The 144179-nt window shown below is 41.3% G+C and overlaps 1 pseudogene; it reads left to right on the forward strand.

Moving 5' to 3' along the window:
- Positions 1–29866: 29866 nt before the first annotated feature.
- Positions 29867–114269, forward strand: LOC147792658 ((R)-mandelonitrile lyase-like; annotated as a pseudogene).
- The last annotated feature ends 29910 nt before the right edge of the window (positions 114270–144179 follow it).

Below are 144179 nucleotides of genomic sequence, written 5' to 3' on the forward strand. Positions count from 1 at the left end.
GAACGAACTGGATCGGAGAAAGTCGAAATTGTCAAATTATGCACTAATTACATGGAATGTATATATGAGGAACCATGAGATTTTTGGATTGTCACGGAAAACTCGAATTAGCAAGGAATTCTATCCCATTGTCTTTGAGGAGGGAGGACTAGTAGATTGGAAGTGCACCAGGGAAAGGGCCAAGCTATACAAGAATACCCCCAAACAAATACTAAACAAAGGGTTCCACAAGCTATTATTCTGGGTATCCCCATTGAGGAGCATCAAAGCCTAATGAAAGATCTCTCCCCATTAGCAAGAGGTCATCATTTTCCAGCCACAAACAATCAGGGATCTCCTACTGAACGATAGGAAAGTGAGTTCTTCCAGTTGGCATTCATTAGTCCGCTTGGGTAGGAGCACCTGGTTGATCGCCCAACAAAATAGTAGTTTAGCGAATGACTCAACCTATGCATCCGGTATTTACACACTCTACTTCTCGGTGTAAATCACTAAAACTCTTTACCCTACCCCCCTGTATTAATGAAAGAATCTCATTTTGGACTTTGACCTTGCGAGCACCCACTCAAACATAGGGAGGGCGCACTACCGCGAGAGAAAGAGCTCCTAACTACCGTATCTCGTTACCCCCAGCATACAATAGCTACGAGCTACCGTAAGCGCTGTTGCACGAGTACACTGACAAGAGAGGAACTACGAGTAGTCACTCTGCCTTCTACTTGAAGATATTGCGTACGTATACATATCAAGAGAGAGATAGCCTGGTTCCTATAGGCTCTTGACTCTTGAGCGGCTGAGAATCTTATGTCAAAAGGACCCATGACGATGAAGGAGAAGAAGGGAATGGAATTGTGAGACCCGGAGGGCGAAGGGAATGGAATTGTGAGACTGATAGGTGTAGGAGCGAGAACTTCTCATTTCTTCTTCGAGAAAGCTTGCTTCTTGAGAGTCAAAGAAGAATCATCTTCAAGATGGAGGAGCTTTCTCCAGGTAGGGGCTGGCTATTGGACGGGGCCCGGGTTATCAAGGCTCAAAATGGAAAGGACTTCTCATTGAGCAGACTCAATGCTATCTTTCACAGTCAAGAGAACAACGAGGGCCGCGCTCCTACTTTCACTTTAACTCTCTTCTTTCTAAAGAAGCCCGCTCTTGTCTTGATCTAGGCGGGATCTATCAGCAGCGACATTCTCCCTTGAGTCGAGACCATTTTAGAATCATGAAATTCTCTCCCAGAGCTGCGGAACTAACGACTTTATTAGAAATTAGAATTACGAACTTTTACACTCATTTTAAAGTGGATGAGATCGGTCGAGTGGTCTCAGTTGGAGATGGTATTGCACGTGTTTATGGATTGAAGGAGATTCAAGCTGGGGAAATGGTGGAATTTTCCAGCGGTGTCAAAGGAATAGCCTTAAATCTTGAGAATGAGAATGTAGGGATTGTTGTCTTTGGTAGTGATACCGCTATTAAAGAAGGAGATCTTGTCAAGCGCACTGGATCGATTGTGGATGTTCCTGCGGGAAAGGCTATGCTCGGGCGTGTGGTGGACGCTTTGGGAGTACCTATTGATGGAAGAGGGGCTCTAAGCGATCACGAGCAAAGACGTGTTGAAGTGAAAGCCCCTGGGATTATTTCCCGTAAATCTGTGCACGAACCTATGCAAACTGGGTTAAAAGCGGTAGATAGCCTGGTTCCTATAGGTCGTGGCCAACGAGAACTTATAATCGGGGACCGACAAACTGGAAAACTGCTATAGCTATCGATACCATATTAAACCAAAAGCAAATGAACTCAAGGGCCACCTCTGAGAGTGAGACATTGTATTGTGTCTATGTAGCGATTGGACAGAAACGCTCAACTGTGGCACAATTAGTTCAAATTCTTTCTTAAGGGAATGCTTTGGAATATTCCATTCTTGTAGCAGCCACCGCTTCTGATCCTGCTCCTCTTCAATTTCTGGCCCCATATTCTGGGTGTGCCATGGGGGAATATTTTCGGGATAATGGAATGCACGCATTAATAATCTATGATGATCTTAGTAAACAGGCGATGGCATATCAAAAAATGTCATTATTGTTACGCCGACCACCAGGCCGTGAGGCTTTCCCAGGCGATGTTTTCTATTTACATTCCTGTCTCTTAGAAAGAGCCGCTAAACGATCGAACCAGACAGGTGCAGGTAGCTTGACAGCCTTACCCGTCATTGAAACACAAGCTGGAGACGTATCGGCCTATATTCCCACCAATATGATCCCTATTACTGATGGACAAATCTGTTTGGAAACAGAGCTCCTTTATCACAGAATTAGACCCGCTATTAACGTTGGTTTATTCGTCAGTCGCGTCGGGTCTGCCGCTCAGTTGAAAGCTATGAAACAAGTCTGCGGTAGTTCAAAACTGGAATTGGCACAATATCGCGAAGTGGGCGCCTTTGCTCAATTTGGGTAAGACCTTGATGCAGCGACTCAGGCATTACTCAATAGAGGTGTAAGGCTTACAGAAGTACCGAAACAACCACAATATGCACCACTTCCAATTGAAAAACAAATTCTAGTCATTTATGCTGCTGTCAATAGATTTTGTGATCGAATGCCACTAGACAGAATTTCTCAATATGAGAGAGCCATTCCAAGTCATATAAAACCAGAATATCTACAATCCCTTTTCTCAAAAGGTGGGTTAACTAACGAAAGAAAGATGGAACCAGATGCATTCTTAAAAGAAAGCGCTTTGCCTTACCTATGATGCAAAATCAAACTGGATGATGCAAGCAGCTGGAGGGGGTCCCCAGTTCATGTGAAATGTAGGTTTCAGAAAAAGGAACCAAGGTTATGAGAGTAAGTGGAGTTGGGCGGGCTACTCTCCAGGGCCTCATTCATATCTCGAGGAGTGTGTTAGTCTTTCGGCTGAGGGACAAGTCAGTGTACTTTAGGAAGCTGGTGAGTACCCGATCAGATAGAATTTAAATGTCTACATTCCAGAATACACGACTAAATAGACACATTTAATAAACCTGAAGCATTGGAGGGTGTCGAAAGACTTGTAATGGAACGAACGCAATAGCACAATTAGCATTTTTAAGAAAAGCACTTGAACAGTCTTTTTCTTGCTAGGTTGGGGGGACAGCTAGTTTGGGAACAGTGAGATTAGCTATGAGGGTAGGGGAATTAGTCACGATAGAGGGAATTTCTCTCTCATTGATGCGGCAAAGACTTTTTGTCAAGACGATAATAGAAAGAAAGGGAGAATTCAACCAAAATGCATCTTTAATAGCTTTTTCTCTTTCTTGTTTCTGGTTTCATAGACCGCGTAGTTCCTTGTATTATCGGATTTGATACTAGGGTTGAGGTTTAAACACCAATTCCACAGGGAAAGAAAGGGTTTGGTATTTAAGTCAAAAGGCCTGATTTTCCTAGAATCCTACCAAGAGTCAGTTTATAATAAACCAAGGGAAGTTCCTTATATATATAGGAAGAAAAGATTGATTCAAACAAAAGAGACCCGGATCCATTACTTGAAATTACGACGGAAATGGTGACTCCAATAACGACCGGTTTGCGGTGTCCGTCCTTTCTAGTTTGACTATTAAAGATTCATTCACCATTTAGCCAAAAAAGCAAATCCTTAAGAGTAATTAATTGCTCAGAGCCTTCCAAACTCGATTATCCCACTATAGAGCAGAGTAGGAGGTTGTCACCGCCTTTTGCCTAATAAATAGCGGTTCAATTACACCACAACTAAAAGAGAAGGACTCACCCAATAGTACATTCCGTACAGAAGTTTCAGCTAGATTAGGCACAAAATCGGCTATGTGGACCACCAGGCCTTGCAAAAGCGGGGGTACTCTACTGGCCGAGCATGCAAGACGACGTTGCTGAGTATGTGAAAACGTGCCTGTCAACAGAACAAGTTCGAGCGGGACAGACTCCTGAGTTGGAGTCGTAGCCTGTACCACAAAGACCATGGGAAAGTGTCTCCATAGATTTTCTCGCCGCTCTGCCAAACAAAGGGAGTATGGGTCTTGATCGTGGTGGACTCACAAACAAAAAGAAAGATGCAAATCTCTTGCAACAAGACCATCTATATTCCTTATAAATAGACAAGACTCGCTCAGATCTTTTTCGATAATATCCTCATTGCATGGAATGCCACACTCAATTCTCAGCGACAGGGGACCCGGTCTTCATTTGCTATTTCTGGCAGGAGCTCTTTCGTTTACACAAGGGACAGAATAGAAGATGAGTATAGCTTTCCTCGAGGTGGTTCACCGGTGCTTAGAGAAAGAACTACTACCTGGGATGCTTTACAAGCGATAGACCAAGGGAAGGGAATGGGTACGTTGGTTACTATGGGCAGAATAGTGGTACAATACCACTCTTATCATTCGGCAACCAAAGAAAGACCGAGTAGTATATGGGCACCCATGACCTCACATTACGTCTTCGTCCTATACTCATGAGTCCAACAAATTCAAGTCCATCAAGTTGATTGCGAGCTAGGGATTGTGTTTTGCTACTTTGAAAGGATAATTAGCATGGAGCTCAGGCCCAGACAAGAAGCAGATAAATATCGATCGAAACGAGAATTTTCTGTGGGACATGGAAGAGTGAAAGGTTGTCCGTGCCCTGAAAGAGAAAAAGTTCACCATCACCAGCATATATATATCTTACCGGTGATGCGAAGGAGAAAGAACGAATTGGTGGGACGACCGTCAATCAAAAGCTCAAACAAGGAAGTGAAGGTTCCTCCCATGCAATGGGGCATGGCTCGCTCCTGACTCATTGAAGAAGGGGCACGGTCAGAGATTCTGTGAAGGACCCTAAAGCAAGTGAATTTGTCCTAACCAAAGAAAGTAGATCTATCGATTACGTTCATCTCATAAAGATGTTACTTTTCACTCCTAAATTCAAGCACAAAACTAAACGACAATAACATCACTCCTAGCGCAAAAGAGTAGCCGCTGGCCTATGCTGCTATTTTCTTTCCTATAGAGCTTGGACCCACGTACAAACTCCTATCGAAAAGCTAGTAAGTAGCCTTTTTCTTTCTATAGCTTCAAAGCCAAAGAAAATAGGAAGTTTCTTCTGATTGGAAGGTTTCCGCTGTAGCATTAAAGAAGAAGAAGAAGAAGAAGAAGGAAATTTCTGCTGCTAAAGAGTTGTTTCAATACCAAAGGAGTGAACTATCAAGGTTATAGAAAGAAGTGCATCACAAGTTTCTAGAAAATGAAAGAAATGCTAAAGGGTTTAAATAGTATATGGAACGCCTGCTTACTCGCATCTCCTCTTATGTCCAAGAAAATAATGATCTCATCTCGAGAAATTTTGCATTGATCAGGGCTTCGAATCTCCACTTTCTTCAACCACCCCTGTTCCACTAGTAGAGATAATCAAAGTTTAGGTTCTTCCTCTTCCCCTCAGCCAATTCGCGACCGCTTTCCCACCTTAATATCAAGGAAGCCCAACCCAGTATCATGAACGCAGAGCGCCGACTGTAACAACCGTGATGCTGACACGGAACAGAAAGACAGAAAGAAATGAAGTTCAATATCTTTTTCTCAAAGGTGAGGTTTGGAACCCAGTCACTTTACACCTAGTGGGAGTCATTGAATAGCATAGCTCTGATCCATTGAAGAAAAAAGAAATGAATCGAATAGGAACTCTCATTGACCTACTTAACTCATTGGTTAGAGTCTGATATACGGCATCGGTTCACGATCCAATAGATAGTAGGGAGAGGTTCTTGCTATAAGACCAAGACTTGGAAGAACAGGCAGGCATTTCCATCCATTTCTATAGAGCAAAGGAAAGGGGAAGCTGTTAGGATTGATACCAGTTGTTAGGATCGCACAACAACACACACAGCAGATCTAGATGAACACAAAGAAAAAAGGATAGAGAAAAGTTGCAAGGAGAACTCTGGCTAAAAGGATTTTGTATTGATGACTTCAGGTATGTACAACAAGAGAGAGTACAGAGAATAGAAAAGTACATTTTCAAAGCTCTACCGGACCAGATATATATATGGTATAGTTTACTATATATAGCTTTACCAGATTTAGCCATCTACTATATATAGCTATTTACCATATATAGCTTTACCGAATATAGCTTTACCATATATAGCTTTACTATATATAACTTTACTAAATATAGCTTTACTGGATATAACCGTTGACCAAGCTATAAATAAGTATCAGGCTCCATAAGCCTAACAATTCTCCCACTTGGAGACTGATCTAGTCAACCAAGAATTTCACTCTCAAACGACCATGAGCATCTTCACTGCACCATACCAATTGAGGTTTTGCACAACCTCAATATTCCAACATCAACACATTTTGTCAACATGTTTGCTGGATTCTTTGCACCCTCTATCTTCTCAAAACACATCACCATCTTCAACTAACCTCCGAGTGAAATGGTATCGCCTTCTGTGTTTTGAATGATAGACCGAGTTCCTCTCCAACAGCATGAGTCTCAGGAGTTTCTTGAGTATCTGCTACAACATCACTATGTGAATCTTTGAGCAACTCAACATCAACTCCCACTTGCTTCACCTCTGGTTTCTCAGCAAGAGTCTCAGGAGTTTCTTGAGTATCCGCTACAACATCACTCTGTGAATCTTTGAGCAACTCAACATCTACTCCCACTTGCTTCACCTCTGGTTTCTAAGCAAGAGTCTCAGGAGTTTCTTGAGTATCCGCTACAACATCACTCTGTGAATCTTTGAGCAACTCAACATCAACTCCCACTTGCTTCACCTCTGGTTTCTCAGCAAGAGTCTCAGAAGTTTCATGAGTATCCGCTACAACATCACTCTGTGAATCTTTGAGCAACTCAACCTCAACTCCCACTAGCTTCACCTCTGGTTTCTCAGCAAGAGTCTCAGGAATTTCATGAGTATCCGCTACAACATCACTCTGTGAATCTTTGAGCAACTCAACCTCAACTCCCACTTGCTTCACCGCTAGTTTCTCAGCAAGAGTCTTCCGGCCCATGCAACCTCCTCTGGAGTATCAGCGACGCTTCCAGCCGACGCAACCTCCTCTGGAGTTTCAGCGACGCTTCCAGCCGACGCAACCTCCTCTGGAGCTTCAGCGACGCTTCCGAACGACGCAACCCCCTCTGGAGCTTCAGCGACGTTCCGGCTGACGCAACCTCCTCTGGAGTTTCAGCGACGCTTCCGAATGACGCAACCCCCTCTAGAGCTTCAGCGACGCTTTCGGCCGACGCAACCCCCTCTAGAGCTTCAGCGACGCTTCCGGCCGACGTAACCCCCTCTAGAGCTTCAGCGACGCTTCCGGCCGACGCAACCCCCTCTAGAGTTTCAGCGACGCTTCCGGCCGACGCAACCCCCTCTGGAGCTTTCAGCGACGCTTCCGGCTGACGCAACCTCCTCTGTAGTTTCAGCGACGCTTTCGGGCGACGCAACCCCCTTTGGAGCTTCAGCGACGCTTCCGGACGACGCAACCCCCTCTGGAGCTTCATCGACGCTTCCGGACGACGCAAGCCCCTCTAGAGCTTCAGCGACGCAACCCCCTCTGGAGTTTCAGCGACGCTTCCGGACGACTCAACCCCCTCTGGAGCTTTAGCGACGCTTCTGGGCGATGCAACCCCCTCTGGAGCTTCAGCGATGCTTTCGGACGACGCAACCCCCTCTGGAGCTTCAGCGACGCTTCCGAGTGACGCAACCTCCTCTGGAGCTTCAGCGACGCTTCCGGGTGACGCAACCCCCTTTGGAGCTTCAGCGACGCTTCCGGACGACGCAACCCCCTCTGGAGCTTCAGCGACGCTTCCGGACAACGCAAGCCCCTCTGGAGCTTCAGCGACGCTTCTGGGCGACGGAACCCCCTCTGGAGCTTCAGCAATGCTTCCGGATGATGCAACCTCCGGTACTTTTCTTCAATTCTCTAACAGTCTTTGTGAAGCTAACTCGTTTATGTTTGCTCATAACGAAGTTCTCACAAGGACTCATAACAATCTCCGCATCAAATACACCTTGTTCATAGCCGACGGTTTTTCGTACATATTCGACAGCGTCTTCAACAAACCTGACGTTGTCTTCTCCTTCATAATGTTGAACGCCACGTTTCTGGATAGCGTCAACTGGATCAGCCCCAAGGCTTATCGATCCTTGAGCTTCCACTGTTTCGTGGTCATGGTATCCGGCTTCACCCCCAACAGAGGTTCGTGAAGATCTTTCTGGTACAGATAATCTTCAATCTGCATCTTCCAGAAACCGAAATTGGATCCATCGAACTTCTCAATTCCAATCTTTGAACTTTCCATCTTCACAGATCATGGTAAATTTCGCCTGGCTCTGACTTCCGCCTGGCTCTGATACCAGTTGTTAGGATCGCACAACAACGCACACAGCAGATCTAGATGAACACAAAGAAAAAAGGATAGAGAAAAGTTGCAAGGAGAACTCTGGCTAAAAGGATTTTGTATTGATGACTTCAGGTATGTACAACAAGAGAGAGTACAGAGAATAGAAAAGTACATTTTCAAAGCTCTACCGGACCAGATATATATATGGTATAGTTTACTATATATAGCTTTACCAGATTTAGCCATCTACTATATATAGCTATTTACCATATATAGCTTTACCGGATATAGCTTTACCATATATAGCTTTACTATATATAGCTTTACTAAATATAGCTTTACCGTATATAACCGTTGACCAAGCTATAAATAAGTATCAGGCTCCATAAGCCTAACAGAAGCTCGCGGGGCTTTCTCGACGTTTTAGAAGGGAGACGGGGCTGCTATCCCAAACCCTTATGCACACACAAACAAAAAACAGATAGGTTGATAGGGAAAACTAAGGCCTTACCTTTATAAAGGGCGCTCCAGGGCTTGACTAAGAGTTGAGAAAGGAGAGGGGAGAAGCTGTGAGACAGAGTTTACTGTGATAGAATAACAAACTCGAATTAAGGAGAAAGATCAGAGACCGTAAAGAAAGGGGAGAAGCTGCGAGAATGTAAAGGAGAGAAAAATAGCTTTGAATTTGAAGAACTTGTAAATAAAGGAGAGGGGAGAGTGAGACCAATAGGTTCAGGAGTAGGAGACACACCGTATGAGTTTTTGTAGGAGCAAACAGACCTACAGAAAGAAAAGAAGGGAATGAGATCAGATCAGTCGAGTGAAAGAATCAGAATACAGTTTATAGAGTTCAAGAATAAAGAGGAGAAAAAACATAAAAGAGACCGAAGGAGAGAAGCAGAGGTGACGGTTTGAGGTTGAATCTTGAGTTGAGGATTGACTGATAGTGAACGATCATTGATTCTTCTTTCGTCTTTACTTCTAGTTCACGATCATGAATGAATAAGTCGTGTTTACAGTTTCATTCATCTTTCGGATTGACTTATTAATTACCTTTACTAGATTTGATCCCTAAAAATAAGGGAAGGGTAGACTTTGATCCCTAAAAATAGACAGAGGATATGAGAATTCTAGTTTTTTAGTGTTTACAGGAGAGTGAAAAAGTGAAATCAAGGAAAATAGCCCCAAAAATAGGGTAAAGCATCCATTTGATCCCTAAAAATAGGGGGGAGGATAGGATGTTTCTTGTTTTCTGAGTCTTTACAGGAGAGTTCCCGAGGGAAATCAGGAAATATGGACTCTTTTATCCCTCAAAATATGGGGGGGGGGGGGGGATAGAATTTCTTTTCTTTCAGCTCCAGCTATTAGGGGAAAACCGCTTTTAATGTTTTACCCCTATGCTGGATACAAAATCTTTTCTTTCAGCTCCCGCTATTAGTGAAAAAGCTCTGACGAACTTTGACAATTATATGGGGATAGAATTTCTTAGCTTTCCTATGCTGCTGTTAGGGAAAAACCGATTACGAGGTCTTACAGTTATATGGGGATAGAATTGATTTGATTTTGGAAACAAACCCATCTCTTCTTTTCGTTCCTATAAAAATGAGAAATGCCCTACCTTTCTTTGAGTGCGGTTTGAACTATTGATTTACGTAATTGGAAGTAACCCATTAGGTTTACGACGAAACCTAGAAGTCGATCACTGATCCAATTTGAGTACCTCCATAGGATAGACCTCAACAGAAAACAGAAGAGTAACGGCAGCAAGTGATTGAGTTCAGTAGTTCCTCATATCAAATGACTCTAGAGATATAGTAATATGGAGGAGAAGACTAAATTATTTCAAGCACCGACAGAACCAGAAGGGTCCCTTGTTTCAAAGAGAGGAGGATGACGGGTTATTCACATTTCATTTGATGGTCAAAGGCGAAAGCTAAGCAGTGGTAATTCTATCTAAGGATTCCCGAGGGGCAAAATAGAGATGTCTCCTACGTTACCCGTAATATGTGGCAGTATCGACGTAATTTCATAGAGTCATTCGGTCTTCATGCTAGATGAAGAACATAAGCCAGATGAAGGAACGGGAAGACCTAGGATGTAGAAGATCATAACATCAGAGATTCGGCGGATTTCGATTCCTTCCTTCCTATATATATCCACTCATGTGGTACTTCATTGGACGATATATATAAGATCCATATGTATAGATATCAATCATCATTTACATCCAGAAAGTCGTATGCTTTGGAAGAAGCTTGTACAGTTTGTTTGGGAAGGGGTTTTGATTGATAAGAAGAATCTACTTCAACCGATATGCCCTGAGGTGAGGCACGACCATACATAACGAAGAAGTCACACACACTTGGGAAGGGGGGACAATTAGCGTCAGCAGCAGGTGCTGTAGGGAAACTGATTGCAAAAGAGGGGAAATCGGCCACATTCTAATTACCTTCTCTTCTGGGTAGTTCTGTTTGATATCCCAAAATAGCTGAGTAACAGTCGGACAAGTGGGGAATGCTGGTGTAAACCAGAAAAGTGTGGGTGGAGCCAGATCTAAATGCTGGCTAGGTAAGTTGTAGTAAGAAGAGTAGTTATGAACCCTGTAGACCAGCCCCATGGCGGTGGTGAAGGGAGGGCCCCAATTGGTAGAAAAAAACCCGCAACCCCTTGGGCCCGCACTTGGAAGAAGAAGTAGAAAAAGAGGAATAGTGAGAATTTTCTTCTTCGTCGCCTAAATAAGAGAGAAAATAGAATTAGATTCTTTGTCTTGACTTTACAAACAAAAACAAATAGGAGGGAAATTCAGCCCGCTCATTAAAAAAAAGAAATAAGCTTATATATAACCCGGAGAAAAAGTAAGAATAGTAACTTGGTCCAGAGCATCTACCTAGCATTATACACACAATGATTGGGCATACTCTTTCTATTCATAATGGAAGGGACCATTTGCGTATTTATATAACGGATCACATTGTAGGTCATAAATTGGGATAATTTGCACCCACTCGACATTTTCGGGGGCATGTGCAAAATGATAATAGATCTCCTCGTTCATAATTCATATTATTATTATTAAGTGAATATAGATACCTTTCATTACTAAGAGGTAAACCCCTATGATAAAGAAGATCAAAAAGCATCCATCTACAGAAGTATATGCTTTAGGTCAACATATATGTATGTCCCCTCACAAAGCACAAAGAGTAATTTATCTGAATCGTGGTCGTTCCTACTAGGAAAGATTGGTAATACTCAAACTCATGCCTTATCGAGCATGTTATCTTCCTATTTTGGATTTGGTTTATTCGGCAGCAGCAGTAAAGCGTAAGTCAACACTACCGTGACAAAATGAAAATCTCGAGCTAGAGGGTGAAGTTATCCCACGACCCACTTGTTCTATAACTATTGTATTGAAAGATAGACTTTTGTCTTTTCTTCAGACAAGTTGAAAAGATACCAATACAACACATATTAGACTGAAACAAACCTGATAGATGGATAACGAAAGAAAAGTACCCAACCAGATATGACGTCTTATGACATGTATAAGAATGGGTGGGGGATTATGGGACAAAAAGGAAATCCACTCAGTTTTAGACTTGGTGTAACCCAAGGGCATCATTCTCTTTGGTTTGCGCACCTTAAGATTCCGAAGGTTTACAAGAAGATCAAAAAATACGAGATTGTATCCCGAATTGAGTACAAAAAAACATGACAAGAGTCTCGAGAATTGCCACGTATCGAAATGCAAAAAAGAATTGATCTTATATTCAAGTGATAATCTTTATGGGATTCCCAAAGTTATTAATTGAAGGTGTGTCTCGAAAAAGAAATAGAAGAATTACAGATGGATGAATGTACAAAAAGAATGAAATTCTGTGAACCGAGAAAACTCAACATTGCTTTTACAAGAATAGCAAACCCTTATGGACACCCTAATATTCTCGCAGAATTGATAGCTGGATACAGAATACAGTTTCATTTCGCAAAGCAATGAAAAAAGCTATTGAATGAATTAACTGAACAGGCGGAAAGGGAATTCAAGTACAAATTGTCAGACGTATAGACAGAAAAGAAATTCCACGGGTCGAATGGATCAGAGAGAGAAGGAAGGGTTACTCTACAAAACATTCGAGCTCAAATTGATATATTATTGTTGCTATCCAGTTCGAACTATCTATGGGGTATTAGGCATCAAAATTAGGATATTTGTAGACGAGCAGAAGCCCTTACTCAACTTGTGTTTACCTTTTAGCCAATGATCGATCAAGAAATGATAAAGACGAAAATTTCTATGCTTAGTGTGAGACTCGTGGGGGTTTTTAAGGTTAGGATTCAAACAAAAAATCAGGATCAGCCCATATAGAATCTAAACGATTAATTAGACTAATAACCAACTCATCGCTTCACATTATCTGGATCTAACCAACCAGTCAAGATATGTTATATTGGTCATATCATTCTAGCAACTTCAATCCTTTTTGCATCAAAATCAATCCGGAGTTGTAAAGCAATAAAAGTATGCCGCTAAATAGAAGGGTGAAAGAAAGAGAGAAAAAGAATATGAATGATATATGATTCCAATATGTAAGGTCGATGGGTCATCTCATAAAAAGTAGTGAAATAAAGCATTAAGACTGATGGATTCATAATTAGAGAAATCCGTAAAGACTGAGAAGATTGATTGAAGAAGAAATTAACATTTGATTAAGGACTCCATTATAGAATAAAGACCTAACCATTAATCCAGAGGCAATGGGAACGAGGGAACCTGCGAATACATAATATTCTATTGAAAACAAATCCTAATAATGAATTGGGTAGGATGGCGTAAGGAACCCAAGACAGACCAATCCATTTATTATGAGAAGTCGGGTCATGGGCTGGGCTAACTAACCCGAGCGAGAACCGAAACATATATAAAAAGAGGAAATATTCATTCCTCTGCACTCAAAGAATCCCATGATTCAATCTATTATTCAGAGTAAATACATGGACATTGTTGTGAATCGTTTCATTCGCCAGGAGCTGGATGAGAAGAAACTCTCATGTCCGGTTCCAGAGTAGAGAGAGAATTGAGAAATATAATAACCATACATAAACGAGAACTAGAAAAGAACTAGAGTAAACACCATAGAGGAAGAATGAAAGGAGTATCTTAGCCAATTGTATTAGCTTCGGTAGATACGCTATTCAAGCACTTGAACGAACGAACCCCCTTCCCCTTGGATCACATCTAGACAAATCGAAGCGGGACGAAGGGCAATGACACGAAATGCAGCGGAAAACTATAGGGACGGGACGTATATTTCCAGACAAACCCGTTACACTAAGACCCACAGAAAGACGTATGGGTTCAGGGAAAGGATGGATACCCCGAATATTGGGTAGCTGTTGTGAAACCAGGTAGAATGCTTTATGAAATGAGTGGAGTAGCTGTATAGCCAGAAAAGCTATTGAAATAGCGGACGACATCAAGCCTGTACGAACCCAATGCATTACTTCGGGATAGAAATGTAGAATCAAAGGAAAGCGGTCTTTGTTTGAGATGAAAACAGAAACAATGGAGGATTTCTTTTCTTCGCCCTTTGCATTAGAAGAAAAGATTCCAAAATCAGATGATTCAACCTCAAACCCTTTTTAATGTAGCAGATAACAGACAGACAGCGGAGCCCGAGAATTGATGTGTATTCGAATCATAGGGGCTAGTAATCCACGATATGCTCATATTGGGGTGACGTTATTGTTGCTGTAATCAAGAAAGCCGGCCCAGCCCAAACCTAACGAAAGAGGAAGAAGTGATCAGAGCTGTAATTGTACGTACTGAACTCAAATGAGAAACAGTATGATAATACGATATGATGACAATGCTGCAAATGTTATTGATCAAGAAGGAAATGCAAAAGGAACTCGAATTTGTGGTGCGATTGCCCGAGAATGGAGACAGTGAAATTTCACTAAAAGAATTTCATTAGCACCTTCAGTCTTATAAGATGAGACCGTGAGATAGTTAGAGAATTTGAATGAAATGAATTAGTGTGTATAACGTATATACCTTTTCAAATGAATAACTATTTATGAATCAAGTCAAGCCAAGCAGGTTGATTAGATCACAATGAAAAGTAACCAAGAATTAGCCTTTCTCATGGGTAAGGACACTATTGCTAACAGAATAACCCCTCTCCCTCCCGGTCGAGCTCTTTCACCCCTCTCCCTCCCGGTCTCGGTCTCGGTCTAGGTCTCGCTCTTTCACCCCTCTCCCTCTGCAATGCTGATATGAATAGAAAAGAAATAGTTCGAATACCATCTACTCGCCGAAAACACTGTGAAAAGACTTTTACGAGAAGGTTTTATTGAAAACATAAGGAAACATAGGGAAAGCAACAAGGATTTTGGGGTTTGAACCGTACGACATAGAAGAGAAGGACCATAGAAAACAATTAGAAATTGAAAACGGATCAGTAGACCTGGTCTCCGAATCTATTCTAACTATCAACAAATTCCTAGACTTTTAGGCGGAATGGGCATTGTAATTCTTTCCCCTTCTCGGGGTATAATGACAGACAGACCGAGAAGCTCGACTATAGGGAATCGGCGGAGACATTTTGTGTTCCATTATATTATAATTAACTAACAAAAAGAGGTGTATTTGTAATAGCACTCCCCTTATCATTAATTGAGACTTTGAATCGGGTTTCATCTGGAATGAAAGAACAAAAAAGGATTTATGCGGATTTCATTACTGAATAACTTACCAATGGTATCTTTGGGGTTTGTTTAGATAATGAGTGAGGAACCCATTCTAGGTTACGTTTCAGGAAGGATTCGACATAGTTTGATACATATACAAGGTCATATAGAGTCAAAGTTGGAGTAAGTAAGTAAGGTGTTATTCGACATAGTTTGATACATATACAAGGTCATATAGAGTCAAAGTTGGAGTAAGTAAGTAAGGTGTTAGGATTCAACCAGAACCAGAGGGCGTATAATTTATAGACTACGAAACAAAGATTCAAATGATTAGGTGAAGTAAGTATTTGACTAGCAATATTCTTTTTTGCGGGGATACTCAAGCAAGTATTTTCTTAAGGGGATTCGGAATAAGGAATGACAAATATATAAGGGCCTCCATTCGGCTAATTTGTTCCAATCCGAGACATAAACAAAGACAAGGAGAATCTTGATAAAAAAAGGACCCCTAAAGTAAAGCCCACCCACGATATACACATAAAAAGAAATGAAAGGATCCGGTTTTACATGAAATGGGTATATCCATATATCTCTCACTTCAATCAATTTATGAGATGAGAAAGGCAAAATCCATAGCAAGAATCGGTTCACGGAGAAATGAACGTATTAGCTCACGGACAAAGTACGCGTAACAAAGGGAAAGGGCCTTATTCATATGAAAGCAAGTTTAAACAATACAATTGTGACTGTTACAGATGTACGGGGGCGGGGAATTCCTTGGTCCTACGCTGGTACTTGTGGATTCAAAGGGCCAAGACAAGAAGAGGGACACCATTTGCTGCTCAAACCATAGCTCAAAATGCTAGTCGGGCAGGAGCAGATCAAGGTATGCAACAAGCAGAAGTCATGATAAAAGGCCCTGGTCTCGAAAGAGATGCAGCATTAAGAGCTATTCATAGAAAAACGGTATACTCTTTAGCTTCATACGGGATGTAACGTAACCCCTCCCTCATTGAAGAGAAGTTGAAAGAAAAAGAAATAATTCAATGATTTGATTAAAAAGGATTACTATGGTTCGAGAGAAAATCAGAGGAGTATCGACTCGGACACTAAAGTGGAAGTGTGTTGAATCAAGAGCAGACAGTAAGTGTCTTGATTATGGAGGCTTTATTCTGTCTCCACTTATTAAGGAAGGGGCAAGCGGATACTATGGGCATTGCCATGCGAAAAGCTTTGCTTGGAGAAATAGAGGGTAGGGTATCCAAATCAGAAAAAATCCCACATTTAGACTTTACCATAGTTGGTATTCAAGAATCCGAACATGAAATTAGAATGAATTTACAAGAAATTGTATTGATTAAGAAGTAATCTATCCGTATGGAATTCGTGATGCGGCTATTTGTGTCAAGGGTCCTGGCTCTGGCTGGATAGATGCGTAACTGCTCCAGACATCATCTTACCACCTTCTGTGGAAATCGGTTGATAATACATACACAGCATATAGCTAACCTAATGTAGCCAATTCATTTGTGTATTGAATTAAAGATCGAGAGGAATCGCGCGTATACAAACGCCAAAGAATTTGCAAGACGCAAGTTATCCTATAGACGCTATAGACGCTATATTCATGCCTGTTCGAAATGCGAATCATAGTATGAATTCTTAATGTAAATGGGAATGAACAAGAAGAGAGACTTTTGATCGAAGGAGCCCTAAGAAGAAAAATAGCTAGGACAGTTCGGGAAGGACCAAGGGGACAACCATTCCCTTGTCAAAAACTCAGTCATTTGAAAAGTCATTTTTCATTATTTGGCGAAATAGAAGCCGGTTCGACGAGATCCTTAGTCTTGGATGAATCCTCTTGAAAGGAAAGGGGTCGATCAAGCAAGAGAGATTTGGCAATTCCGGATGTTCCACTTTCACGGGGGAATCGACTCTACGCCCCCATTTCGGTGCCCCGCTTGGCCTCTTTACGAAAAAAGGATTTCATATGCTTTACCGACGAGAAGAGGAGAGGGGAGAAGAAGCTCCACCAGAAGAGGCGCGAAGCGGTGAGACCCAATGGGCGAACGCGTAAAGCGGCGAAGACTGGAAAGGAGAGGAGAGGGGCTCATAAACCGACTTCTCTTGACCCTTGCTTCCTCTCCTTCTGTATACTTCAGTGTATACAAAAATGTATGAGGCAAAGACTATTTGTTTGAACACTAGACTACTACTAGAAAGACGAGACTACGACTACAATATCAAACTAGAGACTACTCGGATACTGAATCTATTTTATAGAAAGAGGCTAACGACTAGTAGTCAGATCTAGACAATAGACTACTGTGGCTTAGTAGTGATATCGAGATAAAGGTAAGGTCAGATTGTCCACCTATCGCCTTAGTCAGGTAGTACTTGACTCTTGTCTTTCTTGAGCCTGAGGCTGGAGAACGAGTCAGGTGAAGCCCTTTCCTTCCCTTTACTTACTAACGGGCTTCCTTCCCTTTAGGTAAGGGAATAGTCCAACTTTCGACCCTATATTGGCTTCCAGTACTTTCTATTCCCGGTAACAAGGTAATAGCTCTTCTTTTCCTAAAGCGCTTGTTCCACTAGGGTCCTCTTATGTTCCTGTATAAGTAAGAGGATAGCAGTCCGTTATTCTATGGCTTCGGGAGGCTCCTTTAAAAAGAGTTGACCCGTGATCTACGCAAAGGCTGCTTAAAGTACGTACACACAGGCAAGAGAGAGAACGCACAAGCGGTACGTAAGAGCAAACTTTCTTATTGCCTATTACCGAATCGAAAGTGCTTAAACCTCTCCTCTTTTTGTCAGTCGTCTACTTTACTGACTGAAAAACGGGAAGTCACTCATTCAAACCTCCCGCCCTCTCCAGTCAGGCGGGCGAAGCGCATTAATAGGAGCGAAGCGTATCTTTCTCTTAATAATTCTATAGCGAAGTCATTATACAGACTGAAATGGTTGAGACGCGACTCGAAGGTCTCATCCACTCGCCCCCTTCCCAATCCATATTCCAATGTCGGGAGGAAAGCTCAATATGGTATAGTCGAGGTAGACGTCTCTCTATGTGTGGAAAAGAGGAGGAGCTTTGATTTGCACGCCTTTGAGTAGGTAGGGTTATACTCGTCAGCTTAAGATCATCTCTCCAACCAATAGCCTCAGACTGAATCTACCGATAGCATCTGCCTTTACTATCTAAACTGTCACGACCCGATTTTTTAGGCTTCGAAGAATCGAAATCGTGACTAAAAGGACGAAATCGAAAACAAACAAAAAGAAAATAAAAGAAAAGAAAAGCAAAGTAAAAGGATAAAAATACCATTCAATTAAAACAAAAGAGAAAGAAGATTTGTTTCGAAAATATTACAAAGGAAATTGCAAATGTAAAAATGAAATACAAAATTAAAATCAAATAATTCAAATGGAAAATACAATTATGAAGAAAAATACAAAAGACTCTAAATATGAAAACGGACAAAGGACTCTAAAAGACCGACCAGGGACTGACGCTCCGGAACGACAGCCCTCTGTGACCGCACAGCTCTCGAACACCTCCCCGTATGGACTGGTACCTGAAAAAAAAAAAGGGGAGAAAGGGGTGAGTATAAAAATATACTAAGTAAGCAGCCTACTTGTAGGCTCTTTTCGCATCCTTATCTTGGTAGGTAACCACGGTCTTTCTCCGGTTTCTAAGGAGAGTGATCTAAGCTGCAACTCTCTTTTCTGTATCATAAAAGGCTTGCCCATCTTATGCAATGAAATGATCAGTGTCCTGAGGTGAGGCGCGACCTCATAAGCAAATCTGAGGGGATCGTATGGCTGGATCTGAATACGTGACTCTCTCTCTGAACATCATCCGTGGAGGTTAACTGACGACCCTCACACTGGACCATACATCCACAAAACGGGGTGCGACCCCCTATGTGCCGGTCAGCTACTGAGTCATCCTTAGTGACTCCACGTCCCCCGCTCAGGGACGGGTTTCTACGGCCCAGGAGTCCTGTTCAGAAGACCCCTTAGCTATCACCACTAGGTCTGGGCACCTGTCACACTTCCCTATCCGGATCTGCAAAGCTCAACGATCACCGTACCGGAGCTCTGTCTTGACGGTATGGTATCGGAGGAGAGAGGGAAGTGGAGGTTCTGATGACACTATCTTCACTGCTCAACTCTAGCGGGCTACCTACAGTTACCGTGGTGACCTATTATTCTTTCTAGGGTGGAACTTGGTGCCTTAGACTTAGATTCGTGTTTCTCTAGGATTCTCGTGCCTGGTGTCACAAACCTATCGGGTTTGGAATTCTGGGTTCTGGTTCCGCCGATAATCATTTCATGGGTCTAATTGCACGGTATTCTAGAGGTCCCCCAATCTAGGGTCTCGTCTAGCTTATTTAGCCATAAGCATTCTAATCTAAGCTCATAATTTCTTCCTATTCATCAAGAAAGATAATACAAGCAATCATCATACAATAGAGTTTACACGCAGCAGTTCATGCAAAATTATCAAACATGCTCAACAGGAAGATAACGTCCATCTTTACCCGGAGCGCAGATTTCACAAGTTTCCCAACCTCCTCATGCATACATACATTATCAGAGTCTCAACCAAAACAGATTTAATACACATTTTGTATCTAGCTTTCCATAATCATCTTATATTCGCAGTTTCTATAATAGCACGCTAAGTCGGGCTAGCTAATTTCATAGGTGGTAGCATGCATGCTTGTTCCTAGCGGTTCCTACAAGTACTGCTCGTGGAAATCCAAATGGCTACTTACTTGGTTGGCGCGTGCCTTCCCAAGCTCGAATTATTTGCCGGAAAAGGTTCCAAAAATTTCTGTAATTTCCTTGATAGGTCCTAATTCACATAAAAATAGGATCAGAGTTGAAATCGGGGCGAAAAACAAGCAAACGGAGGTCGAACGGAGGGAAAAAGATCACCAACGCGCCTACACGCACCTGCACGCGCTCTGGAGGGTGTTCTACGCGCGCGTACCCATGCGCTTCTTTCTGTGCAGTCGCGGGTCAAGACGGGTCGGTTCAGACAGGTCGGAGCGGTCTCGGGTGGTTCGGTTCGCGTGCGAAGCGTTGGTTCGGACTCGGGCCGACCCGGTTGCGCACGCCTGATGCGTTTCTCCAGCCCGCGGTCGCCACGTGTCGGTCGTCGATCCTATCGCGCTCCTCCATACGGTGGCCGAGCATGGCGGCGATGCCTTCTCTCTCCTGCATTTTTTCCAAATTTTCCAGAAACCGTGAGTTTTGCGTTTTCAATCCATTTTCTTCCGATTTTCTTATCTTTCAATCCGTAATCCATATCAACAAAGTTTCTTAACGAAAGTTGTAGATCTCATATTCTACTTCTACAATATATTTTTCCTTTATTTTTTTTCCTTGAACACAGGACGAGTTAAGGCCGTCCAAAGATACGGAACAACTCACATTTTCCGTTTTCGATCGGTTTACCCAAGTCCGACTAAACTCCAATTTTCGTCCGATTCTCGTCCAGGAACTTCAGGAAACCTGTGTGAATCTTAATTTAGTCACATACCTCAAAAACTCCATATCTAACACTCAAGAAACTCCTCAGATCTAGATAAAATCGAAACAAGAAGTTCGGAACCTTACTTTGTCCGTTCTCGGATTTTCTTGCCGGAATGAGTGGATTCCACCACCCGAACTCCTTTTCCAGCACTGAGAGAAGTATTGCTTCGAAGTTTCTTGCCTTGGATTCAATCTCCAATGGCGATTTGTCATCTCTGTTCTTCCTCTCTCCCAAACCCTAACTTCTTCTCCTTTCTCCATCCTCTCTCTCTTTTTCTTTTCTTTTCTCTTTCTCTTTCTTCTTGGAGCCCAAACAACTAGACCCCTTGGGTAAGACCATTTTGCCCCTATGTTGTTATTTTTATTTTATTCATTTATTCATCTAAAAATTCGGGTATTACAATTCTCCCCACCTTAGGAACTTTCGTCCTCGAAAGTTTGTCTTCCCCGAAAGGGTTCGGGGTAAGACCTCCTCGTGTCATCCTCATAATCCTAGGTGGCTTCATTGTCTTGATGGTTTTCCCATAAGACCTTGGCTAATGGAATCTTCCTTTACGTGGTTTCCTTACATCACGTGTCATTATCCCTATGGATTTTTAATCATACGTTAGATTCTCCTGAAGAGAAAGTGTCTCGTGATCAATTATGTGAGTGGGATTCGGAGTGTACTTTCTCATCAATGATACATGGAGTACGTTGTGCACTGCGACGAGCGTGGGTGGTAATGCTAGTCTGTATGCCACGGGCCCTACCATTTCTAGGATTTCGAAGGGTCCCACGAACCTCGGGCTCAACATGCCCTTCTTCCCAAACCTTAGCACTCCTCTCATTGGACTACTTTCGGGAAGACGTGATCACCCACCGCAAACTCGAGGTCTTTCCTACGAGAGTCTGCATAACTATTTTGCCGACTTTGTGCAGAGAGTATCTGTAACGACCCAGATCCACCGCTAGCAGATATTGTCCTCTTTGGGCTTTCCCTTTCGGGCTTCCCCTCAAGGCTTTAAAACGCGTCTGCAAAGGGAAGGTTTCCACACCCTTTGTTCTCCTCTCCAACCAATGTGGTGATGGTGTCAATATAACACATGCGGAAGCAATTTGGATATTAGGCACTTTTAGAACATCAATTATTGTAAATAACTAGCATGTTCATAAGTATTAAAACTTAATGAGTTGAAATACTAACCTTTTGTAGTTCAAACTCCTTTTGCCTCACGAACCGGTTTCGAACCACCACTAGTGTCTTCTTCACTATCCTCCGGCCTTAGAACGGGATTGTGGAATCCGGTGAGTGACTAAACTTGGGAGGGATTTTGTATATGTGAAAGAGAGTGTTTGTGAGAGGTTTTTCTCAAGGTTTTTCATCAAGATGAAGAAGAATCCCTTCCAAGTATCATGATCACTCTATTTAAAGAGTCAAGTTTGCATGTTCATGCAAACTTGAGATCACCAATTTTGACACTTAAAATTCCACTCAAATGTTTGGGATTATGTGGCAAGCATGCATGTTTGAGTTAACAAAATTTTGACACTCAAAATTCCACTCAAACTTGTGGGGTTTATTTGGCAAACATGCAAGTTTGGTTTAACCAAATTTTGACACCTCAAAATTCCACTAACATGGATTTTTCCATTAGATGAAAGTCAACATTTTGACTTTCTTCATTTTAATTCAAACAATTAATTTGAATAATGAATTTTAAATTAAAGTAACATTAAATGATTAATTAAACTATTTAATTAATATTTAATATTAATTCAAATGTCAATCCCAATCAATTCCGACACATAATTGATTAAGATATTTAAATCTTATTTAAATATCTCAGATTCTCTCTTTTCGTTTAATTTGTAAATAAAACAAAATTGCGGTTAAATATATCGTATATATGTAACGCATATTCCCTAATTTGAATTCGAACACTTCGAACTCACTCGTCACACTGTTCTATGGTTTAGTCCGATATGAGCTAGCAGAGGAACCTAATGGACCTATAGATCATGGGCTCCAACGATCCAAGATTAACCGATTAAACTCATTAACCTTGTTAACCAACATTCGTTAACTACTACGACACTCCACTATAGCCTAGTAGTTGCACTCCCCTCACTATAGATATATTTCTGTCCATCTGATATAACCATGATTAGTAAGTCGATCCTTCACAGGTTGTTCGTAACTAGAGCTGGGTCAATTTACCGTTTTACCCCTGAAGTTACTTCTTGTTCCTTATGTCTCACTGATCCTCTAATGAACAATTGGTTTTTGGTCCAACCAGTAAACCGAATCCCTCTCAGGCCAATGAGAGGGTGGGGCCCCTTGTTCAAGACCTGGAGTCAGTGCTTAAGGGAACTACCTTTCTTCTATCCCTAAAAGTGGGTAGGAGTGAATTTCGTCTTGCACCCCACGTCCCCAGCCATTCACCCAGTCTTACCCCTGAAATGGGAGGCCTGTTGAGTCGGCGAACTAGAGCCACTCTCACCCATGCAAATCTAAGGATAATTCCGAATAAACAGGAGTTCATGGTTAGCTCAGGATTAAAACTGAGTTACCTAGGTTATCGAATGAAAAGAAAATCAGTCTCAACAGTAAACGACTTTATAAAGTGAGAGTGGTTTTCTTCATGGTCCGATCTTATGCAATACTCATTGCATAGGACGCCCCCACTCACATGTCTCCACATGCACAATTTAGTGATCACATTGTTTATATCATATACAAAAGTGGGCTGCATCCATAGTGTCCCCAGAATAAGGTCCTCAACCTTATCCTTATACTATAGATCATTTTGACTATATACTTAAACTTGATCCACTCTTATGTCTCTACATATAGTTCAAGTAATCATACTATAGCCAGAGTGTTCTTAGTTTATTGGATTTAGATTAATGATCGTAAAGTTCACTTTATTCAATAACAATTTTTACTGAATAAACATCAATAATAACTTTATTGAAAATAGAATATATCTTTGTTTACAAACAATGAGTTTTAGGACATAAAACCCAACATGTGGGACATCACAAAATCCTCTGTCTGATTTTCTGTACTGCTGCGTTAGTAGTCTGTACCAACTCTGGCCCCAACAACTGTTTCTTGCCTACCTCCTCCTAGAATATAGGAGTTCTACACCTCCGCCCATATAGAGCTTCAAATGGTGTCATCTGAACAGTTGCCTGATAACTATTGTAGTTGGCAAATTCCACAATGGCCAGGTGCTCATTCCAGCAACCTGCGAAGTCTATAACACACGCCCTCAACATATCTTTTAGGGTTTGATTAAGTCTTTCGGTTTGTTTATCTGTCTAAGGATGGAATGCACTACTGAACTTGAGTTGTGTTCCCAACGCCTTCTATAACCCTTTCCATTAGTCAGAAGTAAACTTAGCATCCCTATCAGACACAATGGACACTTGTACGCCGTGCAAACGGACTACTTCCTTGACGTGCAACTGGGCCCATGGTCCACTCAATAAGTGGCTTATCTGGAATAGAGTGGGCTGCTCTGGTCAATTGTCTTCAATTGCCCAGATGACGTTGAAGTCTCGTCGAGCCTTCGGTAGGTCCGAGATGAAATCCATACCTTTTCCTCTCATTTCCACGCTGGAATATTCAGCGATTGCAACAACCCTGTTGGTTATTGTCTCGAGACCTTTACATGCTGTCAGGTCAAACACCGACTCACATACTCAACTACGTCCTTCTTCTTTCCTAGTCACCAATACCTACACTTTAAATCCTGTCACGTTTAGTACTACCAGGGTGAAATGTGTATGACGTGTTGTGTGCCTCAGTCATCATTTCTTGTAGAATCTTCTCATCTCGAGGTACGCATAATCGGTCCTGCCACATCATACCCCCCTTCAGAAGAAAATGAATATCCCTCTGGTCTCTCAGTTTCTTGCTGACCCCAGATCCTACTGAGATGCGTATCAACTCTCTGAGCTTCAATGATACATCTCTTGAGGGTGGGTTGGATTGAAAGTTGCGCTAATTGGGCGGTGACGCCTCTAACCAAGACCTCTATTCCAGCCCTTTATATCTCATCCTGTAGATACCTCAGTCTCGTGCTCAGGGCGGATGTGCGGCCTGTCTTCCTACTCAAGGCATCTACACTCCATTGGCTTTTCTTAGGTGGTAAAGTATTTCAATATCATAGTCCTTAACTAGTCCTAACCACCTCCGTTATCTGATGTTCAGCCTTTTTTGTGTAAACATATGCTAAGGCTCTTGTGGTCAGCATACACCTGAACTCTCTTGCCATACAGGTGGTGACGCTAGGTTCTCAATGCATACACCACAGTTGCTATCTCTAAACCGTGGGTGGGGTAGTTGCGCTCATACTCTTTCATTTGTCTAGAGGTGTAGGCTATCACTTTGCCCTTTTTGCATGAGTACACACCCTACCCCTATTCCTGAGGCGTCACTATAAACCACAAGTCCACCTGACCCATCAAGCACTGAAAGTACAGGTGCAGTGGCCAACCTCGTTCTCAGTTTCAGAAAAATCTGTTCACACTCTAGTGTCCAAACATAGAGTTCCCTTCTTGGTCAACTGTGTCACGCTGCTGAGGTCTTAGGAAATCTTGTACAAACCTTTTATAAAAGCCTACTAGACCTAGAGCACTCCTTACTTTAGTGACAGTGGTTGGTCTAGACCATTTCAAAATTACTTCAATCTTAGCGGGATCCACCGTTATTCCCTGCTTTGATACTATGTGATCAAGAAAGGTCACCTCCTACAGCCAGGATTCGCACTTCGTGAATTTAGCATACAACTGGTGGGCTCTCAATAGAGTTAAAACATTCCTCAAGTGTTCCTCATACTCTACCTCAGACTTAACACACACCAGAATGTCATCAACGAACAAATCACGAAGATGTCTAGGAATTCCTTAAATGCTCTGTTCGTCAGTTCCATAAAACTGCAGAAACGTTAAATTAAACCAAAAGACATGACTATGAACTCATAATGTCCATAGCGGCTTCTAAAGGCTGTTTTAAGTATGTCTTCCCCTTTGGTTCTCATCTAGCGATATCCCGACCTTGTCGAGGCGGTCTTTACTACTTCTCCAAAATGGCCTAGTAATTTCATCTCATTTAGCCAACTTTTTGCTCAGCGAGACGCCCTGTAACGTGACTCGTTTAAGTACTAATACCCATCTGGGCTAAGTACGGGTTCTTTTGGAAGTAAAGATCCTTACATAAGTTCTTTACGTTCACCTAGGTTAACCCCTGTCGTATCTTTTATGACTGAGCTAGACACATTTTCTCATAGTGATATCTCATCACTGGTTCTTTTTCGAGCACGTGAACCTTTCAAGTTCTTGTACAAGATCCTAGGGAACTCTCTGAAAACTTTGGTTTGGTAGCTAGCCTCTCTCGAACTTTGAGGGTGCTACATCTAGTGTCTTCTCTAATACATATCATGTCTCTGCTAGCCTTACCTGTTTACAAGTCACCATCTCACTATCCTTCAGGTAATTTCCAAAATCACGTTATTTGGAAGTTCTACCTCTACCTGAGAATGCTTCACAAGTTTGGCATTACACTCGTGTATGAAACTGGAGTTCTACTCTTTGTAGTCCGGATCACCTACACAAGGGTTGGTTCTTATTAAAGCCCATCTGGACTTTCTTCCTTCAGACGGCAAAGGCATGACCATAGCTTGACCTCTTTTCTTTCTGTTCTCAACCCTGAGGTTCGTTGGACTACCTTGACAGTTCCACGTCCTTCACCTTGTGAGTATACATGCCCTGACAAAAGGATAGGTTAGAATACAATGTTATAGTTCTGATAACCACGTGCTGCCTTTGAACTTGGTTCTCTCCACCAAGGTCCAAAGCGACATGTCATCCATTGGGTGATCCTTTAGTAGGAATATCCTACACCCCATGACTCATTAGTGGCATAAAAGCGCACATCTCACTTATGGAAGTCCATAAACCTGAAATTATATCACGAAGACTCCAACCAACCTTGAATCCATGGCCCCCATAGTTTCGCTCTCTCTGTTGGTGAATCTTATCTCTCGACTTCCAACTTAACCAAACTCACTGTGAAAATGGTTTGCTTGAGGGGTGCTTAATTCCTACAGTGGCTGCCCTTACTTGTAAGAACGATGTTGTCTGGGTCTACTATGTGGTTAAGACAACTCTATGTTGTCTAGGCCTACTACGTGATCTCCATGGAGGCATGCTTGACATGTAGAATTATGGTCATGGGAGGCTGGGTCATAGGTATATCATCTCGTACTGGGCCTTAAAAAGAAAATCTCATGTACATTTCTAAGGGTTGGACGTCACGCGTTCTGCGGAGTCACCTTTTTGCCTTCCTAAGGCCAATAAACTAAAACATGACCCCTCTCGGCCTCCTCACAATAACTCGAATCTAGCATCAACATACAAAGGGAATGTTCACTTTTAACACCCTAAAGCGTTAACCCAAAACATACATCAAGTTCTTACTGGCATTACATCATATCATAACCTACTAAACAAGGTTAGACAGCGTACCTGGTCGCGGCGAGGTATGTCATCAAGCTGAGTTACAGAGGTGTACGACTCTCTATCCTAGAAAAAAGTCTACAAAATCAAAACCCGACTGCTCTGATACCAATCTGTCAAGACCCGATTTTTGATTCTTCAGAATCAAAACCCGACTGCTCTGATACCAATCTGTCACGACCCGATTTTCGAGGCTTCGAAGAATCGAAATCGTGACTAAAAGAACGAAATCGAAAACAAACAAAAAGAAAAGAAAAGAAAAGAAAAGCAAAGTAAAAGGATAAAAATACCATTCAATTAAAACAAAAGAGAAAGAAGATTTGTTTCGAAAATATTACAAAGGAAATTGCAAATGTAAAAATGAAATACAAAATTAAAATCAAATATGTCAAATGGAAAATATAATTATGAAGAAAAATACAAAAGACTCTAAATATGAAAACGGACAAAGGACTCTAAAAGACCGACCAGGGACTGACGCTCCGGAACGACACCCCTCTGTGACCGCACAGCTCTCGAACACCTCCCCGTATCGACAGGTACCTGAAAAACAAGGGGAGAAAGGGGTGAGTATAAAAATAAACTCAGTAAGCAGCCTACTTGTAGCCCAAACAACTAGACCCCTTGGGTAAGAGTAGGGGAAAAATGACCATTTTGCCCCTATGTTGTTATTTTTATTTTATTTATTTTTTCATCTAAAAATTCGGGTATTACATAAACTATCAGTCAAGCGGCTTCTCTCCTACAGCAGATCTCGGATTTCTTGAGTAGGCGGGTGGACCTGAAGGCCGTTTAGGGCTTGAAACCCTTTCCATAGGGGGCCTTGCCGCAAGATAGGCCATAGGAGCAAATGAGCTACCCATTTTTGAGTTAAGCCAGGAGTGTCTTTCTCGAATGAAAACATCAATCATCTTTGGGGCAGAAGGTTTCTTTCTCGTGGTGGCTTCCCGTGTAAGGAGAAAAGCTGTCCATATTAATCGTGTATATTCTTGCTATCTCGAGTTTACCTAATCCTAATAAACGCTATCTAATGTACTCGCATCTTTCATCGGTTTTTTTCTGAGACTCATCAAAACTGGAGACGTGGTTAGGCTAGCAAGTTGAACCTGATCATCCATCGGATGCACACCCGTACTTCGTTTGCCTCGTCAAGGGACCCCGGACACTTCCCTTGCACAGTTTCCGGTGGAGACGGGGAAATTAGAGTGGGGGCAAAAGTCTCGTAATCTTTTGAGTATCGAGATGGCCGGTAACCTGGCTAGAGAAGCTCCCATGTGGTTTAGAATGAGTATCCACCAGGACTACGGGGAATTCCTAAGGGAATAGTCCGAGAACAAAGTGCGGGAGGAATTTCCTTGTCTTGTCATGAGCAACAATCAACTGACCTTGCTATCTACGAGACAACATAGCTGGGTTGGGTAGGATGTGAAGAAATGGAAATAGCATGCATTCCCCTTGCCCCGTACTAAGAGGTTCCCCGTATCGCCTAGCCCTGAGATATTGATATTAGGAGTTGGGTGCTTGAGAAGGACCAATCAGAGGCAGAAAATGCATCCATTCCATCCATGTACGTATAAAAAACAGATGGAGGTCATCAGGCAGCCTATCTGACCCGGACAAGGAGTTTAGTTGGCTGCCGGCAAGTCTGTCCCCTTCGGATACAGATGAAAGACTGGGCTTTCGCTCTCGCCCTAAACGAATGAATTGACGGAGAGGAACGAAGCAGCGAGAGGAAGTAACTCCACGAGAAGAGGAGAGGGAGTAAGTAGCTCGAGATCAATCTGAGGGGACCGGCTAGATCAAGACTAGGAGAGATGATCCCCAGGACGAGAAGAATCCATACACTCAATCCATTGCTTCTACCCCTCCCCAATGCAGCCGGGACCCGTACTCAGACTTCAGCCACTATAGTTCAAATGCAGCCTGACGACTGAGTGAAGGTTGGGAGTGGGCTGCTCGAGTACGATCTAAAACGATCTCACATTCCAGAAAGAACCGGACAATGGGAAGCCTTCGTTGAGTAATGGGAAGCGGGCTAGTCCCCGAAAAAGCCTTGCCAACTATAAGAAAGAGTTGTGGCTCAAAATCAATCAGCAGTTCCTAGGTTCTCAGTAACGTGGCCAGTTAGCGGGCAGGAGGGAGGGAAGCTTACCTTGACTTGTTGTCCGGGCAGATAACACAGCCACTCGCTATTTCCAAACACAAAATCAGTTGTATCACCCAGCCCCAATTTAGAGTTGGATTTATGGCAAACAAGGAATTTCCGGCAATAAGGATATCATAAACATAGTTTGACAATATTCTAATCTCACCATCCATTATTGGAGTTTCAATACAATGATCGTCGAACGAAATCTCATATCGCTAATAGCTTGATGAAACTTAAGGTACCATACCACTGTTTCAAGTCATATAAAGAAAGACTTTCTTAGCTTGCAAACCTGATCTTCATGCCCAAGAACCTAAAAACCTGGCCTGGAGGTTGTACCATTACCATATATATAAATCCTCGAGTTCACATTTCAAAATACTGTTTGTTTTGACATCCCCATCTGATCTCATTCAAAATCCAAATGAGCGACCATAGCAGCGACAATTCTAATAGATGTCAACTTCTCCACAGGAGCAAATCTTTCTTCATAATCAATCCCACCCCATCCATTGTGAGATGTGAGAAGCCCCGAGCAACCAATCGCGCCAACGAGATAAAAATAGAGCCGTCACTCTTGCGCTTCACCTGTCATACCTTGACTACACGGAACGAGAAAATTCGATTGGCTTCACTCCTTCTGGTAATGAGACAAGTTCCCATGTCTCATTCTGATTTAAGGTGTTCAGGCAGAAATCTCCTCTTTCATCGCCCCACTCTTTCAGGCCAGCCGCTTCTTCAAATGAGCTTGGCTCTTCTTTTTTCTGGAGAGGCACAAGACTGTTCAAGTGTCAGAATGTCTGCATAGCTGGCTTCTGTATACTTGGGATTGATTGGGCTTCCTGATCCTTGTCGATCTTCTAATTCGGCTATCAAACACAGTGCCTTCAGTAGGGATCCTCTTGAATATCTTGTTGCTCTCTTCTAGACATGCATCACTCTTTGTTAACGGGTCACGGGCCTTGGGCTTTTTTTTCTCTGACAGGAGGGCTTCGTGTAGCTTTTTGACTCAGGTCCAGAGTGACTCACAATATCAGGCTCTTGTTGCTCAGGTGCTTGTGCCTGCATACGGAAGTCTAGCATCCCGGAATATGGCAGTACTACATTTTTGGAGGACCACCATGATGATGCCTCATCGAAAACGAGATGTGGAGAAATAGATTTTGTAGTCGGATCAATGCACCTCAACCTACGCGGATCATAGCCGACAAAGATGCACCAACTAGCCCGCCTTCTTTTCTAGCTTCGTCCGTAACTGCTCAGAACACATAGCAGACGCAACCAAAAACTTTTCAATGTTGGTAAGGAAAAGCTAATTTTGCTTGGGGTTTCCTTTTTCAAAACAGCGGTTGTACGTTCTTCGCATGCGCATCATGCTTCGACAAGTTTCACCCTTCTTTCTGCAACTCTATTTTGCTGTGGAGTGTGTTGTCTGAGCAGCTAAACGAATGACGTACCTGAATCATCAAACTCTTGCAACGTGTATTCTCCACCATTGTTAGTTCTCAGGCATCTTTTTCTTTGATTGAGTTCATTTTCTACCCCTCTCTTTAGGATCTTCACTCTCATTTCCTTGGCCAGAGAACAGTCTCAACAAAGTAATCATTCTTTCACCCTCTGATTCTTTCTCTTCTTCTTTAATGTCTTTTTTCTTTCAATCCTTTAACTGAACTAGTTTTGATCAATCTTTCTTCTGTTTATAGGTCCGAGTTATTTGGGTTTTGTCTTCAACGCCACGGATTGATTGATTTCCCATCAGAGGACTAGAGGAGGCCGCCGGCTGCCGACAGCAACGCCATCTGAGTATGAGCGGGTTCTGGTGCTTGAAAGGGGCGAAGAAGCGAGACGAGAAAAGAAAAGGGAGGAGAGGGTCAAAGACATGAAACCGAGTTGTAGAGGTGAAGGGGCGAAGAAGCGAGACTAGAAAGGAAAGGAGAGGGGCGGTGTTCCGTACGTAAAGCCTAATCTGATGACCCAATCAGTCTTCCTCACCACTCTCATGGAGGTGCTTTCGACTCCCCGGTGCAAGCCTGAACCTCCGAAGACGGCGTCCCCAATGCCCGAGGCCGGGTTCTTGACGGCGTGCTATCAATGCCGGGTTCTATAGTCGAGCCGATCAATAATTCTATGGAAGGTCAGGTCAGGGGTGAATTGGGACCTCCGAGTGGTGAGCCAGTCCTATGAGTGGGTTGAGAGGGCTATCTTAGGTTAGGCCGGAGCTCAAGAATTGGCAATCGGCAGTCAGAGATGGGCTATTGGAAGCCGGTGTTGATCCCTATAATTGTTTGACTTTGGATCATTCAATGGGTACCAAGATTGGTGGTTCGACATTCGACAGTTCTGGTCGTAGACACAGTGTTGCTGATCTCCTCAGCTATGCGAAAGCTTTGAATATGAGAGTGCAGTCTATGCAAGCTATGCAAGTGTTGAAAGAATTCTTTTAGCCTCTTCTTCGTGGATCAAAGAAATCGGCAATTGGGGTTGTTTTTCGCGACCAAAGAAAGAGGGCCATGCAATGCAAAGGGAGAGGATCACCTCTGTGTTGGGGCTCTTGGAAGCCAATAGCTTCCGCTTCTGAGTGGCATTGGACCGAGGCCATCCCTCTCATCGTGGTGAATTCCTCTGTCTCATCACTTCCCTTATGTCGGACAGTTCCTCTATGAGAACCCCCGAAATGGCATCTCAATTGTGCCCCCAATCCCATTGGAGCACTCTCTGATACAAGTCCTGGGCATAACCAATTCAGGGACAGGGGCTTACCTTGAAGCAACTTCCAATCTCATACCTTTTGTCTCCCCGGCTCGCTCTCTTTTCATTTGGAACCCAGCTTCACCACTCTATCTCACTGTGGCTACCCTGATGGAGAAGATTACTGGGCCACTCTCTGTTCACTCCGGTTGCCATCTACAGATGTCAAGGTTAACCCAATTGTACGGTTCAACTACTTTAGTAATCCGGGTGATGTATGTGGAGCGGCGTGTGAATGCCACCTGCAAGATCGGTGATGTACTGAGGAGCCGCTCCATGGAGGATTTCCAATTCAGGGAATGGTTTGTTTAGGGGCCGAGATTGAAGATACGTGGGGCCTGCATTGCCCATTGATCAATCAAATGATCGGCTGATGGGAGAGTTTTGCCCGCAGTGAGTACTATATGGCACTACCATGGTGGATGCCTTGTGGGCAAGGTAGTTGATCGCAATTTCAGGGTTATTGGGATTGATGCTTTCCGAGTTGTTGATGGTTCGATATTCACTGTATCACCAGGGACCAATGCCCAGTCCCCTCTTTTGATGCTTGGACGGTCAGTGTCTTTCTTGTTATCTGAATGCTTCAGTCTTTTTGTTGGTTTGTTAGAGTTGACTACTTACCCTGTTGTGCCAAAAGTAACTATAAGCGGACTTTGCTGCGAATCTGCTAGCCATTTACCAGTATTTCCTCTTCTGCTTCTATTTTTGGGTTTCTTCTTCTCCTTTCCCCTTGTGAACACAATCAAATCCGAACAAATAAGAAATTGGTTATTCTCTCCAACCGATTAAGAAAAAAGATTGAAAATACCCTCTCGGGTTTCTCTTTCATTTGCCAGTTCCAAATCCGCATTGTCAGTCAACTGCTGCACCATTTTTCTTACAGGATGTCAAGTTAAAGAAGATAAGGCGAGTCAAAGGTCCGAAACCCAATAAAACATTTATACTCGTAGCCAGACCGAAAAAAGATGTGGGAGCAATGGCACTCGATCACAAACCCTCTCTTTCCCTTTCTGTAAATTACTTGGTATTTTTGTCTTCTTCGCCCTTCCCTGTCCAGCTCAAGCTGATTAAAAAAATGGTTCTGTTTCGGAAAGCGTTCCGCCCCTCAGTCTTGGACATTTTGGCGGGACTTTCCCTGCCCTACATTCCAGTCACGAATCCAAAACTTCTCGCTCCCATCGGCCGGCTCTTCCCTTTGGCTACTCTAAAAAAGGTACTGATGCTTCACACCCCATCTCGACGAAAATCAGGAAACTTATTGCAACTACATAAAAAACCGAGAAAAAAAGACGTGAACGGCCCCTTTCTTGGAACTAATTCATAGGGATAGGGGGCAACGTGTGATATATCAAAATATAGAAGAAGAAAAGATATGCAGCATCCACTTGGTGCTCATAATATCTTTCTCCATGTTTTTTGTATAAGGGATTCTTTCTCGGAAGGGAGCTAGGGAGATTTAGATCGATCGAATCTACTGACTAATTGGTTTAGCTTATCGATGTCCTTGAGTCCAATGAGGATAAAAGGGATGGATGGCCCAACTTCTTTAGCATTTTATAGGAGTGGATAACAGCGGGAAAAAGGATGAAGTATTAGCATTAGCGTGAGAGAGCAGAAAATTACACTAAACAAAACAGAAAGAGAAAGGCATAGTGTAGTTCAGGGGGACTCATCATGAGTATTTATTATTATACTCAACGCAAGCATCACTAAGGTCATAATATCTTTCTCCGACAAAAGTCGAATAACAGAAGTATGAAAAAGAAAGGGGGACCCATGTGAAGCAAACCAGCAACCAGATATTACCAAAGGCAAGAACGGTCCGCACCAGTATGGGGGCAGGGTATTTAGGCTCCTCCCTCTCGTACGCCACCGGTTAGGTAAGAAACAAACTCAGGGATGGGGGATAGTGGAAAGAATCAGGTCAGATTTAGCCGGGACGTGCTAGCCGCCCTCGGGGCACGAGATTCCATTCCAGTTTTCGAGGCCCAAAAGCTCGAAGCATCCCAGCTATGAAGATGAAGAGACACTCCTAGTTACCAAGTGGCCCGTTTGGTTGATGATTCATTCACCCGCTTGCTCGCTTCCAACACAAGCACGCTATCCTTTGTTCGCCCTCTACCACACGGAACGGCTCCCCTAAAAAAAAGGGGCACTTAGACGCCCTAGGTCCATTAAAACCTTTTCTCCCTTATTATCAATCAAAGAGAAGGCAGCCGATGCGGCTTGATGTCTCAGACCATTACATTAAGCATACAAAAAGGCAATGTAACAAGGGGCCAAGCGTACCTACCGTGAAGGAACAGGATGAGGCAGAAGTACTTCCCGCGCATACTAGTATTAGATAAAATGGTTCCAACTCCGTGTATGCCTTCGGTTAAAAAGGTAGACAGAGTCAACCTCCATACACCTCTGGTCATTCCCAGCCTTTCTATTAGAGTGAGAATGAGGGGGATACTGAAGATGTACAGTCAACCAACCAGGGGAGGATGGGCCTCAGGGGGGATAAAACCATTCAACACTGACTCTTTTACAGGGAATGTAAACAAAGTTCCACTCCCAAACCTACCATCTCAAGTTCAGAGTAAACCATCTCCACAGCAAGACACCTTCCACTCCAATTAGGCCAAAAAAAATAGATAGATGATAGAATAGAATTTGATAAGAAAAGGTCCTTACAGGAGAAGGAATAAGGAGTTTCGTCTTGACTGACTGTTCTGTCGAATGAATCGATAGTCTTTACAGGAGAGTAAGTAAATGAACTCAAACTGAATGAAGGGAATATCGGTGAAGGAGCGAAAGCTGTGAGACCGAGTTGTAGAGGCGAACGAGCTCTGGCAGTGAGACCAAGAGGGAGAGGAGCGAAGCTGCTTTACCTTAAGGGGAGGGGAAGGAGCTTGAGCTGATCTTTCTTCTTCTTTTCTTGTTGTTCAATCTTGTTCAGGAAATGGAATTGTGAAACTGTCAGGTGAAGAAAATCCTTCTTCTTCTCATCCTTCTTAATTACCTCTAGCCTTAAATAGCCCTAAAAATAGACAGAGGCATCAACTCAAATTAATTTCAGCTGCTTTCGTTAGTGAAAAAGAGAAATGGCCCCCAAAAATAGGGAGAGGCATCAACTCTAATTAATTTCCTATGCTTCATTAGTGAAAAAGCTAAATAGCCAAAAATCTCGGGAAAACGTAAAAAGAATTTATTGAAGCTGCAGCTGTGAGTTCAAAAGTTCAATGGCCCATAAAATAGGGAGAGGATAGAATTAGATAAGAATTGGTCCTTAAAGGATCAGGAGAATGAATCGGGAGTCTTTCTCTTTGTCATGTCTCCCTTCTTTCTTTGATTTACTCGATAGTAAAGGTTCTTCAATCAATTCATTCTTGAACTGTAAAGGAGAAGGAATGTTTCATCTTGAGTTTCGTCTTTCCTTGAAACACTTGAAGGGGAAGAGAAAGAGAAAGAAGGAATCTTTCGGATACTTACAGTTAAGTCGAATTGATTCTTCGATAGTCTTGACTTATTAATTACCTTTACTCTCTTTTATCCCCAAAAATACGGGGGATGATTGAATTTCTTTGATTTCAGCTCCAGCTATTAGGGGAAAACCTCTTTTAATGTTTTACCCCTATGTTGGATACAAAATATTTGATTGAAGCTCCAGCTATTAGGTAAAAGGGTCTTTTAAGGTTTTACAGTTATATGGGGATATAATTTCTTTTCTTGAAACTGCTTTACCGAGGGAAAAAGCTCTTTTAATGTTTTACCCCTATGTTGGATAGAAAAGAATTTATTGACGCTGCTGCTAAGGTGAAGGAGAAAGATCAGTTAAAGAAGGAAGAAAGAGTCTTTCTTCCAGTTCACTCGAATGAATCTTGAGTCTTTTGTCTTGACTGACTGTTTCGTCTTTCCTTCCAGTTCACTCTCATTCATAAGTCGTCTCCCTTCTTTCAAAGACTGTAAAGGTTCAGGTTCAGGTGATTACCATACATCCAGCCGCTTTACTTACCTTGTTCAATCAGGGACAGGAGAAAGAATCTTGTCTTGCTTCAGTCTTTCAATTGGGATTTCATTCATTTACTCGGTGATTGAGCTTCTCTTTCTTTTCCTATTTATTCACTGTAAACTCTGTCTGAGTCTTCTGACTTCTTTCTTTGATTTACTCACTCTCCCGACTGTAAAGGTGAAGGAGCTGATCAGCCAGCCTATTTACCTAAAGAATAGTGGAAACCTGAGTTTACGAGGGGCGAAGCCACGAGACCGATAGGGAGAGGGGAAGGGGCGAAGAAGCTCGACTGGAAAGGAGAGGGGCGGGAGCCCGAGCAAGCAAGAAAGTCAGTTCCTTCCAACCCAGCCAGCCAGCAAGAAAGAGGAGCCCGAGGTTCAGTCAGGGGCAGGTTCATAAGTAATAGGCCAGCCAGGAGAGGAGGTTACAGTTAAAGAAGGATTGAGTTCAGGGGAAGGATCAAAGAAAAGAAAGAATGAATAGTGAAACAAACCCTCGTTCAAGTTCAATCAGGGAAGAGGGAAGTAGTGATTGATTGAGTTTACCTTGTCTTTGAGTTAACAAGAAGGGAAGAGGGAAGTAGCTAATGAGTTTACCTTGTCTTTTAATATAGAAAGAGGGAAGTAGTTATTTCATTTACAGACAGAGTGTTCAAGAATAAAGAGGAGCGCAGCAGACTGATAGTTTACGTCAGGAGTAAAGGAGAAAGACTACTAGCTATATTACCGAGTGACAAGAAGGGAATAGCGGGGCAGGCAATGGAATTGTTCAACCGATAGGTTAAAGAGTTTACCTTGGTTACAGTCTTTGAATGAGGAGCCCGAGGTTCAGTAGCTCAGGTCATATCGGGCAAGGAGAAAGAATACATCAATAGGTGAGAAGGGGAAGGTTTTCTCTTTCGTCTTTCGTTTCGTCTTTCCTTGAGTCTTTGTTTACAGTTAAATATAAATAGGAATAGGTTCACGAGTTCACTCTCATTCATCTTTAGTTTCGTCTTTCAAAGAAGCTGCTAATTCATTTCTTCTTCTGCTTTCTTGAACTGTAAACTCTCTTTCTTTTTTTCTTTCATTCTCCGTAAAAAAGGGAAAGCATATTCAATTCATTCGTTCTCTTTTCTTTACCTTCTTCTCACTTCTCATCCAGCGGCTTACCCAGTTTACCTTACCCTGTGAAACAGTGAAATCAGTCTCATTAATCGATAGTCTTTCTCTTTGGCTTTTACCGAGAACAAAGAATAATAGTGAAAGAAGCAAACTCACTAACAGAGCTTTACCTTCCTTGTTCAAGAATAAAGAAAGAGGAGCCCGAGGGGAAGGAGCGCGAGGTTCGTTCAGGGAATATCGTCAAAGAGAAGAGAATGAATCTTTCTTCTTCAATCAATCCATTCTGTAAAGGGAGAGGATTTCATTCATTTACTCGACAAAGGTTCAGGAGTATATAAAGTAAATCAGTTGTAAAGCTCAGGGAAGGTCATATCGTAGAGTATAAGGGTTTGGTTTCGTCTTCTTTTCTTACTTACTGTTCAGTCGCTTTACCCTCATTTTCTTCGTTTACTTGAATAAATGGGTTCAGCCCCAATGGAATTGTTCAACCCATAAGGAAAGATCAGAGACCAATAAAAGGAAGAAGACGACGGACGCTTTACCTTGTTTAGAGTGAAAGAAGAATAGCCCTACCTAGTTCAGTTCAAGAAGAATCGTCCAGGCCGGAAGATGCATCCAATAAATAGCCTGATTCTTTTTTTCTTACTATTTCCTGTAACAGCTATATAAAGTGCGGAGTTGATTGTGTTTGAAGGTTCAGGATCAAGAACCAATGAGACGAGAACGAAGAGAAGAGGATTTCATTCATTTACTTGACTGGAAAGCAGCTAATTCATTGATTCTTTCACAGTAAAGTCTCATTCAATCAAATAGTAGCTTTACCTCGTTCAATCAGGAAAAGGGTCGAAGACGTGAGACGAGAAAAGGGAGGAGAGGGTGTCGGTTGAGTCTTGACTGACTTCCCGCCCGCTCAGTCAATCTCATTAATGGTGACGAGGTTCAGTTAGGAGCTTCTCTTTCTTTCAAACTCTCATTAATCTTTATTATGATTTGATTGAAGATTCTTCTTCTTCTTCTTCTAGAATTGACTCTCTACCAGTTCAGTCTCATTCTCTGTCTTGCTTTTGACTTTCTCTTTGACTCCTCTCCTTGTAAAATCAGGTTCAGGTTTCGGCTTAGTTTACTGTGCAAAGAAGAAGATAGGTGAAAGAAGGGAATGAGAGAATCTCAACTGCTTTGCCTTGGCTTTGAAGAAAAGAGAAATGCAAGAAGATGGATGAGAAGGAAGCGAACAATTCTGTGGTAGTTCATTCATAGGGGTTTAGTTACTCAAATCTGATTAATTTCTTTGCCTTTAGTTAGGGGAGCCCGAGTTTCAGGAGAGAAACGCATTAATAGTAAGAAGGAGCCAAGCCGAGTTAGTTGGGAGAGAAGCGCTCACATTTAGTTTTACGCGCTGGAATAGAAGGAGTGAGACCGATAGCTGCTTTTAGCTCTTTCATATGCTCCATTGTAAAGGAGAAAGAAAATGTATCTTTACCTGGCTCAATCAGAAATAGGTCAATGAGCATAAGGAATAGGATCATGAATCTCAGCTGCTTTACCTCGTGAAAGAAAAGGGGCTTCGCCTTGAGACCCTACGGGCGAAGAGGCGAAGACGCGAGACAAAGGAGAGGGTCGAAGACATGAAACCGAGTTTACGAGGTGAGAGGTCTCAGACGTGAGACGAGAAAAGGGAGGAGAGGGGAGAGGTTTCATCTTGACTTTCAAGACTTTCTTTTTCAGGAGCAGTTAAGTTTTCTTCTGTAAAAAGGATAGGTAGAGGAATAAGACTATAGGCAGATAGAGATAGAGTGTACGTTTTGATTGATACTTCACTGCTTGCCCTACCACAGAACGGAGACTAGCTCATCGGAGGAAGGATTAATGCATCGAAGCCTGATTGGATGGGGAATCCTCACAATTCTCTACCCGATAGATATCCCTATGAGAGCTTTGAAGTGAGTCGGGGAGCTATCATACATAACATATGCTTTTGATACTCTGGCAAGAGGGGTTGAACTAGCATTTCCAGTTCCAGGGGTCTCGTTCTCATTTAGGATGCCCCTTTACTCCAGCTATCCCGTAATGTACTTATACTCATCCTCTATCTATCCAGTATAATGTACTTAGAGAAGCGTTAGGTTGCTTCTACTAGATGCTTTCTAAGTCAGTCACACTTGGTTGGTTACATCGACCTAAATCTTGTAACTATCTTTATTGTTGGTTGAACTCATTGCATATCATATGTCCTCCCAAGTTTTCTTTCACTTCTCATCTAGGGAGAAGAGCCAAGCAAGCAATGAGCTTAGACAAGGAACCGGGAACATGAGAGTCAATTTAATCCTCAGCCTACCTAGTAGTTACCGAGTCTTTGATAAGAGAGGGCTTTACCTCCTTCAATCAGTCCAATAGAAGAGCAGAAAGAAAGATGCTTTAACCTATTTACTTACCTCCTCGTGAAAGAGAAGAAAAATCAAGTGATTGAGCAAATCTTGATTGAATTTGTTGAGTCTGAAGAATCAAAGGCAAAGGAAAGCAAAGAAAGAGAACATACACTAAAATAGAAATAGTGAAACCAACCAACCCCAGTAAATAAAAGAAGAAGGATTTCATACGCTTTACCGAGGGAAATCAGTCAAAGGTTCATAAGTAGGGAGAAGAGGTGAATGAGTTTACTGTTCATGGAAAGAACAAGAGCAGGTTCAGGAGCAGAGCAATGAAACCGATAGGTGAATGAGCTTCTCTTTCATTTTCTTTTCTTACTGTTACATCTAAAGAGTCTTGACTTGTTGGAGGGAGAGGGAGAGGTCAAGGTGCTGCAGGGTTTCGGTTGAGTCTTTCTTTACTGGATGAATTAGCTATGAACCTATTTCCCTTGTTTACTCTTCCAGAAGGATTCAAGGAGAGAAAGAAGCTAAGCAGCTTTCCCTAGTCTTTGAATAAATAGTGAAACCCGAGTAAAAAAGTGAAATCTTGTTCAGTCTCATTCTGTTTACTCACTTGAGAGTATCCGTTTACCTCCTTCATTCAAACAAAGAGAAAGAGCTACAGAATATGCTTTACCTCCTTCAAGAATTAATAGGAAAAGGGGAAGGTTGTCTCTTACAGGGAATATCGTATAAGGGGAATTAATCTTATTGAGTCTTTACACAGTTCAAGAAGAGAAATAGGTTAGGTTCAATCAGGCGAAGGGAAGAACAGAGAAGAGACCGAGGAGTTTCATGTTCAAGAAGAAATAGGTGAAAGAAAGAATCTTTCTATTCTATCTTACCGAGTAAAAGAGCGAAATCTGGTTACGGAGCTTGACTTGACCTTCTCCTCATCATCCAGCCTATTCACCTTACCTTGTTACCTTACCTTATGATTGAGTTCTGTAGAATGAATAAGGAGGTTCGTCTTGACTTCCTAATTCATAAGTTTACACAGTTCAAGAAGGATTGATTGATTGAATATGCTCTAATTCATCTTGAGTAGGGTCTTTCCTTTCTCTTTTTGGTTTGTTTACTTCCTCTCTCCCCCCTTCTTTCTTTGTTCCGCTTCAGTAGCTTAGAGAATAGGGGTTTCGATCATCAGGTAATATCAGTTCATTTCGGAGAAAGAATGCTGCTTTAGAGTGAAAGAATGTAATATCGGTCCAGGAGAATGAATCGGAAAGGTGCGAAGCCACAAGACCTAGTTTACCTCCTTCCGGGAAGGGATGGTCATAGAGGAAAAGAAGAATAGTCCTGTTTACCCTCCTTGTTCAATCAGGTTCGTTCAGTAGTTCAGGATCATTCTCGTTTCATTAGATTCTTCCTTTAGTCTTTCACTGTAAAAAAGGATACGAGTTCCTTCTTTCTTTCTAGAATTGACTCTCCTGCCGGTGATTTGATTGAGCTTAATCTCATTTGACTCCCCCTGTCTGTAAAGTCTCATTCATTTGATTCCCCCTTCATTGATTTAAACAACACTAGACAAGGAATATCCATCTGATTCTGATTCTTGCATTCTGTAAAGGTCAAGCATTTCATTCATATAGCTCTTTACCGAGTCTTTGTTTGAGTTCAATCATTCGAATTAATCTTCTTTCCTTCCTGCCAGATTAGTCTTTTCTGTAGTCTCCCAAATTTCATTCTCGTCAAGTTCAGGCAATGAAATTGTTCAACCGAGTTGTAGAGGTGAAGGGGAAGGTTCCGTCTAGAATTGACTCTCCGGTTCCAGATCATACATAATAGCTTTAGAGTGAAAGGTTCACAATCACTTCTCTCAGAGTCATTCTTCTTGAGTCGTGACTTTCGGTGAAGCATTGAAGGTTCTGGTTCCGGTTTCACTATCTCTTTTCTTTCTTTTCTTTCCTACTCTCCTATAAAGTGAAGGAAAATAGCTTGACCGAGTTCTCCAAGGCAAGGGAATATCGTCAAAGGTGATCCTCTCTTTCTCTTAGTTTACAGTTCATAAATAGGTAATGGAATCTTTCTTCTTTCTTTACTATTTAAGAATCACTTCCATCTGGGACAGGCAATGGGTGAACCCTACAGGTGAATGAGTTTACAGTCGAGTAAATGAATTAGCGGCTTGCTTTACCTAGTCTTTGAATAAAGAGGAACGGAATAGAGGTGAGGGATCATAATAGCTTTAGAGTGAAATCTGGTCAGGGAATGCATAAAGGAAAGGCTGAATGAGTAAGTACAGTAGTGAGGGGAGAAGCAGATAGGTTCAAGAATAAATGGGTTGACGAAGACTGAGTTCAATCTGTCTGGGTCCTGAAGTAGTGAAGGAAAGAACAGAGAAAGACAAGTAGTTCAACCCTTGAGGAGAGTAGTAAATTCATATGCTCTCATTCATCTTTCGTGGTTACAGTTCCGGAAAGAAGGATTGATTGATTGAATATGCGAGTTCAGTCTCATTCTCTCTGGTTCGGGTTACAAGCAGTCAAGTAAATAAGAAAAGAAAAAGAAAAGGAGTTAAGTCAATGAATCTTACTGTCGAGTAAGTGAAAGAAGGGACAGGAGAGAAGCCAGCTGCTTTACCTCCTTCAATCTATCTATCTGGTTCAGGATCAAGAGCAGTTAAAGAAGGTCAGTCAGTGAATAGAGGTTCAGGAGAGAGGCCTATGTTACCGAGTTAAAGAATAGAATAGTCTTTGAATAATAACTCACAATAACTGCACCACAAGTAGTGAAGGATCATGAAAATAGCTTTCTTTACCGAGTCTTTAAGGAATGGTCCTGGTTTTCGCTTCATTCTTTCAATTCTCTTGATTTACTCTCTCTCCCGTAAAGAAGGTTAGCTTTACCTCCTGTCCTAAAAAAGGTCATATCGGAAAAGGTTACGCTGGTTGAACTATCTCTTTGCTTTTCTTTACTCGACTGTAAATATCTGATTCTTTCTCCTCAGGTGATTGAGAATGAATCTTATTGAGTTGAGTCTTGAGTTGAAACACTTCCCCCCTGAAAACACTGTCAATGATTGAATGAAAGAAGAAATAGGAAAAAGATAAATCATCGAGAGTCTTTCCTTCCGAAAATTAATAGGTTCAAGAATCAATAGGTGAAGGATTTCATGACTCTCCTCTCCTGTATAAAGTTCAGGGAATATCAGTTCCGGTTCAGTAGCTCTTTTGGGTTGGTTGAGTCTCATTCATCTTCAGTCTTTCCTTCCTGTTCCGGAGAATGTAATCTTTCTTCTTCTTTGACAGTGAATGAAGAGAGAATAAATTCATGAATTAGCGGCTTTACCTCATTAAAAAAAAGAGCTACTTCACCTATTTCCCTTGGGTTTGAAAGAAAAGGTGACGGAGTGAAATCAGGAAAAGGTTTTGGTTCTTCAAATAGCGCTTTACCTAATCAGGGACAGGCAATGGAATTGGTTCAGTTCAATCGACAGGTGAAGGAGCGAAGCGACCCTGTTTACTGTTCTTCAAGTGATTGAGTGAAGGAGCTTGACTAGAGAGTATAAGAGTGTTTGAATAGTGAAACCCTTTCTTGTTTACAGTCGAGTAAAGTCAATTCATTAGCGGCTTAACCTTGTGTTTGAAGGAATAAATAGGGAGAGGTCAATGAGTTTACTGTGTTTGAATAAATAGGTATAGGATCAGAGATAGTTCAACCCTCCTTCAATCAGTCCAATGCAGGGTTACGAGAAGAGGGAGGGAGTAAGTAGCTAGCTCGACGAGACGACTATAAAAGGTGATTGAGTGAAGCAGCTTTACCCTAAAAGAAGGGAATAGATAAAAGAAAGAAAAGGTTAAGGGGAAGGATCCTGAATCAATAGGCTTTATTTACCAGAGAGTAAAAGAGTGAAAGGTGAACAATCACTTCCTGTTCAATCTCATTCTTGTTTCGGATTGAATGAATTGACTGACTCTCATGTAAAAGGGAATACAGGGGCAGGGGAAGGAGTGAGACCTTGTTTACTGTTCGTTCAGTAGCTCAGGGAAGTAGAATGAGTTCAATCAGCTCAGGGGATAGAGCTTTACCTGATTCTCATACAGCCGCTTTACTGAGTTCAACCACTCGACCGATAGGTTCATGGTCAGGTGTTTACTGTTCTTCAAGTGATTGAGTTCCGGGTCATGGGAAAGAGCTTCTCTTCCTGTTACAGTTCCGGAGAAAGACTAACTACTATGTTACCTCCTGAAATAAGGGAAAATGGGCAAAAGCATCCCTTTTTACCGTGGTGGATGGAATTAATCAGAATTGAAGCAGCTTTCGTGAGTGACAAAGTGAAATAGCCCAAAATCCCGGGAAAGTAGATACTCTCATTCATTGAAGCAGCTTTTGTTAGTTCAAAAGTGAAACATCCCTTTTTCACGGGAAAGTATCGAGGAACTAAATCTGAAATGGTCTTTACAGGCAAAAGAGTGAACGAAGGTTTTGGGGAACGGGCGAAGGGTTTCAGTTTCCTCTCCCTTCTTTCTTTGTTCCTGTTTCGGGAAGGGTTTCATGAAGTAGCGAAGGGCATAGTAGAGGGGCAGCGAAAGGAATAGAGTATAAGGTTACGGAGTTCAATTAGGAGGAGAAGGAGTCTTTGTCTTGTCTCCTGTCTTTCCTTGAAACACTTTCTTGAACTGTAAAGGAATAGAGGATTCGTCTTCTTTCAAACACGTACAACTCGTTCAATCTGGTCCGGGTTCAATAGCTAATTAATTCATTTACTCACTCTCCTGTAAACGAGAATGATTCGTTTCGTCTTTCCTCTCGTTCCGGTTCCGGTTCATGAGTAAGTAGCTAGTTGGCAGTTCAAGAGTGAAATCCGTCCCATTCTCTGATTATTCTTCAAATAGCTTTACCTCAATAAATAAGGGAAGGTCATATCGATTCATAAGTCGCTCTCCTGTCAAGCAGTCTCATGAATAAATAGGAGCTTTCTTTCGGTCAGGGAATACGAGGGAAGGTTCTATCTCTTATCTTTGATTTACTCTACCTTCCTTTCATTCATTGAAAGAATAAATAGGGACAGGTTCAGTATCTGTAGGATCAGGATAATGAGTCTGACAGTTCACTCTCATTCATGTTCCATTTCATTCAATAGTAGTTCAATCAGGTTTATGAGCGAAGAGGGAAAGAAAGAAGGAATTATCATCATTTAGTTAGGTAGCTGAAGAAGAAGAAAAAGGTATTGAAGATAGAAGTTTAATCATCAATCAAATACGAACAACCAACCACGTAACAAAGGAGAGGAGCGAAGCGAACATCCATCCAGCCTATTTACTGAGTGAAAGAATAAATAAATGGGTTACGGCTGGAGTTAAGGAGCGAAGGGAGAGGTTGAGCTTCTCATCCAGCTTACCTAGTTCAACCCGAGTGAAAGAAGAATCGGAGTAGAGTCTTTCCTTGAAACACTTTCTTTTGAAGGGAGAGTCCGTCGAATGAGTGAAAGAAGGGCCGGACTGAGGTAGTTTCGTCTCATAAGTAGTTCAGTCTAATAAATAGTCTTTACTTACAGTCGAATGAATAAGGAGAGCTACTTACTTCCGGTTCAGTCAAGCTCTACTGTCAAATGTTTACTGTTCCTGTTCCAGAGTAAGTAGCTCTACTGTCAAGCTGCTAATGAATAGCCGGACTCTACCTTCTTTCTTTGCTCCGGGTCTGGTTCCGGAGGAAGTAGCTCTCCTGTCAGCTAATTCATTGATTCTTGAACAGTAAAGGAATATCTTCTTCTAGCATTCTATTCAGGGTCAGGAGTAAACAGATCCACAGAAAGAGTGAAATCAACCATCTATGCTATTTACCGAGGGAAAGAAGGGAATGGAATATAGGGCCAGGTTCCATCATTCATTTACTCGACTGTAAAACAGCTAAGGAGTGAAACCGCTCGACCTATAGGGAGAGGAGTTCAATCTGGTTCGTTCCGGTCAGGGTTGAAGGAAGTAGCTCAAGTCATATAGGAAAAGGTTACGGTTCCGGAGTGCAAGGATATTTCATTAATGTTTCGGCTTTCCTTCCTATACATCCTAATTACGGAGTTCAATCTGGTTCCGGGGACAAAAGAGTCCATTCAGTCCTCCAGTTTACCTCCTTCTGGTCAGAGAGGGTAAGGAGAAGAGAATGAATAAGGAGTCTCGTCTTTGGTTACTGTTCAATCAGCTCAGGGAATATTGGTTCGTTCAGTCTCATCTTGTCTTATTCTTTGATAAAGGTAAAGTCGAATTCATCTTTTCCTGCTTTCATCTTTCCTTTCTTTTTCAATACATTCATTCATTTCCTCTCTCTTCATATGCTCCCCTATAAAAAAGATAGGTTCAATTAGGTTCCTTCACTTCTCTTTTATTCTCGTCAGGTTGTTCCGGCGGGATCCTTCATCTTGTTGAGTTTTGAGTCTTGAGTTCGTCTTTCAAAGCAGCTAAGGAAATGGAATTGTGAGACCATAAAGAAAGAATCGGCGAAGGAGGATCAGGAGTTTCCCTTATAGTTTGTTTCGGCTTTCCTGTCCCTGAATTGATTCTTTCACAGTAAAGGGTGGATAGGTGTGATTGAGCCGCAAGGAATTTACTCTCTAATCACTGTAAAGGTTCCGGGATCAAGAGTAGTGAAAGCAAGAAGGTAAAGGTGAAGTAGCGAAGGGAATATCGGAAAAGGTTACTACGGAGTTCAGGATCAAGAATCGATAGTCTTTCCTTTCGTCTGACAGTTCACTCTCAGGAATCCCTTTACCGTAAATGAATAGGAAAAGGAGATCAGCCAGCTTACTTCCTTCAAGAAAAGAAGGATTGATTTCATATGCTCGGACAGGGGAAGGTTCCTTCCTTCTTTCATGAATTCACTCTCCTGTAAAGGTCAGAGAGTATAAGGTTCAGGATCATTCTTTCCTCTTTCGGGGGAGTAAAAGAGTTAAAGAAGGAAAAGGATGTCGAGTCCCATTCTTCCTTCTTACAGGCAGGAGAGGAAAAGAATGAAATCTGTCGAATGAATCTTGCTTGAGTTTCGTGTTTACCATTCCAAAAGAAATAGGGACAATCAGGGAGAATGCATCGATAGTCTTGACTTCCTGTTCTTGATCATTAATAAGTAGGTGAAGTAGCTCTCGGTGCGGGTTCCGTCTCATTCATCGATAGTCTTTCCTTCCTCATTACCGAGTAAAAGAGTGAAATCAGTAGTAGAAGGAGGTTGAGTCTGAACTCTCTTTCCTCTTTCCTTGAGTCTGGCTGCTAAGGAGTGAAGCCTAGTTCAATCAGTCCAATGCAGGTAAAGTAAGGAGCGAAGAAAGACAGAGTGAGACTGACAGGCGAAGGCAATGGAATTGTGAGACCAATAGTTGTAGAGGGAGTAGGAAGTGAAAGTAGGGAGTTGGAGTTTACAGTTCCTGAATAAATAGGGACAAGAACGGAACAAGGAGCGCAGCAACGAGACTCGGAGAGGCGCGAAGCGAACATCCTTGAATTTGTTTACAGCTCAATCAGGTAAGGGAATAGAAAGAAGCAAAGGGGAAGGTTTTCTCTCTTTCCTTATTACTTCATAACTCGACTGTAACTAACTCCTGAATTTCTTCTGGTTATGGACCATTTTACCGGGAAAGTAGACAACACTAAATAAGAAATGGTCTTTAAAGGATCAGTCTAATGAATCAGGAGGAGAACGAGGATCAGGATCTTTAATCTCCCTTCTAGTTGGTTGAGTCTTTCAAAGCAGCTAATTCATGAATTTACTTGACTGTAACTAACTCCTGAATTGATTCTGGTTTCGGCCTGTCCCTGAATTTCTTCCTTCCGTTCCGTCGCTTCTCTTTCCTTCCTTAATTCAATAACAGATAGTAATATTTGTTCAGGATAATTCATAGGAGTAAGTCGCTCTCCTCTCAAGCTGCTAATTCATTGATTCTAGAACAGTACAGTAAAGTAAAGGAGTTAAGGAGACTGAGTTGTTCAAGAGGGTTCTGGGGACAAGATAGTCAATTCAATCCTCTACTCCAGTTTACAGAGTGAGATCAGGTTCGGGTTCAATAGCTAACTCCTAAATTTCTTCTGTCTCATTCATCTTTCGTCTTTGTTACAGGTCGGGTCATATCGGTTCCGGAGCGAGCTCTCGTGTCAACCACTTCCATTCATTTACTCGACTGTAAAGGTTCTATCTCTTTGATTTCCTCTACTGCTGGTTGAGTCTAATTTTCTTATTGTTCCTGGTTCAGTCTTACAAGGAATGGAGGTGAGAAGGGGCAGACAGGAGAAAGAAGAAATAGGGACAATCTGGTTCAGTAGTTCAGTCAGGAGTTTACTGAGTTGGAGAGGAAAAGGGGTTCAGCTGTGAAACCGAGTTTACGAGGTGATGGATTTCATAGGAAGAGAATAAGGATCTTGAGAATAAATAGGGTCAGGTTCCTTCGCTTCTCTTTCTTTCTCTTCGTTTACAGTTAAATAATAAATAGGATCAATCAGGTCAGGTAATATTGGTTCAGGATTTCATTGACTCTCTTTTGTTCAGGTTTAGGATAAAGGAATATCTGATTCTTCTTCTTGAATAAAGGTTCCGTCCGGTTCAGGTTCAGGTTCAGGTTCTTCAAATAGCTTTACCTCTATAAAGAAGCGAGAGTAAAGAAAAGAGCTACAGAGTCCATGAATTAGCGGCTTTACCTAAAGAAGAAAAGAGAAATGAAAGCGAAAACTCACTCTTCTTCAGTCAGCTACCTAACAAAATAGAATTCCTCTCCTGGAAGGATTTCATTCATTTACTAGATGACTGGAAAGTTCAGGGACGGGCGGCAGGGCAGGCAGGTTCATGAGCAAATCATCTTTTTCTTTCTTTCTCATTTTCAGAGTCTTGCAGAATCAAAGGAAAGCAAAGAGCTACTTCTTACCGAGTTCTCAAGAAGCGAGAGGATTTCTTCCTTCCTTCTTCTTATTCACCGAGCTCAAGCTATTAATTCATTTCTTTACTCTCCTCTCCTGTAAAGGTTCATTCAGGATTGAATTCAGTCATTGACTCTACATCAGCTAATTCATTTCTTCTTTCATTCTCTAAAGTTCAGGTAATATTGGTTCGGGTTCCTGAGCTTGACCTTGTTCTCATCCAGCATGCCTATTTACCTCGTGACAAAATTGTCTTCTTCTTCTTGAATAAAGGTTCCGTCCGGAGCAGTTACGTTTGATTTTCCCTATCTATTCTTTCTCACTGTAAAGTCTCATTCATCGATAGTCTTTACTTCCTCCTGATTACCTCGGTCAATCAAAGAGTTACTGAACGAGCAAGTCGGCCTAAGACAAGAGCAGATAGGTGACAGAGGTAAGAGAATCAGAGTTGGAGAGGTTCCAGAGCTTCTCTTTCTTTCATTCTCTTTTCTTTGATTTACTGGTCAGTCTCATTAATTAAAGGGTCAGGGTCAAAGACAAAGACTGAGTTGGAGAGGTAAAGGGGCGAAGGCCTGAGATCGACAGGCGAAGAGGCAAAGCTACTCAAATTAATCTTGAGTTGAGTCTTGACAAACTATTCCGTCTCATTAAAGGTTCAGGCTAATTAATTAGTGTTTACAGTTCGTTCAATCAAAGAGCTACTTCATATGCTTTACCTTGTGTTAAATAGGGGAAGGCTAGGTAATATCTATCATATAAGGTGTAGGAGATTGATAAAGGTTCCGGTTTCGGACAGACCTACAGAAGAGAATGCAGTAATCCCATCCCCCTTTACCCAGATGGAAAAAAGCGGATTCAACACGTCCGGTCAAAGTCTATTATCTTGTTGTCTTTACCACGCCTTGGCTAACAATGAATTAAAGTTTTTGTCATAGGGTTCTTTCTTCAAATAGCTTTCTCCCTCATAGAGGAAAGCAGTCAGGTGGTATACTCTATTTATCCGCTTATTGTAACTCCTTCTAACTACTGACCCATGCATTTTATTCTGTTATCATTTTTCCAGTTAGTTGGACGAGATTAATCCCATTTGAGGAAGTAAAGGAACTCTTTCCATTTTGTTTTAGGGTTCAAATTCAGCCTTCCTTCTTTCTTCTCGGTCCGCTGTAGCAGAGTAAGCTTCAAAAGCCCTTTCGAGATTCTTAGTCAAGCCAGCCTCACCACCGCCCTGCACAATCTTTCTAAAGCGCTAACGCCTTTCTTGACTTGAGATTGGGAAATGAAAATGAAAGAGAAATCTCCTCTCCCTACTCACTCCGGAACTGGAATTGATATTACCGGATTGAACGTGAACGAGGTTATAGTGAGAATGACAGAAGAAGAATCAAATATTCCTTTACAAGAGGGACTAAAGAAAGATTAACGAGAGTGAACAGGAAGTCAAGACGAAAGAAGCATTATTTATCCTTAACAGTGATAGGGAGAAGAAAATGAAACATTCATGATCCTGAATAGTAAGGAAAGAATAGAAATGAAACTTTACAGTCGTAAATTCATTCAACAAGAATTAATCATCAAGAACAGGAAGGAAAAACTCAACTCCAGATTCGTCAGCCAGAACCAAAATGAAAGAAAGAAAGATCAGCTCTTTCCCCTACCCCTCTCCCTTCGGTCTCGCCCTTTGGTCGAGTGGTTTCACCCCTCTCGCTATCGGTCGAGCTCTTTCACCCCTCTCCAACTCTGTAAAGCTACTTCAATTCCATTGCCTGAACCTGATGATGTCCCTTCTCCCTATTTATTCCTTCTTGAATGAACTCGGAGGTAAAGAAGTTGCTCTTTTCTTGAACTCGGTAATGAGGAAGGAAAGAGAGAGAAGCTCATGAACCTGAACCTTCTTGAACTAATGAATCTATTCTATTGGTCTCACTACTGAGCCATTACTTATTTATCCACTGCTTCACTCCTAGACTATTTATTCTATTACTTCTTCCCCGACCGGATTTCCCTCCTTAGCCTGGAACCTCTATTCTTATACGTAGTAACCGAAGAAAGACTGAACCTCAAACCGTAACCTCGGCTTCTTGATTTGATCTTGATCTTCTCACTACTTACTCCTATTAATGATGCTTCAGCTTTTCCTCTAATCTATGACCTTGCCTTATTTCATCAGGAGGTAAAGCTATTACCTTCCCAGCTCCTATTGATTTTGTCTCCTTATTCATCAAGTCTCAACTCCTTATTCATGAGACTTTACAGTGAAAGAATAGGGAGAAGAAATAGAAAGCAAAAGAGAAAGAATAGAAAAGAGACCTACAAGGATAGTCAGTCAAAGGTTAAGGACGAGAAAGAAAGGATATAACGAACGAACGGTGCATTGAACGATCCAACTGTCAAAAGAAAGGGAAACAGAAGGCAGGTTCGAAAAAGCAAGAATCGAATCAGATTGCAGTATTGAAATCATAGTCTAATTGATTGAAATAATCTATTCATCCATTTGACATTCATTATCATTCTATACATAACTTGGAATTTCCTCTCCTTTACAGTCTCGCAGCTTCGCTCCTCTCCTTCACCTTTACAGTTGAGCATGTTCGTTCTCTTCTTTTTCTCCTTCTTTCTTCTCAATTCCTCTTCTTGAGATATTTTTTCTTGAGATTTGGAAATGAGAATGAAAGAAAAACTCACACGTAACAAAGCGGCGGCTTCGCTACTCTCGCTATCGGTCTCGAATCACGGATTTCCAAGAAGAGAAGATTAGTTAGATCATTAAAAAAAGGAAGACAAAAAGGAAAGATTGAGTAAGATGGATGCGCAGAAGAAGAAAATGAAGAAAGAGAGAGAAGCTCATGAACCGATATTACCTGACCTGAACCTATTTACCTTGTTCAAGAATAAATAGTCCCTAGTGAAAGAAGAATCCATGAATTAGCAGCTTGAGAGGAGAGTCAATTCAGTCAATCCTGAACCTTTGTCTCGGCTGGCTGGGTTGGAAGGAAAGACGAAACTAAAGAAGAATTAGACTTTACAGTGAAAGGAGAAGAAAATGAAAGATGAATGAGACTGTAAACACTCCTTATTCATTCGACAGAACTCAATCACTTGTCCCTCCTATTTATTCTTGCTTTATGACTCTCTCGAAACAGTCAAAGATAAAGACTCCTTTCCTTATTCATGAGAGTTGACTCCGTAACCAGATTTCCCAAAGTCAAAGGCAAAGAGAACCAACCTCTGCCCCGGAACCACTAGAAGTGAGTGTTTTCGCGCATTCACCTATCTATCGGTCTCATAATGGAATTGTCAGCCGCCCTTCTCCTCGTCACTCTTCTTCTCCGCTCTCTCGTAAACAAACTCTGTCTGTTTCATGTCTTCTTCCCTCTCCCAACCAGTTGCCCCTCTCCCTTTAGTCTCGCGGTTTCACCCCTCTCCCTTCGGTCTCGCGGTTTCACCTCTTCGCCCTACGGGTCTCAGGGTTTCACCCCTCTCTCTGATCTTCTTGCCTGGCTGCTTCGCCCCTTGTATCCACCAACTATTACTTTGTGTCTCCTTATATATAACCTTTACTGTCGGTAAGATATTGATTTATAGATTCTCCTTGCCCTATGCTCTTCTTTCTTTACTTTACCTTTCCAGTGTTTGTGAAAGTCAAGCCTAAAGATTCATTCTCGTTCACTAAATCACTATACTTCTTTGATTTCCCTTAGCAAGTCTTTCATCAAGTCAAGACTCAGCAAATAAAAGAGCAAGATCAATTCAAGACTAAAGTAGGCTAGTAGTCTTACCGCTTCTCTCCGTAACCTGTCCAACTTTTCTTTCACAGAAGGAAAGACTGAACCTCACTCAAGCTAGCTAGCTATACTGAACCAGAACCTAAAAGCATTCCCTACTCTAGACTTACCCCAGAACCTGAAAGCATTCCCTACTCTATACTTACCCCCGAACCTGAAACCAGTCCCTACTCTATACTGACACCTCCAACTCCCTCTCTACTTGAACTTAGAACTCTATACTTATTACACACACTTCCTCCTCCCTACTCTTTACCTGAACGTAGAACTCGATACTCGCTATCTACTTTGACCTACTCTCTACTTGAACTTAGAACTTTGTACTTACTCATTAAGCGATCCTACTCATTAAGCTCTACAACCTACAAGCGATATTCCTTGACGAGGCGAACCTAGGTTACCTAAAATCCTCTAACTAAGGAGAGAAGAAGATTGATTACGGGAAGGTCATGCTACTATAACCTTAATAAGCTCTTAACCTTAATAACCTCTACAGAAAGCAAGAGCGGAAGATCCCCATTACTACAATAATGTCAATCAAGCTCACTCATTAACTTGCCGAGAAAGCTGCAAGAGAAGAAGATTTATTACATCTGGGAAGGTCATGCTACTAACTTGACGAGACAACAGGAACAACAAACAAGATAATTATATATATTACAGGAAGGAGGGTCAGGTCAAGCTAACCTCTCTTTGGTCTAGAACAAAAGAGTATGAGAAGGAAGCTCAAGTAAGACCTGACGAAGAGAAGAACTGAATTTACATTACAGAAGGGGAAGGGGAATTCTTGTTTCGGCTTTCCTGACTGTGATTGATCGTTAATCTTTCTTCTTCAATCAATTTATTCTCTGATTCTGATGAACCTATACATACTCGAAAGTCTCATTCAAATAGCTTTACCGAGTGAAAGAGTGAAAGAAGGGACAGGAGAAAGAGCAGTTAAAGAATCCATAGGAAAAGGAAGAAGACGACGAAAACGAAGGAATAGGGTTTCATTCAAGAATAAATGGGTTCAGGGTCAGGTCTCATCCAGCTGCCTTACCGAGGTCAAGAATAAAGAGGAAGGAAATAGAGTGGAAGGGTCAAGCTAACCTGACGAGACAAGAAGAACTACATACAATATATTATTACATTACAGGAAGGAAGCTCAAGTCCTCTCTTATAAGTCACCTCTAGAGCAAGCAACAAGCCAACAACATTCATTCCATACAGAGGAGGTCAAGCTAATAACCTAACGTCTCGAGAAAGCAGCAGGCAAGCAAGCAACAACAACATATTTAATTCATTACAGGCGCGAGAAGGGGTCGTCGTCGTCAATCAAGTTAACCTAACGTGACAATCAAGACAACTACATTTACATTAAAAGGTCAAGCTCTAGCTAGTCTAGAACAAGAACTGAATTGACATTACATACAGGAAGCTCAAGCTAACGTGACGAACACAAGAACTACAATATTATTACAGAAGGGTAAAGCTTACCTACCCCTACCAACGTGATGAGAAAGCGAAACAACAAGAGAAGATATTCATTACATACAGAAAGAGAAGCTGCTCACTCACTCACCTATAGCTATAGAGCAAGCAACCAAGCAAGATAGACAAGAAGATGAATTACATCCGGCGGAAAGGTAAAGCTAATCTGACGTCAAGAAGAACAACATTTACATTACAAAAGCAAGAAGGTCAAGCTCAAGCTACTAACCTGACAAGAACAAGATTTACATTACGAAAGGTTCTCAAGTTCTAGCTAGTCATGAGCAAGACAAAGAAGACAACTTAATTTACATTACGGAAGGCTCTCATTCTCAAGCTCTAGCAGCTAGTCATAAGCAAGCCAAACAACAACATTTTACATTACATAAGGTTCTCAAGCTCTAGCTATTCATGAAGAACAACATTTTACATTACGGAAGGGTCAAGTTACTAACTTCTAGAAGACAACCAACAAGAAGAACTACATTTACAAGCAAGAAGCTCAAGCTAACCTAACGTGACGAACAACAACATTCAATCCATTACATACTCCTGAAAGGGGAAGCTAAACTCTAATCTATAGAAATAAAGAGAAAGAACAAGACCAAGAAAACTAACACTAACATGAATTACAAGCAAACTAGGTAAAGCTCAACCTTATTACAAATATAAATTGAATAAAGAATATTGATATCTCTCCCCCCTTGACCATTTACTCTATTTCTCGATATTTCTGTTTGATTGAAATAAGACTAAATGGATGAATTAGAGTTTTCACTGTCAGACTAAAGCCAAAGAGTTTACGGTGTTTGAATAACTAGTCAAAGTAACTGCCTAAGAGTAACGAACCTATAGTGTTGAAAGACTCAAGAGAAAGGCTTAAGCCAAGATGCGTTCACTCTTCTTTCTTTCTTTCCCCTGTCCCGTAACCTAATTGACTTTGTATTCTTTGCTTTAACTGTTCAAAGTATTCATTCCTTAAAGCTTGGGCTTGGTATTTTTTATTCTTTCTTCTCTGTCTAGTTGCTTGCACCTTAGCTTTGGTTTTGTTGTTACTTCCTTCACCGTCCTCTCTGTAACCTATTGATTCATAGATATAAGACTTAACTAACTACTCTGCTTATGGGTCTCTTTTCAATCACTTGTATGGGTAAAAGGCAAAGAAAAGGATTTCTGCTTTCAAGACTGAAGAGTACGTAAACTAAGACTGAATGATTAGACTGAAGAACTCTTTCCTTTGTCCCTTCTTGAACTGTAAGAGAAGAAGAGGGTCAAGCTACTACTCTCTATTAGTGGAACCCCTCTACACCAAGGCTTTCGCTATTCGAGAACAAGAGAAAGATGTCTTCTGGTTGGTTGGTTGGTTTGTTTCTGTATTTCTGTTCTTCTTCAATTCGGAGGCTCTACAGTGAGCTCTCATTGGTTCTTTCAACTGACACTGAAGAGAGGAAGTGAAGCTAAGCTAATTTGATTCATTCTGCTATCCTTGAACAAGTAAAGACTCTCTACTCCTTGATTGATTCATTCTCCTTAACTATTTTACTGACCTGGAACCACTAGAAGAAGTGTATTCGTTCCGAGTCGTTCACTCCTACACCTATCTTTTGCTTATTCTTTTTCCTAGTAGAGACTAAAAGGTAAAGGTAAAGATTAATCAGACTTGACAGGAAAGCTACTTACTCTCTCTCCTGATTGAGAAGAAGGTAAAGAAAGACTACTTGATCTGCTGCTCCTCCTGACCCTCTCCTTTGTAGCTCTTCTTCTCCCCTCTCTAATTACAACAAGGGTAACTACAACAAACAGGGATTGAACTAACTCCCTCACGCACGGACGGGTATTACCCTCGCTACTTCACCTCATGAAATCCGAAAGTTCTATCTATTCCATTGCTGGAAGCTTAATAAGACTCTGTCTATGATATTACCCGAGAGTATATTGTTACCTCCTTTCTATTAACCTGAGTGAGAGTATATTGTTGCCACCTTTCTAGTACCTGCTGAGAGTATATTGTTGTTACCCTTCTATCTAGTATATTGAACAACAAAGGAAAGACTGACTAAAGCTTTACCTTAAACCTAAAGAACAAGTAAAGACTAAAGCAAGAGAAGAAGATTTATTACGGGAAGGGTCAAGCTACTAACTTGATGAGACAACTGGAACAACAAGATAATTATATTACAGGAAGGAGGTTCAAGCAAATCTCTGGTCTAGAACAAGAGTATGAATTACGGGAAGGGTTGGTCAAGCTAATCTGACGTCTCGAGCAACAACAAGATATTTACATTACGGAAGGGTAAAGTCCTCTGACGTCTCGAAACAGGATATTTACATTACGGAAGGGTAAAGCTCTAGCTGGTCATGAGGAACAGCATTTCCATTACGGAAAGAAGGGTACACGTACCTGACGTCTCAAGAAGAACAACATTTCCATTACAGGCAAGAAGGTAAAGTAATCTGACGTCATGAGGAACAAGATTTACATTATGGCAGGGTAAAGCTCTAGCTAGTCATGAACAACAACAAGATTGACATTACAGGAAAGGAAGGTCAAGTTACTAACTTCTAGAAGCCAACAACAATAACAACATTTACAGGAAAGAAGGTCAAGCTAACCTCAGGTCTAGAACAACTACATGAATTACATACTACGGAAAGGTTAAGTTAAACTAACATCATGAGCAAGCAAGAGAAACAACAAGAACAAGAAAACAAACAACAACATTCATTCCAAGCAAGCCAGGTAAAGCTAATCTCTATTACAGATAGAAATACAATAGAATAAGGAATAAATATTGATATATATCTTGACCACTTACTCTATTTCTCGATATTTCTTTTTATTGAAAGAAAGACTAAATGTTGCTGAATTCGAGTTTACTGTCAGACTAAAGCCAAAGAGTTTACAGTGTTTGAATCAATAGTCAAAGTAACTCCATCATAAGAGGAACTTGTTTCAAGACGAAAGAGAAAAGAGGCTTAAACAAGACAAGATGCGTTCACTCTTTCTTTCTTCTCTGTCTGTAACCTTGGTTGGCTACTTAGCTTTGGTTTTGTCTCCTTCACTACTTCCTGAACCGTCTTTCCTCTCTGGCCGGCCGTACGTAACCTATTTCTTCATAGCTGTAGGACTTAACTAACTACTCTCTACGCTTATTGGTCTCTTTTCAATCACTTGTTGGGGTAAAGGGCAAGGAAAGGGATTGATAGAGAATGTGGCTTCTTTACTTCATCATGCTTGAAAGACTGAAGAGTAAGCGTAAACTAACTCTGACTGAATGATTAGACTCAACAAACAACTCTTTCCTTTGTCCGGAATTGTTGTAAGAGGGTCAAGCTCATGAACTACTCTCTATTAGTGTCACCTCGTAAACAAGGGTTTAGCTATTCGAAAACAAGAGAAAGCCGTCTGCAGGTCTCAATACACCCCTGTATTTCTGTTCTTCGCCAATCCTTAGGGTCCACAGCAAGCTCTCCTGGTTTCTTTCAACTTACACTGAGTAGGAAGTGAAGCTAAGCTCATTCATGATCCTATCCTTGAACAAGTCAAGACTCTCTACTCCTTGATTGATTCTGTCTCCTTAACTCTTTCACCTGACCTGGAACCACTAGAAGTGTCTTCGCTCCGATCGATTCCTAGTGAGTTCGTTCATCACTCCTATACCTATCTTTTGTTTCTTCTTTTCCAGTGGAGACTCTAAAAGGAAAGGGAAAGATTAATCAGACTTGTGCTTGCCAGGAAAGCTAGCTAGTTAGTTGTTATTACTCTCGAACCTGATTGAAGAAGGTAAAGAAAGACTACTGGATCCGCTGCTCCTCTTGCCCTCCCCTCTCCTTTACAGTCGAGCAGTTTCTCCCCTCTCCTCCAACTCCAACAAGGGTAACTACAACAAGGGTTTCACTCCCTCACTGGTATGGGTATTCCCCTCGCTACTGCACTCATTCAATCCTCAAGAAAGCTCTTACCTAACCTACTTCACTCATTCAATCCAAGAAAGCTCTATTCCATTGCTCGAACCTTAATACTCTGTCTGTCTATTCTACTATATACCTGAGTGAGAGTAGATTGTTACCTTTCTAGTATATTGAACAACAAAGCAAAGACTGACTAAAGATGAATTATCTTAACCTTATTAAACCTAAAGAACAAGTAAAGACTAAAGCCATCCTGAGAGTTTCTAGTCTTTGAATAAACGGAAAGAGGGTTAGAACCTTTTTTCTTTCTCTTCATCATTCTCCTTAATGAACTCGGATATTCAATACTTGCCCTATGCTTTCTTTACGGTGGACACTAAAAGGAAAGAGGGTCGACTCAAGCTGAATGAGACTGATTGAGCTCTGTAAATGGAATAGGTGTTTGTTTACTTACCTCCTTCACGAACAAGTACCTCAAGCAAGCCAAGATTCAATCACCTGTACGTTCTTTCCAGTTAAAGAATTGTTTTAGGGAGAGGAAAGACTGGGGAACCAACAAACCAACTATACTTATTAATTCAATCCGTAAAGCAAGACAAGAAGTAAAGACACAAACAAGATTAATTCCATTCCCTTTTCTTTTGCTCGCTAGGTAATAAGGAATAGAACCCCTTTGCTCGCTAGGTAATTTCTATAGAAAGAATAGGTTACGTCGGGAAGTAGGTAAACTGCAGATTAGGTTAGGGCGGGAAGTAAGTAGGTAGGTAGGTAAACTACTGATACTGAAAGTCAAGACTAAAGAGAGTTGTAAGTGTGTTTGAAAGAAGAAAGCTAACCCCTCCCCTCTCCCTCCCGGTCGAGCTCTTTCACCCCTCTCCCTCTCCAACTTGGTAAAGTGTCTTGCTCAGCCCCTTCGCTACTGAGCCCTCTATTACTTGTTGATGTAACTCGGTAAGTAAATGAACTCATGAACCTGACCCTAACCTTTACTGTCTTTGTTTGATTTCAGGTAGAGGAAAGACTAAGGATTCCTTCTACTATTCCTATTCTTTAAAGTTGCTTGTTTGGCCGGCCCCTTCGCTACTGAGTCTGAACCAATATTATTACTTGATTGAAAGAAAGACTAACTAAGGATTAAAGAATGATCTTTACCTCCTTCCCCTTCTTAAAGAGTCAACTCCCTAACTACTACTTCCTTTTCTTCTCTTTACTGCTTGCTTATTAATCAAGTTCAGAGACTGTGCGTGCTTGCTCAAGATTAATTAGTTGCTTTCTTTCCAGTGGAGTAAGTAAGTAAATGAACTCTGTAACGGTAACCGAACCTATACTGTCTTTGTTTGTTTGATTGAAGGTATAGTCAAGATTCCTTCCTTCCTTCTTTCACCTTGTTCCTATTCTTTAATTAAAGTCAAGTGTCTGAGCTTGGTAACTCTGATATTACCTTACCTTCCCCTTATCTTTCTTGAACAGCTCTTTCTCTTTTCTTGCTTGTCCCTATTTATTATTCTAACACTGGTAAACTAATGAACTACTGAAGAACTGAACTCTGGCCTGACTGTCTCCTTCATTCCCCTTCCCCGTTGATTGACTATATTTCGCCTTCTGTTACAGTTGGTTATTCAAAGTCAATAAGGTCAGTCACAAGGATATTCAATTAATTTGCTCTGATCTCTCTGATTGATTGAACTTTAGTAAACGAGGCTGGCTGGCCAGCTTCTCTCCTTGTTCTTTCTTTCCCTCTTTTGGTAATATGTAGAATTAGTAGTTAGGTGTTTAAACTCGGCTTTTTGTGCACTACTCTTTCATTAAGGAAGGAAAGACTCAACGAAACATTCTTGATCTTCTCCTTCACAGCCAGGAAAGAGGTAAACTTAATCACTACTGAACCTGAAAGTGTTTCAAGGAAAGACCCAACCTCAACCCTTTTCCTTCTTGAACGAGGTAAAGCCGCAGCAGCTAATCTAATTCATTTACTTATACTTACTCTCCTGTAACCAAGGGTTGGTTGAACTATTGATCTTTCTCTGTTCTTTCTTTCCTTTGATTCTGCTTGAAAGACTCAACATTCATTATTTATCCTTCACTCCTCTCCCGTAAGGTCGAGCGGTTTCACTCCTTAGCAGCCAGACTCAACTCAAGAGGAAAGAGAGTTCAGACTCAGCCTCCTTCTCCTACTGATTGAACAAGGAAGGTAAACTGTAGAGAGGGTCAAGCGACTGAACCGATATGACCTTCGCAGCTACTTCACCGGAACCTTATTCATCAAGTGTTTCAAGGAAAGACTCAAGCAAGACAAGAGGTAAGTAAAGCTAACCTTTCTTTACAGTTAAAGAAGAAATTCAGGAGTTAGCTGACAGGAGAGTGAAGACGAAAGAAAGAGAAGCAAGCGACTGAACCCATATGACCTTCGCAGCTACTGAACCTGAACTGGAACAGTCAATCTCGACTCTCGCAATCAAGATGAATGAAATATCCTTGACTGTTCTAGAATCAATGAAGGAGTTAGCTGCTTTGAAAGACTCCTTATTCATTCTCGTTTACAGTCAGGGCTGAAGAAGAAGAAGAACCCTCAACACTCTCCCTTCGGTCTCGCCCTTTTCTATTCTCGTCGAGTGTCTGAACCTCTTCGCCCTATGGGTCTCAGGTCTTCACCACTCTGATGGTGTTAATATAATACATGCGGAAGCAATTTGGATCTTAGGCACTTTTAGAACATCATTTATTGTAAATAACTAGCATGTTCACAAGTATTAAAACTTAATGAGTTTAAATACTAACCTTTTGTAGTTCAAACTCCTTTTGCCTCACGAACCGGTTTCGAACCACCACTAGTGTCTTCTCCACTATCCTCCGGCCTTAGAACGGGATTGTGGAATCCGGTGAGTGACTAAACTTGGAAGGGATTTTGTATATGTAAAAGAGAGTGTTTGTGAGAGGTTTTTCTCAAGGTTTTTCATCAAGATGAAGAATCCCTTCCAAGTATCATGATCACTCTATTTAAAGAGTCAAGTTTGCATGTTCATGAAAACTTGAGATCACCAAATTTTGACACTTCAAATTCCACTCAAATGTTTGGGATTATGTGGCAAGCATGCATGTTTGAGTTAACCAAATTTTGACACTCAAAATTCCACTCAAACTTGTGGGGTTTATTTGGCAAACATGCAAGTTTGGTTAAACCAAATTTTGACACCTCAAAATTCCACTAACATGGATTTTTCCATTAGATGAAAGTCAACATTTTGACTTTCTTCATTTTAATTCAACAATTAATTTGAATAATGAATTTCAAATTAAAGTAACATTAAATGATTAATTAAACTATTTAATTAATATTTAATATTAATTCAAATGCCAATCCCAATCAATTCCGACACATAATTGATTAAGATTTTTAAATCTTATTTAAATATCTCAGATTCTCTCTTTTCGTTTAATTCGTAAATAAAACAAAATTGCGGTTAAATATATCGTATATATGTAACGCATATTCCCTAATTTGAATTCGAACACTTTGAACTCACTCGTCACACTGTTCTATGGTTTAGTTCGATATGAGATAGCAGAGGGACCTAATGGACCTATAGATCATGGGCTCCAACGATCCAAGATTAACCGATTAAACCCATTAACCTGTTTAACCAACATTCGTTAACTACTAGGACACTCCACTATAGCCTAGTAGTTGCACTCCCCTCACTATAGATATATTTCTGTCCATCTGATATAACCATGATTAGTAAGTCGATCCTTCACAGGTTGTTCGTAACTAGAGCTGGGTCAATTTACCGTTTTACCCCTAAAGTTACTTCTTGTTCCTTATGTCTCACTGATCCTCTAATGAACAATTGGTTTGTGGTCCAACCAGTAAACCGAATCCCTCTCAGGCCAATGAGAGGGTGGGCCCTTGTTCAAGACCTGGAGTCAGTGCTTAAGGGAACTACCTTTCTTCTATCCCTAAAAGTGGGTAGGAGTGAATTCCGTCTTGCACCCCACGTCCCCAGCCATTCACCCAGTCTTACCACTGAAATGGGAGGCCTATTGAGTCGGCGAACTAGAGCCACTCTCACCCATGCAAATCTAAGGATAATTCCGAATAAACAGGAGTTCATGGTTAGCTCAAGATTAAAACCGAGTTACCTAGGTTATCGAATGAAAAGAAAATCAGTCTCAACAGTAAACGACTTTATAAAGTGAGAGTGGTTTTCTTCATGGTCCGATCTGATGCAATACTCATTGCATAGGCGCCCCCACTCACATGTCTCCACATGCACAATTTAGTGATCACATTGTTTATATCATATACAAAAGTGGGCCGCATCCATAGTGTCCCCAGAATAAGGTACTCAGCCTTATCCTTATACTATAGATCATTTTGACTATATATTTGAACTTGATCTACTCTTATGTCTCTACATATAGTTCAAGTAATCATACTATAGCCAGAGTGTTCTTAGTTTATTGGATTTAGATTAATAATCGTAAAGTTCACTTTATTCAATAACAATTTTTACTGAATAAACATCAATAATAACTTTATTGAAAATAGAATATATCTTTGTTTACAAACTATGAGTTTTAGGACATAAAACCCAACAAACTCCCACTTGGACTAAAACTCTAGTGGGGTTTTATAACGTTGAGTAGAGAGAAATACAATAAACTAGGGCATCACATACTCATGCCTTTTCTCCCACTTGCCCTAGATTACATAACTCGTAGTCCTAGACTCACTAGGTACCCTTCAAACACTTTAGCCGTGAGGGGCTTTGTAAATTGATCAGCAATGTTGTGTTCTGAAGCTATCTGTGTGACGATCACATCTCCTCGTTGCACAATCTCCCTTATGAGATGATATTTGCGCTCAATATGTTTTCCTCGCTTATGGCTTCTTGGTTCTTTTGAATTTGCAACTGCTCCACTGTTATCACAATAAAGAGTGACGGGAAGATGCATATTTGGAACGACTTCCCAATGAGTTAAGAACTTCCTAAGCCATACAGATTCTTTCGCTGCTTCACAAGCAGCAACATACTCAGCCTCCATGGTGGAATCAGCAATGCAACCTTGCTTTATGCTTCTCCATATTATTGCTCCTCCGTTCAGAGTGAAGACAGATCCTGATGTCGATTTCCTCGAATCTACATCGGTCTGAAAATCTGAGTCAGTGTACCCTGTAAGGATCAGATCCTTAGCACCGTACATTAGCATATAGTCCCTCGTTCTCCTAAGATACTTGAGGATATTCTTAACGGCAGTCCGATGAGCACGTCCTGGATTGGACTGATATCTGCTGACAATTCCTACAGCATAGCATATGTCGGGTCGGGTACATAGCATGGCATACATCAGACTACCGACCGCTGATGCATAGGGAATGTGTTTCATGTCCTCAACTTCTTGAGGTGTCTTAGGACTTTGTTCCTTCGACAAATGAACTTCATGCCTGAATGGTAATAATCCTTTGTTGGAGTCCTGCATCTTATATCGAATCAATATTTTGTCGATGTACGATGCTTGAGACAATGCTAGTGTTTTGTTCTTGCGATTCCGAACAATTTGGATTCCAAGAACAAACTGAGCCTCTCCCAAATCTTTCATTTGGAATTGTGTCGCCAGCCAATGCTTAATGTCAGTCAGAATTCCCACATCATTTCCAATGAGTAGGATATCGTCAACGTACAACACCAGGAAAGCTACTGTAGAGTTGACTATCCTTTTATAAACACAAGGTTCGTCAACATTCTGTTTAAAGCCATAAGATTTGATCGCAGTATCAAACTTTATGTTCCAGGATCGAGATGCTTGCTTCAACCCATAAATGGATCTTTTAAGCTTGCAAACCCTTTGCTCGTGATCCTGTTCAATGAACCCCTCTGGTTGAGCCATATAGATACTCTCTTCAAGATCGCCGTTTAGAAAAGCTGTCTTAACATCCATTTGCCAAATTTCATAATCATAAAATGTGGCAATAGACAAGAGTATTCTAATTGATTTAAGCATAGCAACAGGTGAGAAGGTTTCTTCATAGTCCACCCCCTCTCTTTGGGTATAACCCTTTGCTACTAGTCGTGCTTTAAAGGTCTGTACCTTACCGGTTTGGTCTCGTTTCCTCTTATAGATCCATTTGTAACCAATAGGTTTTACCCCATCTGGTTGATCTACAAGTTCCCAGACTGAATTGAAGTACATTGACTCCATTTCAAGATTCATGGCTTTAATCCACTGATCTCTATCTACATCATTCATTGCTTGTTTATAGGACAATGGATCCTCAACGCCATCATCAGGTATGATGACTTGAGTTTCTATCAAACCCAAGTAACGATCGGGTTGAGTTATAACCCTCCCACTACGTCGAGGCATTCTCAACTTTTGAGAAGGATGTGATTGACCAGAAGTGTCAGCTCTGTTAGGATCGCACAACAACGCACACGCTCGATCTAGATGATCACAAAGAGAAGGATAGAGAGAATTGCAAGGAGAACTCTGGCTAAAAGGATTTTTTATTGATGACTTCAGGCATGTACAACAAGAGAGTACAGAGAATAGAAAAGTACATTTCAAAGCTTTACTAGACGGGATATATATATGGTTCAGTCTACTAAATATAGCTTTACCAGATTTAACCATCTACTATATATAGCTATGTACCATATATAGCTTTACCGGATATAGCTTCACCATATATGGCTTTACCAAATATAGCTTTACCGGATATAGCCATTGACCAAGCTATAAATACAGGGAGCAGACTCCATAACTCAACAATTCTCCCACTTGGAGACTGATCCTACACCATACCAATTAGGGCTTTGCATAGCTTTAATTTTCCAACATCAACACATTTTGTCAACATGTCTGCTGGATTCTTTGCACCCTCTATCTTCTCCAAACACATATCGCCTTCTTCCACTAACCTGCGAGTGAAATGGTACCGTCTTCTAATGTGTTTTGTCCTTGAATGATAGACTGGGTTTTTCACCAACTGTATGGCACTCTGACTATCTGTATAAAGGATCTTCTTGCACTGCTTCCGGCCTAATTCTTCTAGATAGTCTGTCATCCATATCATCTCCTTTCCAGCTTCAGCTATGGCCACGTACTCAGCTTCAGTAGATGAAAGAGCAACGCATTTCTGAAGCTTGGACATCCAACTCACTGCTGTTCCATCTATAGTGTAGATATACCCAGATGTGCTCTTGCTGGAGTCTACATCTCCACTCAGATCAGCATCCACAAAACCTTGCAGAACTACTTTGCCATTGCCATAACAAAGTGTAGTATTGGATGTACCTCTCAGATATCTCAGAAGCCACTTCACAGCTTCTGAATGTTCCTTCCCTGGATTTGCCATGTACTTGCTAACAACTCCCACTGCATGTGTTATGTCAGGTCTAGTGCAGACCATAGCATATATCAAACTCCCAACTGCAGAAGCGTACGGAACTGATGCCATGTGCTCACGTTCCTCAACTGTCTTGGGAGATTGCCCCTTTGACAATTTAATATGATTTGCCAAGGGGGTAGTCCTTGGTTTAGCGTTATTCATCTTGAATTTGGACAACACCTTCTCAATGTACTGCTCTTGGGATAGATTTAATGTGCCAGCAGATCTATCTCGAGAAATCCTCATCCCAAGGATCTGCTTCGCTGCACCTAAATCTTTCATCTCAAATACTGAAGACAAGCTTGCCTTCAGGTGGTTTATCTCCCTCATACTTGATCCAGCAATTAGTATATCATCCACATACAGGAGTAGAAACACATAAGAATCAATATATTTCTTGAGGTAGCAACACTGATCCTTTTCACTTCTGTGGAAATCACTCTTGCTCATGAAGGAGTCAAACTTCTTGTACCATTGTCTCGGTGCTTGTTTTAGTCCATACAAGCTCTTATTGAGCTTACACACCATGTGCTCCTTGCTTGGAGCTGCAAATCCTTCAGGTTGTTGCATATAGATCTCCTCATCTAGATCTCCATGTAAAAATGCCGTTTTTACATCCATTTGCTCAATGTGCAAATTCTCCGATGCAACAATACTCAGTAGAATTCGGATAGTAGTTAATTTCACAACTGGAGAAAAGATCTCAGCATAATCAATGCCTTTTCTTTGTGAATATCCTTTAACTACTAACCGAGCCTTAAACCTCCTTCTGCCATTTGGTTCAACCTTGATTTTGAACACCCATTTGTTCAACAGAGCTCTCTTTCCTGTAGGCAACTCAGTCAGCACCCACGTATTATTCCTTTCAAGTGAGCTCATCTCATCATCCATGGCTTGCTCTCACTTAGTTGAATCTTCCACTTGTAGGGCCTCATCAAAGGACTCTGGTTCTCCTTCGTCAGTCAGCAACAGATAGTGTAATGAGGTTGAATATCTGTCTGGTGCTCTGGTAGTTCTGGATGATCTTCTCAACACCTGTTCAGGTGCAACTTGCTCCACGTCTGGTTCTTCAGCAATAGGATCAGCCACGTCTGGTTCTTCAGCAATAGGATCAGGAGTTTCTTGAGCTTCTGTTGTACCATCACTGTGTGAATTTTCTTGCCACTCAAATTCAACTCCCACTTGCTTCGTAGTCTCAGAGTTTATCTTCTCTCTGTCCTTGTACATGACATTTTCATCAAAGGTCACATCACAGTGTCTTAGGATCTTCATATTTTTCTCATCCCAAAACCTATACCCGAACATGTCAGAGCCATAGCCTATGAAGTAGCATTTCACAGCCTTAGCATCAAGCTTATCTCTCTTCTCTGGATCAACATGAACATACGCAGTACAGCCAAAGGTTCTCAAGTGAGAGTACTTGAGTTCTTTTCCTGTCCATACTTCTTCGGGCAATTTGAACTTCAAGGGTACTGACGGCCCTCTATTAATCAAATATGCTGCTGTGTTCACAGCATCAGCCCAGAATGTCTTTGGCAATCCAGAATGAATCCTCATGCTTCTTGCTCGCTCATTCAAGGTTCTGTTCATCCTTTCTGCAATACCATTTTGTCTTGCCTTACCGGGAATTGTTCTTATTAATCTAATTCCCTCAGCTGCACAAAATGTTGTAAACTCTGATTTGTTGTACTCGCCTCCATTGTCAGACCTCAGGCATTTGATCTTCAAGCCGGTCTGATTTTCAACTTCAGCTTTCCACTTCTTGAAGGTGGTAAACACATCTGACTTGTGTTTCAGAAAGTAAACCCATACCTTCCTGCTGAAGTCATCGATGAAGGTGACGTAGTACCTTGATCCACCAAGTGATGAAACTGGAGATGGTCCCCAGACGTCTGTATGGACCATTTCCAACCGCACTTTCTTCGGTTCTCTAGCAGCCTTTGTGAAACTAACTCATTTCTGTTTGCCCATAACGCAGCTCTCACAAAGACCCATATCAACAGATTTTAAGCCTTCTAAAGCTCCTTTCGCAGTCAGCATCTTCATTCCTTTAACGCTCATATGTCCAAGTCTATTGTGCCATAGACTTGAATTGGAAGCACTCTCAGCAGCAGTAGTCATGTTTATACACTCTGCAGTAGTGTATAAGGTTCCGGATTTTGTGCCACGCGCAACAACCATGGCGCCCTTCACAATCTTCCTGGAACTCTTTCCAAACTCTGCTGCATAGCCTGTGCTATCCAACTGACCAATAGAGATCAGGTTCTTCTTGAGACTAGGAATGTATCTGACATCTTTTAATGTCCATTGATTTCCTGCTGGAGTTTGTATGGAGACATCTCCCTTTCCTTCAATCTCCAAGGTTTTATTGTCGGCAAGATACACCTTTCCGAAATTTCCTGATTTGAAATTTCGAAACAATTCCTTACTTGGAGACGAATGGAACGATGCACCTGAATCCAAAATCCAGGATTCAGCTGGGCTATCCACACTAAGGATTAAAACGTCCTCAGCATCTTCTGTTGTGTATATAGAATCATCATCATCTTCAGATTTATGATTCTGCTTCTTCTTTAGCTTTGTACAATCTGTCCGAAAGTGTCCTTTTCCCCCACAGCTCCAACACGTTACGTTGGGTTTGTTTGGAGATTTTCCCCGGTTCTTTGATTTTGAACGCCCATGTTTGTTTGAGCTCTTTGATTTGCTTCTTCCCCTTCGATCAACACTGAGAGCATTGCCTGATGAATCTCCAGTTTCCCGTTTGCGAATACTTTCGCTGAGAACTACATCTCGAATTTCATCAAACTTCAGTTTATTAGATCCTCGGGAACTGCTGATTGCGGCAACAACAGTATCCCATGACTCGGGTAAGGATGACATCAAAATCAACGCTTTAATTTCATCTTCGAAATTAATTTCCACCGAACCCAGTTGACTTATGATCATATTGAATTCATTTATATGATCCGCAACACGTCCACCTTCAGACATCTGTAGATTGAACAATCTACGCATCAAATACACCTTGTTCATAGCCGACGGTTTTTCATACATATTTGACAGCGCCTTCATCAGATCTGACGTTGTCTTCTCCTTGATGATGTTAAACGCCACGTTTCTGGATAGCGTCAACCGGATCATCCCTAAGGCTTGTTGATCCTTGAGCTTCCACTATTCCGTGGTCATGGTATCCGGCTTCAACCCCAACAGAGGTTCGTGAAGATCTTTCTGGTACAGATAATCTTCAATCTGCATCTTCCAGAAACCGAAATCGAATCCATCGAACTTCTCAATTCCAATCTTTGAACTTTCCATCTTCACAGATCGTGGTGAATTTTGCCTTGGTCTGATACCAGTTGTTAGGATCGCACAACAACGCACACGCTCGATCTAGATGATCACAAAGAGAAGGATAGAGAGAATTGCAAGGAGAACTCTGGCTAAAAGGATTTTTTATTGATGACTTCAGGCATGTACAACAAGAGAGTACAGAGAATAGAAAAGTACATTTCAAAGCTTTACTAGACGGGATATATATATGGTTCAGTCTACTAAATATAGCTTTACCAGATTTAACCATCTACTATATATAGCTATGTACCATATATAGCTTTACCGGATATAGCTTCACCATATATGGCTTTACCCAATATAGCTTTACCAGATATAGCCATTGACCAAGCTATAAATACAGGGAGCAGACTCCATAACTCAACAAGCTCCATCAACAACTCTGGTTGAAGGACCAGCTTGATCAACAACTCTTGTTGTTTTATCAGTAGCTTCTTTAGAAATCTCACTTAATACTAGTTTGCTACGAGGTTGATGATTTCTTACGTGGTCTTCCTCTAAGAATGTAGCGTTCGTTGATACAAACACTCTATTTTCATGAGGATCATAAAACAAACCACCTTTCGTCTCTTTGGGGTATCCTACAAATAGACATAATTTTGAACGACGATCTAATTTCTTGAGATTTTGCAACAACACATGTGCTGGACATCCCCAAATTCTGAAGTGACGTAAACTACCTTTACGCCCTTTCCATAACTCATAAGGTGTTTATGAAACACTCTTAGTAGGAACCATGTTCAAAATGTATGTAGCAGTCTCCACTGCATATCCCCAAAACGGATCGGGTAATTGAGCGAAACTCATCATAGACCGAACCATGTCTAATAGAGTTCTATTTCTCCTTTCTGATACACCATTTTGTTGAGGCATACCAGGGCCTGAGAGTTGAGACCTTATTTCATGTTCTATCATATAGTCCTGAAATCTTAAATCCATGTACTCTCCTCCTCGATCTGATCGAAGTGTTTTAATAGTTTTACCTAATAGATTCTCAACCTCAGTCTTATACTCTCTGAATTTTTCAAGAGCTTCGGACTTGTGATGCATTAGGTAAAGATAGCCATACCTTGAATAATCATCAATAAAACTGATGAAATATTCATACCCTCCTCGTGCTTTGACATTCATTGGACCACAGAGATCTGTATGCACGAGTTCTAAGGTTTCTTTGGCTCTATAACCTTTTTCGCAAAATGATCGTTTAGTCATTTTACCCTCAAGACAACCCATAGGATGTGTTGACTTCCTTCTCCCACTTACTATAAATACTTTCTCAATTCACCTTGTTATTGACTCATGCAAATACCTTCCGAATGGAGGACGCTCCCAGGGCGACACGAGGCCGAGCATGAATCTCACTATGTGAATTTTACAGAGAGCGTGAAGAGAAAACGATGTATCTTATACACCTTTTTCCTCCCACTAAATATTTTAGATGGTTGGGTATACTCATTACTTAAGTATATTCCGGCTAATTAAATCTAACTTAAGTTTAGGTGATTTTTCTAAATCTTACATCACTTAAGCATGCTCATAAAACTGGGCTAACTAAGCTCAAGTACTGGTCCGATCTCCAGGTAGTAGGTGTTCCGTAAACCGTCAACTTAAGTACCTTCAGCCTTAGACAAGATCGTGCCAGGTGAGCTTTCTCGTAACCGCAATTTTATAAGACATCGACCCTTTTTAACTGTTAAAATTGATCGTGCTCAGTTCTTAACCCTTAGTGAGCATGCACTTATCTTTATTATAGATTTTAACGTCTACCTCATTTTATGACGTTGAAAATAACCTATAACATGCTTTATATAACATTTTATATAATCATCCATTCCATGCAATAATATAACAATTTATATCTATCACTCATGGAACCCTAAGACATGCATACTATACATTATAACACTTATAACATACTTGGAATGCATGAAACATGCTTAGCCTATGGTGGGATTTTAAATCTATATGACATACTTTATGCATATACATTTTCTATTTAATTAAAACATACATTCATAATGCATAATTAATTAAACACACTAAAGTGGGTTGGTTTTGGCATTTTAAAGCAAGCAATTAACTAAATTATTACATTAATAATTAAAAATAACTTGAGCTGCTCCCGAGGATCACGAACTGGACAAACCAACCCTTAAAAACGTTCAATCGGTCCCCAACGACAGAAAAAACACCCGAACCGCCTCTTCCATCTTCTTCGGTTCAGCTTCCTTATCTCTTCCATTTTCGATCAATTACAACCTAAAATGGACACTAATGACTCCATAAAAATTACAGACCTTTCTTCATTCATTAAAGCCCATACACCTTAGGCTTATTACAATAATTGTATCAAATGGAAGCATAAAAAAATGCAAAAACCAAAACCATCCACTTTAGCAACCACAAATTTCATGCATGAAATGGTACCCACCATGATCAAATTAATGTAAATAAAGTGCCTAAAACTTGCTCTGATACCAATTGATAGTGTTAATATAACACATGCGGAAGCAATTTGGATCTTAGGCACTTTTAGAACATCAATTATTGTAAATAACTAGCATGTTCATAAGTATTAAAACTTAATGAGTTTAAATACTAACCTTTTGTAGTTCAAACTCCTTTTGCCTCACGAACCGGTTTCGAACCACCACTAGTGTCTTCTCCACTATCCTCCGGCCTTAGAACGGGATTGTGGAATCCGGTGAGTGATTAAACTTGGGATGGATTTTGTATATGTGAAAGAGAGTGTTTGTGAGAGGTTTTTCTCAAGGTTTTTCATCAAGATGAAGAATCCCTTCCAAGTATCATGATCACTCTATTTAAAGAGTCAAGTTTGCATGTTCATGCAAACTTGAGATCACCAAATTTTGACACTTAAGATTCCACTCAAATGTTTGGGATTATGTGGCAAGCATGCATGTTTGAGTTAACCAAATTTTGACACTCAAAATTCCACTCAAACTTGTGGGGTTTATTTGGCAAACATGCAAGTTTGGTTAAACCAAATTTTGACACCTCAAAATTCCACTAACATGGATTTTTCCATTAGATGAAAGTCAACATTTTGACTTTCTTCATTTTAATTCAACAATTAATTTGAATAATGAATTTCAAATTCAAGTAACATTAAATGATTAATTAAACTATTTAATTAATATTTAATATTAATTCAAATGTCAATCCCAATCAATTCTAACACATAATTGATTAAGATATTTAAATCTTATTTAAATATCTCAGATTCTCTCTTTTCGTTTAATTCGTAAATAAAAAAAAATTGCGGTTCAATATATCGTATATATGTAACGCATATTCCCTAATTTGAATTCGAACACATCGAACTCACTCGTCACACTGTTCTATGGTTTAGTCCGATATGAGCTAGCAGAGGGACCTAATGGACCTATAGATCATGGGCTCCAACGATCCAAGATTAACCGATTAAACTCATTAACCTGGTTAACCAACATTCGTTAACTACTAAGACACTCCATTATAGCCTTGTAGTTGCACTCCCCTCACTATAGATATATTTCTGTCCATCTGATATAACCATGATTAGTAAGTCGATCCTTCACAGGTTGTTCGTAACTAGAATTGGGTCAATTTACCGTTTTACCCCTAAAGTTACTTCTTGTTCCTTATGTCTCACTAATCCTCTAATGAACAATTGGTTTGTGGTCCAACAAGTAAACCGAATCCCTCTCAGGCCAATGAGAGGGTGGGGCCCCTTGTTCAAGACCTGGAGTCAGTGCTTAAGGGAACTACCTTTCTTCTATCCCTAAAAGTGGGTAGGAGTGAATTCCGTCTTGCACCCCACGTCCCCAGCCATTCACCCAGTCTTACCACTGAAATGGGAGCCCTGTTGAGTCGGCGAACTAGAGCCACTCTCACCCATGCAAATCTAAGGATAATTCCGAATAAACAGGAGTTCATGGTTAGCTCAGGATTAAAACCGAGTTACCTAGGTTATCGAATGAAAAGAAAATCAGTCTCAACAGTAAACGACTTTATAAAGTGAGAGTGGTTTTCTTCATGGTCCGATCTTATGCAATACTCATTGCATAGGACGCCCCCACTCACATGTCTCCACATGCACAATTTAGTGATCACATTGTTTATATCATATACAAAAGTGGGCCGCATCCATAGTGTCCCCAGAATAAGGTACTCAGCCTTATCCTTATACTATAGATCATTTTGACTATATACTTGAACTTGATCCACTCTTATGTCTCTACATATAGTTCAAGTAATCATACTATAGCCAGAGTGTTCTTAGTTTACTGGATTTAGATTAATGATCGTAAAGTTCACTTTATTCAATAACAATTTTTACTAAATAAACATCAATAATAACTTTATTGAAAATAGAATATATCTTTGTTTACAAACTATGAGTTTTAGGACATAAAACCCAACACACTCTCCCTTTGGTCTCGCGTCTTCGACCCTGTCCCTTCTTTCCCTCCTCTTCTCGTCTCGCTATACTCATAGTTTGTAAACAAAAACATATTCTATTTTTCAATAAAGTTGTTATTGTTATTTATTCAGTAAAGATTGTTATTGAATAAAGTAAACTTTACGATCATTAATCTAAATCCAATAAACTAAGAACACTCTGGCTATAGTATGATTACTTGAACTATATGTAGAGACATAAGAGTGGATCAAGTTCAAGTATATAGTCAAAATGATCTATAGTATAAGGATAAGGCTGAGTACCTTATTCTGGGGACACTATGGATGCGGCCCACTTTTGTATATGATATAAACAATGTGATCACTAAATTGTACATGTGGAGACATGTGAGTGGGGGCGTCCTATGCAATGAGTATTGCATAAGATCGGACCATGAAGAAAACCACTCTCACTTTATAAAGTCGTTTACTATTGAGACTGATTTTCTTTTCATTCGATAACCTAGGTAGCTCGATTTTAATCCTAAGCTAACCATGAACTCCTGTTTATTCGGAATTATCCTTAGATTTGCATGGGTGAGAGTGGCTATAGTTCGCCGACTGAATAGGCCTCCCATTTCAGGGGTAAGACTGGGTGAATGGCTGGGGACGTGGGCTGCAAGATGGAATTCACTCCTACCCACTTTTAGGGACAGAAGAAAGGTAGTTCCCTTAAGCACTGACTCCAGGTCTTGAACAAGGGGCCCCACCCTCTCATTGGCCCAAGAGGGATTCGGTTTACTGGTTGGACCACAAACCAATTGTTCATTAGAGGATTAGTGAGACATAAGGAACAAGAAGTAACTTTAGGGGTAAAATGGTAAATTGACCCAGCTCTAGTTACGAACAACCTGTGAAGGATCGACTTACTAATCATGGTTATATCAAATGGACAGAAATATATCTATAGTGAGGGGAGTGCAACTACTAGGCTATAGTGGAGTGTCCTAGTAGTTAACGAATGTTGGTTAACAAGGTTAATGAGTTTAGCCGGTTAATCTTGGATCGTTGGAGCCCATGATCTATAGGTCCATTAGGTCCCTCTACTAGCTCATATCGGACTAAACCATAGAACAGTGTGACGAGTGAGTTCGAAGTGGTCGAATTCAAATTAGGGAATATGCGTTACATATATACGATATATTTAACCGCAATTTTGTTTTATTTACGAATTAAACGAAAAGAGAGAATCTGAGATATTTAAATAAGATTTAAATATCTTAATCAATTATGTGTCGGAATTGATTGGGATTGACATTTGAATTAATATTAAATATTAATTAAATAGTTTAATTAATCATTTAATGTTACTTTAATTTGAAATTCATTATTCAAATTAATTGTTGAATTGAAATGAAGAAAGTCAAAATGTTGACTTTCATCTAATGGAAAAATCCATGTTAGTGGAATTTTGAGGTGTCAAAATTTGGTTTAACCAAACTTGCATATTTGCCAAATAAACCCCACAAGTTTGAGTGGAATTTTGAGTGTCAAAATTTGGTTAACTCAAACATGCATGCTTGCCACATAATCCCAAACATTTGAGTGGAATTTTAAGTGTCAAAATTTGGTGATCTCAAGTTTGCATGAACATGCAAACTTGACTCTTTAAATAGAGTGATCATGATACTTGGAAGGGATTCTTCATCTTGATGAAAAACCTTGAGAAAAACCTCTCACAAACACTCTCTTTCACATATACAAAATCCCTCCCAAGTTTAGTCACTCACCGGATTCCACAATCCCGTTCTAAGGCCGAAGGATAGTGGAGAAGACACTAGTGGTGGTTCGAAACCGGTTCGTGAGGAAAAAGGAGTTTGAACTACAAAAGGTTAGTTTCTAAACTAATTAAGTTTTAATACTTATGAACATGCTAGTTATATACTATAATTAATGTTCTTAAAGTGCCTAAGATCCAAATTGCTTCCGCATGTGTTATATTAACACCATCAGCTCAAACCTTTTCCTTCTTTCACTCGGTTATTGTGTGTCTCGCAGCTTTGCTCCTTCCTTATTTTATGGGTCTCACAAGCAAGCACTAAGTTTGTTTAAGTAAGTTCTTTGCCCAGATAATATGAGAGTAACCCAGCATTGGACTGATTTCAGTCTACAGCAATTGAACCTTTCGGATGTAAATAGGTCTTTCTTTGGTTCTTTCTCCTTCACCTATGAGCTCTTGTCTTATTCTAAGCTGTTAGATTTGTAATAGTAATAATAGAAGAATTAGGTGGAGAGAGTAACCCAAAGGCATAAATTATTTGTTCGCTTCCTGGGAATGGAGTCGTAAAGCAGCGTCTTCATTTCCTCTCTCTGATTTCACTGTCAAAGAAGATTCAACCTCAAACCTGAATCGGAACCAGATTGAACTCGGTAAACTCCTTCCTTCACTACTTCCCTTCCCAGATTGAACTCTGTAAAAAGGCTTTGATTCCATTGCCTGGACTATTACTTCTTGAACTCGGTCTCGCTGCTTCTCTTCTCTTCTCTCCTGTAAAGGTGATTGAGCAAGCCTGCTTCCTTCTCCTTCGGTAGTGATAGTAGCTTCAATCAAAGGAATTGGTAATATTGACTTGGTCTTTGCATCAATGTTTGTCAGTGCGGGTCGGTCGTCACTTGAGTGTCAAAAGCGGTGGTTGTTTTTCCTTGTCTTATCGAACCAGCGTATGCGCCCATTCCTCCTTTGCTGCCTCCCAGTAGAGAAAGCCTCAATTTGCCGATGTGTGTGGATTGAAAGGAAGTTGGGGATAGACATAGATCCTTCTGCCTATCCAGAGTGTTGGAAAGAAATCAATGGTTTTTCTCTTTTGGATTTCCCGATCACTGTAAGCAATCTTCACTGGCACAAGGATCTCCTCACAGTAACCTCCACTACGTACAATGAGTTTACAAAGACTTTGAGTAGTGCGAGATAGATAGGCTAATCACCAGACTGCTCTGGAATAGGTTAATCGCCGGAGACAAGAGAATGGAAGGTATCTTTTTCGAGAGCATGCCTTAACTTAATTATTAATGACAGTAGGGGTCGTAACTTAATTATTAATTACAGTAGTAGGGGTCGTATAGTTTCTAAGTGAGAAAGCAAGCGCAACGAGATCTTTCATATCCTCCCTGTCAGGCAGGTCCGCTATAAAGCCTACGGGCCAGAAAGTCTGAAAGAACGGGAAAGCTGACCAAAAGACTATTCTATTCTATAATCGACTCTTGTTGCCGAATCGAAGGGGCTTGGCTTGAACCAGGCTCTAAAAGAGTTTTCTTCAAGCGAGCTGTCTTTCTTTCTTTTTGGGTTGCATGCGCCCAAGGCAATGTTTTTTTGTAGATTGAGTGAGATGGATTGATCTTCGCTATCGTGCACCTTCGAACTACCAGTGGATGCTGCGGCAGTGCCTAATATGAGGTTGCTCCTGCCTCAAACAGCTTCGAGGTTCCCATTACAGAGGTTGAAACCACTGAACTTGCTTATGCTCCCGAGTGCTCTTTCTCTAAAAAAGATTGAGTAGTCAAATGGGATCGAGATTTCCTTGGCTTCTTAAGCACATGAGGAACCGGCCTAACAAACATCTTTCTTTTCAATCGAAATCCCAATCAAAGACAAGTTCTACCAAGGTTAGGATCTAAAAGAGAAGATTCACTCTCCGAAATTCCTAGTGAGATGATTCATTCCTTCTTCAGCTAAAGTGGAATGATCGAAGTCTCCTTCAGGTTCAGTCGAAGAGATCGAAGCGAAGTCATCAATTTAACCATTCGCACGGTCTCCCGACCTCTTTTCCAAATGAACCGAACCTCGATACTGTTGGGTTTTATGTCCTAAAACTCATAGTTTGTAAACAAAGATATATTCTATTTTCAATAAAGTTATTATTGATGTTTATTCAGTAAAAAATTGTTATTGAATAAAGTGAACTTTACGATCATTAATCTAAATCCAATAAACTAAGAACACTCTGGCTATAGTATGATTACTTGAACTATATGTAGAGACATAAGAGTGGATCAAGTTCAAGTATATAGTCAAAATGATCTATAGTATAAGGATAAGGCTGAGTACCTTATTCTGGGGACACTATGGATGCGACCCACTTTTGTATATGATATAAACAATGTGATCACTAAATTGTGCATGTGGAGACATGTGAGTGGGGGCGTCCTATGCAATGAGTATTGCATAAGATTGGACCATGAAGAAAACCACTCTCACTTTATAAAGTCGTTTACAGTTGAGACTGATTTTCTTTTCATTCGATAACCTAGGTAACTCGGTTTTAATCCTGAGCTAACCATGAACTCCTGTTTATTCGGAATTATCCTTAGATTTGCATGGGTGAGAGTGGCTCTAGTTCGTCGACTCAACAGGCCTCCCATTTTAGGGGTAAGACTGGGCGAATGGCTGGGGACGTGGGGTGCAAGACGGAATTCACTCCTACCCACTTTTAGGGATAGAAGAAAGGTAGTTCCCTTAAGCACTGACTCCAAGTCTTGAACAAGGGGCCCCACCCTCTCATTGGCCTAAGAGGGATTCGGTTTATTGGTTGGACCACAAACCAATTGTTCATTAGAGGATCAGTGAGACATAAGGAACAAGAAGTAACTTCAGGGGTAAAACGGTAAATTGACCCAGCTCTAGTTACGAACAACCTGTGAAGGATCGACTTACTAATCATGGTTATATCAGATGGACAGAAATATATCTATAGTGAGGGGATGCAACTACTAGGCTATAGTGGAGTGTCCTAGTAGTTAACGAATGTTGGTTAACCAGGTTTATGAGTTTAATCGGTTAATCTTGGATCGTTGGAGCCCATGATCTATAGGTCCATTAGGTCCCTCTGCTAGCTCATATCGGACTAAACCATAGAACAGTGTGACGAGTGAGTTCGAAGTGTTCGAATTCAAATTAGGGAATATGCGTTACATATATACGATATATTTAACCGCAATTTTGTTTTATTTACGAATTAAACGAAAAGAGAGAATCTGAGATATTTAAATAAATATCTTAATCAATTATGTGTCGGAATGGATTGGGATTGGCATTTGAATTAATATTAAATATTAATTAAATAGTTTAATTAATCATTTAATGTTATTTTAATTTGAAATTTATTATTCAAACTAATTGTTGAATTAAAATGAAGAAAGTCAAAATGTTGACTTTCATCTAATGGAAAAATCCATGTTAGTGGAATTTTGAGGTGTTAAAATTTGGTTTAACCAAACTTGCATGTTTGCCAAATAAACCCCACAAGTTTGAGTGGAATTTTGAGTGTCAAAATTTGGTTAACTCAAACATGCATGCTTGCCACATAATCCCAAACATTTGAGTGGAATTTTAAGTGTCAAAATTTGGTGATCTCAAGTTTGCATGAACATGCAAACTTGACTCTTTAAATAGAGTGATCATGATACTTGGAAGGGATTCTTCATCTTGATGAAAAACCTTGAGAAAAACCTCTCACAAACACTCTCTTTCACATATACAAAATCCCTCCCAAGTTTAGTCACTCACCGGATTCCACAATCTCGTTCTAAGGCCGGAGGATAGTGGAAGACACTAGTGGTGGTTCGAAATCGGTTCGTGAGGCAAAAGGAGTTTGAACTACAAAAGGTTAGTATTTAAACTCATTAAGTTTTAATACTTATGAACATGCTAGTTATTTACAATAATTGATGTTCTAAAAGTGCCTAAGATCCAAATTGCTTCCGCATGTGTTATATTAACACCATCAGATACCACATTCAGAAAAGAGATATGGCCATCTCTCTAGGTTACCCCCTTTATCTCGTTCTATTCGTGCTTGAAAAGACCCCGTCTGCTCTAAGGGCCATTCTTAGCGGTCCTCCAAGAGTGAACACCCCATAGATCAGATCGTTCCCTCTTTTAGACCTTAGTTTCACTTGGTTGTGTCAGAGTTTTGCCTTCCACCCCGAATATCAAAACCCTTAAAGCTGCCTAACCTGTTGACATCCCGGCGAAGAGAGTCATTATTTGTGTCACATCCTCCTATAATTCGGGAGAAGGCTTTCCTGTTCTCTCTCAAATTATAGGCATTGAAGTGATCGAGAGGGAGAAAGAAAGAAAACTATTGCACACGCCCCTCATTCGCCCTTTACTAATCTAATGGAAAGCTTAAGCCCTTCCGATCGATCACCCGAGAAAGAAGCCCTCGATGAACCGCCTATAGTTTAATATATCCTCTCAATCAAAAAACAGATGTAGGACTAATCTGAGGAAGAATCGTAATTCCTGCACCTTGTGTGGCGTCTCCTAGTCCACCACGGCTTGCACGCACCTTCTCTTGATCCAACCAACTCTGTCGCCAATCCAATGCCCAAGGAACTAGACCTTATGCAAAGAACTTCACATAGAATGGATTTTCCCTGATGATCTGGAACACTGCTCTCTCCATGTGAAAAAGGTGCTCCGCGTCTTCTTCCAATGAGAGTATACATCAAAATCTCATATGGTCTCTATTTAGTATCAATCAATTAGTATCAAATAGCAAAGACTACGAGAAACTTCTCTCCCATTCACGATGCATGTGGGGCGGAATCCTTCATTCATCTTTGTGCAAAAGGAGGCATTGGTTAGACCAGCATTACTAGAAAGTCTAATGCTCCAGTCTCACGTCGTCTTGCCCTCTAAGCCCTCTAAGATCCACACTTGGTAGTACTCCGGCCGCCAGTCCAACTTGGTGAAATATCTTACCGCACCTAATTGATCAAAAAGTTCGCGATGAGTGGCAGCACGGGCTCTTTTTTGATTGAGAGTGTTGTTATGGGCCTGATAGTCGATACATAGACGGAGGGAAGCTTGCATCATCTTTATTCTGGAAGTTCTCGCTCAGGAACCTGATTGAACAAGGTAAAAGAAAAAGAGAAAGGAAATACGAATGATGAATGAGACGAAACCGAAACCCGACACCCTCTCCTCCCTTTTCGAGTTAAGTTTACCGAGGTTCATGAGTTAAGATCAGCCGAGTGCAAGAATAACTAGGTGAATGAGCGAATCTTTTTCCCCTTTCCTTCCTTAAACCTGTTTCCCCTTTCCTTCCTTAACCCTAACTTACTTAAATCCTACTATCCTCTTTCAGTCTTTCCCTTTCCAGCTGGATGAATTAATGCAATGGAACTCAATCACTTGAGGAACCTTTACAGTTCAAGAATCAAGGGAGAATGCAACATTAATGAGACTGAACCTAACGAGAAAGAAGAAGAATCAGATATTCCTTCGGCTGAACCTGAACTGATATTACCTGAGCTACTGAACCTCGTAAACTATCTGAAGGTCAAGCTCCGGAATAGGAAGGAAAGACGAAAGAAGAATCAATGAGAATGAACTGTCAGTAAATCCTCAAGATGAATGAGAGTGAACTATTAGTCAATCCTCAACATTCTTTCTCGTTCACTGTCAGGAAAGACTATTGAAGAATCAATGAGAGTGAACTGTCAGTAAATCCTCAACTCCTTATTCTGGAACCAGTAAAGACCGTGAATTAATTAATTCTATCCTCCTCCATATTTTTGGGGATCAAAGTCTATCTTTACCCTTCTTTCCCTCGGGAACTCGACTGTAAACACTCAAAAAACAAGAATTCTCCTATCCCCCCCCCTGTATTTTTTGGGATAAAACAGTATCTCTCCCTTATTTTTAGGGAGAAAATCTAGTAAAGGTAATTAATTCATTATTAAGGAAAGACTATCGAAGAATCAATTCGACTTAACTGTAAGTAAATCCGAAAGATTCCTTCTTTCTCTTTCTCTTCTCCGAAACTCTCTCTTCATTCTTTCTCTTTCTCTTCTCCTCAACATTCTTTCTCTGATCCTAATTGAACTAGGGTTGAACTATTCTTGAACTTACTCTCCTGTAAGAAAGAAGAATTAGACAGAACCTCTACAACTATCTCTCTCCTTCTTTCACCTATTTATTCTGGAACTGCTCTTTCTCCTTTCAAATACTCTTTGACTCCACTCCAGTAAAGAATCAAGATTAATGAGACTTAACCCCTTGTTCCATTATTGTTCATTATGAGAAGGAAGGAACCTCCCCCTGCCCTGATATGCCCTGAGCTACCTCACCTTTACCGGAGAGGAAAGATAAAGAAAAGAGCTAGTGAAACCGGAAGGAACCAGACGAGAATGAAATCTGGGATATTAAATTCATTAGCAGCAGCAGCTTTACCTCGTTTACTGTTCAAGAAAGAAGGGAGATGAAAGATTAATGAGACTTAACAGTGTTTGAAGGGGGACTCAAGATGAATGAGAGTAAACTCCTTTGCCTCTCGATCTCACAGCCGGAGCTCCTTTCCCTATCGGTCGAGTTGCTTCGCCCCTTTTTCGGAACCTGACGAGAAAGAAGCTATTCCTTTCTTTACGGGAGAGTGAGTGAAAGAAGGAAGAACCTTTTCCTGATGGAACTGATAACTCCTTACACCGCTATTACAATCAGTTATTGTGTGTGAGTTATTCTTTCACAGTAAACGTAAACAAGGGAAAGACGAAAGATTCATTCTCCTTCACTCACTTGTCCCTATCCTATTTAGAGTCCTTCAAACACAAACAAGGGAAAGAAAGCATATTCAATTCACCTATTTATTCACTGGAAAGACTACTCAAGACGAAACTCAAGAGTCATTCTCCTTCACACCTTCTTTCACAGTAAACTCATGAACCTCTCCCTAATCATTCACCTTTTCCTGATTTGATTGAACAAGGTAAATAGGTGTTTGCATCTTCCCTTCCGTCCTGGCCTGGACTTCTAGTCTCTTCTCTTTCCTTTGTTTGATTCAGAAAGACGAAAGAAATTCAATCAAGATCAGCTCATGATCCATTGCCTTTTCCTATTTATTATGAAATTGTAAACAAGGTTATTGTGTGTCTCGCAGCTCCTCTCCCCCGTACTAATTCACATCTTTTTGCACCAACTCAATATTCAAATCAGTTCCTTTATGCAAAGAGGAGGGAGGGCGTAGGCTACGTTGGGTATGCTGATGACATGATGCTATCAAAAGAAGGGGAGTCAATTCTGAGGCTGTATATTGCCGGGTGAAAGAGCTCCTCAAAAAGACCCTGGAAAACCTAAAAGAGGCCAAAACCTCTATAGAACTAATTCGTCCGAGGAAGACCCCGCAAAATCCTAGTGGTCTGGTCGCATCAATCAGCTCTCTTGGGATCATGTCTTCTTAGGGCTCCCCTGAAACGCTGGAAGAAGAAATTCACTGTCGAACCCTTACCTTAAAGCAACAAGCGAGAATGGACAAGAAAAAGAACCTTTCCACTTTCCCTACTATAACTTCTCTTTAATCAAAATCCATCCGTGTAGCCAGCCTTTGCTTTCTGTTGTTCTTATCAGTACAGTGAACAAGAAAGAATCCGCTATTTGAAGAACCTTACCGGGGTTAGAGTAAACGAGTTTTTGAAAGCCGCCTATAGATTCTCAACAAGAAAGGAGCGAAGCTATGAGACCCCGAGTGTTTGAAAGAAAAGGAAGGAACAGAAAAGAGACCTACAAGGATGGATAGGTTCAGGTTTTCGGTTGATTCTTCACCTCAATAAATAAGGTCAGGTCATATCGGAAAAGGGGAAGGGAAGAGGTTGAGTCTTTCAAAGCTGCTAATTCCATTGATTATAGAACTGTAAACGAGAATGAATAAGGAGTCTTTCTCTTTGTTTACACTGAATAAATAGGTGAAGGAGTGAAAGAAGGGACAGACAGGACAGGAGTTTACTTACCTCCTTTACAGTTAAAGAATCAAAAGGCAATGGAAGGAGCAAAGCAACTCAAGAGTGAGCTTCTCGTTCTCTTAGTTAGGTTACAGTAAATAAATAGGGAAGGTACATTAAGAAAGAAAGGGAAGGGAGTTACGGATCATGAATCTCTCTCTTTTCGTCAGGTTACAGAGTCAAGTAGGTTACAGAGTGAGGTTGTTCGTAAACTAGCTAGAATGAATAAGGAAAAGAAAAGGAAGGAGTCTTTCAGCTACTAATCAATCCTTTGACTATCCCTTACAGCCAGCCGACAAGCATCATATTTATTTAATCATCTTCCTTCTCCTGTAAAGTTAAGGAGCAACCAAAGACGAGGGGAAGGTTCCGTTCTTCAATTCAATCAAATAGCTTAAGTTCCGGAAAGGAATAGAGATGAGGAAAAAGGGTGTCGGTTCAGTAGTCTTAGTTTAGAGATAGTAGTGAAAGAAAGGAGAAGAACGAGAAGCTGAGGTTTAGTAGGTCAGCAGTCTCTCATTCTTGCTTGTTGAGTCTGAACTTGTTTACGAGGGGAAGGAAAACTCCTAAGGAATATGAATATCTTTGACAGTTACAGCTAGCAGGTAAAGAGAAGAGAAGAGACCTATAGCACGCACCTTCCTTTACTGAGTTCAATCAGAGTGAAACCAACCCTACACTACAAAAAGAGAGGGGAATGAGGAAATCTCAGCCAGCCACAACCGCCTATCCATCCTCCTTCCTATTTACCACAGAAGGGAATGAGGGAATCTCAGGCAGCCTATTTACGTTATGAGTGTTTGAAGCTCGAGACAAATACATTCTATTCTGACTGACTCCTTTCATTCATCTTCTTTTACAGTTACAGAAGGGAAAGAGAGTACATGAATTAGCTAGCTCCTTTACAAAGAATAATAGTAATAAATAGGTGCAGGAGAAAGAATCTTTAGTCTTGGCTCCTCCCGTCTTTCTTGACTTCCTGGTCCGGTTCATTCTTGTTGGTTGATTTCTTCTTGACTTTATGAATGAATAAGATAAGATAGAGTCAGGTTCAGGTTTGAGGTTGAGGCTTGAAAAGCAAAGCAGCCAATTCAATTCATTGACTCTAGAACAGGCAAGGATCAATCACCGATAGTCCCCCTTCTTGTAAACTCGGACAGGAAAAGAAAAGGGTTAAGCCTTGACTTCCTACTTCCCGGGCAGTCTCATTCTTCCTTCCTTCCTGCTTGTTGAGTCTCTCCATTCTTTCATTCTTTAGTAGTAGTTGTATTGTAGTTCAGTTAGAAGGTCCAGGTTACGGGTCAGGTGCAGGTTCCGCGGGCCGGGGCTTAGCTTCTCTTTCTTTCATTCATTCTCTTCTTCCGCACGCATACTAACTTCACTACTATTAACTACTAGTACATTACATATTCCTTTTCCTGGAGTAACACAGCTATATAAATCGACCGCTGATTTGCTAGTGTAGTGTTTGAAGGTAAAGGAGAAAGAACCAAGCAGTGAGAAGAGGAGAGGGAAGAAGCAGGCAGGCAGTGAGACCTTGTTTACAGTGCAGTGAATAAATAGGTAAGTCAAGGCTCAGCTCAGTAGTTGTGATTGAGTTCCAATTAATCTTTAGGTTTTCACACTCCCAGTAAGGAAAAAGAAAGATCAGTGAAAGAGGTTACAGAATAGGTTCAAGAATCAATAGGTTATTGAGCAGTTAAGTTTCATCCTAACTAAACACTATGAAACGAAGCAAAGCAAGCTCGACAAGGGAAGGGAGGAGAGAGAGAATAGAATGAATTTACCCTCTCATGGAAAGAAAGAAAGGTACGGAGGAGAGGAGTACTCAGTTTCACTTGCATTTCTCTTTTCTTCTTATTCACGGAGGTAACAAAGGGGAAGGAGCCAACCAACCAGTGAGAGTGAGATGAGAAGAGAACGAAAGGAGCTTTGACTCAACCAACTAACTGTAAGTAAAGGAGAGAGAGAAAAGAAAGAGCTTTAAACAGAAAGAGCTTTCTTTGTTTACAGTTCAGGGCCAGCCAAGACAAACAGGTTACATATTCAGCTGTGAGATAAAGAAAAATATATGAGAGAAGGAAGGGACTATCGTAGAGACAAAGCAAAGGTGAAGTAGCGTCTTCATTTACTAGACCGGAAGAAAGTAAAGGACAGGGAGAGAGGAGCTAATCTTCCTTTCATGAGTCTCAAAATCAAAGGAAAGAAAGCAAGAGAGACCAGACAGACCAGATAGGCAGGCTCAGGTCAGGTTAATCAATAAGATAATAGGAAGAGGGAAGGGATTCAATGAATTGACTCAACCGGAATGGAAAGGACAGGGACAGGGGATTGAGTGAACGAAGCAGCTTTACCAACAAACAAACGGGTTCAGGATCAGGCTAATTAATAAATAAGGAGTCTTCTTTCTCTTTGTCTTTCCTTCCTTACCTTAAACCTGACAAGAAGAATCACAATACAATAGGTTCAATTCAAGATTGAATAGTAACAGAATACAGAATCAGGTTCAGGGAATACAAATACAGGTAAAGAAAAGAAAGCAAGAGCAAGGAGTTTACAGTCGGGCAAGGGCAGCAAGGAGAAGGAGACAGACAATCCAGACAAGACACTTGATAGTTCCAGCAGGTAAAGAAAGAAGAGAGAACAGAGAAGAGAACGAGTGAAATCAAACACACCTATTCTCTATGTTACAGAGTGAAAGAACAGAAGCGAAGGAACAAAGAAGGAAAGAGTTAGAGAGTCAAGGGTCAGGCAGGAGGGGAGGAGCCAAGCAAAGTAGAATTAATCTTTCCTTAAACAAACCTCTGACTTAAAGAAAGAAACAAACAACACACCTATTTAGAATCAACTCAGTGAAAGAAAAGAGTTAGTTCAACCCCGTTCAGGTCAGGTCGTATCGGAAAAGAAAAGGAAAGGGGCAGGTTACAGAGTTCCAGGATAGGATCATTAATCACATGCATTCTCTGATTCTTCTTCTTTCTATAAAGGTTAATAAAATAGCTAATAGCTTGACCTCCTTCAATCAGGCAGGAAACGGGCAAGGGAAGGAGTTCGGTTCAGTACTCTCTTCTTTCCTCGACTCTAAAGAAAGGTGATTGAGCTGATCTTTCTCTCTCTTAGGTTAGTTAAAGAATACTGAAAGAACTACAACAAACAAACAACAGATAAAAGGGAAGGGGCAGGGGAAGGTACATTAATGTAGCGAAAGGAAGAAACCATTAATGCAGGGGAAGGTACATTAAGAAAGAAGGGGAAGGTAAGGAATTAAAGCTAATAGATTGCAGGGGCAGGTTCATCAGCTTCTCTTTCATTGAGTCTTAAGAATAATCAATAGGTGAAAGAAAAGAGTTAGTTCATTCATATGCTTTACCTTTTGAAAGAGTGAAAGAAGTAATAGTTCAGGACAGAAGGGAAGATGCTTTAACCTTAACCACCTATTTAACGAGTTAAAGCAAGAAAGGAATAGAATAGAGACTCAAGGGAAGGAGAATTTATAAGGAGTTGAGAAACACTTGAGAATCCATACAGCCTATTTACTTCAATCAGACAGAGGAAAGAAAGCACAGAGAACAGAAGGACAGGACAGAAGGGAAGATGCTTGACTTTAACCTTGTTCCGGAAGGGAATATCGTGAAAGAAGAATAGTACAGCAGGGTTTCGCTTTAGTCTTAGTTTACAGTTCAAGAATAGGTGAAAGAAGCAAGAAGTATGTATAGTATAGGTCAGGTAATACACTAGACAAAAGGAGTCAAGTAAGTAGAGTAGGAGTAAGGAGAGTAGGAGTAAGGAGTAGGCAGAGGAGAGAGGAGTAGGATTAGTTAAAGAATGAATCTTGTTTCGTCTTACCTTACCGGAAAAGGTGAAAGAGGAAGTAGGCAGCAGAGAGAGGAGAAAGACAAGAGCAAGACAAGAAATAGAGAAGAAATAGAGTATTAGGGGGACAGGGTATTAGTTATCTATAGATACTAATTATTAGTTCTTGTAGTTCTTTCTCCTAGTAGTTCTTCCTCTTGTAGTTCTCTTATAGTTCTCTTAGTGAAGACAGAAGTAGGTTATCCTTTGACAATTAATATTCTTTCTTAGTAGGGAAGACAGAAGTAGGCTATCCTTCTTACAATACACTCTCCTCTCGACAGGGAAGGCTTGACTCGACATCGTTTGTTCTCTTCCAACCTAGTCTGTTCCATAAAGTCTAATGAATAAGGAGTTGAGTTGCCAGTTCATTCTAATGAATTCATCCTCCTTGGCTTGATTGAGTCTACCTTCTTCAAACAAACACAGTAAAGGTGAAGAAAGAGTCTGACTCCAGGCCTGTTCCTTCCAACACCTAGCCTGGCCTGAAACTCTCATATGCATCTTTACTTGAGGCTTGAAATGAAACACTTTCTCTCTCATCTAAAAGAGTAGAATAGAAAGCAAGCAGCAAGCAAACAAGAAGAAAGAGAAGGAAGAGAACGAAGAGAACGAAAGACAGAGTAGAGACAGCCCAAGCTAGCAAGCAAGAAAAGAAAGAAAGAAAGCAAGCAGCAAGTTACGGAAACTCTAATGAATTAGTCTTGAGTTCAGTCTTACAATTCAATGAATAAATAGAGTATTAGGGGAACAGGGTATTAGTTATCTATAGATACTAGTTATTAGTTCTCTCTCTCTCTCTACAGGGAAGACAAAAGAAAGTTAGCCTTTGTACAATACTCTCTTCTCTCCTTCTTAAGGGAAGACAAAAGAAGGTTAGCCTGAATACAATACATTCTCTTCTTTGACAGGGAAGACAGAATAAGGTTATCCTTCTTACACAATCCATTCCCCTCTTCTTCTTACAGAGTCCACCTTCAAACAAAGACTGTAAACGTAAACTCAGACAGACAAACAAACAAACAGACAAGCTTGAGGCAAGCCAGGCAGGGGAAGCAGAGCAGAGTAGAGCGCAGAGCAGCCAACAGCAGTTAAGCTTAAGCTAAGGTTACATACAGACAGAGCAACCAGGAGAGGAGCGAGCGAGCAAGCAGACAGACCAGAGCAAGAGCAGGCAGAGCAAGCAACCAGGTAAGGTAAGTCAGACAGACAAGACAAGACAAACAAGACAGGTTACACAGACAACAGCAGAGGAGAACAGACAGAAAGAGCATCCAGGTAAAGTAAGTCAAACAGACAAAGAAAGACAAGACAGGTTACGCACAAATAGAGAAGAGAACAAAAGAAGAGAGAGAACGAAGAGAACGAACGAAGAGAAGAAAAGAGAGGAGAGTAGAGGAGAGAGCAGCAGTTAAGCCAGCAAAGCAAGCTGTTACGCAGGAAAGAGAAAGGAGAGAGAAGAGAGAAAAGAAAGCGTTAAGCGCAAAGCAACCAGGAAGGAACAAACAGATAGAGAAGACAACGAAAGGAAAGACAGAGAAAGAGAGTTGTTACGCAAGAAGGGAAGGAGTAGACAGCGCAAGCAGGTAAGACAGACAAAGACAAGACAGGTTACACAGACAGAGAGCAGACAGAGAAGAGAACGAAGAAAAGAGTTAAGCCAGCAAGGAAAGAGAGAGAAAAGAAAGAGCAAAGCAAGTAGTTAACCCGAGCTAGCAAGCAAGAAAGCAAGTTACGTAAACTCTAATGAATGAATAAGCAGTTGGTTGTTCAGTCTTACAAGTCAGCGAATCCATATCCTACGTACTAGGGGGCAAGAGTGAGTTATCCATAGATACTAGAGATAGAGATACTATGAGTTCTCTCTCTTTCTTAAGGGCGTAAGGCTTGACTTACTCTTTCAATACAATACATTCTCTTCTTCTTCCGGATCTACCTTCAATTAAACAAATACTGTAAACTCAGACAGAGAAGATTCAGGTTACGGAGGCAGGAAAAGAATTCAGACAACAAGCAGGAAGAATGAACAGAAAAAACAGGCAAGGCAAAGAGAGAGAGCAGTTAAGCCAACAAACAAGCCAGCAAAGAAACCAACCAAGCAGGAGCAGGCGGAGAGAGCAGTTATAAGTAGGACAAGAGAACAGGCGGAGCATTTTTAAGCCAGCCGGAGAAGAAAGGCAGTTAACCCAGCAAGCAGGAAGGAAGGAAGGAGCAGTTATGCCAGAACAGTTAAGCAGGAGAAGAAAGAGCAGTTCCGTTACGCCAGTTAAGTTTCATTGATTGATTCTAACTAAACAAACACATTGAAGCAGCCAGACAGAAAGGTTAGCTTGACTTACCTCCAACAATCAGGGAATATCGTCAACAAAGAAAGGGGCAGGTTCAGTCTTTCGAAGCAGCTAACTCCTGAACATTTCCTCTTTAACTGCTAACTCAAATATTAATAGCTCAACTGTAAATAAAGTCTCATTCATCTTGTCTTGCTTCAGTCTTTCAAACACAGTAAAGGTTCAGCAGGAGTGATTGATCATTAATAAGTAGGTTCAGTAACTCAGTAGAAGGAATAAGGAATCAAGAGTTTCCCTTCTTTATAGTTAAATAAAGAATAGATAGAATAACAAACACAATAATAAGTCAGTAAGAGTAAGGAGTAAAGAGTAAGAAATCAGTCATTAAGGATCAAGATCAGAGACAGAGCTAAGATTCCCCAGCCAGTTCAGTTGACAGTTCCAGCAGGTAAAGAACACAGAAGAAAGAGAGAGCAGTTATGTAGGAGCAGACATACAGAGAAAAGAAAGAAGAGAGAGAGCAAGCAAAGCAAGCAAGCTGTTACGCAGGAAGCGCAAGCAAGGGAAGGAGGGAGAACAAGCAAGCCAAGCAAGTAGAGAGAGAGAGAGAGAGCAAGGCAAGCAAGCCAAGCAAGTAGACAGAGAGAGAGAGAGAGAGCAAGGCAAGCAAGGGCAAGCAGTTAGTTACGCAGGAGAGAGAAGAAAAGAGAACAAGCAGGCAGAGCAGTTAAGACTGCAAGCAGGAAGGTAAGAAAAGAACAGTTAATTAAGTTAAGTAAGTAAGTAAGCGGGAAAGAACAGAGAAAGAAGGTTACGGTTAATCAGTAATAGTCCCGAACAGCAAGCAAAGCAAGCAGTCAAGACAGTTAGTTAGTTAAGCCAGCAAGCAGGAAAGGGGAAAGAGAGAAAGAAGAGAAGAGCAGTTACGTTACGCAAGAGCAGTTAAGCCAGAGCAGACAGAAAGAACGAACAGTTACGTTACACCGGAACAGTTAAGTTTGTTTTATTGATTGATTCTAAACACTATTCAGCAGCCAGACTGTAAAGAAAGAAAGAAAGGTTAGCTTGACTTCCCTCCGAAGGTCATAAAGTCAAAGAAAGTCAAGAAAGGGGCCAGGGAGGCGCAGGTTCAGTTCAGTCTTTCAAAGCAAGCTGCAGCTAACTCCTTGATTCTAGAACTCACAGTAAAGGAAAGATATAATGAGTCATCTTGAGTAGAGTCTTACTCAGAGGGAAGTAATAAATAGTGTATAGTGTGAAAGGAGTTTGTTTGACTTAATGATCAGTTTACCTCGGGAAAGAAGAGAAATAGGTTCGGAGAAAGAATAAGGAATCAAGAGTTTCCCTTGTTTGTTTACAGTTAAAGAATAGAATAATAACTCACACAATAACAAGAATGAAGTCAGTAAGAGTAGTAAGAGTCAGTTAGGTAGTCAGGAGAAAGATCAGAGCCCGAGCTAGCTAAGATTCCCCTTCTTCCCAGCCAGTTTACAGTTACAGCTAGCAGGTAAAGAACAACAGAGAAGAGTAGAGTAGTTCAACCCAAGCGAGGGAACAGTTCCTTCCATCAAACACCTTTCTTTTACCTCTGGGAGGTCCGGAAGTAGTGATTGGATTGAGAGTAGTGATTGTATTGAGTTACAGAGTGATTGAATAGTGGAATCAGGAAAAGATGAGTGAGCTAATCTTCCTTTAAGTCAGGAGTGAGCTAATCTTCCTTTCAGTTGAGAATAAGAAAGAGTGAAAAAGGAAAAGAAAAGGAGCCAAGTCCCTCGATAGGGAGAAGAGGCAAAGCCAGGTTCGTCACTTTACCACCTTCCTTGTAAAAGAGTGAAATCAGGAGGAGCGAGCTTGAGAGAAGAGAGAGTAGAGATAGAAGAAAGTCTTCCCTCTTTCAAACAAAGACTGTAAACTCAGATAAGATAGGATAAGGATAGTCAGTCAATCGTTCAGTAGTTGAGGAATGGAAGAGTTTCGTCTTAACTCTACCTTCAGTAAAGGAGAAGGAAGAAAGAGATAAAGGAGTAGAGTTATAGAGTAAGTAGTTGGTTGTTCAGGAGCAGGAGAAAGAGCAGGAGCCCGAGTTCAGTTCCTTCATTCAGAGTAGTGTTCAGTTCTACAACTAGAATGAATGGAATATGCTTTGTTTGGTTACAGTTAAAGAAGGTGAAGGAAGAACAAGACAAGAATAGGTATAGGAGTGAGTGAAAGAGCTCGACCTGTAGGGAGAGGAGTGTCGGAGTTTACAGAGTAGTGATTGAATAAAGAGGAAGAGAATACAGGACAGGGGCAAGAGTTCAATCTCATCTTGTATTAATCCTCAGTCTTTACAGTTTGTAAAAGAATAACTCACAATAAGGGAATTAATAGAGGAAAGAAAGAAAAGAAGAAAGGAAAGGCCAAGGCAAGGAAGGGGTGAAACCACTCGACCAAAGGGAGAGGGGTGAGGTTCAGTCTTTTAACACTTGATGAATAAAGAGAAAGATAAAGGAGTAAAGGCGCAGGAACAGGAGCAGGAGTTTCGGTCGTTCAGTTTCATCTTTAGGCTGGCTTTCGAACAGTAAAGAAAGAGAAAGAGAAAGGCTATTAGGTTAGGTTACGTATAGAGTGCAAGGAGAAGAAATAAATGAATGGCATGCTGCTATCTCTTTTCTAATGAATGAATGAATGACATGCTGCTCTCTCTTTTCTAAAGAAAGGTTACTGAGTTCTTGATAATGAAGAGAATATGCGAGAACAAGGCAAGGCAAGCAAACAAAGAGTGAAATCAGGAAGTCAAAGAAAGGGGAAACGGGAATGAGGTTACAAGAGAGTCCAGTCAAGTCCATTATTAAGAATACATAGGGAGAGCAGTCAAAGAAGGCAGACAGGCAGTGGAAAATGCATCTTTCTTACAGTTACAGGTAGGAGAGTAAAAGAAAGGGGCCAAGCAAGCACTTTAACGAGTTGTAGAGAGAGGAAAGAGAGAGGGGCAAAGACCTGAGACCCGGAGGGCGAAGAGGCGAAGACGCGAGACGAGAAGAGGCGCGAAGCGGCTCGGCTCGACTGTAAAGGAGAGGGAGGAGAGGGGCAGGGCAGGCAGGTTCAGTAGTTAAGGTAAGGAGAAATCATCGGAAGCTGGCTGAAGGGTCAGTAGTGATTGATTAATTGATTGAGGTTACACAGTGAGTGTGAAAGAAAGAGTCTTTGTTTGTGTTTGATTGAATAAATAGAAAGAAAAGAAATAGGGTAGGGCAGGGCAAGCAAGGAGCAAAGCAATGAGACAGACCAGAAAGAATAGGTAAGTAAGGTAGGTGAATGAGTGAGTTCGGGAAGGTGAAGGTTAATCAGTAATAGTGATCTGTTAAACGAGAATGAATAAAGGAGTGTTTCAGCTTTCTTTCCCTTGTTTACAGGAGAGGACATTCATTAGCTGCAGCGACTTGGCTTTACCTCGGGAAATGACCTCTTTAATAGGGAGAGGTGAACAAGTGAATGAGTTCCCTTCCGAAACTCTCTTTCGGCTTAGTTTACAGTTCAAGAATAGGTGAAAGAAGAAGAAGAAGATAGTTCTTTACAGCTTAAGGGCAAGGAGAAAGAATACATCCATAGGTGTTCAGGCAGGGAGAGTGTGTAAATGAGTGAAAGAAAGGATCCATCCATCCAGCAAGAGAAGAACAAAGAAGAAATAGAGTAGTCAGGAGCAGAGAAGCCAGACAAAACAGACAAGACAGACAGACCCTTTACCCAGTCTTTGAAGGGACAGGCAGCAATGAGACAGACAGACCTTCTTCAATCAATCAGAAGGGAATGAGTAAGCAGGCTGTTGAGTTATGGAGTCTTTCTCCCCTGTATTTATAGCTTGGTCAATGGCTATATCCGGTAAAGCTATATTCGGTAAAGCTATATATGGTACATAGCTATATATAATAGATGGTTAAATCTGGTAAAGCTATATTTAGTAGACTGAACCATATATATATCCCGTCCAGTAAAGCTTTGAAATGTACTTTCTATTCTCTGTACTCTCTCTTGTTGTACATACCTGAAGTGATCAATAAAAACAAAATCCTTTTAGCCAGAGTTCTTCTTGCAATTCTCTCTATCCTTTTCTTTGTGATCATCTAGATCGAGCGTGTGCGTTGTTGTGCGATCCTAACAACTGGTATCAGAGCAAGGCAAAATTCACCACGATCTGTGAAGATGGAAAGTTCAAAGATTGGAATTGAGAAGTTCGATGGATCCGATTTCGGTTTCTGGAAGATGCAGATTGAAGATTATCTGTACCAGAAACATCTTCACGAACCTCTGTTGGGGGTGAAGTCGGATACCATGACCACGGAACAGTGGAAGCTCAAGGATCGACAAGCCTTAGGGATGATCCGGTTGACGCTATCCAGAAACGTGGCGTTTAACATCATTAAGGAGAAGACAACGTCAGATCTGATGAAGGCGCTGTCAAATATGTATGAAAAACCGTCGGCTATGAACAAGGTGTATTTGATGCGTAGATTGTTCAATCTACAGATGTCTGAAGGTGGACGTGTTGCGGATCATATAAATGAATTCAATATGATCATAAGTCAACTGGGTTCCGTGGAAATTAATTTCGAAGATGAAATTAAAGCGTTGATTTTGATGTCATCCTTACCCGAGTCATGGGATACTGTTGTTGCCGCAATTAGCAGTTCCCGAGGATCTGATAAACTGAAGTTTGATGAAATTCGAGATGTAGTTCTCAGTGAAAGTATTCGCAAACGGGAAACTGGAGATTCATCAGGCAATGCTCTCAGTGTTGATCGAAGGGGAAGAAGCAAATCAAAGAGCTCAAAAAAACATGGGCGTTCAAAATCAAAGAACCGGGGAAAATCTCCAAACAAACCCAACGTAACGTGTTGGAGCTGTGGGGGAAAAGGACACTTTCGGACAGATTGTACAAAGCTAAAGAAGAAGCAGAATCATAAATCTGAAGATGATGATGATTCTATATACACAACAGAAGATGCTGAGGACGTTTTAATCCTTAGTGTGGATAGCCCAGCTGAATCCTGGATTTTGGATTCAGGTGCATCGTTCCATTCGTCTCCAAGTAAGGAATTGTTTCGAAATTTCAAATCAGGAAATTTCGGGAAGGTGTATCTTGCCGACAATAAAACCTTGGAGATTGAAGGAAAGGGAGATGTCTCCACACAAACTCGAGCAGGAAATCAATGGACATTACAAGATGTCAGATACATTCCTGGTCTCAAGAAGAACCTGATCTCTATTGGTCAGTTGGATAGCACAGGCTATGCAGCAGAGTTTGGAAAGAGTTCCTGGAAGATTGTGAAGGGCGCCATGGTTGTTGTGCGTGGCACAAAATCCGGAACCTTATACACTACTGCAGAGTGTATAAACATGACTGCTGCTGCTGAGAGTGCTTCCAATTCAAGTCTATGGCACAATAGACTTGGACATATGAGCGTCAAAGGAATGAAGATGCTGACTGCGAAAGGAGCTTTAGAAGGCTTAAAATCTATTGATATGGGTCTTTGTGAGAGCTGCGTTATGGGCAAACAGAAACGAGTTAGTTTCACAAAGGCTGCCAGAGAACCGAAGAAAGTGCAGTTGGAAATGGTCCATACAGACGTCTGGGGACCATCTCCAGTTTCATCACTTGGTGGATCAAGGTACTACGTCACCTTCATCAATGACTTCAACAGGAAGGTATGGGTTTACTTTCTGAAACACAAGTCAGATGTGTTTACCACCTTCAAGAAGTGGAAAGCTGAAGTTGAAAATCAGACCGGCTTGAAGATCAAATGCCTGAGGTCTGACAATGGAGGAGAGTACAACAAATCAGAGTTTATAACATTTTGTGCAGCTGAGGGAATTAGATTAATAAGAACAATTCCCGGTAAGGCAAGACAAAATGGTATTGCAGAAAGGATGAACAGAACCTTGAATGAGCGAGCAAGAAGCATGAGGATTCATTCTGGATTGCCAAAGACATTCTGGGCTGATGCTGTGAACACAGCAGCATATTTGATTAATAGAGAGCCGTCAGTACCCTTGAAGTTCAAATTGCCCGAAGAAGTATGGACAGGAAAAGAACTCAAGTACTCTCACTTGAGAACCTTTGGTTATACTGCGTATGTTGATCTAGAGAAGAGAGATAAGCTTGATGCTAAGGCTGTGAAATAATACTTCATAGGCTATGGTTCTGACATGTTCGGGTATAGGTTTTGGGATGAGAAAAATATGAAGATCCTAAGACATTGTGATGTGACCTTTGATGAAAATGTCACGTACAAGAACAGAGAGAAGATAAACTCTGAGACTACGAAGCAAGTGGGAGTTGAACTTGAGTGGCACGAAAATTCACACAGTGATGGTACAACAGAAGCTCAAGAAACTCCTGATCTTATTGCTGAAGAACCAGACGTGGAGCAAGTTGCACCTGAGTAGGTGTTGAGAAGATCATCCAGAACTACCAGAGCACCAGATAGATATTCAACCTCATTACATTATCTGTTGCTGACTGACGAAGGAGAACCAGAGTCCTTTGATGAGGCCCTACAAGTGGAAGATTCAACTAAGTGGGAGCAAGCCATGGATGATGAGATGAGCTCACTTGAAAGGAATATTACGTGGGTGCTGACTGAGTTGCCTACAGGAAAGAGAGCTCTGTTGAACAAATGGGTGTTCAAAATCAAGGTTGAACCAGATGGCAGAAGGAGGTTTAAGGCTCGGTTAGTAGTTAAATGATATTCACAAAGAAAAGGCATTGATTATGCTGAGATCTTTTCTCCAGTTGTGAAATTAACTACTATCCGAATTCTACTGAGTATTGTTGCATCGGAGAATTTGCACCTTGAGCAAATGGATGTAAAAACGGCATTTTTACATGGATATCTAAATGAGGAGATCTATATGCAACAACCCGAAGGATTTGCAGCTCCAGGCAAGGAGCACATGGTGTGTAAGCTCAATAAGAGCTTGTATGGACTGAAACAAGCACCGAGACAATGGTACAAGAAGTTTGACTCCTTCATGAGCAAGAGTGGTTTCCACAGAAGTGAAAAGGATCAGTGTTGCTACTTCAAGAAATACACTGATTCTTATGTGTTTCTACTCCTGTATGTGGATGATATGCTAATTGCTGGATCAAGTATGAGGGAGATAAACCACCTGAAGGCAAGCTTGTCTTCAGTATTTGAGATGAAAGATTTAGTTGCAGCGAAGCAGATCCTTGGAATGAGGATTTCTCGAGATAGATCTGCTGGCACATTAAATCTATCCCAAGAGCAGTACATTGAGAAGGTGTTGTCCAAATTCAAGATGAATAACGCTAAACCCAGGACTACCCCCTTGGCAAATCATATTAAATTTTCAAAGGGGCAATCTCCCAAGACAGTTGAGGAACGTGAGCACATGACATCAGTTCCGTACGCTTCTGTAGTTGGGAGTTTGATGTATGCTATGGTCTGCACTAGACCTGACATAACACATGCAGTGGGAGTTGTTAGCAAGTACATGGCAAATCCAGGGAAGGAACATTGGGAAGCTGTGAAGTGGCTTCTAAGATATCTGAGAGGTACATCCAATACTACACTTTGTTATGGCAATGGCAAAGTAGTTCTGCAAGGTTTTGTGGATGCTGATCTGAGTGGAGATGTAGACTCCAGCAAGAGCACATCTGGGTATATCTACACTATAGATGGAACAGCAGTGAGTTGGATGTCCAAGCTTCAGAAATGCGTTGCTCTTTCATCTACTGAAGCTGAGTACGTGGCCATAGCTAAAGCTGGAAAGGAGATGATATGGATGACAGACTATCTAGAAGAATTAGCCGAAAGCAGTGCAAGAAGATCCTTTATACAGATAGTCAGAGTGCCATACAGTTTGTGAAAAACTCAGTCTATCATTCAAGGACAAAACACATTAGAAGACGGTACCATTTCACTCGCAGGTTAGTGGAAGAAGGCGATATGTGTTTGTAGAAGATAGAGGGTGCAAAGAATCCAGCAGACATGTTGACAAAATGTGTTGATGTTGGAAAATTAAAGCTATGCCAAAGCCCTAATTGGTATGGTGTAGGATCAGTCTCCAAGTGGGAGAATTGTTGAGTTATGGAGTCTGCTCCCTGTATTTATAGCTTGGTCAATGGCTATATCCGGTAAAGCTATATCCGGTAAAGCTATATATGGTACATAGCTATAAGAAGTAACTTTAGGGGTAAAACGGTAAATTGACCCGGCTCTAGTTACGAACAACCTGTGAAGGATCGACTTACTAATCATGGTTAGATCAAATGGACAGAAATATATCTATAGTGAGGGGAGTGCAACTACTAGGCTATAGTGGAGTGTCCTAGTAGTTAACGAATGTTTTTCCTTGTCTTATCGAACCAGCGTATGCGCCCATTTCTCCTTTGCTGCCTCCTAGTAGAGAAAGCCTCAATTTGCCGATGTGTGTGGATTGAAAGGAAGTTGGGGATAGACATAGATCCTTCTGCCTATCTAGAGTGTTGGAAAGAAATCAATGGTTTTTCTCTTTTGGATTTCCCGATCACTATAAGCAATCTTCACTGGCACAAGGATCTCCTCACAGCAACCTCCACTACGTACAACGAGTTTACGAAGACTTCGAGTAGTGCGAGATAGATAGGCTAATCACCAGACTGCTCTGGAATAGGTTAATCGCCGGAGACAAGAGAATGGAAGGTATCTTTTTCGAAGCATGCCTTAACTTAATTATTAATGACAGTAGGGGTCGTAACTTAATTATTAATTACAGTAGTAAGGGTCGTATAGTTTCTAAGTGAGAAAGCAAGCGCAACGAGATCTTTCATATCCTCCCTGTCAGGCAGGTCCGCTATAAAGCCTACGGGCCAGAAAGTCTGAAAGAACGGGAAAGCTGACCAAAAGACTATTCTATTCTATAATCGACTCTTGTTGCCGAATCGAAGGGGCTTGGCTTGAACCAGGCTCTAAAAGAGTTTTCTTCAAGCGAGCTGTCTTTCTTTCTTTTTGGGTTGCATGCGCCCAAGGCAATGTTTTTTTGTAGATTGAGTGAGATGGATTGATCTTCGCTATCGTGCACCTTCGAACTACCAGTGGATGCTGCGGCAGTGCCTAATATGAGGTTGCTCCTGCCTCAAACAGCTTCGAGGTTCCCATTACAGAGGTTGAAACCACTGAACTTGCTTATGCTCCCGAGTGCTCTTTCTCTAAAAAAGATTGAGTAGTCAAATGGGATCGAGATTTCCTTGGCTTCTTAAGCACATGAGGAACCGGCCTAACAAACATCTTTCTTTTCAATCGAAATCCCAATCAAAGACAAGTTCTACCAAGGTCAGGATCTAAAAGAGAAGATTCACTCTCCGAAATTCCTAGTGAGATGATTCATTCCTTCTTCAGCTAAAGTGGAACGATCGAAGTCTCCTTCAGGTTCAGTCGAAGAGATCGAAGCGAAGTCATCAATTCAACCATTTGCACGGTCTCGCGACCTCTTTTCCAAATGAACCGAACCTTGATACCACATTCAGAAAAGAGATATGGCCATTTCTCTAGGTTACCCCCTTTATCTCGTTCTATTCGTCCTTGAAAAGACCCCGTCTACTCTAAGGGCCATTCTTAGCCGTCCTCCAAGAGTGAACACCCCATAGATCAGATCGTTCCCTCTTTTAGACCCTTAGTTTCACTTGGTTGTGTCAGAGTTTTGTCTTCCACCCCGAATATCAAAACCCTTAGAGCTGCCTAACCTGCTGACATCCCGGCGAAGAGAGTCATTATTTGTGTCACATCCTCCTATAATTCAGGAGAAGGCTTTCCTGTTCTCTCTCAAATTATAGGCATTGAAGTGATCGAGCGGGAGAAAGAAAGAAAACTATTGCACACGCCCCTCATTCGCCCTTTACTAATCTAATGGAAAGCTTAAGCCTTTCCGATCGATCACCCGAGAAAGAAGCCCTCGATGAACCGCCTATAGTTTAATATATCCTCTCAATCAAAAAATAGATGTAGGACTAATCTGAGGAAGAATCGTAATTCCTGTACCTTGCGTGGCGTCTCTCAGTCCACCACGGCTTGCACACACCTTCTATTGATCCAACCAACTCCATCGCCAATCCAATGCCCAAGGAACTAGACCTTATGCAAAGCACTTCACATAGAATGGATTTTCCCTAATGATCTGGAACACTGCTCTCTCCATGTGAAAAAGGTGCTCCACGTCTTCTTCCAATGAGAGTATACACCAAAATCTCATCTGGTCTGTATTTAGTATCAATCAATTAGTATCAAATAGCACAGACTACGAGAAACTTCTCTCCCATTCACGATGCATGTGGGGCGGAATCCTTCATTCATCTTTGTGCAAAAGGAGGCATTGGTTAGACCAGCATTACTAGAAAGTCTAAAGCTCCAGCCTCACGTCGTCTTGCCCTCTAAGCCCTCTAAGATCCACACTTGGTAGTACTACGGCCGCCAGTCCAACTTGGTGAAATACCTTACCGCACCTAATTGATCAAAAAGTTCGCGATGAGTGGCAGCACGAGCTCTTTTTCTATTGAGAGTGTTGTTATGGGCCTGATAGTCGATACATAGACGGAGGGAGGCTTGCATCATCCTTATTCTGGAAGTTCTCGCTCATGAACCTGATTGAACAAGGTAAAAGAAAAAGAGAAAGGAAATACGAAAGATGAATGAGACGAAACCGAAACCCGACACCCTCTCCTCCCTTTTTGAGTCGAGTTTACCGAGGTTCATGAGTTAAGATCAGCCGAGTGCAAGAATAACTAGGTGAATGAGCGAATCTGTTTCCCCTTTCCTTCCTTAAACCTGTTTCCCCTTTCCTTCCTTAACCCTAACTTACTTAAATCCTACTATCCTCTTTCAGTCTTTCCCTTTCCAGCCGGATGAATTAATGCAATGGAACTCAATCACTTGAGGAACCTTTACAGTTCAAGAATCAAGGGAGAATGCAACATTAATGAGACTGAACCTAACGAGAAAGAAGAAGAATCAGATATTCCTTCGACTGAACCTGAACCGATATTACCTGAGCTACAACCTCGTAAACTATCTGAAGGTCAAGCTCCGGAATAGGAAGGAAAGATGAAAGAAGAATCAATGAGAGTGAACTGTCAGTAAATCCTCAAGATGAATGAGAGTGAACTATTAGTCAATCCTCAACATTCTTTCTCGTTCACTGTTAGGAAAGACTATCGAAGAATCAATGAGAGTGAACTGTCAGTAAATCCTCAACTCCTTATTCCGGAACCAGTAAAGACCATGAATTAATTAATTCTATCTTCCCCCATATTTTTGGGGATCAAAGTCTATCTTTACCCTTCTTTCCCTCGGGAACTCGACTGTAAACACTCAAAAAACAAGAATTCACCTATCCCCCCCCTGTATTTTTTGGGATAAAACAGTATCTCTCCCTTATTTTTAGGGAGAAAATCTAGTAAAGGTAATTAATTCATTATTAAGGAATGACCATCGAAGAATCAATTCGACTTAACTGTAAGTAAATCCGAAAGATTCCTTCTTTCTCTTTCTCTTCTCCAAAACTCTCTCTTCATTCTTTCTCTTTCTCTTCTCCTCAACATTCTTTCTCTGATCCTAATTGAACTAGGGTTGAACTATTCTTGAACTTACTCTCCTGTAAGAAAGAAGAATTAGACATAACCTCTACAACTATCTCTCTCCTTCTTTCACCTATTTATTCTGGAACTGCTCTTTCTCCTTTCAAATACTCTTCGACTCCACTCCAGTAAAGAATCAAGATTAATGAGACTTAACCCCTTGTTCCATTATTGTTCATTATGAGAAGGAAGGAACCTTCCCTGCCCCGATATGCCCTAAGCTACCTCACCTTTACCGGAGAGGAAAGACAAAGAAAAGAGCTAGTGAAACCGGAAGGAACCAGACGAGAATGAAATCTGGGATATTAAATTCATTAGCAGCAGCGGCTTTACCTTGTTTACTGTTCAAGAAAGAAGGGAGATGAAAGATTAATGAGACTTAACAGTGTTTGAAGGGGGACTCAAGATGAATGAGAGTAAACTCCTTCGCCTCTTGGTCTCAAAGCCGGAGCTCCTTTCCATATCGGTTAAGTTGCTTCGCCCGTTTTCCGGAACCTGACGAGAAAGAAGCTATTCCTTTCTTTAGGGGAGAGTGAGTGAAAGAAGGAAGAACCTTTTCTTGATGGAACTGATAACTCCTTACACCGCTATTACAATCAGTTATTGTGTGTGAGTTATTCTTTCACAGTAAACGTAAACAAGGGAAAGACGAAAGATTCATTCTCCTTCACTCACTTGTCCCTATCCTATTTAGAGTCCTTCAAACACAAACAAGGGAAAGAAAGCATATTCAATTCACCTATTTATTCACTGGAAAGACTACTCAAGACGAAACTCAAGAGTCATTCTCCTTCACACCTTCTTTCACAGTAAACTCATGAACCTCTCCCTACTCATTCACCTTTTCCTGATTTGATTGAACAAGGTAAATAGGTGTTTGCATCTTCCCTTCCGTCCTGGCCTGGACTTCTAGTCTCTTCTCTTTCCTTTGTTTGATTCAGAAAGACGAAAGAAATTAAATCAAGATCAGCTCATGATCCATTGCCTTTTCCTATTTATTCTGAAACTGTAAACAAGGTTATTGTGTGTCTCGCAGCTCCTCTCCCCCGTACTAATTCACATCTTTTTGCACCAACTCGATATTCAAATCAGTTCCTTTATGCAAAGAGGAGGGAGGGCGTAGGCTACGTTGGGTATGCTGATGACATGATGCTATCAAAAGAAGGGGAGTCAATTCTGAGGCTGTATATTGCTGGGTGAAAGAGCTCCTCAAAAAGACCCTGGAAAACCTAAAAGAGGCCAAAACCTCTATAGAACTAATTCGTCTGAGGAAGACCCCGCAAAATCCTAGTGGTCTGGTCGCATCAATCAGCTCGCTTGGGATCATGTCTTCTTAGGGCTCCCCTGAAACGCTGGAAGAAGAAATTCACTGTCGAACCCTTACCTTAAGCAACAAGCGAGAATGGACAAGAAAAAGAACCTTTCCACTTTCCCTACTATAACTTCTCTTTAATCAAAATCCATCCGTGTAGCCAGCCTTTGCTTTCTGTTGTTCTTATCAGTACAGTGAACAAGAAAGAATCCGCTATTTGAAGAACCTTACCGGGGTTAGAGTAAACGAGTTTTTGAAAGCCGCCTATAGATTCTCAACAAGAAAGGAGCGAAGCTATGAGACCCCGAGTGTTTGAAAGAAAAGGAAGGAACAGAAAAGAGACCTACAAGGATGGATAGGTTCAGGTTTTCGGTTGATTCTTCACCTCAATAAATAAGGTCAGGTCATATCGGAAAAGGGGAAGGGAAGAGGTTGAGTCTTTCAAAGCTGTTAATTCCATTGATTATAGAACTGTAAACGAGAATGAATAAGGAGTCTTTCTCTTTGTTTACACTGAATAAATAGGTGAAGAAGTGAAAGAAGGGACAGACAGGACAGGAGTTTACTTACCTCCTTTACAGTTAAAGAATCAAAAGGCAATGGAAGGAGCAAAGCAACTCAAGAGTGAGCTTCTCGTTCTCTTAGTTAGGTTACAGTAAATAAATAGGGAAGGTACATTAAGAAAGAAAGGGAAGGGAGTTACGGATCATGAATCTCTCTCTTTTCATCAGGTTACAGAGTCAAGTAGGTTACAGAGTGAGGTTGTTCGTAAACTAGCTAGAATGAAAAAGGAAAAGAAAAGGAAGGAGTCTTTCAGCTACTAATCAATCCTTTGACTATCCCTTACAGCCAGCCGAGCAGCATAATATTTATTTAATCCTCTTCCTTCTCCTGTAAAGTTAAGGAGCAACCAAAGACGAGGGGAAGGTTCCGTTCTTCAATTCAATCAAATAGCTTGAGTTCCAGAAAGGAATAGAGATGAGGGAAAAGGGTGTCGGTTCAGTAGTCTTAGTTTAGAGATAGTAGTGAAAGAAAGGAGAAGAACGAGAAGCTGAGGTTTAGTAGGTCAGCAGTCTCTCATTCTTGCTTGTTGAGTCTGAACTTGTTTACGAGGGGAAGGAAAACTCCTAAGGAATATGAATATCTTTGACAGTTACAGCTAGCAGGTAAAGAGAAGAGAAGAGACCTATAGCACGCACCTTCCTTTACTGAGTTCAATCAGAGTGAAACCAACCCTACACTACAGAAAGAGAGGGGAATGAGGAAATCTCAGCCAGCCACAACCGCCTATCCATCCTCCTTCCTATTTACCACAGAAGAGAATGAGGGAATCTTAGGCAGCCTATTTACGTTATGAGTGTTTGAAGCTCGAGACAAATACATTCTATTCTGACTGACTCTTTTCATTCATCTTCTTTTACAGTTACAGAAGGGAAAGAGAGTACATGAATTAGCTAGCTCCTTTAAAAAGAATAATAGTAATAAATAGGTGCAGGAGAAAGAATCTTTAGTCTTGGCTCCTCCCGTCTTTCTTGACTTCCTGGTCCGGCTCATTCTTGTTGGTTGATTTCGTCTTGACTTTATGAATGAATAAGATAAGATAGAGTCAGGTTCAGGTTTGAGGTTGAGGCTTGAAAAGCAAAGCAGCCAATTCAATTCATTGACTCTAGAACAGGCAAGGATCAATCACCGATAGTCCCCCTTCTTGTAAACTCGGACAGGAAAAGAAAAGGGTTAAGCCTTGACTTCCTACTTCCCGGGCAGTCTCATTCTTCCTTCCTTCCTGCTTGTTGAGTCTCTCCATTCTTTCATTCTTTAGTAGTAGTTGTATTGTAGTTCAGTTAGAAGGTTCAGGTTACGGGTCAGGTGCAGGTTCCGCGGGCCAGGGCTTAGCTTCTCTTTCTTTCATTCGTTCTCTTCTTCTGCACGCATACTAACTTCACTACTATTAACTACTAGTACATACATATTCCTTTTCCTGGAGTAACACAACTATATAAACCGAACGCTGATTTGCCAGTGTAGTGTTTGAAGGTAAAGGAGAAAGAACCAAGCAGTGAGAAGAGGAGAGGGAAGAAGCAGGCAGGCATGAGACCTTGTTTACAGTGCAGTGAATAAATAGGTAAGTCAAGGCTCAGCTCAGTAGTTGTGATTGAGTTCCAATTAATCTTTAGGCTTTCACACTCCCAGTAAGGAAAAAGAAAGATCAGTGAAAGAGGTTACAGAATAGGTTCAAGAATCAATGGGTTATTGAACAGTTAAGTTTCATCCTAACTAAACACTATGAAACGAAGCAAAGCAAGCTCGACAAGGGAAGGGAGGAGAGAGAGAATAGAATGAATTTACCCTCTCATGGAAAGAAAGAAAGGTACGGAGGAGAGGAGTACTCAGTTTCACTTGCATTTCTCTTTTCTTCTTATTCACGGAGGTAACAAAGGGGAAGGAGCCAACCAACCAGTGAGAGTGAGACGAGAAGAGAACGAAAGGAGCTTTGACTCAACCAACTAACTGTAAGTAAAGGAGAGAGAGAAGAGAAAGAGCTTTAAATAGAAAGAGCTTTCTTTGTTTACAGTTCAGGGCCAGCCAAGACAGACAGGTTACGCGTTCAGCTGTGAGATAAAGAAAAATATATGAGATAAGGAAGGGACTATCATAGAGACAAAGCAAAGGTGAAGTAGCGTCTTCATTTACTAGACCGGAAGAAAGTAAAGGACAGGGAGAGAGGAGCTAATCTTCCTTTCATGAGTCTCAAAATCAAAGGAAAGAAAGCAAGAGAGACCAGACAGACCAGATAGGCAGGCTCAGGTCAGGTTAATCAATAAGATAATAGGAAGAGGGAAGGGATTCAATGAATTGACTCAACCGGAATGGAAAGGACAGGGACAGGGGATTGAGTGAACGAAGCAGCTTTACCAACAAACAAACGGGTTCAGGATCAGGCTAATTAATAAATAAGGAGTCTTCTTTCTCTTTGTCTTTCCTTCCTTACCTTAAACCTGACAAGAAGAATCACAATACAATAGGTTCAATTCAAGATTGAATAGTAACAGAATACAGAATCAGGTTTAGGGAATACAAATACAGGTAAAGAAAAGAAAGCAAGAGCAAGGAGTTTACAGTCGGGCAAGGGCAGCAAGGAGAAGGAGACAGACAAGCCAGACAAGACACTTGACAGTTCCAGCAGGTAAAGAAAGAAGAGAGAACAGAGAAGAGAACGAGTGAAATCAAACACACTTATTCTCTATGTTACAGAGTGAAAGAACAGAAGCGAAGGAACAAAGAAAGAAAGAGTTAGAGAGTCAAGGGTCAGGCAGGAGGGGAGGAGCCAAGCAAAGTAGAATTAATCTTTCCTTAAACAAACCTCTGACTTAAAGAAAGAAACAAACAACACACCTATTTAGAATCAACTCAGTGAAAGAAAAGAGTTAGTTCAACCCCGTTCAGGTCAGGTCGTATCGGAAAAGAAAAGGAAAGGGGCAGGTTACAGAGTTCCAGGATAGGATCATTAATCACATGCATTCTCTGATTCTTCTTCTTTCTATAAAGGTTAATAAAATAGCTAATAGCTTGACCTCCTTCAATCAGGCAGGAAACGGGCAAGGGAATGAGTTCGGTTCAGTATTCTCTTCTTTCCTCGACTCTAAAGAAAGGTGATTGAGCTGATCTTTCTCTCTCTTAGGTTACAGTTAAAGAATACTGAAAGAACTACAACAAACAAACAACAGATAAAATGGAAGGGGTAGGGGAAGGTACATTAATGTAGCGGAAGGAAGAAACCATTAATGCAGGGGAAGGTACATTAAGAAAGAAAGGGGAAGGTAAGGAATTAATGCTAATAGATTGCAGGGGCAGGTTCATCAGCTTCTCTTTCATTGAGTCTTAAGAATAATCAATAGGTGAAAGAAAAGAGCTAGTTCATTCATATGCTTTACCTTCTGAAAGTGTGAAAGAAGTAATAGTTCAGGACAGAAGGGAAGATGCTTTAACCTTAACCACTTATTTAACGAGTTAAAGCAAGAAAGGAATAGAATAGAGACTCAAGGGAAGGAGAATTTATAAGGAGTTGAGAAACACTTGAGAATCCATACAGCCTATTTACTTCAATCAGACAGAGGAAAGAAAGCACAGAGAACAGAAGGGAAGATGCTTGACTTTAACCTTGTTCTGGAAGGGAATATCGTGAAAGAAGAATAGTACAGCAGGGTTTCGCTTTAGTCTTAGTTTACAGTTCAAGAATAGGTGAAAGAAACAAGAAGTATGTATAGTATAGGTCAGGTAATACACTAGACAAAAGGAGTCAAGTAAGTAGAGTAGGAGTAAGGAGAGTAGGAGTAAGGAGTAGGCAGAGGAGAGAGGAGTAGGATTAGTTAAAGAATGAATCTTGTTTCGTCTTACCTTACCGGAAAAGGTGAAAGAGGAAGTAGGCAGCAGAGAGAGGAGAAAGACAAGAACAAGACAAGAAAAAGAGAAGAAATAGAGTATTAGGGGGACAAGGTATTAGTTATCTATAGATACTAATTATTAGTTCTTGTAGTTCTTTCTCCTAGTAGTTCTTTCTCTTGGTAGTTCTCTTGTAGTTCTCTTAGGGAAACCAGAAGTAGGTTATCCTTTGACAATTAATATTCTGTTCCATCAGGTGTAGGTTCAGGTTCAGTCGCTGCAAGGAATTTCCTATCCCTTCACTATCTCTTATCTTTTTCAAATAGGTAAAGGAGTGAAGTTTCATCTGGAGTCTCCCGGATTTCTTTCTTTCACTGTAAAGCCGAACCGAAAGATGAATGAGACAGATTAGATTGAACAGTAAGATGCGAAAGAAGAAAGATTAATGATCGATCCTTTCTTTACTGTGGTTGAATAAATGAATGAAATCAGGTCAGGGGGATGAAGATGACTGATTTCACTCTTTCACAAGCAAGGTAAGTCAAGCGGCTGTATGAGAAGAAGGGAAAGCTCATGAACCTGATGGAACCCTATGGATTCTTTCCTCCTTCACTCCCAGATTGAACAAGGTAAAGTCAAGCAGCTAATTCATTGACTCTCTCTCCCTGATTGAACTAGGTAAACTCCTTCACTTTTAGAACCTTTACAGGAAAGAAAAGAAAAGGCTATAAAATCAAGTAGATCGATCCTAACTCAAAATTGAACTAGCGCAGGAATGTCACTGGCTAACAAAAAGGGATGCCTAATAGTCAGCCCTCACTCATCCTGGGGAGCCAAGGTGTTTAGCTAGAAATACGCAGAAGCCGGTAGTGGATCGTCTGCTATCGGGGCAGCCAGCGCAATCGGCATCGAAGAATGCAAAGAATGTGGTTAACTGTCTAGGACTGAAAGTTAGACCAAGAGAACCCCTCAGATGCAGTCCGATGCGCTTGAGTCAAGCGGCTGTATGAGAAGAAGGGAAAGCTCATGAACCTGATGGAACCCTATGGATTCTTTCCTCCACTCCCAGATTGAACAAGGTAAAGTCAAGCAGCTAATTCATTGACTCTCTCTCCCTGATTGAACTAGGTAAACTCCTTCACTTTCAGAACCTTTACAGGAAAGAAAAGAATAGGCTATAAAATCAAGTAGATCGATCCTAACTCAAAATTGAACTAGCGCAGGAATGTCACTGGATAACAAAAAGGGATGCCTAATAGTCAGCCCTCACTCATCCTGGGGAGCCAAGGTGTTTAGCGAGAAATACGCAGAAGCCGGTAGTGGATCGTCTGCTATCGGGGCAGCCAGCGCAATCGGCATCGAAGAATGTAAAGAATGTGGTTAACTGTTTAGGACTGAAAGTTAGACCAAGAGAACCCCTCAGATGCAGTCCGATGCGCTTGGTCTCTAGTCTGATCTTTCTTCACTTGACAGGATGGTGGTAAGCTGAGATTCAAGTAGCCACTCAAGAAAGTGATTAGTCTTTACGGGAGATAGGGATATTGAATTTCAGATAGTTCACTCTAAACTCAGACTCCAAAGAGCTATCTCCATGCCTATCAGTGATCTTTTTGCCCAAGGGGCTGGCTGATCATTGCTTGTTAGCTCGACAAGGTCAACGCTAGTAGCTCGCTCTGGTTTCTTAGATTGATGTGTGGCTTACAGATATTGAAATTCATGCAGGTGTGGACGAAGTTGATGGAAATTGTACCACCTACAACTTGTTAGGCTTTCCTTGTTCTGTTCATAAATAGAGTGAGTTGGCTGGCACTCGTAGTCTGACGTGTTTGGAGTAATCTTTTGGTTGGTTGGTTTGTTTTGAGGCTCCATGGGTGTCGTGCAACAATAAGAATCAAAAAGTCTTTCCAAGTCGAGTAGGCTGACACATTAGGTTTTGAGAATAGGTCCTAACTAATGAAATGGAAGCCCTTTTCACTATGTCAAACTTTCCACATGGCTGTTGACCTTCACAGATCGTCATGGTTCGCTAACACCCACCCGATTCAACCCTTTACAGATGCCTTATGTTGAATGCGCCTAAAAGCCCCAGCGGGGGTGTAAGACCAATCAATCATCCTTATCCTATAGTTCCAACATCAACGCTAGAAGCATGCTTTCTCTTTCTTTTGATATTGACGTGACTGCTTACAAAGACTGGGAAAGGACTCGTGGGAATAGACCCATTTATTAGGGCTTTCCTTTTTCTATGAAACCATAGCTCCACTCCAAGTGAGCTTCAAAAGCTGACCTAACCTTACCGGTAAAGGAGAGTGAAGGGCAGGTGAGATGGACTGAAAGAAAAGCGTTTTAGATAAGTTTACAGGGAGGGATAGATAAGGGGACCAAGGAAGAGAGCATTTCATATTTTATACTGATCTTTATCTTTATCAAGTATACAACGAACGTAGGAGTTAAGTAAGAGCTGGAGTTAGAGTTAGTCAAAGGATTACCATACTCTCGAACAATGGTAGAATGATAGCTAGTTTAATAAGATAGAGGTGGGAAAGCCTACGGTACTACCGTCAAGGAGGATGGATGAATCACTTCGGGCCAAATCGAAGACTTAGAACGAATTGACCACGTCACGTTATACTTACGTAACTCTTTTGTTTGCAGATGTAGGACTGGCTTGACAGACTAAGGGAAATGGCCACTGCTACGACTTCCCCCACTACCACTAACTGATAGACCGACTAGACGAAAAGAATCGAAAGCTTCCAAGGCAGGTAGGTCGGCTAAACAAAAAGAAAAGGGCCCCATTTTCCTCGGAGGAATAGGGTTAGAAACCTGTTGACACAAACAAATTTATCCTATCAATTCACTTCCAATCGTATCTTTGATATATTTGATCATACTAGAATATATAAATAGTCGAAGCTTCCGTAGAGAAACCGCAGGTTCTGCTGGGGTAGCTGTTCCTCGGTATTAGTAATCAGTCTCGCTATTGACGTTCGAGCTTGTTGGGGAGTGCCTTATAGGGAAAAAGAGGTTATCTAGGCAGATAGAGAGGAAATAATGTTAAATGAGAGTTGCGCGACGGCGCCTCATCCAAATGAGACTTGGAAAGCGAAAGCAAGATAGGTCCTTAACTGGGAGGCAGGAAGAAGACTACACGAGTGGTTCAGGAAGGCAGATTTTTCACTTTTTGGTGCCATAGCTTCGACTCCACCCCATTAATAGTAGTGAGTCGTACCGACTAGCTCCTAGCAAGTGATTCAAGATCACAGTAATGCCTGCCAACTTCGTTGCCTTGGGTACGAATGTGATAGCTTTCCCTAGACACCATGGAAAAGATCACTAACGAGCTCAATCTCTAAGTGTGAAATTGTCAGTTTCCTCCTCTTTTTGAAGCTGAGAGATCGGTCAAGGAAGTGATCCTTGAGCCACTCATCTGAGCCAGCGGATTCCTATTCTGCTGTGCCGGTGCGCAAAGCAAGCACGCTTAGACTGCGATGTCTAATCTTTGGTCTGCATATGCTAGATAGTATGACCTATTGTATTATTGTATTGGTATGGGTATGGCTGAAGAAGGATCCATTCTTAGTATTAGTAGTAGACCCAACGGTAACTATTCTCAATTCTCTATAAATCTCTTAGGAATGCTTCTCCTTCCTATAGTCACTGAAAGACAGTTTCTTAATTCTTAATTAAGGTAGCTTATCAGAGTTAGCTCTTGAGCGGCCTCTGTCGGGCCGGGGCCTAAGCAACCTCTATTCTGGTCTGCATTTCGTTATATTCCTTATCTTCAGCCGCTTCGCCCCTTTCATACTATTAAGAATTCCCGATCAAGTTCTTGAACTCTGATTATTTGGGAGGTTGCAATTCCTCTTTCAATTTAAGGAAGGGAGTGAATGTAGTAAATGCATAATCTACGGTGGATATGGTTTCAATATTCAAACAAGGGCGTCTTAGTTAGGAATCGGCCTTTTTCTATCTAAGCATTGGGGCCATCACAGTTCAAGCTACGTATGGCTGGCGTACAACCTAAAGGCTTCTTATCTTAGCCAGAAAAGAAAGTGCGGTTCTTTTCTTTAGGCCAATCTTAGAAAAAGAACAAGGAGGATATGTAGCACTGCTGGATAGATCATGGCTCCAACCGGGGTGGTTCATGACTGGGCTAAAAAGAAAGTCTCAAGTGGGGAAAGGCGGGATTAATGAAAGGCGGATAAAAAACTGGATTCCGCTGTGGGTGGCAGAGTAACAAGATGTGTGGGGGGCATTTTCCTGGGATTAGCCAGATAAGAAGTCGACTCATTGCATTGTCGTCGGCCGCTGGAAAGAAAGACCGAGGGAAGCTGTGGACGGCAACAGGCGAGGTGGTTCTCGAGAGCGCAGTCGCTCGCGCATGGATGATAATGTGGTCGTTCTCGTGATAAGCCGTGAAAAGGAGACTTCCAAAGGCAAAGTTCAGGTGGCTGATTCATCACCTGTCTATACATCCAATTCCTTTTCCGGTTTGGAGATGGATTCAAGTCAGTGGTCGATCGACTTTGATTCTTCTGCTCCTTCCCTTCCCGACGGTAAGCTAGTTTCTTGCCATCCCATCCGAAAACACCTCCTTCTCCCACAAGAGTGCCAGCCCTCCTGACTTAGCCCTAACTTCCCCCGCAATGCAATTAAAAAACAACCTGAGTGATTCTTTTCACTTTTAGATATTCCCAGTTTTGACATTGAGTTTCACTAGGGAGGGATGGATCTTCTTTACGAATGAGCTCACGGAGAGCTCGAACTTTGGTTCCCAAGCCCTCGACAGTTCCAAACGAGGCAAGGAGACCTAGGGACTGGCCGGACCCAATCTCCGCCGATAAGGAAGGTCTGGTAACACGTTTATTGGAATCCCTAAATGAAAGTTAGGCAGACCATCATCGTCATCTGATTTTCTTTCTGGCCTGTTTGGACCTCTGTGACAAAGAACAATGGAATCGATGGTAAGAGTCTTCCTTTCCTCTCGTACCTCTGCTCTCTTCCAATGACCTGTCTTCCTCTTTTTCACACCGTGATCCTTGGCTTTTGAAATAAGAGGTCGGATTGATCGTGGTCATGCATTTTGGATACAGAAATTGGGCTTTTCCCTTATTAGTCAAGTTGCTTGAGGCAAGAAAATTGGAATACAATCTAGAGGATCTGGTAGAAGAATCTATGGATTTGTTAGGAATAGATAGTTGTTGTCTGGACATACGAGTCACAGCCGGCCGGGAACCGGGAAAAGGAGAGACCAACGATGAAGCTACTAGCTACTAGAAAGAAAAGGACAAGAAAAAGAAAGACCACCTTTCATACATTTCTACTGGTCCAGAATTCGAATAGCAAACGAAAGACCAGGCAATCTCTGAGGCACTTCCAGCAGGCAGGGTTGACGTAAAAAAGCCTCATTCAGCTGGAAGTAGGAAATCAATCCCGGCATGACCGATGACTTAGTCTCCTTCTACACTTCGACTCAACCACCTACCTAACTTAACTTATTAGAAAAGATACGATAGATAGCAGCTACCTAAGGCGCTTAGGCCCCCTTCACCAATCATGTTCCTAGTAAGCCCTAGTACTATGTTTGTTCTCCAAGCTTGACTATAATAGAAATAGAATTAGGCAGGCCTTTTAGAGAACAATAGTTGGGTTACCTCTGCCTTGTTGTGATAGGGGGCTGAGGGGTGAAAGAGCGAGACCGAGTGAAAGAGTGAAAGAAGGAATCTTGAGGATTTACTGACAGTGAACTCTCATTTCTTCTTCGATAGTCTTGACTTATTAATTACCTTGACTCTCTTTTATCTCCAAAAATACGGGGGAGGATAGAAAAAATCAGAAATGGTCTTTACAGGATCCGGAGAATGAATCTTGTCTTGTTGTCTTGCTTTCGTCTCCCTTCTTTCTTTGATTTACTCTCTCTCCTGTAAAGGAATAGAATATCTGATTTTTCTTCTTTGACAATATTACCTAACTAACCGGATTGAACTGTAAAGGGGCGAAGCCGTGAGACCGAGAGGGAGAGGGGTGACCGATCTGGTCAAAATAGGTTAACAAAAAAAGGTGTGTCCGGTCTAGTGTAGCTAATGTGACTTTCTCGATCTATAGTTCCTCTTTCTTCTCCTATTCAGTATGGTTTTATTGAGCGTGATACCTGCCCTCTACAAATAGAAAGTAGTTTTTGAAAAGATCTTTAAACGACTCTTCGTTAGGCTCTATCGACGCACAAGCGCTAAGCGAGAATAAGACCTTACTAGGGTAAAAAGGATAGCAAAAGGCAGATTTGTTCAGTTTTTCAACTAAGACTTAGCTGGGATCTCCCGTTGGTTAGTATTAGTAGTATTTTGATTCGTCAGACTTGTGTGTCTAGGTCGGGCGTGACCCCTTTCTTAGAGGCTTCAATAGATAGCTTTTGTGGCACCCTTTCGCGCTCTCGCGTGGTAGACTCAATAGTAGGATAGCTTTGGGATGGATGGCTTTAGTTCTTTTGTCAACTTCTCACTAGGATTGAGGATCAATTCTTTAATAAAACAGGTTGATCTGTTCCCTCTCCTTATGGAACAATACTGGACAGAGGATCTCCCGAAACAAGAAGTAAGATAGGACTTTATCGAATTCACTTCTGGAAAGAATGTACATGACTAGACTGCCCCAAAAGGGGGGTCATAGGCTGCTCCGGGCTCCCCCCTCTCTCTTCCTCCGACTCAAGCGTAATCCAAAAGCGTAAGTCGTCTTCGTCTAAGGCATTCTACTTTGTAGGAGCTTCCCTACTTCCTAGGGTTGGAGATGTAATCCATTCCGCTACCTGTATCGCATCACTTCTTTTGTAAAGCCCCCCTTCCTTGGGCTAGTTATACCCAACACCTCTGCTTGCCAACTACCTTCGCTTTATGTATGACCGGGGCACCCACCTATGGTATGGAAAAAAGTATCCTATGTATGTGTCAAACTATTCTAGTCAAGCCTAGCCAGTCTCTTCTCTCTCCCCAGTGACGATCTGGTTCTGCATCTTTTGTTTACACCTTTCCCAGTGAACCAGTGAATATCCGCCCGCTGGTGGAGTACATGCCGGCATACGCGCTATCCATTACAGAGCCCCTACGCACGCTATCGCTGAAAGCATTGGGTTCGGTATCTCAAGTCATTCTCGGTTCAGTCCCTATTCCTCTTTCTCTAGCAATTCCCGTTCGGTATCTTTGTACGTATCAGTGAGTTCATCAGCACATCTACGATTTGCATCCCTCTTTCCATCTCCAAGAGCAGAAAGAGCCTTTCCCTCCAATGAAAGAAAACCAAGAAGATCTCCTTGTTCCCCTCGACACCCCCTTCCCCCCTACTTTGCCTGACTTTAATTTGTGTGCCCGAGATAGAGAGAAAGAGCATAGAGAATCAGACCTACCTTTTGCCAGTGTTCGAACATGAAGCATTGCACTCCTCACATGTACACATAAGGAGCCCATTAGAAAAATTATCAGCAAAAGAGTTAGCCTTTAAGTGGTCGTTAGTCGGTCCATATAATAGACATTATTCTAGTCCATAGAAGGGGATATTGTCAGCCTTTCTATTTTCCATTGCTTATACCGAGGTTTGATCCAACGAAATAGCTCGATCTTGCCTGCTTCTGGACCTTTCAAACCATTGCTTCCAAACACCATCTTCCAAACCCCCGTTTACCCCTGCAAAAGCTTAGAGCCTTGGGTCGTGCTGGTGTTGATCTTTCTTTCATAAGAGGGCATTCTTGGTTCGGGCTTTAGTCATTCCCGAAGATCCCAGGTATCAAGCATAATATAGCATTACCTACTTTTCTCGAGCCTGATACCCCCATTGAGTCAAGTATTGGGCCAAGCTGCCGTACTCCACTTCCAACCCGCCTAATACTCCAGTGGTGCTAGTCACAAAGCCTATCAAGATCAAGAGCATTCATCTCAGGACAAGATCATTATATATCACACTTCCTGATTTGTACACAAACAAACCCAACGTATCGCACCCGCCGGCCGTACTACCCTTAACCTTTCCAGGTCGCTTCCTACCCTTGTCAAGAGCATTTCCAAGTCTTATTCTATCTCTCTATTGATTGGTTAAACCTCAGAATACCTTGAACTCAGAAACCTACTCCCCTCTTGCCTGCTCATCGTTGGTTAACCACTGGTATTAGTCAGTAGACTTATAGCCTGAAATTAAGTAGAGGAGAGAGTCTTCGATAGCTCTTTTGCACCATTCGTTGGTCCTTCAGAACCAAAGGAAGCTTTTGGCATTAGGCTAAACGGCGCTGTAATAGGAACGGCCTTCCACTATGTCTGCGGAAACCAGTTCGACTCTCCTGCGCAATTCTCTATTTCTGTGGGAAAAAGGGCTTTATTCCGTCTTCGAGTTCGGCATAGCGGTCAGGCTTTTGGCCATGAGTCTGCAACTATGATCTAGGAAAGTTTCTTCCCCCGGCGCGCATACGCATGATAAGGCAAGCTCTGGTTCTGGCATTCCCGTGGAGAACAGGAAAGCGTGTGAAGTAGGCATCTCGTCCAAATCAAAATAGTCGTAGCCAGATGAGGTTGTTTTTTCACTTCCTTGATCTCTGTCCAACCATTCACTCATTCCTCCCAAGAGGGAAAATCATCAAGCAGTAAGTAAACGCGTATGGTTCAAGACCACTCCTTCCTTCCTCTCTCGCATGTCCCGCTTTGATCGCTATTCTTCTTCTATATAAAACAGGGTCGTCTGTCATAAGTTTTGTAGTTGCTGCGAACCCTTCTCTAAATCATGGGCTAGGATCTCCTTATTCTGGGGTAGACTGCCCAACCATATGCTTATAAAGTACGAACTCAACTTGGCAGATCTCTTTGAGCAGTAGCATTTCTGGTATTTCGTTGATTATCCAACTCTTTCTGATCTTTGAGGAAGTATCTCTGCAGAATCTGCTTTAATGCCTTTAAACTAGACTTCGTCACTTTTGGGTCTATGACGGGACAATGCCCCGCGCTTGCTTTGATCGCAATTCTTTTATATCAAACCGGTCAATGTAGAGAAGGACATCCTCGAATGGGTTCACCAGGATCACTGGCAGTTCACCTGTCCCGCTTGCACCCGTTCTTTTTCTTTTTTTAATCTACCACCGAGCACCTCTTTTTCACTATCGTTGGTGGTTAAGGCTCTTGTCTCTTCTATTTCTATTATTTCTATATAGTAACGGATTTCTCTGGGCAATCTTCTATGTCTTTAACAAAAACAAAACATGTATATCCAGTCGACCCTCTTTTGATAAGGGAGAAAGATCATGGGCGAGCGTGGAAAAAAAGCCTTGCTCTTCTAGTGCTTCCAGCTCAATCAGCCATATACGCGTGCGTTCATTCTTAAACTGAACTTAAAGGACGGCCACGTCGCACTCTTACCAGTAGGAGAGGTCCCTCGGTCAATAACACGCTGGTCAGGAAGTCCCCTAAAGAAGCCTTTTGTTTGTTGTTTGCTAGGGGACGAGAAGTGGAATACGTGATCTTTCTTATTCCTGGGGATAAGGGTTGGACCCGGTAAGACTTTCTTGCCCGAAAGCGAGAACCCATCCCGGTAAGGTTAATAGTTTGATTCCTTACGATATGAATGATCTTGTTCCCTATATTAAATAGACCAATATCGCCTGCATGTCACCCAAGGCCTAGTGAAGGTGGTTTGAGCTCATTTTGTCTATCTTTCTAATTTTCCGGAGAAGTAATAAATAGAGTCAAATAGTGAAGAGTTGCTCTGTAGCTCTTACTTGGATAGAGACGAGGATGTGGGTGAAGTGAGCCGAAGAGAGGAAGAAGAGAGAGCGAAGACTTGCTCTTGCTATTGCAAGTTTTTGTTTAGCAGCTAGCCTGCGGGTTAGGAGTGCAACGTTAGGAGCGCAGCGAATTTGCTAGTCTAGACCTCTATGCCTTATTACTAGTGTATTGGTGCTTATGAGGGCTTGTGGCTGTGGTAATTCCTATTTCGTTTGCTAAGCGATAGCCCACCCACCTACAAGTAGGTGAAATAAGGAAGAAATTTGAATTACTATCTCAGAGAAAGAAAGAAGATTGACTGGCCTGGTGTCAGGTAAGGAAGAACGCCGCTACGGCATTGGAAGGTAGTGCCTCTTCTATTGACTATAGAGTAGCAGAGCTTTAAAGCAGCATAAACGACCATGGAAATATGGATTTCTGATGCTAACTCCCCTTTCTTTAAATAGTTAGATCGGGCCTAGCGAACTGCCATTGATGGATTGAGGCTGGCATACGGTCGGTACCATTTAACGATCGATTTCGTCCGGATAGAAAAGAAAAAAGAAGTAAACAAAAACCTTTCCAGGTCCTGTAATGGTTTCACTTTTGTTCACTTACCCATGCTTTTCTCGTGCACGCCCGTAACATGAACATGAATTACACATGCAATTCTACAGTCTGACTTTCTTCTTCCTACGGGAATTAGATAACTGCTTGCCAAGGGGCATTCAACCGCTACTTCCTCACTTGATTTCCTCTGTATCTTCTGTTGTATGGGGATAAAGGCTATTGGGATAGATTCCCCTGATCTTTCTAAGGATCTTCTAAAGACGATAGACTGGTTTCCAGAGCTAACTAAACTCAACTATAAAGATTTTAGCATCAATAGCTTGAAACTAAACATTCTTACCTGAAGAATTCTTGTCTATCTTCCCTGTCTTGAAACTGACAGGCCTGGAAGAGAAGAATGAGGGGTTTTTCTAACTATCTAATTACCCGGGAACCTCAACTTAGCCGACTAGAGTTTAAACCGCTTCCAGTTAATCTTTAATAGTTGCATTAAATCCCAGGGAAAAAATCGAGTCTAAACTCTTTTCTCTTTAAGGAGTTACGTGAAAGAAAAGGGAAAAGGTCCTTGTCCCCCAGTTTCTTAGTTCTTTCCTTAATCTCCCCTTGTGAAAGGGGAAGGAACTGATAGGGCTAAGGGATTGACGCACATTTTTTTATTGCTTTTATGAGTTCAGCTTGTACGAAAGAAAGAGAAATTGACTGCCTAGGTTTATTCAGAGAGTTAATTAATGGGTTCCTTTGATTCCGGATCTATGTGAGATCTGTTAGGATCGCACAACAACGCACACGCTCGATCTAGATGAACACAAAGAACAGGATAGAGAAAATTGCAAGGAGAACTTTGGCTAAAAGGATTTTTATTGATGACTTCAGGTATGTACAACAAAAGAGAGTACAGAGGATAGAAAGTACATTTTCAAAGCTCTACCGGACCAGAGATATATATATGGTATAGTTTACTATATAGCTTTACCAGATTTAGCAATCTACTATATATAGCTATTTACCATATATAGCTTTACTGGATATAGCTTTACCATATATAGCTTTACTATATATAGCTTTACCAAATATAGCTTTACCGGATATAACCGTTGACCAAGCTATAAAAAAGAATCAGGCTCCATAACCTAACAATTCTCCCACTTAGAGACTGATCTAGTCAACCAAGAATTTCACTCTCAAACGACCATGAGCATCTTCACTGCACCATACCAATTGAGGTTTTGCATAACCTCAATATTCCAACATCAACAAATTTTGTCAACATGTTTGCTGGATTCTTTGCACCCTCTATCTTCTCCAAACACATCACCATCTTCAACTAACCTCCGAGTGAAATGGTATCGCCTTCTGTGTTTTAAATGATAGACCGGGTTCCTCGCCAACAGCATGTGTCTCAGGAGTTTCTTGAGTATCTGCTACAACATCACTTTGTGAATCTTTTAGCAACTCAACCTCAACTCCCACTTGCTTCACCTCTGGTTTCTCAACAAGAGTCTCAGGAGTTTCTTGAGTATCTGATACAACATCACTCTGTGAATCTTTGAGCAACTCAACCTCAACTCCCACTTGCTTTACCTCTGGTTTCTCAGCAAGAGTCTCAGGAGTTTCTTGAGTATCCGCTACAACATCACTCTGTGAATCTTTGAGCAACTCAACCTCAACTCCCACTTGCTTCACCTCTGGTTTTGTTAGGATCGCACAACAACGCACACGCTCGATCTAGATGTACACAAAGAAAAAGGATAGAGAAATTGCAAGGAGAACTCTGGCTAAAAGGATTTTTTATTGATGACTTCAGGTATGTACAACAAGAGAGAGTACAGAGAATAGAAAGTACATTTTCAAAGCTTTACTGGACGGGATATATATATGGTTCAGTCTACTAAATATAGCTTTACCAGATTTAACCATCTACTATATATAGCTATTTACCATATATAGCTTTACCGGATATAGCTTTATCATATATGGCTTTACCAAATATATCTTTACCGGATATAGTCGTTGACCAAGCTATAAATACAGGGAGCAGACTCCATAACTCAACAGGTTTCTCAGCAAGAGTCTTAGGAGTTTCATGAGTATCCGCTACAACATCACTCTGTGAATCTTTGAGCAACTCAACCTCAACTCCCACTTGCTTCACCTCTTGTGTTTCAGCAAGAGTCTTCCGGCCCATGCAACCTCCTCTGGAGTTTCAGCGACGCTTCCAGCCGACGCAACCCCCTCTGGAGTTTTAGCGACGCTTTCGGCCGACACAACCCCCTCTGGAGTTTCAGCGACGCTTCCGGCCGACACAACCCCCTCTGGGGTTGCAGCGACGCCTCCGACCGACACAACCCCCTCTGGAGTTTCAACGACGCTTCTGGCCGAGCCAACCCCGTCTGGAGTTTTAGCGATGCTTCCGACCGACACAACCCCCTATGGAGTTTCAGTGATGCTTCTGGCCGACACAACCCCCTCTGGAGTTTCAGCGACACTTCCGGCCGACCCAACCCCCTCTGGATTTTTAGCGACGCTTCCGGCCGACACAACCCCCTCTGGAGTTTCAGCGACGCTTCCGGTACTTTTCTTCAATTCTCTAACAGTCTTTGTGAAGATAACTCGTTTATGTTTGCTCATAACGCAGTTCTCACAAGGACTCATAACAATCTCCGCATCAAATACACCTTGTTCATAGCGGACGGTTTTTCGTACATATTCGACAGCGTCTTCAACAGACCTGACGTTGTCTTCTCCTTGATAATGTTGAACGCCATGTTTCTGGATAGCGTCAACCGGATCAGCCCCAAGGCTTGTCAATCCTTGAGCTTCCACTGTTCCGTGGTCATGGTATCCGGCTTCACCCCCAACAGAGGTTCGTGAAGATCTTTCTAGTATAGATAATCTTCAATCTGCATCTTCCAAAAACCAAAATTGGATCCATCGAACTTCTCAATTCCAATCTTTGAACTTTCCATCTTCACAGATCGTGGTGAATTTCGCCTAGCTCTGATACCAGTTGTTAGGATCGATACCAGTTATTAGCTCTGATACCAGTTGTTAGGATCGCACAACAACACACACGCTCGATCTAGATGAACACAAAGAATAAGATAGAGAAAATTGCAAGGAGAACTCTGGCTAAAAGAATTTTTATTGATGACTTCAGGTATGTACAACAAGAGAGAGTACAGAGAATAGAAAGTACATTTTCAAAGCTCTACCGGACCAAATATATATATATGGTATAGTTTACTATATATAGCTTTACCAGATTTAGCCATCTACTATATATAGCTATTTACCATATATAGCTTTACCAGATATAGCTTTACCATATATAGCTTTACTATATATAGTTTTACCAAATATAGCTTTACCGGATATAACCGTTGACCAAGCTATAAATAAGTATCAGGCTCCATAACCTAACAAGATCTTCTTTCCCGGGAGGAAAAAACTCTTTGAATAAGTTTGACTTATTCTTGGTTTAAGGCAGTTAATTCTTTCTTTGACCATACATCTGGAAAGAGAGTATTTAGATAATAAGGTCTTAAACAGTTTGTCCTTGTATTTTCTTTATTAGATTACGGGACTAGGCAAGTCCGCCCAGGAAGCAACCGATGACGAAATCCAATAGTTCAGTCAAAAGCATCGGAAAGAAGTATTACATCCAATACCAGTGAAATATGCTTCTTCTAATATCTGCCTTCAAACCAGCTATTTTTCAGTCTAAGGGGGGAGACAATGTACCACTTTTTCAACCTATAATCAACGCCTATTTTTCAGTCTTCTCAATCCCGGAATGAAATCCTTTCTAAGTAGGCTTAGATCTTAGATTTAGTTAGCAGGCGATCTCCTAATGATTCTGACTGAGATTGAAGATCGATAAGATAGAGCGGGATGAGCTCATTACTATATATCCTGACTATTTCATCCCGTGAAAGAAGATCAGGCGGAGGTTACGAGAGAAAGCATCAAATTAGACTGCAACTGATGATGAAAGAGAAATAGTCAGTTCCCAGATCTGGGCTTAGGCAGAGAAGGCGAGAAGTATAGAGTCTAGATATTGAATTAGGATAGCACGTCTGAGATAGAGTTGATAGAGTTGAAAGCACGAACTCGTGACGCTTTAGTGACTAATACCGGTTACTCCTCATTATAGTCATTATAGGAATAGGAGTCAAGTCTCGGGAGGTCATTCATGTATTTCTTGAAAGCACTGGATTAGTTTATTCTATCTTGGACGGACTTTCTGTTTTGACTTCGTCATTCCCAGTTCTGGCTTACAACTTATTATCTGAAGATGAAAATCGTAGACGTGATTCCACTTTACCTGGGGCATAGTCTCTTTCCTGGTCCTGATTTTGAGATAAAAGGAGAGTTTCAAGTCCATTTTCACTTCTTTTTAACAGATATTTGGTTAGTTATTGTTGATGGTCCAATTGGGGTTCAGACTCTATATATATTTTAAATGACGGATATCCTCTTGGGATGCAAGCTAGTCAGAAAGTCAGAAATCCCGGCCTTAGGCCTAGGAGTAGAAGCTAAGACCAATCTGAGGCAATGCCAGATAAGAGATTCTCAGCCTAATTTAATCTATTCCCGCACCATCCATTGATTCAATTACTTATCGGTTAACTTCTCTATAGGTTCTTCAAGACATTGACGGATTCGTAAGACTTGAGCTCAATGCTTTGCAGTCTTGAGTATGCTTCTAGGATAGACTGAGTTTTGGAAAGAAGATTATCTCAACCAACTCCCGCATATTATTATTATTATGATCATGCCCTATACCGCGGTCTTGACTTCGGGCTTCCCCACTGAACTTTTCAAAGAAGAATTAGTGCTTTAGGATTCAATCTTAAATCAAGTTAGAAGTAAGTAGTTAACTCTTCCTAGCCTGCCCCACCAAGGTCACTGGATTCCCTTTCGATAAGAGGGCAGAGTATAGGAAAGAAAAGAAAGAAAACTTGAAAAAAGCATAAAAAAGCATATAATTAGACAGAATGAACTTCCTACACCTGTTTAATAATTTAATAAGTCTCTCAATAGTTCTTCCTTCAAAACCATATGTCGAAAAGAGTTTCACCTCATAATTCTAAGTGGCGAAAATAGCTCTTATAGAGAGAGAAGAGAGAGGCTAGCTTTTTTCTTTCTCTTTTTCACTAAATATCCCTTACATCGGAAACAAAGGATTTCAATTACATAAGTTAGATGAAAAGATTGAAAGTGGGATTGATCGATTGAGACTTTCATTTCTATATTGAGAATGCGACCAAGATCACTAATCAAGCAGTAGCATCCCGACCAGGATCAACCTGGGAGAAGTCACTAAATCTTTTTTAGCGCCTAAATCTTATAAATGACAAAAATCAGTTGTACAGCTTTCGGTGACAGATCGTAAATTCAGACTGAGAACTTAGTTACGACCGGAGATTGAGTTGACTTTGAGCGAGAATGAGAAAGGCCTTAGTCAGAAGTATAGGCCTTAAATGACCTAGTTCCCAACAGGCTAGCTGGTAAAAGTAGACTGCTAATCCACATGCCTACAGGTCTACTGGCTAGTAGGTATACAACCGATAGTTCTATTTAGAGTGAGATGTCCTTCCAGATTGATCAGAACCCAAGCATTGAGATCTGGAGAAAGAGCTTCCTCTAGGTAAATAAGTCCAAGAATTGGGACCTTCCGGCAAAATATCCCCGTAAGAAAGTCTGTAGTATTTTGATACCAGGCCCTTACTAAAGCAAGTCAAGTCTTGAAGTATAAGACCAATTAAAGTCTATCCCCAGGGGAAAGTCTATTACTGAGTCAATGTCGTTGAATCAACTACATTAGCAGAAGATCTCGCTATCGAGCTTTGCTCCGGATCTACTTACGTGGGAAGTTACCGAAGAAATAACATGGAAAGCTTCCCAAAATTTGGAGTTAGATATATAGTTTGATCTCAGACTAGAGAAAGCGGGAAAATAGTTCAACTCTAGTCCCTGACGAGGGCGTAGACTCGTAAATGCATATATTCTGGGGGATTAATCTTTCTGTTTTTACACCGCATATGAAATTCCTAAAGCCGGAGTTTGATTGTTCTAGTTAATTGGCTGAGCTTATTGATATTGTGTTAGACGAAGTGTTGTTATTGAGGCAAGAGCTCTTCTTTCGTTCATGACCAATATGCTCAAAAGGCCCTATGATTCAATTACTACTCCCTCTGGAGACTGAAATCCTTGAAGAAATTTCAAAGGAGAAAAAGCCTCGGGTGGCCCTCATCCCTTCCTGGAGTTCATTCTAGCGCAGTCTTTCTTATCTCATTCCCTCCGCCAGTAATGTAATGGCATTCGTGTGCCAAAGTCGCTTCAGAGCTTGTTGAGGATAAAGTGAGAATCATTCTATTTTCTTTCATAGAATCCCGGAAGACAAAGAAAGCATGGAGTTTGATTTGTGTGCATTAAAGTCCTTAGGCACCTAAGATAACTGAAAGTCAAACAAAGCATGAGTTGGGGGCAAAAAAGCAAAATCAAGAGCTCAATCTAAAGGACAAGCTTAACGAATAAGAGAAAGAAAGTTTCTACTTTATCCCCTCCTTCATCAGATCTTGTAGAGACAGCAAGGACAGGGGGCGATCTCTATAGTCTTTCACCTACGTTTTTCACTTATTTGACTTTGAGGTTATTCCCCTCACATGATAACCTTCAAGGTACTTTCCGAGCTCGGCCAATATGAGAATTTTTTCTATTTCTTTAGATTCACCCTAAATCAGACTGAAGAAAGAAAATAGAATCGAGTTGGTTTCAAGATCAAATAAAAAAAGATTGGTTTGGATTCCTTTCTTTGCTGTCTTGAGGAAGATGGACTTCACAGACTAGAAAGAAAGTCAGTGTGCGGCATTGCAGTCTTTAATGAGAGTGTGATATTCTAGATTCTTTTTTGAGTCTTCCTCCCTGATAAATATCTTTATTGAAATTGAAAGCCTAAATAAAGCAGTCTATTCTGTACCGTAATCTATGGTTGCCAATGTTCAGTCTCGAACTTTTTCCGTCTTGCTTCAGATCTTGTAGAGGCTGCTAGGAAGTAACTGGAAGAAGAAAGAGCAAACTTTCAGCCTAAGTAGTTTGAACCTTAAGAAGTGGTAAAGAAAAGGACAACAGCGAAATCTTGAGTTTCAAACCCGCATCCGCTTTTCCATTTTTCACATTTCGAAAAGCCTTAAATAAAATAGCCGGCAAAATCAGAGGAAATCTTTCTCTTTCGCTCTGCCCATATCTGAACCAGGAGGAAGGAAGAATGAGTGAATCTTCAGGACTGAGAGATGATGATTGAGTCTTTACACCGGAACTCCATATTCTAAAGGTCTCCACTTTAGTCTATTTCATCACAGATATAGTAGGCGAGAAAGAAGAGAAAAGCAAGATCAAGTAATTTCCCTGAACTGACAGATGAAATTCAGTAGAATCGAAAAGTTCGTCTTCTCTCAAGTCCCGTTTAATCAATTTATAAACCCTGGGATGAAATTCTTCTTCCTTACTATGATTAACCTCGAAGTCCCCATTCTCTTGCTCTTGTTCACTCCTTGAGGCAAGTCATAATCAGAAACCCGAGTAGTGATAAGTCATTCAGGAAAGCTTGAGAAGGCAGTATGAATAGTTAGACATGAGGTCTTTAGAAGAATAGGATACTTAAGGTATGCTTAGGGCCACCAAGGCATGAAATGCCAGCACCCATTGAATCTCTTACTTGATGTCTGCCTAATCTATTACTACCCTGGTAAGCTACTAATTAAAGCAGGTATGAAAGACTCAATCTCTAGGCTCTGAGAGCTCCTCTCTACCATATCCCCTTTCTTCCTCTGTAGGCAGAGACTGAGTAAGTTACTTATGGAAGACTTTCATTTCATTAGCTACTTACTTTTGAAGCAAGAGTTAATATCTCTTCTTTGCCGAAAGATCATTTGATTGGGTTAAAATCCTCTTTGCTTGAATAAAGTCAAAAACAAAAGTCAAGAAAGCATTCTAACTCCTTTCACGCCTTTACTGTACAGATCAGCTAGGAAATCAAAGTCTGAAATGTGACTAAAAAGGACAGGGCTTCCAGCTATAGAAGTTCTAGTCAGGTATGTCCCTGTTCTCTTCCCTCTTCCCATTGACTATTCATCTCTTGGTCAAGCCCTTCCTTAGGAAGAAAAACTATAGAATACAACTAGTCAACAAGGCTAGCTGGAAGCGGTTTAAAAAGAAGACATTTATAAGACTACTCTTCTGACTGACTTATAATTCGAAGGTCAATGAAAGAAATCACCCATATTCTGCCTGAAAACTACCTTTTATCCACTTAAGAGATCGCTGCGTCTTCATCAGTGTCATTAAGTAGTGTAATCAGAGTAGTTAAGGACTATCGCTCAACTGAGACTTCCTCCCTCAAACTTTTCACAGAGCAAAGGCAGGAATGGAATAGAATCACTGGGTGCAGGAATTTAATCATAAGGCTAAGGGTCCACTAAATTGACTCTAGTGGTTAGAAAGTCAAAGTAGAAGAAGAAATTCTACTGTAACTTCGTCCGTAAGGCCCGCCTAATCTTAAGGTATAGGCCCAGGCTTCTTTATTAAACAACAAACCGGTTGGATCCCTTTGGCTTTTGGCTTAAGTAACAGCTATCAGGTATATTGGAAGTGATTCTGTTGAGATAAGGGTTACAACCTCCCTCCTTTGAACTGATTTCCGGCTCTAAATCCTTAGAATGAGGACAGACAGCATAATTAGCAATTGAATCTCTGGGATGGGCTAATTAGATTAGACTTTCAACTGCATAAGTTCCCCAGTCTGAGCCTACAACAATAGGACCGAGGCGGGACTTGAGAGAAGCGATTCAATAGCACATGGAATAGCCTAGAGGGACAGAGAGGAGCCAAGCAGTGAGACAAGGAACCAACCAACCGGCCGGGGACAAGAGAGGAGAGGCAATGAAAGACGAATAGGTGACGGGAGAGGAGAATGAAGCCGAGGTTCAGGAGAAAGAGCAGTGAAAGAAGGTTCCCTTGTTTACTGTTCAAGAATAACTCACACACAAGAATAGTTCAGGAGCGAAGCGAACATCCTTGAATTTGTTTACAGTTCAGGGACAGAGTAAATCAATTAGCTGCTTTCCCTTATTCAATAAGGAATAAATAGGGACAAGTGATTGACTTCCTTATTACTACTTCAAAAATGGACCTCAAAATAGGGTAAAGCATCCATTTTAATAAAAAAAAATAAGGGAGAGATACAATGAATTTCTTTCTGGTCTTTACAGGATCAGATCAAGAATGAATAGTGTTTCCCGAGTTCAAAGAGTGAAAGAAAAGGTTTAAGGGAGAGGATTGACTGACAGTGAAGGAGAAGAGAGAGAAAGAATGAAGAGAGAGTTGAGGATTGACTGACAGTTAACTCTCATTCATCTTCAGGATTGACTTCTTAATTACCTCGGCCCTAAAGACCTAGATTTTCTCCCTCAAAATAGGGTAAAGATAGACTTTTATCTCTCAAAATACGGGGGATGATAGCTTTTTTCTAGTTTTTTTAGTGTTTACAGTCGAGTTCCCGAGGGAAATCAGGGTAAAGATAGACTTTGATTCCCAAAAATAAGGGGAGGGAGATAGAATTTCTGTTCTTTTTGCTGCTGCTATTAGGGAAAAAGCTATTACAAGGTTTTACAGTTATATGGGGATAGAAGAAATTTCTTAATGGTCTTTGCAGGTGAAGGAGCCTACTCTTTCCCTTCTTTCTTTCACTGTAAACTCAGTAGCTCAGGGTTTCGGTTTCTTCTTCTGCATCTTACTCAATCTTTCCTTCCTTAATTCAAGACTCAACATTAATTCGAGGAAAAAGGGGTTCAGGCCATGAATCAACTTTGACTGAGAACTTCTTTGTTTTCGCTTTCATTTCTCTTTGGCTTTTACCGACTGTAAGTGAAGGGTCTTCTCATGCAGCTACTTTTCCTATTCCTATTTATTCATTCTATAGAACTGTGAAGTCTCATTCATCAATAGTCTTTACTTACCTTGTTCAAGAGGGGGAAGGAGTTTCCATTTACACTTACTGAGTCTTTAAGGTTCATCAGTCATAGTACAGGGCCAGGGGTTCCAGTTCATCTTTCGGCTTTACAGGAAGTACATGAGTTCAATCAAAGAGAAGAGACCGTAAGTAAAGGACAGGTGATTGAGTTCACTCTCAGTCATAAATAGTCTTTATAGGAGAGTACCACATGAGTATAAGGGTGAAGGTTGAGTCCTTCAAGCAGAAGAAAGAAGCAGAGGTGACGGATTGAATGAATGAATTTACTCGACAACAAAGAAGTAAAGGTTCTCTTCAAATAGCTTGAGGTTCGTCTTGACTTCATGTTCAAGAGAAAGAAAGCTCAGGGTAACAGTAACGAAGTAAGGTCAGGTTAATAAATAAGACAAGACCCATAAGTGAAGGAGGTAAGATCATAAGAGTTTACGAGGTTCATGAGGAGTACTAGTTTTCGATTTCATTTCTCTTTTCTTCTTTCACGAGGTAACATAGGCTTCTCCGCTCGTCTTCTTCCTTCTTTCTTTCACCTATTTATTCTTGAACTGTAAACTCCGTTATTGTGTCTCTTGGTTCTTTCTCCTCTTTCTTTATTCTTGAACCTCGGTAAAGCAGCTCGATCGATAGATAGGGAGAAGGGCAAAGCAACTCGACGAGAAGAGGAGAGGGGAGAAAAAGCTCGACGAGAAGAGGCACGAAGCGGTGAGCCCGAGTTTATGAGGCGAACGCGCGAAGCGGCAGAAGACTGGAAAGGAGAGGAGAGAGGCAAAGCAACTCGACTCGAAGAGGTTCGGGGGTCGATCTTTCTTTTCTTCCTCGATCAAAGAAAATCCGGATAAATAAGGACAATCGATCGCGAGGATCGGATTAACCCCGAGGAGGACGACCACGGCGGGGGAGCAAGTCAAGCCTTTGCGGAGAGAGAATAGAAGCAAGCTAGTTAGTTACTCTTGTGATGGAAAAAGCCTGGAGTTTTCACCGGTGAAAAGTGTGGTGGGTCAAATGGGGAAATTGCTGATTTGTCGAAAGAGGAAAAAAGTCCCCTATCTGTCTGTCTTGTTGTAGCTGCTGGGGTAAAAGAAGAGAGGAAGGCAAATTCTAATTCAAAAAGGAGAATCAATCCTCCCTCCAATTGTTCTTTGGGTAATCTCAGGGGCACGTGGGGTTTGTTGCCACCAAGTCTCTTGCAGGCGGCAAGGGCCAAGGGGGAAAGAAGTCAGTCTTCCGTTCGACCCGGTTCGTCTGTCTGATCAATAGTTCCGTGGCCAATTTTCTTTGAGCAAAGTCGAGATCTCCTTCATTCCAAAGTCAGTGTGGTTAAAGGGTTGAAAGAAAAAAGACATCAAAACAAAAAGAAGAAAAGAATCTGTGGTAGCCGTAGTCTTGTCTGTCGAATTCTCTGTATGGATGACCCTCTTCCACATGAAAGAAGAGAAGAAATACTTGATGATCCTCTTTCTCTTTTTCGAGAGTCTTATGGGGGTAGGGGGGACATTCGGGCGCATTTCTTAAAATCCTCCACTGCATGACTGACTGACTAAGTCACTGGAAGTTTCAGATTCTATTCTGTTCTGGGGTAAAGGGTCTTGGTTCGTTGGAACTCTTGGGGGTCGACCGCCCATCTTATGGAAGGCTTTTTCTTTTGGAGAGGTAATTCCCTTTGCTTTGTCGCATTCGGAAGGAGTAGAGCCAATTCCAATGAGAGGGAGCTTCTTGAGTGAGACTATTAGAATTGTCGGAAGAGGTTGACTTTGTACGAACGTTTCGCCTTTTCTTCTTATTTATCTTTTTCCTTTTCCCGTGGAGCTGGGTGACGCTGAAATTGGAAGAAAAAAAGATCAAGTAAATGGGGAACATCACCATTCAATATTTCTTGGTAGATTACCATGCCTTGAAGAAAGACTAAGAAAGTGCAACAAATCCGCGAAGAATGCTCTTTCTAATTCTCCACCCGCCACCCGATCAAAGAAGACAAAATCTATGCTGATCTTCGGCCCAAAATCTCCCAAAAAGCTTGATAGCAAATCTTAATCGTCAAATACTTGCCAAAAGAATGATCATTGGTTAATAGGCAACTTTCCACATCTGTTCATTAGCAAAGTTAGACAAAATGGGAATGGGCCTCTTCCCCCAAATAGGCTTTTTTGCGACTTCAATCAATCTGAGATCTGATTTCGGTTCGGCAAAGGTTTCCTGAGCTGGATCAGAAGAAACTCTCATGTCTGGTTGAGTTATTGTCTGTGACTGGCTTATTGGGGCGTAAAGAATCTGCATTATATGTGATCATTCGAAATGACTACCACAAGAAAGTCGCTCCTATCTACGACAACCACCTGTCACGGAAAATGTGGAATATCTACTTTCTCATCTTGCCCGAGCCCGAAACTCAAATCCATTTTACAGCGACGATCTTTCTTTTCTAGGGCTTCCCCGTTCCCTGGGCTCTGCTCGCTCGTATACGCTCCGATAAGACTTCATCCTTCGCTGTGTAAGGTTGGCCTGGAGAGAGAATGGGCACGACTCCCCCTGTTCAAGCCATTTCTCGCCTCAACCCCCGTCATATAGGAAGAGGGCAAGAAGAGGTCGGCAATAGTACCCGCTACTCCTACTTTCTTTCTCTTGACCAGAAACGGAGAACGTAAAGAGATTTAGTAGGCGATCCAAGACAGGAAAGGAAAGCAGTAAAGTCACTCTCTTCTTTCTCTTGATATCATCCAAAGATGAGAGTTGTTGAACGGCTCTCTGTAAAAACAAATCCCTCCCCAAACCATGCTTGCATTTTTCATTGCCCACTACTTGTAAGGTTCAGGCAAATTTCTTTCTTCTTTCTTTCACAAGCCTAAAAAGCGAACCTTCTCTCTCTCTAGTGGAATGAAATGCCACTGGAATCTGTCTACATTAATCTCTGTCTTTTTACAAAGATCGAATTAGCTTGCTTGAATGAGTTCCTCTCTTTCTTGCGCTTTTGAGTCAAACCACTTTTTGTGCTCTCTCTCCAATTTCTAATCTCTTCTCTGTCTGCCATTCCCACCCCAACTCTTCTGGGTGCTACGCTTTAGTTTTCGAATGTGTCTGTCTGTCGTTTAGCCTAACGAGTCTTAGCTAAGGGAGGAGCTTCTCCTTCTCGTGAGAATTGCACTCGCTGATCTCGAATCGTCTCATCTTTCTTTTCTCTTTTTCTTCCTCATTCTTCTTTTTGTTTTCATAGGACATGAAGAGCTTTCCATAGGGATTGAGAATCAACTGGAATTGATCTCAAGCTTTTTTCTTTGTTTATCGATTTTGTGCGGATCCTCCTTTTCGTAATGGGCTTTTTCTTCTTCTTCTTCTTTGTTCGTATTCTTTTCCGATCGAGAACGCAAGAGAGAACTTACGACTTCGCGCTCATTTATCCATGTCATTATTTTTGGTTCTTTTTGGACAAGTCAAGTGGATCTTCCAAATTAGGTTTATTCCGTTTTACCCGATCTGCTTGCTAATCGTCGCTTTCACTTTTGGTTTACTGTATGATGTGATGGGAATCCTTCCTTTGTTTTACCAAAGAATGAGATCGATCTAAATCTGCCTCCAAGGGAGTCGCCTTCCCCTGCTCCGGCGGTGAATCAACCTTGAATGGCGGAACCAGAGCTGGCACCGGCACGTACTCTAACCCCTATTGCGAATTTTGACATGCGTATGGAAACAAAGCGCCTCTTCAGGATTGGCTTTCTGGAAATACAGGGACTAAGCGTAGGCTGCTGCAAACCTTCCAGTAAAGTTAAGAAATCGTATTGGGTTTAGATCTAAACAAGATTGATTTCCATAACAAGAAACTACAATATGTACTTTCATGGATCGAGGAAGAACATAGCCCCAGCTCCATCTTTCCTTCTTATTTATCCATTGAAACCAAAGAACTTTGAATCCCCAAAATTAGCCAAGAAAAGTGGGAGAGCATAAGTAGGTGGTAGAAATGATCGGTTGAGCAACAAAGATATTACAAAATATTCATCTATTGAAAGGCGAAGTTGATCTATGCCAAAGGGGATTGAGCGTTCATTCTCTCTGGCTGGGTAAAAAGAATTTTCATATCAGTTATAGGGACACCCTTCTTTGTAGTTATCTTTCTTTGACGACTCCCTCTGTTTTCATTCCGGCCATGGCACATATGGAGAATGGTACAATTCCTCTTAGAAGGACACCTTCGCCAAACCTTCCCCGTGTGTCGTTAATAGAATATGCTACAACCCTGATCGTCTTCTCACAGCTCTTTATCCATCATGCTAGCGAAAAAAGTGAAAGTGCGACGGGCTCCTCCATGAGAAAAGGGATTCCTTAGTTAATAGGATATGTCCTCGAATTTGGAAGATTGGAACCCCTTGGGCGTCCTTCGGACTTTAGTTAGCATCAAGCCGGAAGAATAGGAAAGAAAAGAGTTTCCATATTGAAAGATAGCATTGGATAAGGGAAGTCTTCGTTCATTCAACGGCCGACCGGTCTAGTCTAGGCTCTTCGGGAGCAGAGAATACGATAGGCTGCTCGTAGGACTTGTTGGGATAGGTAAGGAAAATTTCTCTAATGGAAGGAATATGCCAAAAGCTAATTAGTAAGTCAGATCGAAAGGTACGAACAGCCGACCTTAGTGATCCAACGGTGCCGAGTAGAAGGGCCGCCGCTCAACGGATCAAAGCTACTACGGAAATTACCTTAGGCTGATCTTCCCCAAACAAAATAACACATATAGTATCTTGGTCATGTGTTCTTTAGCAGCATTTTAGATATCACACAATTCATTCAATTGAAAAAACTGGCACAAAAAAGCTTCGTCGTTATTGACTTTTTACACTGAGCCATTATGAAGAAGCAATGTGTCTTGGAAGTCATTCAGCGGTTAAAGCAGATCACTGTACTTCGATTTTGATAAGTCGAGAGCCGCATCATTCTGGTGGTTTTCAATATCAATCACGTAGGAGTGAAAAACACCTTTCACCAAAGGACTATGTGAGTAGTTTGGTGCGGGCTGCTTTTCCCGAGTTGGAAAGCCTGCATGTGCAAGCTAATCAGGGTTGGGGTCCCCGCTTACGTGACAAAGGAGGATAAATCCCCGATGATCTGGGGCGAATATAGCTTGGCGCAAGTTTTGGAACTTGACAGAAGACGTTACCGATCGCGGTGTAAAAGTAAGGCTTTGACCAACAAGGGCGAGGGAAATGCTTCTGGATCCGACAAAGTCTCAGGTATAGTACCGCTAACCTGGGTAGCACGACCCTTTTCGTATAGGAAGAAACTCTTGTCTATCTTCACTTGCCAAATTCTAATGGCTATCTTGAATTTAGAGGTGCCTCCTTTCTTTCTATATATGAGCATTTCAAATCTTTTGGGGAGGGAGCTGAGCTACCGCTAGGCTTACCAGAGGACATCCCTTCCTTCTGCCAACCACTCCCATTTGGATTGGGATTGGTGCCTCTAATAATAAGTTATCTATTCCATACTTTGATAAAGAATTTGTTCTTGCTCTATTTGAGATTATTCCATTTTGCATATTTTCCTGACTCAACAATTTTTATTAAATCTGAGCTTGTCCTTTCCCTTGGACATTCTCTTGTGAGGGCTGGACGTTTGCCCGGATTGACTCCCCATAAGATGGAAGGAAGGGAAGAGCGCTTGGGAGACTTGGCGCTCGACTCTGTCCGGGAGCAAATTGGCGAACTCCTAATGGGTTTGTTGAATCTTGATTTGAATATGCCTATCTATCGGGCAAGATTATCTATTCCCCGCTGGGTTGACTATGCAGCAGGTTGCGGCACACATACACCGGGGTTCATTGGATATAGGAGTTCTTCCAAATCTCCACTTTGACCTGATACAGCACAGTGTACGAAGCCCCTACTTTATAGACTTAACTATGTTCTAAATTTCGGTAGTTTGTGAGATGTTTTCTGATTTGATTTCTATTTCAATTTGGACTTAGGAAAAGCAGAGAAGAAGGGGCCAGTTAGTTACGGGCGGAGTAGAAGTACCACGTCGGTAAATCAACCGATTAAAGTTCAACGATATTAATGATCGGCAGGCAGCGGTGATCATGTCTTAGAAGATATTAGGGTGTTCAAATAGACTTGTCTAAAGTTGAACCAGAGAGTGGGGAGACAAGGAAGGGGCCAACTCATTTATTGCTTTTGATTCCGAAGATCTCAATTTGGTGAATAGACTTGGACATCTTTTATGAAGAGACTTTTGTATGAATCAATATTATTACATTCAAATTCCTTCCATACTGCTTCAAGCTAACCTTAGAGAAAGTAGACTAAATTTCTAAATGACTATTCAATTCAAGGACAACCGGAAACGAAACTCCAAACTAGCTTCATTTAGATCGTTCAAGTGCTCAGTTGCTTCCTCCCCTTTCAGTCGAGATCTTTATAACCTAGACTTTCCGGCTAGCGGTTAAACCTTCTATATGTTGACTTGGTTGCAAAGAAAGGACCGAATTACGTAAGGTCAATCTTGTTAGGATCGCACAACAACGCACACGCTCGATCTAGATGAACACAAAGAATGGGATAGAGAAATTTGCAAGGAGAACTCTGGCTAAAAGGATTTTGTATTGATGACTTCAGGTATGTACAACAAGAGAGAGTATAGAGAATAGAAAAGTACATTTTCAAAGCTCTACCGGACCAGATATATATATGGTATAGTTTACTATATATAGCTTTACCAGATTTAGCCATCTACTATATATAGCTATTTACCATATATAGCTTTACCGGATATAGCTTTACCATATATAGCTTTACTATATATAGCTTTACCAAATATAGCTTTACCGGATATAACCGTTGACCAAGCTATAAATAAGTATCAGGCTCCATAGCCTAACAAATCTAAGCTTACGGAAAGAAGAGGGATAGGAAAGAAAGAAAGATAGGTGCTGCACTCCTTGAAATGAGAATCCGAGAAAGAAGCTGCTCAATTTTCACTCAAATATGAACCATAGACTGAAAGAAAGAAATGAAATCCAATATCTAAACAAGAGCTGAATGAAGAAGGCAACTAATCAGATTGAGCTGGACAGGGAAGGCCGAAGCTAGACTAGAAGAGGATACTGGAATATGAGTCTAGTTAAGGTCCTATGCCAGTTGATACTACAACACATGGACTGAGAGTCAGTGCCCTCGAATAGAAGCTTCACATAGAAAGATTTGATATCGTTCAATAGTTCGAGATGACAAAGGGAGTGGAAATTGATTCCATTTAATCGACTAAAGCAGGGGAAACAAAGAGGCTAAGGTTCTTACGTTCTCTGTAAGTAGTATAAATCAAGCAAAACAAAACCTAGTAGGTTCTCGTATAATTAAGAAGCGGTTGTAGCTTTTAGCTTCGCAGCTGTAGCTACGTGGAAATCAAAATTACAGTATAGAGGTGTTGAACGGTGTAAACTTAGTGGAAGATTAGTCAAGCTATAAGCCTGATTATTCATCCCATTGGGGAGTTAATTCTCTACCATTCCCATTGATCTAAGAACATGAGATATTACGCGGTGGGGTGAAGATCAAAAGTACTTGAAAGGGTTAGCTATTATACAATTGAAAGCAAATAAGCAATTTATTAAAGAAGTAACCTTAATTAATAGTTTGACGATACAGGGACGAGACTTTTAGTGCATAAGCACCGGGGAATGCTTAAAGGCTTTCAAACAAACTTGCTGGACCTGCTCTTTTCAATATCAATATTCCTTGGGAAACTTTCAAACTATCCTAGAGCCCCTGCTTTTAAACTGGCTTGCTAGAACCCGCTTTCCTAAGCTAAGAGGTACTTCACTAGCTCGCTTGAAAAATAGGAAATATCTGAAGACAAAGAAAGGCAAAGATCACATAGTATGACTCTACTTACTATTGATACCCTTCCTCGGACTTCTTTCATCTCTTCCTAGAATGCGAATAGGCTCCTAGTGAGACTTGGACAATAGAGCTAAGAAGGTTGGTGAGAATGCCACCACTACTGTTACATCTGCTATTATCCTCTCCCCTGGCTTTTCCTATTATGGAAACGGGGCTTGATAGAGCTAATTCGTTCTTTGCTCTTTTAGCTTCTCAAACAAACTCTCGCTCGGAGGACTATAGATAGATGTAAGGTCCGATACGGTTCTTATCCTCTGTTGTTCCTCTTTATCCTAGTGCTTATATTTTCCTGTGCTGGTAGTTGAATAAGGCCAGGCCAATATGAGCTGAGCAGCTATTAGCTATCTTAGCCATCCTTTGCGACTATCCTAGTAGGAGTAGTAAGCTAGGGCCAAGTAAGTCAGATTTGAGTCATACCTTTTCACCCAAACGTTAATGCTTACATCAATCCTATCTGCCTATCGTCCTTTAGGTAGTAATACTCGAGTCCCAGTCAGAACTCTAGCTTCGGAGAAAGAAGAGAGTTACAATCTCATGGTTAACCAGAATTCTTTCTAACCTGCAAGCTATTCTTCTTCGGCCTTCTTAGACCATCCCATTTTGCCCGGCTTCAATGCTTTCATTGAATTCCATGATTCTGTCACAAAGCTTGTTGACTCCTTCGGCAACTTGAACCACCGATCGGTTACGTGCCTTTCTTTCTGCTGCTCATATCAGCCTAAGTTCTACAGGGAAGATACCTCGGAGTAGCCGACCATGATTTCATAGATTGGGTCTGATAGAGCTCGACCGAGAAAAAGAAGTGAAAGAGGCATCTTCCATTCATATCGATTTAGGGTTTTACGCATCAAGAATTCAAACAAGGAGAGAAGATGAAGACAGAGTGAAAGAAGGAAAAGGAGTTTACCGAGTGAAAGAAGGGAATGAGAAAGAAGAAATAGAATAGGTTCAGAGGAAAATAGCTTTTTATTTGAAGATTACAGTAGAAAGACCAGTTAAAGAAAGGATCTTGAGCAGTAGCAGTGAAAGCAAGAAGGTGAAGGAAAGAACAGAGAAGACATCGACACCCAGTTCAACACCTATTCTATTTACCGAGGGAAAGAAGGAAAAGGTTCATGAGTTAAGCCCAGTTTACAGTTCAAGAAAGAAGGGACGGACAAGTTCAGTAGTTCAGTCGTCTTCATCTTTCGTTGAGTCTTTCAAAGCTGCTCGCTCATTGATTCTTGAACTGTAAACTCTCATTAAGCTTGAGCCTTTACTGACTGTTCCGTCTCTCATTCATCGATAGTCTTTGGCTTGTCTCCCTTCTAGTTGGTTGAGTCTGACAGTGAACGAGAATGAGTTCAAGAAGTAGGAGCTTGAGAGGAGAAGGGGAGAAGAAAGACACTCGGCCGGTAGGGAGAGGATAACATTTTATCCCAAAAAATAGAGAGAAGATAGAATTATAAAAGAAATGGTACGTCAGAGTTCAATCAGTCCAATGCTGCCTTACTCGAAGAAGGAGTAAGTAGCGAGACGAGAAGAGGAGTCAAGTAGTGATTGAGTTTACCAACTGTAAAGGTTCTTCTTCTAGCTTGACCTCGTTCAAGAGTGTTTGAAGGGAGAGGATCAAGAGCAGTTAAAGAATCCATAGGTTCAGGAGTGAAGACAGAGTGTTTGAATTGAATAGTGTTTGGTGAATAACTCACAATCATTGAATGAAGGGAATAGAAGGGAAGGAGTCTTTGAAGGCAAAGGGTCGAAGACATGAAACTGAGTTTACGAGGGGGGAAAGAGCTCGACCGGTAGGGAGAGGGGCGAAGACCTGAGACCCTACAGGCGAAGAGGTTCAACCGCTCGACGAGAAAATAAAAGGGCAAGACCGAAGGGAGAGGAATGAGGTTCAGTCTTTACAGGAGAGGAAAAGAGTGAAGGGACAAGTGATTCAATTCTGTCGAATTAATCTTTCTTACAGGGCAGGAGAGTAAGTAAGTCAAAGAAAGGATGAAGCAAGATCAGTTCAAGAATAAATAGGTGAATGAGTAAGTAAGTAGGGAGAGGATAATGAGTCTAGTCTTTCTTTCTTGTGTCTTGACTGAAGGGTAGGGTTTCATTCAGTAGCTTCGAGAATAAAGTCAAAGCAAAGGGGTTCGGTTTCATCTTTGTTTACTTCAATAAATAAAGAATAAATAGGATCAGTCTTTGAATAGTTCAATAAGGGAAAACATCCCTTTTTACTGGGAAAGTAGACAATGAATAATCATTGGTCCTTAAAGTCTAATGATTCGGTTCGTCTTTGTTCCGGTTCAGTAGTTAAGGAGAAAGAAGTCCAATGCAGGGTTACTCTCACTCTCTTTTCCTCTTTGACGGACTGAATAAGGTTACGAGGGGAGTAAGTAGCTTAGCTTAGCTAATAGCGAGACAGACCAGACTGGAAAGGACAGGAAGGACAGAAGAGAAAACACCTATTCTATTTACCCCGGGCAAAGAAGTAATAGCCCAGGAGTTGATAGTTCAATCCAGTCACAGGGAATACAGGGGCCGGAAGTAGCTCAGGGCATAAAGGGGCGGGGTCAGGCTCAGTCCGGATCATAATTGTTGTTCATTCATATAAATAGGATCAGATCAGTCTTTGAATAGTTCAACCCTAGCTCAATCAGGTTCCGCATCACAATTCCATTCCCTTCTTTCCTTCCGTCCGTCCGCATTACCTCTTCAATGTACCTAAACGGAGAGGAGTCATTGTTTACAGTCGAGTAAAAGAGTGTTTGAAGGGACAAGTTCAGGAGAGAAAGAATAACAAGTTCAGTAGCTCATCGGGTCATATCGGTTCAGGATAATTTCTTAATAAATAAGGAGTCTTTCTCTTAGTTCAATCAGGAATCGGAGAGAAGCTAGCCAGCCAAGCCTATGTTCTAGAGTTCCACCTGAGTTCAAGGGATAGGGATCAAGATCTGTGAAATCAGGTTCCGGTTCAGCAGCTCATTCATCGATAGTCTTTGGCTTGTCTCTCTTCTAGTTGGTTGAGTCTGACAGTGAACGAGAATGAGTGAAAGAAGTAGGAGCTTGAGAGGATCAGGGGCGAAGAAAGACACTCGGCCGGTAGGGAGAGGAGAATGAGTCTTTCATTTTCTTCTCCTGTATAGGTTCTTGAGCTGTAAACTCAGATAGTCAAAGGCTTGAGGTTGAGTCTCCATCCATCCGTTGAACAATTCCATTGCCCTCAAACACTTCCAACTTTAATTCTTGTTGAGTCTTGTCTTTACTTACAGTTCCGGATCAAGAATAAATAGGGGAATATTTGTTCGTGAAGTATCAGTAGTTCAGGAGCGAAGACGAAGAGGAAAGAAAAGCAAAGAGAAGAGACAGACCATAAAATAGCCTTACCTCATTTACTGTTAAAGAAGAAGAAATAGGAAAGAGCGAAGCCACGAGACCATAAAATAGCTTTACCTTGTCTTTGAGTAAGGGACAAGTGATTGAGTGAAGGAGCCGGACTTCAATCTGTCTCATTCTTCTTTCGTCTTGACAGTGAAGGGAGAGTCAATTTATTAGCTTACCTTGTAATAGTTCAACCAGAGTGAAAGAGGGGCAGGGGCGAAGACATGAGACCAGAGAGGAGTGAAATCAGGTTCAACAGCAGGAGCGAAGCAGCTTTCCCGACAGGGGAAGGAGTTCAATCAGGTGAAAGGAGAAGGAATCTTTCGTCTAAACTCTCCCTTCTTTCTCGTCAGTAAAGGTTACGCGGGTCAGGATAATTTGTGTTTGTTGATTCCATTCCTCTTTCCCTTCTGGCATTCTCGTCAGGTGAAGCAGCGAAGCAATGAGACCATATAGAGTAGGTGAAGGTTCATCAGCTAATCTTTCTTTTGAAGTTCAATCAGGTTCAGTTCAATCAGGTTCCGGGGAAGGAGTCAGTGAGGAGAAAGATCAGTTCCATCAAACACCTACCCATTTACCTTCTAAAATAAGGGAAGGGAAAGAAAAGAGCTACGAAATGAATATGCCCCAGTAAAATCAAAGAGTCTTTGAAAGGAGAATGCATCATCTTCAGCTGAGTCTCAGAATCAAAGGAAAGAATAGAGAACGAGAAGTAGTCCCTTATTTACAGTCGTCGAGTAAATGCATTAGCTGCGAGACTGGAGAGTAACAGAAAGAAGGGAAAGAACAGATGAGAGAGAGACCCTAAGTCAAGTCCAGGCCAGGGATGAAAACACCTAGTTAGTTACCCAGCCAGTGAAAGAAGCAAACTCACTGACAGAGCTTTCCCTTCTCTGTCTTTTTAAGAATAGGATAACGCGAACAATAACTGATTGATGGTAATAGAAATAGATAGAGTCAAGGGGTCAGGATAATGAATAAGAAAGGGGAGAAGCCGAGGGTCTGGGGCAGGTTCAGTAGTTCAGGCAATAGCGGGGAAGGAGAGAAGCCGAGGTTCAGGGAAAATTCACTCTCGGGATTTTATCCAAAAAAATAGACAGAAGATAGAATGAATCTTGAGGATCAGAGAAAGAGAAAGAAGGAATCTTTCGGATTTACTTACAGTTAAGTCGAATTGATTCTTCGATAGTCTTAACTTAATAATGAATTAATTACCTTTACTAGATTTGATCCCTAAAAATAGGGGGGAGGATAGAATTTCTTTTCTTTCAGCTGCTTTCCTTAGGCAAAAAGCTATTACAAGGTTTTACAGTTATATGAGATAGAATTTCATTTCTTTCAGTAGCTTTTGTTAGGGAAAAACCTCTGACGAACTTTGATAGTTATATGGGGATAGAATTTCTTAGCTTTCCTATGCTGCTGTTAGGAAAAAACCTCTTACGAACTTTTACAGTTATATTGGATAGAATTTCTTTTCTTTCCTATGCAGCTATTAGGGAAAAACCTCTTTTAATGTTTTACCCCTATGCTGGATACAAAAGATTTTCTTGACTTGAAGCGGCTTTCCTTTCAACACTTTCTTTTGAAGGAGAAAGAGAAGAGAAGGTTACGGTTAAGTAGCTCAGGCAGAGACTAGAAAAGGGGAAGGTTTTCGGGTCAGTTCAGTCTTTCCTTTCAGTTTCAGAATCAAGAGCAGTCAGACCTACAAGTTCAGTAGTTAAAGATAATGAATAAGGAGGTAATCCAAGCCTAGTTACCAAGTCTTTGAAGGTTAAGTAGTTCAAGTTAATTAATAATGTAATCTTTCATCTTGACTTTGAGTTTCAGGACAAACACCTATTTACCTTGTTCACGAATAAATAGGAAAAGAAAAGGGCGAGACCGAAGGGAGAGGGTTGAGGGTTCTTCTTCTTCTCATTTACCTTTGTGTTTTAAGGAAAAGGTGAAGGCAGACTAAAAGAGTGAAATCTGCTTCAAGAGAAAGAACCAAACAAATAGTAATTACCTTGTCTTTGAGTTCAAGAAAAGGTTTAAGGTTGAGTCTTAGTTTACAGTTAAAGAAGAAATAGGTTCCGGCTCTCATTCTTCTTTTGTCTTAGTTTACCGGTCAAGAAGAAGGAAAGGAAAAAGAGAGATAATTCATCTCATCTTGCTTCAGTCTTTACAGTTCCATCTGGTTCAGGAGAGAAGAGAAGGATTTCATATGCTTTACCTAGGGCAGGGAATAAATAGAGGAAAAGGCTTGAGTAAGTAGGGAGAGCAGCTACCTTGTTTACAGTCTTTGAAGGAGAAAGAAAGAAACAAAGACCGATCTCTTCCTGTATAAGAAAGTAGTAAGGATACCGGAAGATGCATTTAACCTATTTAGATCACGAGCTGGGATCGAAGCGAATAAAAAAGAGAAAGCTAGCTCGGCAAAAGGCAAGGGAATAGTCAAACCCCAGTTACATCAGGGAGAGAAAGTCCATGAAAGTAGGGAGTTGGAAGTGAAAGAAGAATCGGCCAGTTTACCCTCTGTTCAATCTGGTAATATAGGTGAAGGAAGAAGAGCGAGTTGGAGCAGTAGCTCAGGAGAAAGATTTCATTCATATTTACTCGACACAGGAAAGGAATATCCTATGATTCTTGCATTCTCATCAGGTTCTGGTTCATTAGCTTCTCTTTCATTTTCTTATTCAATCAATGAATGAATTCGTAGCTTTACCTTGTCTTTGTTTGAATTCAATTAGTCTAATAAGGTAAGGGTTGAGGAGAATGAGTCTTTAGTTCAGTCTAGGATAGTTCAAGAGTTAAAGAAGTCCAATGGTTACGAGAAGAAAGAGGGAAGGGAGTCAGTTGCGAGACGAGAAGAGAAAGAAGCCCACCCAGGGGAAGGAGCTAATCATCCAATCTAGCCTATTTACCTTGCTTGTTCAATTCAAGAGTGAAATCAGGTAGAGGTGAACAATCACTTCCTGAGAATAACGAACACGGAACAAGGGGTTAAGTCTCATTCATCTTTCGTTTTGGCTTAGTTTAGAAAGGAGAAAGATCAGTGTTTGAATAAATAGGGGAAGATGTTCAGGAAAAGGAGTTCAACAGCTCGACCAAGAGGGAGAGGAGCGATGCTGTGAAACCTTAAGGGGAGGTTCAGGAGTTACATCATTCATCCTTCTACAACTCTTGAGTTTCGTCTTGAAAAGCAGCAGCTAATTCATTTAATATACCTTGACGAACAGTGTAAAGAAAGGATAGGTTCAGTCTCTTTCCTCTCCCGGATTTCTTGAACTGTAAAAAGGTCATAGGGGTTCAGGTTCATGAGCTAATCAAATCTTTCATTCATCTACTGGGAAAGTTCAGGGAATATCGTCTTTGGTTCCGGAGCTCAGCTGCTTTACCTCGTTCTAGAATAGTGAAAGAAAAGAGCTACTTCATATGCTTTACCTAGTTCTCGAGTTCAATCTGTCTCATCCAGCCTATGTGAAAGAGTGAAGGTTTCGTCTTCCTTCATTTACTGTGAATAAATAGGTTAAGGTTCAGTAGTGATTGATAATTCATCTTTGTTACAGGCAGGAAAGTCAAAGAGTGAAATCAGGGAAGGTCTTATCGGTTCCGGTTCATGAGCTTAGCTTCTCTTTCTTTCATTTGTTGAGTCTCCCTTCTTTACAAACACTGTTTACTCAGATAGGAAAAGGTTTAAGGTTGAGTCTTTCAAAGAAAGCTGCTACTGCTAATTCATTTCATTTAATATCCCTTGACGAACTGTAAAGCAGAATGTTTTTCATCTTTCCTCTTTGTTTACAGTTTAATCCGGTAATGTAATAGTCATTTCGGTCAGGTAATATCGTTAGTCAAAGCGGAATAGTCCAGTTTACCCTCTTCAATCACAATCAGGTACTAGAATAGAGTATAAGGGTCCGCCGGAGTTCAGTTTCATCTTTCATTTTCTTCTCCTTATCACTGTAAACTCTCATTAATCTTTATTATGATTTGATTGATTCTTCTTCTTTTCTTTGATAAAGGTAAGGTTACGGTGCAGGGCTTCGCTTAATCTCATTTACTCGTAAAGGACACTTTTGGACAGAATGTACAAAACTAAAGAAGAAGCAGAATCATAAATCTCAAGATGACGATGATTCTATATACACGACAGAAGATGCTGAGGACGTTTTAATCCTTAGTGTGGATAGCCCAGCTGAATCCTGGATTTTGGATTCAGGTGCATCGTTCCATTCGTCTCCAAGTAAGGAATTGTTTCGATATTTCAAATCAGGAAATTTCGGGAAGGTGTATCTTGCCGACAACAAAACCTTGGAGATTGAAGGAAATGGAGATGTCTCCATACAAACTCCAGCAGAAAATCAATGGACATTACAAGATGTCAGATACATTCCTGGTCTCAAGAAGAACCTGATCTCTATTGGTCAGTTGGATAGCACAGGCTATGCAGTAGAGCTTGGAAAGAGTTCCTGGAAAATTGTGAAGGGCGCCATGGTTGTTGCGCGTGGCACAAAATCCGGAACCTTATACACTACTGCAGAGTGTATAAACATGACTGCTGCTGCTGAGAGTGCTTCCAATTCAAGTCTATGGCACAATAGACTTTGTCATATGAGCGTCAAAGAAATGAAGATGCTGACTGCGAAAGGAGTTTTAGAAGGCTTAAAATCTGTTGATATGGGTCTTTGTGAGAGCTGCGTTATGGGCAAACAGAAACTAGTTAGTTTCACAAAGGCTGCCAAAGAATCGAAGAAAGTACGATTGGAAATGGTCCATACAGACATCTGGGGACCATCTCCAGTTTCATCACTTGGTGGATCAAGGTACTACGTCACCTTCATCGATGACTTCAGCAGGAAGGTATGGGTTTACTTTCTGAAACACAAGTCAGATGTGTTTACCACCTTCAAGAAGTGGAAAGTTGAAGTTGAAAATCAGACCGGCTTGAAGATCAAATGCCTGAGGTCTGACAATGGAGGAGAGTACAACAAATCAGAGTTTATAACATTTTGTGCAGCTGAGGGAATTAGATTAATAAGAACAATTCCCGGTAAGGCAAGACAAAATGGTATTGCAGAAAGGATGAACAGAACATTGAATGAGCGAGCAAGAAGCATGAGGATTCATTCTAGATTGCCAAAGACATTCTGGGCTAATGCTGTGAACACAGCAGCATATTTGATTAATAGAGGGCCGTCAGTACCCTTGAAGTTCAAATTGCCCGAAGAAGTATGGACAGGAAAAGAACTCAAGTACTCTCACTTGAGAACCTTTGGTTGTACTGCGTATGTTCATGTTGATCCAGAGAAGAGAGATAAACTTGATGCTAAGGCTGTGAAATGCTACTTCATAGGCTATGGCTCTGACATGTTCGGGTACAGGTTTTGGGATGAGAAAAATATGAAGATCCTAAGACACTGTGATGTGACCTTTGATGAAAATGTCATGTACAAAGGCAGAGAGAAGATAAACTCTGAGACTACGAAGCAAGTGGGAGTTGAACTTGAGTGGCAAGAAAATTCATGCAGTGATGGTACAACAGAAGCTCAAGAAACTCCTGATCCTATTGCTGAAGAACCAGACGTGGAGCAAGTTGCACCTGAGCAGGTGTTGAGAATATCATCCAGAACTACCAGAGCACCAGATAGATATTCAACCTCATTACATTATCTGTTGCTGACTGACGAAGGAGAACCAAAGTCCTTTGATGAGGCCCTACAAGTGGAAGATTCAACCAAGTGGGAGCACGCCATGGATGATGAGATGAGCTCACTTGAAAGGAATAATACGTGGGTGCTGACTGAGTTGCCTACAGGAAAGAGAGCTCTGTTGAACAAATCGGTGTACAAAATTTAGGTTGAACCAGATGGCAGAAGGAGGTTTAAGGCTCGGTTAGTAGTTAAAGGATATTCACAAAGAAAAGGCATTGATTATGCTGAGATCTTTTCTCCAGCTGTGAAATTAACTACTATCCGAATTCTGCTGATTATTGTTGCATCGGAGAATTTGCACCTTGAGGAAATTGATGTAAAAACGGCATTTTTACATGTTGATCTAGATGAGGAGATCTATATGCAACAACCAGAAGGGTTTGCAGCTCCAGGCAAGGAGCACATGGTGTGTAAGCTCAATAAGAGCTTGTATGGACTGAAACAAGCACCGAGACAATGGTACAAGAAGTTTGACTCCTTCATGAGCAAGAGTGGTTTCCACAGAAGTGAAAAGGATCAGTGTTGCTACCTCAAGAAATACACTGATTCTTATGTGTTTCTACTCCTGTATGTGAATGATATACTAATTGCTGGATCAAGTATGAGGGAGATAAACCACCTGAAGGCAAGCTTGTCTTCAGTATTTGAGATGAAAGATTTAGGTGCAGCGAAGCAGATCCTTGGGATGAGGATTTCTCGAGATAGATCTGCTGGCACATTAAATCTATCCCAAGAGCAGTACATTGAGAAGGTGTTGTCCAAATTCAAGATGAATAACGCTAAACCCAGGACTACCCCCTTGGCAAATAATATTAAATTGTCAAAGGGGCAATCTCCCAAGACAGTTGAGGAACATGAGCACATGGCTTCAGTTTCGTACGCTTCTGCAATTGGGAGTTTGATGTATGCTATGGTCCGCACTAGACCTGACATAACACATGCAGTGGGAGTTGTTAGCAAGTACATGGCAAATCCAGGGAAGGAACATTGGGAAGCTGTGAAGTGGCTTCTGAGATATCTGAGAGGTACATCCAATACTACACTTTGTTATGGCAATGGCAAAGTAGTTC

The sequence above is a fragment of the Cucurbita pepo genome, chromosome 5, assembly GCF_057944985.1.
Source record: "Cucurbita pepo subsp. pepo isolate OVF chromosome 5, ASM5794498v1, whole genome shotgun sequence".
Taxonomy (NCBI): Eukaryota; Viridiplantae; Streptophyta; class Magnoliopsida; order Cucurbitales; family Cucurbitaceae; genus Cucurbita; species Cucurbita pepo.